Consider the following 140,991-nt stretch of genomic DNA (forward strand, 5'->3'; position numbering starts at 1 on the left):
AAGAAACAAAAAAAGTAATTATGAAGCTGCAAGTTTACAAAATTACTGAAGCTGATAGAGAAATTTAAATCCAATCTCCACGTTCAAAATGAATTTTAGGATGTTTTAAAGTTGTTTTCAAAATTTTAACTCAATCCGACGGCTAGAACTCAAGATATGATTTTTGAATGAATTTTGCGCAATAAGGAGCAACACAGGGCGCACCCGCGCCTGGGACCGGGGCACCTGCTCCCTGTAGCCTCTCATTTCCGAAAAATCTGATGCCGATCAACGCCCCCGCGCCCTCCTATCAGCGCACCTGCGCTCTAGAACAAAAAAACGTGGTGCTCCCGCGCTCGACTTGTCGTATTTTTGGAAAATTTTATTCTCGAATTTTGAAAAGGACTCTTGGGCATATATCAGGGGGGGGATCGAGGGTTTGCAGCGAAATTCGAAGGCTAGAGACGGCTAGAGACCAAGGAGAAGGAAGAAGAAACATTCTTGGCACAAAGACGGACAAAGTAACTTCCAGAGACGGAAAAGCATCATCTACCTTCGTTTTTATTTCTTTTTTTTCTAATTTTTTATTGATGTTCAAGAACATGATTTGTTTGATTTTTATTTTCGTTATGAACTAATTCTTTTGTTTAGAGGGATGATGTAGTTTGACTTGAAACCATGTTTTGATATTTTGATTGATAATATATTAGAATTCTTCATTTAGTTTTGTATTTTTCGAGAGAGAGAGACGATTTTAAATAGGACCATAGGAAAATAAATCGTTGATGTTTATAAAGTTCGAGAGACATATAACTCCATTGAAGCCATTGTAAGAATTATTGTGATGTTTATCGAATTTGATATCTAAACTTTGATTGAAATATTGAGTTTGATATTATATACGAATTGCTATTTGTCACTTGAGAAATAGAGTTGAAAATATTAGTAATTCTTGGTTAGCAAACTAGAAGAATTTATGATATAGAATTCTTTAGGAATTAAACTGGTGGATAATCAAGTGAAGTTGAATATCTAGAATTCATCTTCTATTGAATTTTTCACTTGTGAACTCGTCGTTATTTAATTTTAATTATTGCATATTTTAGTTTTATTAAATTCAAACCCTTATTTGTATCTCTACATAAGATTAAGATTTGATTAGTTGCAAATATTTAATATAATATCATTTTATTCATTCTCTGTGGGATCGATTTGAACTTAATTCCTATATTATAACTTGACAATGTACGCTTGCGAGCAAAAAACACGCAACAAATATGCTCCACACGAGGATCGAACCCGCAACGCTGAAGAATTTCTTCCCACGTTATCTCAAGCCTTACCAACTCGTCTATGTCTCTGTGGACATTATGATATTATTATATATAACATATGAAACATGCTTTAGAATGAGAAATTACATCATAATTATTTGAAAAAACGTTAGAATAATATAGTGATCGATACAATAAATAGAATAGATGAAAAACGGGGAAAGTAACATTTTGGAATATGTAGGATGAAAAAAAAAAATTGGGTCATGTTATTTGTATTTTTTTTCATTTTTCGTTCTGTTAACGGTGAATTTGTATTTTTAGGCTTGTGAATTGTTTGTTATGATAAATTTGTAATTTTAGTCCTATAAAATTTTTTTAAATTTTTTTATCATTTAACTTATATTTACTTTCATTTTTGGTCCTTTATGACCGAAAAACATGACAGATTCCGATAAAAAAAGAAAAAGAAATGAAAATAACATCAATTTAAAGGACAAAAAATAAAAACAATATACAAATTACAAGAATACAAATGAAAATAAAACATAACATGGCCAAAATTGAAAAAAAACATGCAAATTACAGGACTGAAAATAGATATTCACCATTAACATGACAAAAGTGAAAAAATTGCAAATACCAGAACAAAAAATGTAGTTCTCTTGAACATGTAAGTTTATCATTTTTTGTCCTGTTAACAATGAATTTATATTTTTAACCTTGTAATTTGCATTTATTTTTTCATTTTAGGTCATGTTATAATGAATTTTAATTTTTAGTATTGTACCTTATATTTTTCACTTTTGCTCTTATTATGTCGGAGTTCATAGTATTTGTCGGTAATTAAAAAAAAACTAAATGACCAAAAATGATAAAAATAAATAAATAAACATATACAAGTTAAAGGACAAATTAAAAATAGAAAAAATATATATATACAAGTTACATGAATAAAAATAAAAATTAATTGTAGCAAGATTAAAAAAAAAAACATACAAGTTAGAAGACTAGCTAAAATTTCAAATTATTCACCATTAACAAGACTAGAATTCTAGAAATATAAAAAATACAAATTACATTACCGGAAAACGTGATTTTCTAATAAAGCTTTAGCCTTTATTAATATACGTGTTATAGTTGATTTTGCGTATATGAATTGTATATTTGGAAGTTTTTAAGAAATAGTCGAAGGATAATTAAGCCTCAACAAGCATATTTGTCTAGAACTAGTGATAGAGATGCACACGATATGAATACGTGAGATATGTACTAGGCAAATTTTGGTTTTTTGGAAATCAGAAAATTATGCAATAGTTTTTTTAAATAGATTCGCAGGATAATTATTTTTTTTTTCCTTTTTCTTTACGAGTACTAATTAGTCCTTTTTTTTAAAAAAAAAATAGAGAGATCATGTCATTGGCTCATTTACACGTCGAAAATTAATCCATTTCTTAATTATTAACATTTTCAGGCATATAGTTAATTGAAACAGAATAATTACATATCTAAATTTACTTTGATGTCATGTTGATATACCATCTCACGTAGTTCAAATTTAAGAACGACGAATTTTAAGAAGAGTCTAGCTAGCTCCATTAATAGGATTAAACGTAAAAGTAATTGAGTATTGAGCTTGAGGGCCAAATTATACCACTATTTTCTAGAAACATAGAATTTGAATACACGACTTCCATAAATCTTTCTATTTATCTATCCAATTATATTTTAACAGTCTTTTCTCAATTTCTATTTTCAATAATCCTCATTAAAAAAAATATTTTTTGATTCTTGGTGGCACGGTAATTATTAATTATTCATGTACATGAATTTTATTTCTAGATCTTTCATTTCTTGACATTCGTTTTTTGTTTTGGTTATCCGATACCATTAAGGGTAATTAGAAATACATACGATCAAATTAGGAATTTTAATCGAATAAAACGTTTTTAGAAACTAGAATTGTGTACTTAATTACTCGTATTTAACTGGTACTAGCTATCAAATCATGAATTAAAGAACGAACTAATTTTTTTTAAAAAAATTAAAATAAAAGTTAATAATTTTTAAAATTGAAACGACATAAATGTGGTATATATGTAATTGGATATTGGTTACTGGTTCAAGGGTTTTTAGGAATCAAAATAAAAAAACAATTCACCACGATATCAAAATTAGTTAGTTAAAATAGTTTAACTTTAATAAATAATATAGATGTTCCTGAATTTGATACACAAACACTCCTATGAGACGGACTTAATGGTCATTTATTTAAGACGGGTCTCTTGTATGGGTTATCCATTAAAAAGTATTACATTTTATTTCAAAAATATTACTTATTATTATAAATATGGGTAGGGTTGACCCGTCTCACAAATAAGACTATCTCACACGAGTGTTACTCTTGATTTTATTAGTCAAAGAGCTCAAACTATAGATGCCTTATGAGTTACGACATTCATTAATTTTTACAATAATGTGCGCCTAAAGGCTAAAAGTTTGGTACCTACTATGGTTATATCGGAGTTAATGATCATAACTAACAATCCCATACCTAAAACATCTTTCTTTGGGAAAACTGTGTTTCGAAATATCTGAGTGAACAATCATAACTAACAATCCTAATATCCCATACCTGATTGTTTTTTTTTTGTTTTTGTTTTTTTTTATTTTGGTATTTTATGTTATATCAAACTCAATCTTAATCAAGTATTTGTTGATTTTCGATAATTTCAGTCATTTTTCATCAGAAGTGTCGATATGTTAGTATACATTTAAGCGCTACGTTAATATTGCATTAGTGTCACGTCAGCACCATATTAAAAAAAAACTAAATTTGCCACAAAACAAAAGAAAAAAGACAAAAATACCAAACTAACAATACAAATTACTAAAATTGCAAAGAGACAAACATGTATGACAAAAAAAATTACAATCTCTATTTTTAATAATATTTTAGTCGAACTTGTTCAATAATTACTAACTCCAAAATTTTTTTTTTTGTCCGTAAAATTACCAATGCTCCAATTGTATAGGTTTGTTTATTTTGCATACATTGAAACAGATAAGATCTCGAGTTCGAGACTCAATTGTGACAATCTACTTCTCCAACTGAAAAAAAATTTATTTATATCAGAATTCTACTTCTCTTTGTTTGCTTTCTTTTTTTTTTTCCTACACAAAATATGTCTTATTGTAATTGATTATTGACCATATCTAATAAATTTTTTAAATATCGATTATAGTTATAAATTATATAATTTGAAATTTGAAATGCATTTGTAATATATATGTTTCAGTTTTATAATTTAGTATTCCTTTAGGAATGATCAATATATCTAATTTTAATAATTGAAATAAAAGTATAATCCTTAAATTGGATTACCTAAACCACTGATGAATATGAAATCTACTTAATTATAAGATGATGAACAAAGAATTCAATTAATATATATAAACGTCAATATATGGTTAATAAAAGTGAAATATCTATTTCTTTAAACTTCTTGTTAATTATAGCTAATTTAACAGAATTAACATTGTATAGTTATTTTGATGAAATATCATACGTGTATACATATATAATTTTGGGATGTCTTTAGAGTATGATCCTGAATAGAAGGCGCATAAAACTCAAATCAAATACGGGCTTGTGATCGAGTATGGTATTTTTGGCGACCCCGGGCTCGTCTACTTAAATTTTGGGGTGGTTCGGTACGGTATACCGCATACCGTACCGAATACCGCAAACCGTACAGGAAATTTCGATACCGAAATTTCCGATACCGATATCATATCGAAAATTTTGGTATATCGAAATTTCGGTATGACATAAATCCATACCGATATCATACCGAATATCGAAATTCGGTACGGTATCGGTATGATACCGTGTATACCAATTTTTTATACTATTTTTTTTTAAAAAATATCAGTATACACGGTATCATACCGATACCGTGTATACCGATTTTTTTCCGGTATACCGAAATACCGAAAATTTGAAAATCTTATACCGTTACCGATCATACCGTACCGAAATTTTTGGTAAACCAAAATTTTCGATATTTTCGGTTTTTTTTTCGGTACGGTAAAGACGGTATGACGGCATTTTGATATGTTTTGTCAGCCCTACTTAAATGCAATGACTCAACACTAAACATTAGAACTAAGCACAAGTAATACAAAAGAAATAATAATTTTTTTTTTTAAATTTGTCTCCGCTCGATCGGTTAAAATTGACCGATCGAGCGGCCAAGAAATCCCAAACTCTCGGGTTTGGCAATTCACATGCACCGCTCGATCGGTCAAATTGCACAGATCGAGCGGCTCCTTCAGTGCAGAAATCTGCCGATTTTTCTGGTGCTGTACTTGGCTAGATTCTTGTCATCTAACAATATGTAATTCAATATAACAAGGCTACACATATTAGAACAACATGTACAAGATACATGACAACTTTATTCAGAAGCCAAGCTTACAAGATACTACAAGTATTCAAACTAACTTCAAGTTACATCCACTAGAGTTATATAAACACAACCAACTCATGCTATAAACATTAACTCCAGTTTTTGACAGCACTTGTACATTTATAGCCCGGAACGTCACTTCTCTAAACTTCCAATCACTCAAGACCTTCTACGACTCGGCCCTGCATCCTCTGTTGCAATGCACACACAAAACAAAATAACAGCCGGACAAACCGGTAAGTATAAAACTTTGTATGAAACAACGGAAACATATATTGAAACATAGATAGCAAATTCCATGCATTTCAATATAAAAGACAATAAGAACTGCAAGGCCATTAGCTACACAATAAGAGTTCAAGGCCTAATGAACGACACGGTTTAGATGCTAAAACACACCACTCATCATCAGGCTCAAATTCATCACTGATGCTATAACCGAAATCGATCTATCAATGATAAATACTCGTCATTGATACTTGATATCGAAGTTTATAACTCATCGACGATATCAGCAAGGCTTGAAGAAATGTTAAGCACACATATTTAACAAGATGCATGACATAACCACAATCATCCTATCCTAGCTCAACAAGCATAACCAACAATATAAACATGTATGCCAAGTAATGTGTGATTTAAGGGAATCGAGAAAATAAACTCGTCTCGACGAACAACCCCAACTTGATCATCGTTGTATCATACCTTAGTCGTGATAAAGAACGAGCTAGATCCACAAGCTACAAAATACACAATTGCAATCACAATTATGCTCAAGCTAAACTCAAATATCAAAGTCTAATGCTCACCAACTTTGATCAACTCTCTCCCAGTTCGAAACCGAAACTCCCGAAGTCGATGTCCTTTGATTAATTTTGAAATGAATGGTATTCAAGACCATAACATCAGCAAGCATTCATTTATACCACAGCTCAATCATACTGAGTCAAAATCTATCAACTTCGTAAACCGACGGCGTAACGGTAACAAAACCGGTAACCAAAACTCATAACCAAGAATTCTAACAACCATATAAGTCTCATATACATATCATACCAACTAAATATCATCAAAATCCAGCCAAATCAAACAGCATAATTTTCGAATAAAAGCTGGAAATTCATATCAATTTCAAATGACGTCCGTTCTTCGATCCGACTTCGATACAATCACGCATACAGGCTCAAGAACGCATAGCCATAATCGAATTCCAAGTTCTCCCAACAACATATTTTCGACATATACAGACTCAAGATAATACTTACATCACAACGAAGCTCTTGCTGCGAGGATTCCAAAACCGTGCTCATAATTTTATTAGGATTGACGGATCTTGCACAATCAAAGTTTGAAGATGAAGATTCAAGGAAAAATGGAAGATCTCGAGTTCTTACTCTGAATTGGAATGTAAATCGGATACAAAAGAGAGATTATACACGTACAAAGCCAATACAAGACATGTGTCCTCCACTAATCCAAGAAATTGCATTTTGGCCCCTCAAAACTTCACTATTTGCAATTCAGTGCTTATGAAATCTTTTAATTCAATTTTAATCCTAAATAATTTAAGAATAGTAAAATTTAAATTCAAACTCCAAAATTCTCAAATTAAATATACTCGAATTAAAATTAAATAATCTCGGGCCTTACGGTATTATATCAAGCATTGACGCGCATGGAACTATATCATAAAGAACAGAAGCTAGATAATTAAGTATCTACCTTCCTAGCTAGCTAGCAATTATATAAATTAGGAAAAATTGATTTTTTGTCCCGTATGTTTGTCACTTTGCGATTTTTGTTCAGATTTCAGTTTTAGTCTTCACTTGGAGCAAAGAAAGTCAGTCCACCAGCTTGGCCACGAGGAATAATGGAAATTTTGACAGCAGGGTAAAAATCAGAACATGCAAGACTAAAACTGAAATATAAAAACATAGAGGACCTAAATCGCAAAGTAACAAAAGGACCAAAATGCAGTTTTTCCTATAAATTAATATATTTTGATTTTGGTACACTACCTTTTTGTTTTCGACTATTTTGATTCAATTTATGATATGACATCGGAAAAAAATACTGATATGACAAACTCACACGTCAACAATCAAACCAAAATCACAAGAAAACGAATTAGTTAACGTGGAAAAAAAATAAATTTCCCTCTATATATATATATATACATAAACATTAATATCATTGAAGAAAGCACGCCAAGAACACGAATATTTAGTCAGCGGTGAAATCCCAAGAAATTTAGCACAATACATATATAATGAGTCTTGTGAATCGTGCGATAAGTACATGGGCACAATTGAAACCTTGCAATTACAACGTTACAAATCAAAACAACAAATCAAGAATCTGCTCAATACCCTTTGTCTTTTCTCATCCCATCCGCCCAAAACCCGCAGCTTTTTCTTCTTCTTCTTCTTCTTCTTTTTTTTTTTCTTCTTCTTCTTCTTCTTCTTCCTACATCCTCCACGCCTTTGATTTCGAATCCTACATGCTCGAAAAGGCGAATCAGGTGAACAAGGCGTTGGAGCAGTCGATATCACTCGAAGAGCCATCGAAGATCCGCGACTCCATCACTTACTCTCTTCTAGCAGGTGGCAAAAGGATCAGGCCCATGCTTTGCCTCGCCGCATGCGACCTCGTAGGCGGTGACGAATCGACGGCCATGCCAGCCGCCTGCGCCGCGGAGATGATCCACACCATGTCTTTGATGCACGACGACTTGCCATGCATAGACAACAGCGACATGCGACGTGGGAATCCCGCCAACCACAAGAGATGGGGGGAGCCCGCGGCCCTTTTGGCCGGCGACGCGCTTCTGGCCTTTGCGTTCGAGCATGTCTCCGCCGCCGCCGCCGCGAAAAGGGCTCCGGCGGAAAGAGTCATTAGAGTGATCCGTGAACTGGGTCGCTCCGGCGGGTGCCAAGGAATCCCGGCTGGGCAGATGGCGGACCTGGATTCGGAGGGGATGAGTCGGGAAATAGGATCCGTACAACAGCTGGAATACATTCATACGCGTAAAACTGGAGCTCTGCTGGAGGCTTCGGTGGTTTCAGGCGCCATTTTAGGAGGCGGGAGTGATGAAGAAATCGAGAAACTGAGGGAGTTTGGGAGGCGTATCGGGCTGCTGTTTCAAGTGGTTGATGATATTCTTGATGTCACGAAATCTTCGGAGGAATTGGGGAAGAGTGCGGCTACGGATTTGGTGCTGGATAAAAGCACTTATCCGAAGATGATGGGGATCGAAAAATCGAGGGAATTGGCTCAGAAATTGAACGGGGAAGCCAAGGAACTGCTTGCTGGGTTTCATCCGGAGAAGACTCTTGTATTGGTTGCTTTGACTGATTATATTACTAACCGGAGTAATTGATAATGTTTGCACATGTAAGTAATTTGGAGATGAACGGTATCATGGATATTTATTATCGTTCTGAAAAATAATATATTTGATATGAAAAGTGATATTTTGTCATGAGTAATTATGCTTTCAAATATGCGATTCGTTTCGTAAAATTTATTCGTGAGACAGTTTCACAGGATCGAGTTTTTGTGTAGCCGAAAATCGAATGTTTGTCTTGTATCTGTTGATTTTTGAAGTCTTAATTTCTTTTACCATTTAGATTTTGCTGATATATACTTATAATTTAAATTGCTAATATATATTGTACGTGCTACGTTGCAAAACGGAGAGATATATTGTCAAAAACACAAAGATAAACGTTACTCAATTAACTAAATAAAATAGAATCTCAAAATCACAATAAGCGAGTATATAAAATCAAAATTGATATTTTCCAAAAGCAATAATATTCATTAGTGTTAGGTTGCAGTAAAAGGGAAACAAATCATGAAAAACTTTAATTGAGAGTAATTAAAATGGTGACATAGAAGGCAGATTTTTATTGGCATTTGACAAGCAAATCACTCCGTGGTCCATGGTGAACTACTAGCGATCCTGGAATATTACAGTGGGAGTTTGTGCAGATGAAATCACTCCGAAGTTATGAAAAGAACTTTAGTGATGTCCAGTTAGCGACAAACTCTTTGTTGGCAGTGCAAGCAGTCACAGACCCACAAAAGGATCTGAGATACAGTGGAGTTTGTGCAGATGAAATTAGAAAAAACCTTCATCATGAACCTGAAATTTCAGATTTTATTCATGTAAAGCGTTTGACCAATACTGTGGCCCCCAATACTGTGGCCCATAGTATTGATTGTTTTGCTTCTTCCTCACATTCACCTTTTATTTGAGTGAACGATGAGTTTTTTCTCGTGTCTAGTTGATTTTGTAACGAAAGATTATCATTAAAAAAATTTACAAGTTCTCTAAAAAAACGGTGACAATAAAACTGAAAATTAATAATAATAATAATAATAATAATAATAATAATAATAATAATAATAATAATAATAATAATAGAGTGAATGTATTTTGATAGCATTTCCTCAATAGTTCAATAAAGATTATCAAGGGTGTTTATGTATGTCAATTTTATACAAGAAAAAGCAATGTACTGAATTCTGAAATGACATACAATACTAACTTACATATATATATATACATGCCGCTTTGGTAATGAACAGAGCAAGTTTAATTAAGATTTAGTTATGAACATGATCATACGATGATGTGGAAAAATAACATATCTTGACGATACACAATATGTTTGATGTAAATGATTAGTTGAAGTATACAATGATTGTAGAATATTTAATGTAAAATAATGTATAAATGATTGTCCGTAAAACTAACTCTCCTTAATCGTATATGAATTATTTGAAATATATTAGAGAATATTAGTTTTTTTAAAAAAAATAACTTGATCAAAATCATTTTGCTAACTATGTATGATCTTCATATATTTAGTGCTTCGTGATCGCGACTCACTTTAGTGCTTCATATTATTTTTTGTTACATGTACATGATTATTTGGTTTAAAGTTTTTTAAAAATAGTATTTTAGTAGTATTTGAGCTTATTTTATCCTAATTTTTGTTTATAAAATATATAAAAAATTAGATTTGATATTTTGATTTTATATATATATATACATATACATGTATATATATATTATCGTTTAGATTTTAAACTTTGGTACACATCCCTTTTAGATTGGATATAATTTGACAAGACTTGTCCATGCATCCTAGTACCTTGTCATGTGCTTATGACAATTGAGTTGGTCGATGCTCACATCTGACACTGTGCTAAGAACCTCATGTGAGTCGGTTTTCTCGCATGAAAAAAAAAAGAGTTAATTGGTTTTCAGTCCCTAAATTCAAAAGCAAATTAAGAATCAGTCCCTTGTCAGAAAAAATTTGTTTGCACTCCCTGACCCCACATTATTTTACTCGGATAAAATTAAGTACAAAACATTGAAAATATGGTACAAATACAAGATATTTGAGCACTAATTGTTCAAGATCGAGTACAAAAAATACAATTTTGAGTATAAAATCTAAACATATTTATTAACGTGAACTTGCAACATGTGTTTGAGTACTCAAAAATCATATATTTGTACCAGATCTAACACATTGGGTACTCAAAAATCACATATGCGTACCATATTTTCAATGTTTTGTACCGATTTTCATCCAAATAAGATAAATGTGTTATTAATATCAATATTTTTTAGTACTCGAAAATTATATATTTATACTAGATCTAACACATTTGATACTCAAATATCATGTATTTGTACCATATTTTTCATGTTTTGTACCGAATTTTATCCGAAACAAAACATGTGGGCCCAGGGAGTTTAAACAAAGTTTTTTTTCTGACAGGGACTAATCATTAATTTTTGTTTAGATTTGGGGACTGAATTATAATTAACCGAAAAAAAAACATGTTATGTGCAAACATCGATAAAATTCTATCTACCGAACATTTTTTGGCTTTAAAGAAGGGAAGGTCCATCATAATAACTAGTGCATCGGCACTCGTGTTGATTGTTGAGTGTTTATAAAGTTTTTAAATTATTTTTATTTATATTTTTAATTAAATACAATATCATCATTGTCAAAACTGATTGATAGTAGTATAAAATTGGAAGGTCAAATTCAATGTCTAATTAGTTCAATTTAAGCCCAAAACTTTAATTAGTTTCGAAATGAACCTGGAACCAAGAAAATAATGTTAGACGCTTAAGTCAGAATCGAAAAATAAATAAGTGGAGAGGAGATCTTGGACACCCCTAAAAAATGAACCTAATGAGTTCCAAATGAAACGAGCAAACTCGATATTTATAGAAAAAAAATGTAGGAGATCACGCATATTCCATAAGAGACCACGTGTATGCAACTCGCGCTATTCATTCGGATCTCGCCCTCCTAGGGAGATTCAAAATGTGACCTCGCCCTTGAGGCGGACTCACCCACATCGTGTAGTCTCTACCCCAGCTACTCTCATCATTATCCTCAACTCTTCGAATCATCCCTACCTCCTCACCTTCCAGCCTCCTATGCTCCCCAACTCATAGACGACCTTTTATGAGATCCTTAGCACCTACTCGCCTTCGAAACTCTCAAACTCATCCCTAACTATTTAGCTACCTCTTAGCTCATCTTCACCCTTTTCACCTCTCTTGGCTACAATTGGTATAACTCTAACATGCCTCGTCTCTACCAACTATCCTCATGGACCGATCTTACCATTTTGAACTGGACCCAAGTCTTGTCCTTTAGTCATGGACGTCAATTGGGCTTAAACATGTGATGCCTATTTGTGGGGTCTCATTAATGACTGATCATGTTGTAATTTGAAATGATAGAAAATGAAAATGGGAAAAAAAAAAACAAAAACAAAAACAAATAGACCTCAAATTTGTCTCTATTAATTAATAGATTAAGCGCTGGAATCTTCAAAAATATTTTCTGTCTTTGCAAATTAACAGATGTATTGCATCAATTTATTATTATCATTTTTTTAAAAAAGACCATCATATATTGCATGATTGTTCTATAAATTTATAATATCGAAATTGAAAATTTTGTGTATCCTCCAAAATTTCCGTAAATATTAATTAACATACATTATGAAAATATAAAGTTATAAACCCATATAATAAGCAGTAAATAAATTTTGTAATAATACACACCATTCTTAATATATGTATCACTATTTTATTTATAAACAAAAAATATATATATGAGATTCCCTATAAAATACAAGATTTATATCTATTATAGATAACTTGTTGGAAGGACAAAAAACTCCATTGCTCAATGGCACGATAAAGTATATTTATAAAGTGGAAATTAGTCGTTTTAATTCCGTTCAATTTTGAATTTTGGTCTATTAAATTACTAAAGTTGGTCTTATGAATATTTTTACATATATAAACTTTACATTTTTTGTTATTATAATATAATTGTTAATCTGATATCGAAAAATATTGACATAATATAAAAAAAAATTGTTGACTTTGCGAATCGAATCGATAAAGTTATAGAAGATCGAATCGCAAAGCGACAAACATACAAAATCATACCTATTAATTTTTGAGATTATATTTTTCCGTCGTTTTATTTATTATAATTGAGTTAGATGTTATTTCTATAAGTCCAATATGTGTGTTCTAAACTAGTTTATCAACATAGAAAAGAGAGGTATATAATTAATATTCTCAGAATTTCTCTTCATTGTTTAGTTGAATTTCTCTTCATTGTTCATTCTATTATTTTGTAAATTAATATTGTAAAGAATTAGTTTTTTTTTTTTTTTGTTGAAGTAAAGTAGTAGTAAAGAATTAGTTTAATGAGTGCACCACAATTAGGGTCTCGAATAAGATTGTAATTTGTATGGATTGGAATCTCATTGGGTTAGTCCACTGGGCCCTGAGAGATTAGTCCGTGTGGTTGGATAGTGGAACCATAGTCTGTTATCAATGGGCCAATTTGGCAATAAAAAAGGTAGGCCCAATGTGGATTCAACGACAATAATGGGCTTATGGAGCCGTAGTTGGGTTTGGCCGGTGGCCGGTACCTTAGACCAAGGTCCAGGACCCACGTGCGTTTTAGGAAGGACGGAACTATGACTTTGAATTCAGAAAAGCATAATCACCACGGACTTATATTTAATTGGTGCATATATTTAAAAAAATGATCATAAGTTGTTTTTCAATATAATTTTGAAAACAAAGTATGTATTTTAATTTTCTAAAAACATTTATAAATGTTACTTTAATTTAACCATACCGATTGATTTTTAATTATTATAATTTGTTTTTCCTATGCAAATACGTACTTCAAGGATGAATCCAATAAAATACAACGAGCAACTGTGGTGCAATGAGTCAAGTTACTTGTAGCAACACGGTCAAAACTCAATCCGAGTTTGATTTGATCTAACACGATTATTTTTAGGGTTGAGTTCGAGTAGCTTGGATATTTATTCGATGACTAATTTTAAATTCACAACGATGTAAATGTTGGAGTGGGCAATATCATATACAAATCCAGACGATACATACAACTCATTATTATAGTCAATTATATATATGCAGCATATATATATATATATATATATACATATATATACTCAATATTAAATTTTTTTTGGAAGTTATTTAATAATAAATAATTTATGTACATACTACTCGAGGATGCTCTTGTTAGGCATATGAAGCGAGAGTCAAACACCGTCCACAAGAAGCCCCACATCCAACCACGCATTTCACACCAAATGCTCTTATAATACTCGGCTCTTTCTATGCTTTGCAGCATTTACCGTTCATGGGCTCGAACCCCACCCATCCCATGAACGATTGGGTGAATCAGCGCCCACAGGGGCATAGGCGAGTTGGTAAGGCCTGAGGTGACGTGGGAAGAAATTCCCCAGCGTTGCGGGTTCGATCCTCGTGTGGAGCATATTCCTCATTGAAATATTTGGGGGTATGCTCTGGGGGTTGGACCATGTTGTTCCCTCAGGTCTCTGCCTACTCATGCAAATCCCTCGATTTAACTCCCACATAAGCCAATGAGCCTCTGACTCATATGAGATGGGGTCTCCTTCGGGGTCAACCCTTTTTATATTGGGTGAATCAGCATCTACCGTTCATGGGGCTCGAACCCCACGCTACAACATCTATCGTTCATGGGGTCGGACCCCACACGTCTCATAAACGATCGGGTGAATCAGAGAAAAAGCCATAATACTCTCTTTTGCAATAAAAATAGAATACTATATAGAATTAAATTATTAATTTGACCACGTTCCAATAATATAAAATATGATAGATGTGTAATTATATTTTTCTATATATAATACACGTGGTTGCATCAATAGATCAATAATCAAGCTCACATACGAATCTTGAATAATTTTTCACCACTTTCTCCGATCCAACTGAACTAGTAATGGCTGCTTCATCGGCTTCCGCCGTTCTCAAGGCCAACCTCCTTCCATCTTCCACCAAGCTTCCGCCGGCCGCCGCCGCCGCGGGTTCCTCACTCCAAAAGCTCCTCTCATTCAGCCCATCTAACACGAATTCCTCAATCATCCCCAAGAAACTCGCAAGAGCTTCCACCAGAAGATCCTTATCATGCAAGATCCACACCGAGAGCCACCCCAAAGATTCAAGATCCGGTAACTACATGATGTCTTTTAATTTGTAGCTGAAAAAGAAAATGGCAAATTTTACTGTGTAATTAACTTTCTGGGTTTGATTTCGTTGCAGTTTCGGGTAAAGTTCAAGAACTGAAAGTGTACGAGATCAACGAGCGGGACCGTGGCAGCCCAGCTGTTCTTCGCCTGAGCGGAAAGCCTGTAACTGCTCTCGGCGATCTCGTCCCTTTCAGCAACAAGGTGAATCAAAAAGTCAAATGATTCAAATCTGCAATTTCCAAAATCAAATCAAAAACCCATCTGAAATAACTGAATAATTTCTTCGATTCAGGTTTACACAGGGGACCTGAAGAAGCGCGCCGGGATAACGGCCGGAATCTGCGTGCTGATCAAGAACGAGCCGGAGAAGAACGGCGTTCGTTTCGAAGCAATCTACAGTTTCTACTTCGGAGATTACGGACACATAGCTGTGCAAGGACCGTACTTGACCTACGAGGACTCGTACCTCGCCGTGACCGGCGGCTCCGGCGTGTTCGAGGGGGTGTACGGACAGGTGAAGCTCCAACAGCTCGTCTATCCTTTCAAGCTGTTCTACACTTTCCAGCTGAAGGGCATACCCGATCTCCCCGCGGAGCTGTTGGGGAAGGCGGTGCCGCCGTCGCCGGAAGTGGAACCCACCGCCGCTGCTAAAGCTTGCGAGCCGGGCTCCACTCTTCCGAATTTCAGTGATTAGAGGGGAGTGTCAGAGTTTAGGGCGTGTTTGGCTGTGGAATAAACTTTTCTTTTTTTGCCTACCAAATTGATTGTTTGTTGAGTGATTATGATAATTATTTAAATTAGTAGGGGTGTAATATGCTTTCTAATATAATATAATAATTTTTAATTATTAATTGTTGAAAATATATTTTTACATTTGAAAAAATACCAACAATGAATGAAGTGTGTTCCGCACTTTAAATGGAAAAGGTGTGTGAAAAGGACATATCGCACTACTTATTGTTTTTTTACTTAATATTTTTTTTATCAATCGACAATCATAATAACATTTTTTTTTTTCATGACATGAATAAATGCTGCGTAATGGACTTAAGAAAATTTTTTAAGTGATTTTTTTTCCCAATATCCGTGGAATCATGTAGTTTCACTTCCATTTAACCCTCTTTAGTTTTATTTTTCTAATAAAAACTAAATTTCATAATTATTTTATTATATAATTTTTTACCAATTTGTTTAATTGTCCCAGTTGGGATTTGGTTTGGGCTCATTTAAAACGATGATTAATTTTTCTACGACTTTCAGCGAATTGCTAATTACAAAAAGTTGTATCACTTGATATTATAGAATGAATCTTTATTCCTTAAGTACGTATATTGAATTAATAGACGATCTCACGTATATATACACGTCGGATAAATCGATCTGATCCATATTTGCAATGTAAAAAAATATTTTGATATAAAAAATATGTTTTTAATGAGTCGGGTCGAATATTCATCTCACCAAATTAATCCGTAAGATGATCCAATAAAAATTTGGTTATAAGAATCCCTGGTTCACGTGACGAACCTCGAAGAGAAATGTACGTTTGAACCATTGCCATCATTAGATGCACATATTCGGATATTTGGGCCGGGTCAACATGACCAAACCCAATGTGATTTTTTATTTTATACACAAAGATGGAAATAATAATAATAATAATATATATATATATATATATATATATTTATAAAACTTTGAATTTAGCAATTTGGTCGGCCCAACCATAAAACCCAAAGTAGAAAAAAAGAAAGACAAATGGTAAAGCAAAATATTTTATGCCTCACAACATCGGCCTAACGTGTTTCTTGCCCATAGGTGGTTCATGACTTGTTTTAATTTTGTTTTCAGTTTTCTTCTATTGTGATATCCAATGAATGAACTCATCACCTGTGTAGATCTAATTGGAGTCCATAGCTAAGAAACAAGGCCCGGACCCAAGTCTAAATGTTTAGATTGGCCCATGGAAGTAGGTGGTTGAGGTAGGGATGGCAACGGGGCGGGGCGGGGACGGGTTTGCCATCCCCATCCCCATCCCCGTCCCCGAATTAAAAACTCATCCCCGTCCCCATCCCCGGTTCTACATATTCGGGGAATCCCCGTCCCCGAACCCGTGGGGACTAATTTGAATAGCCTATACACTATTTCCTACCTTTAAGGGAGTAATTTGAATGCTAAAATGTTTATGCTCCTAGTTTTATTTGTGAGAGAGTTGTGAAAAAGTTGAGAAATGAAATGAAGGGAAATAGAAGTGGAATTGTGAATGAAAAAGGAGTCGTAATTGGGCATAAAAATATGAATTACTCCTTATTTTTGAATTCTTATCCTTCATTTGTAGCCATGAGTCAGGCCTTACATTATAAGCTGAATAAGTCCTAATGACCGAGTCTCAGTTGCCCAATATACTAGTGGAGAAGAGTTGCGAGAATTTAGCCTATGGACTGTTGATTGATGCTGTTAATGATTATGAATTTTGATCTAAACACGCACACACTATTATTCGTTGCATTTACCTATTTATGAGTGTTTTTGATTTATATCCTATTTTTGATCCTATTGCTACCTTGAAAAGACCTCATGATCTATGAATGTTTGAATTGAATTCGGATGAAGGTGTTTTGAAACGTTAGTTGCGGAGATTGTGAGTTTATGCGGTTATTTTGTTCTGGCTGAAACTTTCAAGTGTTAGTAGGTTGGATATGATTGGAATTGATATTTTTTTTGAAATAATTGATGAGGCCATTGTTCCATATTATTTTTTGGCTATTTTTGTTGGTTGTTGGGTAGTAGTAGTTTTTGAAGTAATTTGGAATTTAATAATTTTGCTCGGGACTAGCAAAAGTCTAAGTTTGGGGGTATTTGATAAGTGTATTTTATACACTTAATTTATATATAATTTTAATTGTTAATTGATTGTTTCGAGCAGATTTATGTTGTGTTGTGTTGTTTTTGTGCTTGCAGAGAATTATTGAATTATTGTGAAAAAGAGAAGAAAAATGATTTAAAGAGAAAATGGAGAAAAGGAATTAAAGGATAAAAGAAAAGAAAGAAGAAAGAAAAGAAGAAGAAAAGAAAAGGAACGCACAGAGATAGGAATAGTGTTGGGCTTTCTTTAATGGGCCAATCTTTAACGCTTCTTGTTAGCGCTTCTTCAAGAGCTAACGCGCAATGCTATGTTTCTGGGAGAATTGAGATTTCGAGTTGAAAGCGCGCCCGCGCCGTCTATTGAGCGTCCGCCCCGTTGCTGGATTGGAAAGTTTTATTAAATCGGGCAATTAATTCTTGGGCTTGATTTTGTGGGCTTTTGCTGAGCAATATAAAATGAATTGAATCAGACAAATTGGAAAGAGGAGCCGCCACAATATTTTACACAGAAATCAGAGGGTTTGATAGTGTGATTTTCCTGAGGATTTTTCTGGAGCTTAACTGAAGAACAAAGACGGAGTTTGATAGTTCGGACACGGCATCGACGACGGATTTGTTTCTTTTATCTTTTATTTATTTAATTCTGAACATGTTTGGATTTATGATTTATTGTTTTTAGAATATTATTATGAACTAATTTTTATAGTCTAGAGGTCGGATGGAACTTGGTGTAGACACTTTCATGAATTTTTGATTTTATTGAATTGAGTTTCTTCTAAATTAATTGCAGTGTTGCAATCCATGGAGACTAGTATTAGGCAGTTGGCGAACGCACTGAAGGACAACAATCGCGGCCAGTTCCCTAGCAATACTGAAGTGAATCCCAAGGAGCAGTGCAATGCCATCGAAGTGCGGAGTGCCAAAGACGTTGGAGTTCAAATTCCTACTGTTGCGGATAAGAAACTTGAGGAAAAAGTTGAGGAGAAAGAGAAGGAGCTTGAATCTGAGCCAAAACCGATGTATAAGCCTTCACTTCCATACCCGCAAAGGTTCAAGAAGAAAGCATTGGACGAGCAATTTTCCAAGTTCTTGGAGATTTTTAAGAAGATTCACATCAACATTCCCTTTGCTGAAGCTTTGGAGCAAATGCCGAATTATGCGAAGTTCATCAAGGAGGTGATGTCCAAGAAGAGGAGGCTGCTAGAGAACGAGGTAGTAAATTTAACGGAAGAGTGCAGTGCGGTGCTCGAAAAGAAGATGCCACAAAAGCTTAAGGATCCAGGGAGTTTTACTATTCCTTGCACTATTGGCTCTTCTTATTTTAATAATGCACTTTGCGATTTAGGAGCTAGCATTAATCTCATGCCTTTGACTATTTTCAGGAGCTTAGGACTTGGTGAGGTGAAGCCCACCATGATCGCGTTGCAGTTGGCTGATCGATCTATCACATATCCACTTGGAATCATTGAAGATGTTTTGGTAAAAGTAGATAAATTTATTTTTCCAGCGGATTTTGTTGTGTTAGATATGGAGGAGGATGCAAACATGCCCCTGATATTGGGGAGACCTTTCTTGGCCACTGCCGATGCCAAGATAGAGGTGAAGAGAGGTGCATTGTCAATGGTTGTGGACGGTGAGAGTGTAATTTTTAATATATTCATGAAGTCATCTAACACCCCTATTGAAAAATTATGCTTGATAGAGCCGGTTATGAATTTGGAGGGTCGTTCAAAAGCCGACATTGCGGTTAATTCATCGAAGGAGAGAGCACCAAAACCACCAAAGAATAAGAAAAAAGCAAAATTTAAAAGGCGGTTCGTGGAATTTATTTGGCGAGTGAAAGAGAAGGGAAAGAATTAATCCCGTTAAAGTCGGGCTGACGACTTTAAACCAAGCGCTACTTGGGAGGCAACCCAAGCATTTTCTTTTATTTTAATTTATTTGTTTTTATTTTTAGTTTAGTTTAATTTTTGTTATTTAATTGTTTTAAGTATTTTATTTTTTAATTTTATTTTCAATTTTTGAGCTTAATTTTTCTTAATTTTCAAAAATTTGTAGGCTCCAGAAATCTCAAATTCGAGCAAGCGGCGCGCCCGCTCCATTTATCGAAGCGCCCGCGCCTTACCTGAACGAAATAGGAGTTGTTTTGCGACTTAAAGGCCCGCCCGCGCCACTCTATTCGAGCGCCTGCGCCTCCCCTTTGTTGCACTGATACACGAACAGAGCATGACACCTGCCTAACTTGCGCCAACAAGATCACCAAGCGCGATAGCTCTTCCACCAGCACAATCGCGCCCTTACAGGTTTCATCAGCGCTGCATCCTAGCGCTAACGCGCTCTCTCAATAACGCTGCATCCTAGCGCTAACGCGCTCCTTTACCCCTCCACATCAGGCGCTATCGCGCTCCTTAATAGCGCACTCACAAGCGCTATCGCGCTCCTTTATGGCACTCCATCAAGCGATATCGCGCTCCTTACTAGCGCAACATCAAGCGCTATCGCGCGATTGAACATCACATGATTAGGCGCTATCGCGCAAGTATTACTTCAGAAATTTAAAAGCCCACTCCAGAGTCTACTCATTCCACACTTTAGAAATCACGATCCCTCATTCGAGTCCATCTTTAAATCTCACACACTGGCACACTCAACAAAATATCATCGTCTCAAGGATTTTGATCTTGATTACAAGGCAGAGATTCTCAGAATTGGTCTTGCTCCATCTACGCTTGTCGAGAAAGGGGAATTTGGAGACTTTGGAAAATGTTATTCTTGAACGGTACAAAAGCTGAAATTTTATCTATTACATTTGATTCGTGATAAATGTTGTGATTTGAGGCTATTGGGTTGTCTGAGCTGTGGTGTTGAGTACGTTTGATGCAGTGAAATTCTATATCATTTTATTCGTGCCTACCAAGTGTTTGTTGAATTGCTTGGGTTGTATTTGAACGTTGGTTGCTGGAATTGTTTGGAGTTTAGTGCATTGTTTGAGGCATTTGATTTGATTTGAGTTGAATTATTGAGTTACTATGCCACCGAAAACCAAAGGGAAAGGAGCAATTTCTTCATCCTCTGCTGCTTCATATGATAGACATAGATTTTGGAATGCCACAGCAGAGGAGTATTGTTTTGATGTAATGGAGAGAGGGATGCACAAAGAACGAGGAATGAGTTTGAGAGAGCATAGTGCGCCGGCGTTAATTGAAGCTAAGAGAAGAGTTTGGGAGACATTTGTTAGGAGTCCACCTGATGCTGTTATATCATTGATTCATGAGTTTTATGCAAATTTGATGGTCAAAGATGAGAATCTGAAAGTTCGAGTTCGAGGAAAATTGGTGCCTTTTGATAAGAGTACAATTAACAGTCTCTATGAAATGCCGGATTTGGACATTTCTGATGATGAGTATGAGGTATTTAAGAATGAGTCATATCCAGAGAATATTGTAATTCAGACTTTGTTTCATTATGGGGCGGAATGGAAGAGGAATACAAAGGATGAAGCTGTTACATTTCCATCCATCTTTCTTAGACGAGAAGCGAATAATTGGCATGAGTTTGTGGCTGCCAAAATTTTGCCATCTGGGCATACATCTGATGTGACTAAGGTTAGAGCTGGTCTTGTATACTGCATTGTCACTGGAAAATCTATTGATGCTGGGAGGGTGATTCAGGAGTCTATTATTGTTGCAGTTAGGGGTTCCTCGACTATCAGTTTACCCCACTCGTCTTTGATTACTAAACTTTGCCGGTTAGCTGGTGTTGTGTGGGATGATACGGAGCAGATTCTTCCAATTCGAGGTCCTATAAGAATTACTGGTGTATTGAGACGGGACAAGAAGAAGAAAGCAGCCAGTACTTCTGAACAGGCAGCTGAACCACCGCAGCCCTCGGAGCCACTACCACACTTTGAGCCAGCACCTTCTCATTTGGAAGGACCTATGTCACTACCGACGCATCCGACCACTGAGTATTCTACTCGTGATGATTCTACGGCCGTGCTTACTCAGATGAAGAAGCAGTGGAAGATGATGCGAGCACATATGACATATATGCATGACTTCACTGCCGCTCTCGCCCAGAATTATCCGCCCACTGTTGTGCCTTATCCACCTCCTCCGCAGTGGTCTTCTGATGATACTGTTGTTGCTGCACCTTCTTTCCATGGAGATGATGATGATGACGCCGAGTCCTGATGCTCGGTGTCGAAGGTATGAGTCCCTTGTTCTTTTTATTATTTTTAATCATTAGGGTCAATGATTACATTAAGTTTGGGGGGGTGAATCAATGTTTGATTTAGTTGTTTGGTTGAGAGTTGAGTTTTGAATTTCATAGATAAAATTTTTGTTGAGTTTAGTTGTTTTTGGTTGAGTTGAGTTGAATTTAAAAGAAGTTGAGAAATATTAGATGCATGGCTGATGAAAAATATTTTTGTGCTATAACTGAAATCCATGATTGTCTACCTATCTGACAAATATTTTTTTGAAAATATGGAACCAATTAGATGAACAATTTCCTATATACTCTGTGAATAATATTTGAATCTGATTTTTGAGACATACAGACATAGATATGATTGAGGCATTGTTTGAAATTTTTGGGCCTACTTTTCATTGAATTTATCCTTAGTTGCCCATTTGAGCTACACTTGTATATTAGTACATTGAGGTACGAGAAAATCTGAATTTTTTTTGTGAAAATCATCGTTAACTGCTGATGATTATTTTTTCTGCACTGATTGAGATTTGTATGATTTAATTGTGGATTGAGACTTGTCTAGAACTAGTTCGAACACTCTTCGAGGCGAAATACGGGCAAAACTGAGATTAGGAATGATTTAGGCAATTTTTCTGAATTCGTTTGAGCCTTTTAAGCTACCTAATTATTTGTTATCCCTAGTACCTTATTTGAGCTTTATTGAAAATCGAATGACATGCGTGTAAACGTGTGATTAAACCCCATTCGTCATTATTTCAAGGTCCTACATTAACTACCTGAATAGCCTATACACTACTTCCTACCTTTAAGGGAGTAATTTGAATGTTAAAATGTTTATGCTCCTAGTTTTATTTGTGAGAAAAAGGATTGGTGTGGTGGATGAATTGAAAAGATGAAAAGAGGTAGTAGAAAAAAGAGTTGAAAAATGTGGTTGAAAAAGTTGTGAAAGAAAGAAAAAAATTTGTGAGAGAGTTGTGAAAAAGTTGAGAAATGAAATGAAGGGAAATAGAAGTGGAATTGTGAATGAAAAAGGAGTCGTAATTGGGCATAAAAATATGAATTACTCCTTATTTTTGAATTCTTATCCTTCATTTGTAGCCATGAGCCAGGCCTTACATTATAAGCTGAATAAGTCCTAGTGACCGAGTCTCAGTTGCCCAATATACTAGTGGAGAAGAGTTGCGAGAATTTAGCCTATGGACTGTTTATTAATGCTGTTAATGATTATGAATTTTGATCTAAACACGCACACACTATTATTCGTTGCATTTATTATTTGTGAGTGTTTTTTATTTATATCCTATTTTTGATCCTATTGCTACCTTGAAAAGACCTCATGATCTATGAATGTTTGAATTGAATTCGGATGAAGGTGTTTTGAAACGTGAGTTGCGGAGATTGTGAGTTTATGCGGTTATTTTGTTCTGGCTGAAACTTTCAAGTGTTAGTAGATTGGATATGATTGGAATTGATATTTTTTTTGAAATCATTGATGAGGCCATTGTTCCATATTATTTCTTAGCTATTTTTGTTGGTTGTTGGGTAGTAGTAGTTTTTGAAGTAATTTGGAATTTAATAATTTTACTCGGGACTAGCAAAAGTCTAAGTTTGGGGGTATTTGATAAGTATATTTTATACACTTAATTTATATATGATTTTAATTGTTAATTGCTTGTTTCGAGCAGATTTATGCTGTGTTGTGTTGTTTTTGTGCTTGCAGAGAATTATTGAATTTATTTGGAAAAGTGATGAAAAATGAGAATTTGTGAAGAAAATAGAGAAAGTTGGAAGAGAAAGAGAAAAGAAGAATAAAAGGAAAAGAAAAGAACGATCAGACAAAAGAAGAGAAGGAATAGTGTTGGGCTTTCTTATTGGGCTTAAAAGTTAGCGCTAAAGAGGATTTCAAGAGCAATCGCGCTAAGTTCCTGAAGACTGGAGGATTGAGATTTCGAGTTAAAGGCGCGCTCGCGCCTTCACTTGAGCGCCCGCCCCGTCGCTGTGATTTGGAAATTTTATTATATCGGGAAATAATTTTCTTGGGCTTTTTGTGGGCTTTTGCTGAGCGATATAAAAGAGATTCTTTATCAGACAAATTAGAAGGGAGGAGCCGCCACAATATTTTACACAGAAATCAGAGGGTTTGATCGTGTGATTTTCCTGAGGATTTTTCTGGAGCTTAACTGAAGAACGAAGACGGAGTTTGATAGTCCGGACACGGCATCGACGACGGATTTGTTTCTTTTATCTTTTATTTATTTAATGAACATGTTTGGATTTATGATTTATTGTTTTCAGAATTTTATTATGAACTAATTTTTATAGTCTAGAGGTCGGATGGAACCTGGTGTAGACACTTTCATGGGTTTTTTAATTTTATTTAATTGAGTTTCTTCTAGATTAATTATTTTTTCTAGAATTGATTGTCTTTTCAATTATCTGATCAATAATTGATTTGTTATATTTATTTGAAATCATTGCTCGGGAGAGGGGATTTTGAATAGGACATTAGAAACTACACTGTTAATTATTTATACAACTCGGGAGAGTGTATGATTTTAACAGAGCTTTTAAAAAGAACATTGGTTTGTGATAGATCACTCCGATAAATTATTAATAGGGATATTAGAATTTAATTGTAGTTGATAAACATTATTTGTTGCTCGGGAGAGGGAAATAATAAACGTAAGTATTATTGGTTATTAATTGATTGGAATTCATGAAGATTAATTAATTAGGATTGATTGTTGTTGAAACCAGGTGAAATCTATACCTCTAGACCATTTTTCTCTGATTGATTTTTAATCTGAAAGTTGTGTGCGTGCTTTTAAATCATCTGATTATTTATTTTATTGCAAAATTCTCAAAGTTTGATTTTCTAGATAAAGTTTAGACTATTTTAATTACAAGTACTAAATATTTTCATTTTACTCCCTGTGGGATCGATATCTGAATTATTCACTATATTAAAACTTGACACTCGTACACTTGCGAAAAAATTTCACAACAAGATGAAAATGAGATTGTGATGGGGTGGATCCCCGAACCCGTGGGAAAATCCCCGAACCCGTCCCCGTAGACATCAAACTTAAAATATTCAATTTTCCAACAATTATCTTTTTATATTCCAAAAATCATTAATATTACATTTTTGTGTACTGCCTTAGAAAATGCTTAAACTCTAACTCTAAAATTTTGACAAATATTTATAAATTCTAGATTTATATTTCATAAATTTTAGATTTATATAAAAAAATTTGAGACATTCCAAGTCTCAAATATCAAATAATTCAACTTAGTGATTCAAATATCTTTAACATATATACGCTGAAAATTCTAAATAAATTCAAGAAATATTTATTATATGATGATGAGTGTGTGTCTTTATTATTATTATTATTATTATTATTATTATTATTATTATTATTATTATTATTATTATTATTATTATTATTATTTATTTATTTATTTATTTTCGAGGATATCGGGCCGGGTTCGGGGGTGGGGATAGCATCCCCATACCCGCCCCACTCCAATTCGGGGATTTTAAAAAAATTCCTGAATCCGAACCCGAACCCGAAACTCTCCCCCGAACCCTCCCCCGTTTCGGTTTTCCCCGCGGGGACCCGAACCCGCGGGAAAAATTGCCATCCCTAGGTTGAGGCGAGACATGTTGAAGTTGGAGTTGGAGTTGGAGTGAGAGTGGGAGTTGGAGCTGAGTATGAGCTTAAGAGTGGAGGAGTACATAGAGGTGAGAAGATGATGAGGTGAGGTGTGAATGAGCCTGTGATGAGGTGAGGTGTGGATGAACCTAGGAGTTGAGGATGACGATGGTGGAGGAGAGTACCTAGGGTAGAGCATACCTAAGGTGGGTGAGCTCTTAGCCTAAGATTCGTCTCAAGGGCAAGACCTCTTAGCTTCAGTCTCGCCTCAAGGGCAAATCCTGGATGAACAAGCGCGTGAGTCTCACTCACGTGGTCCCCTACCTTCTACTCTATAAATACCGGATTTGTTCACTTTATTTGTAACTCATTACTTTCATTTTTTAGGGGCGCTCAAGTTCTCCTCTTCACTCATTTATTTTCGACTCTGACTTGAGCGTCGGAGGGGCTACGTCGGACACTCTCCCGACATCTCTAACACTCTTTGCTTGGTTTCAGGTTCGCATAAAGACTTGGGGCTTTGGGCTTAAGTTGGACTCAACTCATCAAATTTTAGTGAGTATCATACTAAAAATTTTTTTCCTTCCAATTATGTGAGTGGGTGAATTATTATTACATTAGACACGCGATGCGTGTGTATGAAATATATAATATAGTGTGTATGAAATATACAATATAGTGCAAGATAGATATAGAGGTAAGCAGAGAAACAATAAATTAAATATGAGATATAATCCTATTTTCATGAGGCAAAAAAAAAACATGTAATAATTATAAATTATATTTCGATTAAGAAAAATCGACAAAAAAAACATTTGAAGCTCATAAACATAAACCAAAATACTAATTCAATGAACACACTAATTATTTTTTTCAAAACAGATGGTCACTAATTCAATCTATGATTTTATGTTACAAGATTTATTCAGGGCTGGGATATCGAACCAAAATATTGACTTTTCGGGATATCGTATCGAAATTTTTTCGATATATAGACATTTTTTTGGTATTCGAATTTTTTTTCTGTATCTGTACGGTATCAGTATGGATTTTTTTCATACCAAAATTTCAAAATTTTGATATCAATATCAATATGAATTTTTTTCATATCAATATTTTGGATACAATATACCGAAAACCTACCTCTAGATTTACCTATGCTCTTCGCTTTTGCAAAGAATGAAAAGCATGAGCACTTTCGTATTCCTTTTACCCTATTTCTCCACGTTTCTAAGCACATAGCCACAAATTATTATTATTATTATTATTATTATTATTATTATTATTATTTAAAAAGTACAATCATACAAAAATGGACAAATCAAACACATGAGCCATGAATTTATATATATATATATATATATATATATAATTTGATAGGGTATGACGAATCAAATTCACATATCATAAATTTGTTTTCATCGTGAATATGATTAATAAAATTTATAAACTACACAAAATTGTGTAAAATCAAATCAAATAATATTTGTGTACATAAAAAGTTAGATAATTTCGTAATAACCTTATATTAATATTAAAATTCTAATTTATGTCAAAATCTCATATTGAACTTTTTTTAAGTATTAAGAAAATTAGTCAATAAGACAATAACAATATAATATTTTCTGTATTTTCTAAGAATAAATTTTGTTCTATATCAGGATAAATAATATATGAATATTTATATATATGTTATTGCTTATATTAAAAAGATAAGTGATAAAGAATACTTTTAACATAAAACTAATATTATTTTGATTATCAAATTCAATTCATAAATAACATTTTACTTTATCCATTAAACACAAAAACAAAAATTTTAAATTTATTTAAAATTGCCATTTTAATTCCACCAAACTGATTTTGAGATAGATATTTGTAATGGGACCCAAAAATATACGATAAGGGGCCGAAATTGTGGTCGATCTCTGACACCTACAAGTGGCGACGTATCATTGGGACAACGAGGATAAGGTACAAATTTTCTGTTGGACTCTTCCGCAGCATAACTACTGGCCAGCATCAACTTTCAAGTACAGGTCAGGACTTTAAATGTGATCAACGAACTCAGCTCCGATAGCATTGGAAACTTCATTAATTGAAGCGCATTCTCCCAATCGCTTCCGGAAAAATACGCACTTGTTCTGCCAAGTGTCGGTAGATTAAGGTACAAGGATTCGCTCCTGCGTGCCCATGTGACATGGGTTTGTTTTTTTTTTTTTTTTTTTTTTTAACAATTTTTTGCATGGTTTAGAAGCCGAACTTGGAGAATGTATGTGGGGACGATAAACTGTTCGGTGTAATGTTTGAATGAAATCTTTTTATGCCACCGTATATGTAGGGAAGTGGAATAGAACTATAAGAGCTAGAGTCTGTATTAAACCCACAGAGTAGACTTCTGGTAGAATCCTCACGCCCATTAGTCGTTCTAGATGGTTTTTAGCATATGCACTCTGTTCAGCATGTAATGTTAACATGAGACATATGACTCATCGAGCGATGGCATTCTCTTCTGATTCAAGTACCAAAAATCCTGCCTTTTTAGTTGGGAGAGTGTTTTAAGCTTATTGGTCACTCTAGTTTTTGTTGTGAAACCGATTTGGGATACACGACACGACCAAGTATTTGTTTGATGTAGTTATAATTTTGTGTGATGAGTTGATTTCTTGCTTTAGTGAATAATGATTATGGAGGAAAACCTTTTGTTTTTAATTTTAAAAACTATGCTATGATGCTTTTAATCATAGCAGATATACTGCATGTTAGCTGACAGGAACTAATGTTACTTGTTGTTGTTTATTCAGTTATGCTCGATGGCATTTACAAGCAGCCATAAACTGTTCCACACGGTCAATACTCCTTTGATTGCAAAAGGTTGCAGTCTTGCAGATGAGAACAAGGCTTATTAGTACATGTTTGATTTCTTTCACCAAATATATGAGACTTTTGATTAAATATATAATGGTTTAGGTAGGAAAGATAACACAAATTCCGATACCATCATTCAGCCTACAAAAGGAAACATGAGAATGCTCGAATCTGGATCAATACCACAGCAGACCTTTCTGGAAGCATCTTTTTTTATCGGAAAGCACAAAGACTTTAGTCGTCACGCTGCTTCCCCAAACCCGCAGAGTCGAAATTTATGCATGATCGTGAAGGCATCGGGCACGACTGAGAAACATCTGAAGTCTTTGAATTCTTATCTTGGAAAGCTTCATGATGTTGCCAAGCATCTTTCTTTGAAAATTGAGAACCAGAGGACAGGAGCAGTTGATAGAAGTGATAAACTCATATTTCGAAATGGTCTCAAGTCACTTGAGAATTATCTCACCAAAGTCAAAAGTGGTAATAAACTTAATCTTCAAGTATTACTGTTTTGGATGGCATGATTAATATGTTGATGGCTTGATGCTTTCTTAGAATAAATTAGACCGTCCTTAGTAGAATATTTTATGATCAAAATTTCTAAAAACTCATATTTCAATCTCCCCAAAAATCCCGAGTCTGCCCCTGTTGGCTGAAAATGTTAATCTATTTGACGACGCCTTTCCCTCAGATGAAGAACCCGAAAACATAATGGAAAATTTAGAGGCATCACTAAGCACTGATGCTGAGAATGCTGAAGGAATTCGAAGGGACCCATCACTGAAAAGTTTTATGGAATTGAAAACTGATGATGCTAAGGGTGACAGATATTCAGCAGCATATGCCTCAGATTTCTACTTTATGTATGTATTCCCTACTTCATTATGTGAGTTTGTTTTGTGGCTAGGCCATCTGAATTCTCATTTGACTTCTGCTTATGTCGCAGAGGTGTATTGGCTTCTATAAATATCGCGGTTCTTCTGTTCGAGATAGCCACTCCAGTGAAAAACTCTGAATTTGCGCTATTTTCTATCCCCTCAGTTTATGGAGCAAAAATTAATGACTTGATACTAAATGGAGAATGGTGGAGGCTAGTGACACCAATGTTTCTGGTACAAGATAGATGATTGGTTCGTGCTTCAATACTGTTATTAGTTTAGCATTCTGTTTCATATGATTAGTAAAATAAAATTGCGTTTGGCTAATTATTTTTATAGAAGCCTTCAAGAATCCAAACGTCCTCTCATTAGAATGTTTTGTTTTTTGGAAGCCAACGGTGTAAAAGTTTAGGTTGGTTTTGCCGAGTCTGAGGTCTTGAGAAATCTACATGACAATAAGTGGTTCCATATTTTGTTTAGAATTTAATAATTTTGCTGCTTTCAGCACTCTGGAATCTTTCATATAGCTCTAAGTAGCTGGGTTCTCTTCACTTTCGGGCTCGAAGTATCTCAAGAATATGGCTCATTCACTTGTCTCTTGATTTATCTTCTTGGAGGAATTTCTGGAAATCTGATCAGCTTTCTGCACACACCATCTCCAACTGTTGGCGGGACGGTATGCTACATGCTCACTGCATTGTTTAATTGTTTCAATTTTCATAACTAGTGGTGATTAACTGATCGCTGTTGCTTCCACTTACTATTATTCCCCCAAATAAATCAGCCTAAACCTCAATGTAGCTTCCATGAATAAAACATGATGGTAAGGAGAATGGGTTCATCATATTTGCTCTAATTTTTTCCATCAAACTCCAATGTGACTGTTCTTGTTCAGGGACCAGTGTTTGCTTTGATCGGAGCTTGGCTTATTTATCAAGTTCAAAACAAAGATTTCGTTGCAAGAGATTCTTCCGAAAGAATGTTTCGTAAAGCCATTGTTTTTACAGCTCTGAGCTTTGTTGTCAGCAGTTTTGGTCCAATTGATGATTGGTGAGCATAGCTCTTTCCCTCATGTTTTATTGGAAGTATTGCTTTTGTAGAGCGGGGAGTTCATAGAGGCTAAAATTTGTTCAGGAAATTAGCTATAATAACTGATGAAGATGTCGTTTAATTTGGTCTTCAGGGCACATTTCGCAGCAGCGTTTACAGGTGTTGCATATGGTTATGTGACTTGTCCTAGTTTGCAAGTGAAGGATGCATCAACAGAAACTGGCCAAGAAGATGGGATGACACTCGTTCGACGGTATGCAGATCCTTGCAAATCACTCGTATATTTCTCCATCTTCGTGTTGCTGCTGAGTTCTCTGCTTTTCATCATCGAACCTCCACTCGATTTGATCGAGTAAAGATACAAAAAAAACCAAGATTTTACTACTGAATGCAAGTATAGATACTGTGTATAGGTATATTGCAGTTAAAATTAATAAAAATATTGTGTAGCTCTGTACTTGACTATACTAATTACCTATCGAATTATATATGAATTTATAATTCAAACAGCTTTACTTCAATGAAGCACTTGCACTCTGTGCTTAGGATATTTGAGAAGCTTATAGATATCAGAATTCCTTGTGCTTCTAACAAGTCTATATTTCCACATGTTACGTGATGCAACAGCCAACTCAGGTTTACAAGAGGCAAACAAAACAAAAGCAACATTCCAACATCACATCTCATGGACATAAACATTAATCACCATCCATATTTTCCGATCAAGATTCAAACCATAAGAACCAACAATATTTCGCAAACCATATCCATCTGGTCTCGCTACAACATAACGAATTCTAAGCTAGAACAAGAAAATGAACAGCGCAAAGCTACGAAACAAACTCCTCACTGTTGACCATCACCAGATTCCCGTTTCGAAGCTTCCTTGATCTCATCTCCAGCATCATCCTAAAACCCAATAAATAAACTAATGATTCGTGAACATGGATTCAGTATACAAAATTTATAATATAAGAGTATCAAATGGTATGAATAAGGATGGATTTACATCCCCAATCCATGAACATATGGTGCATAAAGTGGTTTAACAATCCATAGAGGATTCACTGTATCTAGGAAGAGATTGCAAAGCATTATATGAATTATAAACTTGCAACACACAATATTTAAAAATATGGGAGATACCGTGATATCAGAAGTCCAAAGAGTCAGATTGTCTCGCAGAAGTTGCATGATCAATGTGCTGTCCTTGTATGACTCCTCGCCCAATGTATCTAGTTCGGCAATAGCTTCATCGAAAGCCTGAAAAAGGGGATCACATTGCTCATCAGTGGACAACAAAATGGACATGCAATTGGTCTTCAATGGATATGCCTTTTAAGCAACATTTCCTAGATGAATCTCCAATAGTAGACGGTATTTTCCCACTATATTCTGAGAATTAGGATTAGTCATGTTCTATAAGCAAGAAAACGTATGGTAAGGAACAGAAACTATCTTGATTACCTGTTTAGCAAGGTTGCAGGCGCGATCTGGTGAATTAAGGATTTCATAATAGAAAACAGAGAAGTTAAGTGCAAGTCCGAGCCTAATTGGGTGAGTGGGAGCCAATTCAGCCAATGCAATATCCTGTACAACAAAGGGAAAAAGAACTCAAAAGGTGTCACCACAAAAAAACTCCATAAGCACAAAGCCATCAGCGTATTAACTACTAGCCTGGGCAGACTTGTAGGCCAGCAGAGTACTCTCAGCAGCTTCTTTCCTCTCGGACCCAGTTTTGAACTCAGCCAAATACCGATGATAATCACCCTTCATTTTTAAATAAAACACCTTGGATTCAGCAGAACCGGCAGCAGGAACGAGATGGGTCTCGAGAAGGTTCAAAATTCCATCACAGATTTTGCTGAGTTCCGCCTCAATCTTACCCCGGTATTCTTTAATGGTATTCACATGATCCTCATTTCCCCGACTCTCTTCCTTCTGCTCAATGGAAGAGATTATCCTCCATGAAGCCCTCCTGGCACCAATCACGTTCTTGTATGCCACAGAGAGGAGGTTTCTTTCTTCCACAGTCAGCTCATCGGTGCCTGCTGTCTTTGTAACCTTCTCCATGAACTCAACCATTTCCTCATACCGCTCAGCTTGTTCGGCCAACTTGGCCATGTACACATTTTCCTCGCGTGTTGAATCAGCTGGAGACATGTTTTGTGCGATAAATTGAATTCAAAATCTGCGCAAATTCCAGGAAGAATTACATTATCATAAATAAATAAAAAAGAAAAGTTCAAGGCTGTCTTGTGTTATAAAATACAAGTAAAAAGTTAAAGAATTTGTAAATTCCAGGTTTAATCCACATCTCAAACCCCAGAACAGTGCATATCACATTTTTTAAACACAAACAATAATCCAAACTTCTATTTAATTCCCAAATTCCGAAAGCGTGGACAAAAATCCCCATGGAGGCACAGACAGAACCATGATTTAATTTTAAAATGCCTCAATTTACACAAATATTTAACGATGCAGTGATATATAATCCAAAAATACTCTCTTTACCCTCATACTTACGTCAGCGATCCATTTCTTAAAAAAAAAAACCCTTAAAATCCGACTACACCACCCTTTTCCATATTATCACCCAACAAAATAAAATCAAAACATTCTTAGAAAGTCACAACAAAATGAAAACAAATCCAAATCACAGCCAAATTCCTCTAAACCAATAATAACAACAATATGAATACGGCAAAAGCATCAGCAGAAAACAGAAAATGGAGAGAAAGTTCAGATCCGAAACAGAGAATCGACGAGAAACTCACAACATACACACAAAATCCAGTGTAATGGAAAAAAAAAAAAAAAAAAAAAAAAGAAAGAGGAACGTACCTCTTTGGATCTTGGTTGGCTGGAGAAAAGGGAGTTTCCTTGCAGATTCAGAGGCACGAGTCGTGAATAATTAATAAATAATCGAAGGGGAGGAACGGCCTGCCAATGATATGGCGACACGTGGTGGGTCGCGGCGGAGTTTGCTATTTGGGGACAGTCCAGTGATGGCGACATGCTGGCATTGACCAGTCAAAGCCCTTTTTCGACATTATCATGATGCGGCGTGGCGATACAATCTGTGCTTTTTGGATGTGATGAAAAACAAAACTTGAGAATTAAATTAAATTATCTGTGAATACAATGAATCTCAAAATATAGACAAAAGTAAAAAAAATTAAATAATTATGAGATTTATTTGAATAGGTTATCATTTCTTTTAGTTTCTCTTTTGGTGAGAACATTGGATACATTTTTTTTTTCGTGTTTGGTTATAACTCAATAAAATTCCAAAATATCTCAACCTTATTCGTTAATCGTCCTTATTTCTTTTAGATTTCGTATTTTATCAAAAATAAAATAAAATAAAAACTGCTTGAGAAATTGTCTTATATTATATAAACAATCAAATTTTTTTTTTTGCAAATTAAATACTTATCTATTTTATTTTGTGGTGCTCGTAAGTCATTCGAAAAAATCACTACTGAAGCATGCAAGTTACGTGCATGTGATCACTAAAAGTATTCTAAAAGGTGTCGTATAGATGTTAGACGGTTTTCTACCGTCTCAATTGTTAGAAAAGCGATGTCTTTGGGTATTGTTACGTCAATCGATTACCTATATGGTATATAATATTTTTAAATTTTTTTGAAATAGTAAATTTTTTAAAAAGGTTATTTACATATTTATCCATCAATTAATTTTGGACGAAAAAATGTATGCCATGATATTTGAGTTTGAATTCGATACAAATAAATAATTTAAAAAACATTGGATAAACAAAAAAAACATTAGATATTTAAACTAAAACAACAGTATAAGCCACAGTGACATTTTACATACTGCATTGTAGAACAATGATCATTAATAACAAAAGAAAAGCACGCTCGGGGGGGGGGGGGAAATTGGGAAGTTAAAACAAACACATTTGAAAATTTGATTTTGATTTACTCTTGAGTAGTGTTTGAGACATTTTTTAAGAAGCATTTATCAACTTTTTTTTTTATAAAATTTCATATTTTTGTAAATATAAAAAAAAAAACGATAAATGATTGGTAAAAGCACTTCCAAACAATATCTTAGATTTAGAACTCGTGAATGTTAATTCAAAACCCTAATTACACTCTAATCAACACTACTTGCTGGAGTTAGAATTAAAGCACGTGTCTCATAAAACACCATAGAAAGTCACATAGTAGATACCATGTGCATTTCTTTGTACGAGATTGTTTTATATACTTCTTCTGTCTCGATTATATAGTACTACTTTTTTTTTTACATAGATTAAGAAAAATTATTGGTAAAACAAATTGTATATAAACTTCTTATTTTATCCCTATTTAATATATTAAAAATTGATTGCACAATTTTCAAAGTATAGTTAATAGAGGTATATTAATAAATGAGTGTAAAAAAATATTATTAAATATGATATATGACTAATATGAGTATATGACTATATATTTGAGACAAACAAAAATAAAAACATAAACTATATTATTGGAACGGAGCGAATATTAATTTTGTATGATAAATTTTCGGTTCGACCTGATCCATGAACATTTATTATTTTTTAGATTAATATAAATATATATATGTATAATTTTGATACCCTGCACCCTAGGGATGCAGGATAACATGGACACTGCTTACGTGGCGGTTCATGATTGGTCAGTCGTTTTTTTTAAAAAAAAATAGAAAATTTTTGTGGTTGTGGGCGCGCCATGTTGACAGGCGCCCATAGGTGTGCAGAGTAAGGATGTGCAGGATATAATTTCTATATATATGTATATGTATTTTTTTAATTTTGATTCTAGACTGGGTCAACCATTCTCGGACCTGACGCAAGTCCACTTCTCTACTAAAAATCTTCAATATAAAAGCAACTAAAAAAAACCCAATGTAAACCGGATCCATCGGTTTTCAAGTAGATCTCACTTCACAACAATGGAGAAGAGGAAGAAGAAAGGCTCCGACAACCCACCCACCATAAAACCCGTACCCGAACTCGAACCGGGCCCCGACCCAGATTCCACCATCTGGTCGTTCATCGCCTCAACGGAAACCAAATCATGGTTCATCTGCATCAGCCTATTCGCGGCTTTGATCCGCCTGGCGGTGGGGCTCCACCCATACTCCGGCGCAGCCACGCCGCCTATGTTCGGGGACTACGAGGCCCAGCGACATTGGATGGAGATTACACTCAATCTTCCTGTTAAGGAGTGGTATCGCAACAGCACCGCGAATGATCTAAGCTATTGGGGCCTTGACTATCCCCCTCTCACTGCGTACCAGAGTTATTTCCACGGAATCTTCTTGAAATTCTTCGATCCTGTATCGGTTTCGCTGTTTACTTCTCGTGGATACGAGTCCTACATTGGGTATGACGACTGTTGATTTTAATGCAACAAATTATTTGGATATGAGGTTTCGGTGTTCGGGGATGTGATATCTGTTGCTATAGTATGCCGAGTTAATTATTCTTGTCCTGTTTTCTCAAACCACAACATTCGCTTATCACAATTGTCTGACAAGTGTTGAACTTTGTAAAGATCATTTATTTTTCACCATATGTGAAAACATTAATTTAATTTGAGCTCATATATGCCAGTTAAATGAATTTTACTTCCCGTTTTTGGTACCTTTTGCCCTCCGAACACAGTTCGTGTCCGAGCTGCCACGAAAGACATATGATCAGTGGCATGAATTTGTGTAAAAATTACAGTAGTTAAATCGGAACTTGTGGTCATTATTTCTGTTCATTGGTGAGTTGAAGCAATTCTTGTACCTAATTGCTTCTCATTTTTTGTGATGTTTTATGTAGGAAGCTGTTGATGAGGTGGACTGTTTTGATGTCTGATCTGATGATATTCTTTCCTGCAGTGCTTTATTTTGCAAAGGTGTATAACAGAGAGAAATCTGTTAAGGAAAAAAGCAGCATGGTGTGGCACACTGCAATGATTTTGTTGAATCCATGTCTCGTTTTGATTGATCATGGTCATTTTCAGGTATTCAGTGCATTTTGGTTGTGCTGTGTGTCCTGGTTCTTTCCAATGGTTTCAGTTTAATATTATCTTCTTTACTAATTTCTATTGCCCGCATGATCAGTACAACTGTATCAGTTTGGGGTTAACAACCGCAGCTGTTGCGGCGATTTTATCAGATAGAGACCTTGTTGGCTCTGTACTGTTTAGCCTTGCTCTGAATCACAAACAGGTAACCTTTTAACTGTGTTGGAATGAATAAATATCGATGTTTTTTGGTTTCATTTTGAAACTATATCAGTGAGTGAACTAACAGATAGTATCGTTGTATGAGATCAGATTTCGATGTGCAATAATTAATGTTGCGATGGGATTTGAATCATTTGTATTTTCTTTGAAAATGAAATTTATCACAGAGATCATAATTGTTTCCATGCTAGATATGCTTTTGACATTTGCTCTAAGATTCCAAGGCACTATCATGATGATAATTCCTAGCTAGGGAACCATTGAGTAATTGACTCACATAAAACTGCCAAAATTACTATGCGGGGTTATACGAGTGGTGTGATGTTCGAACAAATTTTGGTGTTTAAGTATGGATATGCCTTAATAAGTTTACCAAGCACAAATTGCTGAATTTGATCTTCAGCAGGACTTTCAATGATCTCAATATAGATACATCCATCTCCTTTGAAAGAAAGTTTCATATGCTATATTTCTTGCTAACCTAAGTAAAAGATTAATGTTTATGTTCTTCATTTGTTCACTTGTGCAGATGAGTGCATATTATGCCCCTGCCTTTTTTGGCTATCTCTTGGGCAAGTGTATCAGACGTCAGAATCCTATTCTTCAGGTTTCAAAACTAGGTTTGGTGGTATTGGGAACCTTTGCTGTAGTTTGGTGGCCATATCTTTATTCTGTGAAAGCATCTTTGGAGGTAAGAATTAAGAAACCATGGTTCTAAAATTACTGGCTTCTTTCTTTTTTCACGACCCTTACTGTATATTCAAGCCTGTCATTTTCTCATTCATCTGGCGTTACTTTTCCCATTTCTTTGATGTGGATATTCTATTCCCATCGTTTTCATGATTAATTTTATTTATCTAGAACGTTTTTGCTTTGACATCATTTTTGCTCTATCGCACCAGTATTAATTCTCACCTTAGACATATTTGTTGGCTTTTTTGCATTAGTGCTCTTTGCCTGTAATGTATGACATTCCTTTTCGTCTAGTACTTTAAAGTAAGTGATTCAACACTTTGGTCACTCTGAAAAATCCATTTCTGATCCTGATTCCATCTTCTGGGAGTGCGTAATTCACGGAGTCATTAACTTCCAAGAACAGATTATAGCTATTATACTTTTTCAAATTGACGGGATATCTTTTATTGTATCATATTACTGTATATATTATGGATTATTATTTTCTAAAACGTAAACTTCTCCAACTTTTTTCCTTTCTATGAACAATTTAGAGATTGAAGGCTAAGTCTGGTGATCTCGTGAACCTTGTGGCCACACATCGTCATCATTCGTTCTTCTTTTTCACTTATTATGCTGTCCAGGAGCCCCTAGTAGGTTTGGCATCTTAAGCTATGTCAAGTGTCTTATCATGTTGAAATTGGTCAGAAGTGGAGATATCTGTGTTGGATTAATGTTTAACCTGTAAGGATAGCTCTGTTAGACATATGAGGTAGCAGTGAGGGCATTTATTTATCCTATCAATGTTCAGTTTTGGTGAAAGAATTTGGACTCATCTTTCCTCTCATGGCCCAAGATGGACAATAAGCAGTAAAAAAGGCATTGGATGTGACAAGGTTTGGGTATTTACTCCACATTATTTGTAATAGCGCCTGTTATGGTCATGATGGATGGAGGGTACTGGATATTAACTTTCAGTGTGATCACTTCTACTGTTATAAATCTATAGTACCATGCTTTTCCTTCTCACAACAAATGTTGCATTTTTCTGAGACTCGTTAGAAGCCTTTTTTGGTATGTGGTAACTCTTATTTCCACTTCGATGCTTTGATCAGGTTCTTTCTCGATTAGCACCTTTCGAGAGAGGCATATACGAGGATTATGTGGCAAATTTTTGGTGCACCACTTCAGTTGTCGTAAAATGGAAGAAATTGTTCCCCACACAGTCACTGAAACTTCTTACTCTCGCCTCAACTATATCTGCATGTCTACCATCGATGATTCAACTCATACGAACACCTACCAAACAAAGTTTTCTGCATGGACTACTCAACAGTTCTCTCTCATTCTATCTATTCTCATACCAAGGTATGTAAAGCATCCTCTTGTTCTCAGTAGATCTCTTTTACCAATTTTTTATCGTGTTAACATGAAATCTACAACTGTTACTTAATTTTCAGTGCATGAGAAATCCATCCTGCTTCCGCTTCTGCCAGCAAGTTTCTTGGCCTTGGAAGAACCTTTTATTTTCCGGTGGTCGGTATACTATGCCTTACTTTCCATGTTCCCTCTATTGAAACGCGACAAATTAGTTCTTCCATATGCCGCACTATATGGTCTCTTTATCCTTTTTTACCACACTCCCGGTGCAAGGAAAGATCCGAAAGAGATGGATTCGTTTTTCCCCAATATAAAATCACTTGTCTTTGCATTCTCACTTGTTCTTCATATAATTTATCTTACCATAACTCCACCCCAAAAATACCCTTTCCTATTCGAAGCCATAATCATGCTTTTGTGTTGCTCCCAGTTCCTTCTGATATTTATATATTCAAACTCAAGGCAATGGACGCTAACCAAGCTTTCTACTACCAAAAAGAAGAGTCTTTAAAACTCTCTTTGAAGACCATAATTTTCCCAGACAACAAATATTTTGAGATGCATTCAGAGGGGGAAAAAATGAAAGAGAATTGTCCCTTTTTTGTATGACCATTTAATTTGAGTCGAAACAATGTAGTATGTGCTATTTGATTTTGGTTAAGGCTTGTACCATATTTATAGAATGGTGGCATTACTTAATTGAAACCTCAAGTCCTTGTGTATATAGTTTTGGGTAGATTTCAACCTAGCATATGGGTAATACCCCAATGATAGATCTAATGTTTCATGATTTGTCACGTCAACAATATATAATTAATTACGCCTATGTATAAAAATACGAACCGTTGGATGCATGATTTGGGTATTACTCATATGCTAGAATCTCATCTACCATAGTTTTGTTACCCTTCAGGTTAGCGTGTAGCTGAGCTGGTATAATTGTATAAAACCCGGTGGTGTATTTTAGTATTAGATTTTAGACGAAAAATTTCAACCTATCCCATGGGTATTACCCCATGGGACAGGTGTATGTATTTTATTTGTTCAAATCATGTGGGTCTCATATAATTCAATGAAACCCACATAATTTGAATCAATCAGTGATTGTCATCTATCTCATGGGGTAATACGCATGGGATAGGATCTAACCTACCGTTTTAGACCAGCTTATCATACACACGTATGTATGTGTGTGTGTGTGTAAGTGTGTGTATCATGCAAACGTTCACACACTTACACACACACTCATTGCTTCTTTATTTGACTTTTTCGATAAAATTCGTCTTATTTTCTTAAATTCCGTTGCAATTGATATTTATTGATTCGTTCAAACAACTGGATCAAAGTGTGCTCGCAGCTTATGTATGCAGCATGAGATCCTGACTCAGTAATTGCTTAGTGACTTTGCAGAATGAAGTGGTTGAGCATATTATCTATAGCCATTAAAATTTTTTTTTTAATTCAATTGCTTAAAATCTAAATGCCAAAAAGAAAATTTGGGGATTTTATGAGGCTGTAGCGTGGGGAGTACCAATTTTTCCCCCACAAAGTAAACTTGTATTAATCTTCTAGCATATGCCTGCCAAATTAAATGGGCAAAAATTTTAAAGCATAAATTGTGTCGAAGTAACTTATTTCCAAAATCCATGTTTTGAACTACTTAAAAGGAGAATCTGTTACTTCATTTTTTTTATTTCATCAAATTTTAATGTGATTTCAGTATTATATTTTATGGTTTTTATTTTAATGATTTAACCAATAATTTAATTTGTTTGGATAATATAATAAATTAAGTTACTTATAATAATAAATTATCATAATATATCTATCTATTACCTATCTAAAAGTGTGAATAAAAGAATAAAGTTTTACAATTGTAAATCTACAACTTTGTTTTTTTACTCTACACAAATTTATGTAAAAATAAATACATATAAAGATATAAATGTAAAAGTTAAATATTGGCTAGTACATAAAAGTAATATATTATATTACTTATCTATATCATCATCAACATCATCATCAATCATCAATTATCAATTATAAAAGTGTGAACCAAGGTCAAAGTTTTTTTATTGTGTATTTTTAATTTTATCATTGGTTAATACACACTTGATATATTCTATGAGTATACTTTTGTAAAATCAATTATTATGATAAGGTCAAAATTGACAATGCGTGCATATTAGATAAGATTTTAGTTTTCAAAAAGATTGAAATATCAAAATACTTTAGTTTTTATTTTCTTGTAGATAAAATGAACATATTTTTCCAAAAAAAAATTTAATTAAATTAAATACTTATCCAGTTTCCTAAAATATTGAAACACCAAAATAATTTAGTTTTTATTTGTTTGTAGATGGAATGACATATTTTTTCAACAAAAAATCTTATGTATTTTAATTTGCGTAAGAACCTATTGAACTAAATAATTATATCTTGAGTTCATAAATATAACAAAATATCATATTTTTAAACGTTATATATATATATATATATAAAAAAATTAAATTACACATCGGTGTTGAAATAAATCAATTCATGTGGAGTCAAGTTTTAATCCAAAATAATAAATAAAGAACAAATCAACACACAAATATCATATATATAAAAGTTGAAATTTAAAAAATTAATTATTTTTCCTCCTCAAAAAATCTAAAAACTATAACAATTATTTTATGAGATAATGTTACAATTAACGAATGAATATTTTTACTACGGGTTAGTTAATAAATCAAAAAAATAAGTCTAAAAAAATTATGGATGACACGTCTCACATTAAATTAAAGATCTTGTAAAAATTACATTGATGTAAATTTTCAATCAGATGAATAAATAAAGAAAAATATGCAACAAAACGATTGAGATCAAATATGAAATGTTAATATTTATAATTAAATACATTCAAAATTCAATAAAAATTTCATTAATGAGAGTATTGTAAGCAAAAAGAGATCAGTAGATTTCAAAAAACGGGAAATCAAAAAGAAAAGAGGATGTCCAACAAATATATTGATCGTTAACGATAATGACATACAAGTAATGGAAGACTATAACATACTATAATGCAGATGAGAATGATGAAATTATTGTTATTTTTTTCAAGTAAATAATTTTAGCATAAAAAATAGACCGTCTGATTAAATAATAACGATAGAAAAAGCAAATGATTGATGAAGATAGTGTCACAAGAATTGTTATTAAAGATGATGATAATAATGATTCTTTCATGGAGAATAAAAAAACACATGATATGAAAAATCGTTAAAGAAGAAAAAATCTCAAATATAAAATATAAAAAATATTTGACGCAATAATTCAAATTAAGGTTTAGAATGAATTATCTATACCAATTTTTTTTCCATAAATTAATAGTGATCAACATATAACATAGAAAATTACAAAATCATATTTAATATAATTTGATTAACATACCTCACTTATTAACAAATAAAGAATAAATCATATATCCATGTGATAGGAAATAAAACGAATTCATGGTACGAAATATGCCATAATTTTTCAAGATTAATAAAAAATAAAAAACTCGATCGAGCTATAATAGTTGCATAAGTTTCAATATCAATATTGTGTTTAGAGCTGTCAAACGGGTCAACCCATGACGGGCCGGGTCGGCCCACCAAAAATCCACCTTTTGGCGGGTCGATGGCGGGCCGACCCACTATCCCGACGGGCTGGAAATCTTCAACCCAACCCAACCCAAGGTGGGTTGTCGGTTAGTCGGGATGGCCCGCGGGTTGACTCACGATAAATAAAAATAAATAAAAAATATTATAATTAATTATAAATATCATTTTATAAATAAATATTAATAGAAACATATTAATAAAAATTTTAGTTATTGATTTCATGTGTGTAAATTTTATATAAAGTAATTAATACAAAAAAATTCACAACTTTTATTAAAAAATACATATATCACAATAAAAATAAAAATAAATTATTAATTTTTCAGGCCCGCGGGCCAACCCGCACGGGTCACGGGCCTTGGCGGGTTGGCCCATCTAGGCCCACCTTTTGTTGGGTTGAAATTTTTTCAACCCAACAAAAGGTGGGCCTAACTCAAATTGACGGCTCTAATTGTGTTAATGTAAAACTACAATAAACGTAATACTTATATTTATAAGTATACATGAATTGTTGATAATGTTTTATTATAAACTGTTAATATGGATGTAAAATAATCATAACCGTAAATAAATACAAATATTGAAACTGCAAGTGTTACATTGTTCGAAAATATTGCAAATATTTTTATTAATTGCAATGTTGAAGATTATATTGATTGCATTACTAAGACATGTAATATTTTTTTTTTCAAAAGTATATATTATTACCATGAAAATCATTTTTTAACTGTGTGTTAATATCTTCTTATCTCATTTAATTTATTTAACAACGTTTATCGAAAACAAAAAATGTTCCCATGTGCATTGCATGTGACTTTTACTAGTAAATTAAACCGTGTGAATAAATCAACCATAAAAATTAAAACTGAATTTGTTGTCGTTGTTTATATTAATGTAAAAAAGTTAGCATTATTATATTTATGCATGTTTTAAAATTCAAATTAAATAAGAAAACTTGTCATCCTCATCATCATCACATTATTATTATTTTTTTTATTATTATTATAATTATTATTATAGCAAGCACCATCCCTAGGAATGAAATCTAGTTGGAGGCGCTTTAAAGGTATGAAATTATTATTATTATTTTCCGACCAAGAAAATGCAGTCATGTTCTTCTCGGGTGTAATTGATTAAATCTGGATTAATGTATCTTCTCGGGTGTGTATTGATTAAATCTGGATTAATGTATTAACTTACAAATTAAACACATTAGCTAAACATATATATATGCACAAGAGGAGAAAACTTTTGTAAGATTTGAACTTGGAACATCAACCCAAAGTTTCGCGATTCAGCCATCCGTTTATATCGTAAGACAAATATTACTTTTAAAAATGATCTTTTATAATATATTTTTTTCAAGATAGAAAAATCATTAAGGGATAAAATTATGAACTTCTACAATGGAAAAACCTTAATAATCTTACTATCGTACTATATTATTATAGCAGAGAGTTTTAATTAACTAAATTTTAATTAATTGGTGAAGTTTGAGATAAAATTAAGATTATATCATAATTTAATTCTTAACAAAACCAAAATTATTAGACAAATTAGTCATTTTATATGGTCTCCTATTATTTTAGCCATTAAATTTTATCTTATTTACCAAAATGACATTCGCTATTTTCGTTTATATTTTAAGAACTTTAAATTAGATAGTTATCACTTTTAAAATTTTTGAATATCTAATTCATTTATCACGTAATTTCTAAAAATAAGATGAAAATTAATTAACATAAATTTTTTTAAATACATATACACATATCGTGTGCAAAAGACGCTAATAATAATAATAAAATTATAAATGAACCAACAATTAAAAAGTTAATTATCAATCTACTAACGATATTTATAGGCAAACATTGCCATGCCAAGTTGCCTTATGGATTCAATTACATTTACTTCATAAAGCTGGCATTGGTCCACACGTGACCCCCAACTAGTAGTTCAATTGAGCTCGTGACTCAAATTTTGACAAAATTCAGAATTAATAAAATATATACACATGTTCTTACACGACTGAAATACATTTTCCCATTCAAAAATAAAATACAACTTCTATATAATGATTCGAGAGTGCGTTAATATATTAATTAAATAATAATGATTAACTGACGAATTAATAATTTATTACACGATGTATATATAAGATAGATTTAAAATTATGTTAGGATGAAGTTCCTATCGCTTATAGTACAAATTCTATAATTCTTAGAAATATTTCTTATATTTTTTGGGACAGACAGAACCAAACCGCATTATTAAATTAAACTGACGGATAAATAAATGAGTAGGTCTTAATTCTATGAGATGGTAGGCGTGAGATGGTTTAAATCGATATGTATTTACAATTTAAAAGTACTAATGCATAAATAGTAGTATTATTTCATGATTCGGATTGAACGCAAGATACAAGCGAAATAAAAGTTTCATGGACGTACAAATAAGTCAACAAAATTTTAATTAATTATTATTATGCTTTTGTTTTTGTTTTTGTTTTTGTTTTTATTTTTATTTTTATTTTTATTTTTATTTTTATTTTTATTTTTATTTTTGTTTTTGTTTTTTAAATTTTATATTTTACCTAAAATACTAAAAGCAGATGGATGTTTTGTCTTTTGTAACGACGAAGTTAACATAGTAGTACTGAAAGTGCATTTATATGAAATACGATGCTTGCTTTGTACTTGCCAATTCTTAACCACTGTGGTACTGCTCAGTTACTTCTGTCACAAATATATAAATCGCTTGTTTGTTTTTCTACATCATTGAAAAAAAATTGTTGCGAAAATATTATAAAAAACTTATATTAAAGTATTTTTTATAAAATATTTTAAAAATTGTTTCAGAAATATATGAGTTTCGAAAATGTTATTCTATGAAACATTTTTGTCGTTATAAAGTTATAATATGTTTGGATTTCTATAATTTCTTTATTTTTTTTTAAAAAAGCACGCAGTTGTTATTTACATTATATTTGAAGATTGTTTTTTAAAAATTATATTTGGAGAACAATTTTTTAAAAATAATTTTCAATTTTTTTTAAAAAAAATATTTTCAAACACAATATTTTTAAATTTTAAATTTATTAAACACTATAAACATTAATAACCCAGCCAAAATATTCAAAAATGTTTTTTTTTTTTGAAAGGTCAAACAATGTTCTTATAATATTAACGGTTTTAAATCACTAATCTAACCGAAGCAAAAATATACAAACAATGTTCTTAATTATATTATTATTCCTATATGATTCATTTTAAAAATAGTTTCAAAATTTCCAAAACTTAATTAATAAAGATATAATAGTAAAAAAATAGTAAAAAAATACTAAATATATAAATTAGATTATATATTAGGAACATCCAGAAATGAAAATTCAGCTCATATATTCTATTGATATATATATACAATTACACATATAAGAATATGATGATATGAAAATAGGTTTGCTTAAAAAATAAATATAGACTATATATTTTAAAGTAATTATTAAATATCGTCGTTAAGATCAAAGAGTAATAGATCATAGATGTACCTGATAAAAGGGTGCTACTACATATATGTACATTGTACACAGAATATTACACGTTTGATTTACATATTGTACTTGCAATTACATAACTATCTTTATTGTATTTTAGAAAGTGTTTTTTCAAATAAAATGAACGATAATTTTGTAGTTTCAAAATGCAACGTATAATTCAATGTGTAAATTAGTATGTATATATAACATTTTTTTATTTTAAAACGGCGGAGACTTATAACCGTAACCGATAAATTAAATGTATGAAGAATTCAGAACAAACATGTTATTTATTCTAGAATAGACAATTTGTGAATAGTGGTCGATAACGTAAGTACAAATACTGGCTACATATGTATCTTTTTGATAAATAAAAATATTTTTATTTTTTCAAATAGAAATAAGTATAAATTATAATATTCAATAAAATCTCAAGAAAATAATTATTTTTTATATTCCGACGTGTAATAATTATAATTCCAATTTTATTAGTCCCAAAGATTTTTTTGCAAAGTAAAAAATAAATAAAAACGATAATCTCTACAATATTAAATTATAAAAAATATCATAGAGATGAATTTAATAATTTTTTAGTAGAGTTTCATTATTCCAAATTTACTATAATTACTGAATTATATTTCGACTCATGAATATACTGCATTTTAAACATTAAAACACCTCACACATGCACCATTAAAATATTTATATTTATATGATGAGACATCTATTAATTAACTTAACAAATTTTTTAATGAAATGATATATATTTGGTAAAAAAAATCATATTTATAAAAAAAAACTAAGATTAGTTGAAATACATTTGCTACTATGCCAAAAATTATATCTAATTATAACAATATAATTCACATCTTTTAACTTATAAAATAAAATAATCAAAATGCCACGTCTCGGCTCCTCTCCTCGGTTCTCCTCATATAGATAATCATTGTCCCTCAATGCAAATTTTGATTACATCTTCAAATGCAATCTTTCAAAAACATCTTCCATGCGTAATACCTATAATAGAACAAACTATCAAACATTAATATTAATTTTATATGATCGAGTATTTGTCATTTTCTCAAAATTATACTTTATAATAATGATGTAATTCAAAAATTTTATTCTATACTCGAACGTCCTTCTTATAGTTGATATAAGTGTTTATTTTAGTTTTTTTTTAAAAAAATAAATTGATGTAATATTTTAGTATCAAAGAAAAATTGGGGCCTTGAAGCTAATGTTAATCACGTTAAGTAGTTGGGAGTTGAACAGCGGATAAGTAATCACATCCATCTTAAGTCATTCTCCAGATTTGACGTGTTTGTCTTTTAGCCCCTTCGTTCCTCACACCACTTAAGTTATGTCATTTTAAATAATATATATTCAATAAATAAATCTATTTTTATAACTGATAAATCATGCATCACAAAAATAATTTCAATTTCTAACTAATAATATAATAAAAAATGTAGAATATTTCAGATGTGTTTGAGCTGTGCGAAAAATTCGATTTTTGCCCTTAAGAAAATATATGACTAAAATAAATTATTGGCATATTATAGTGAATTTATAGAATTATTGAAATTAATAATTACTTTATCATACATAGAGATTACTCCTGAGGGAGAATTAAATTAATATGAATAAAATGGTCATTATTATTCATGTTTGTGAATTTTTAAAAAAATGAGTATTAACTTTATTCACGTGAACAACATTGAATATCGTAATTAATCCCCCATTGCACTGATCGGGGGCGTTCGTAGTGACTGAGGTAATTAGTTTTGGCCCTTTTGCTTGCCTAATCTATTCTAGTGCTAGTAATATTATATCATTAATAGGGACACCGCATTACACCCACACAAAAAAAAAAAAAAGAAGCGTTATTTTAATTTAGATACAAAAAAATTACGCAAGCAAAAAAGTAATAGGTAGATGTTAATTAATGTATCATATTATTTTATTTCAAAAAAAAAACTCAAGAGTTTCGAGTATTTTTTATACTTCCCAGTTAATCAAGATTATCGGGTATAAAAATTATTGATAATTGAGTTTATTAAAACAATAATCAAACTTTCTAGTCCACGAAAGTGGAGTGCCCTGCTTTTATTTATTTATTTATTTATTGCTTTTTTTTAATCAAGAAAATGGAGTGCTCTTTGATACTCGGAAAAGAAAAGGATTTATATTCTTCTTTTGATAAAAATACTATTCACGGTTAGAAAACAGAACCCATAGATTTTGTGTGTGTTTTTTTATAATTGGGGGCATTTAAATTCCTAGGATCAAACGTTAATCACTTCATTAAAAGTTATAATATATTGATATTAATGATGCAACTCAAAATTTTTAATTACGATACAAACGCTAAGATATTTATTGTAATCCATTGTAATCGAGTCTCAAACCTGATACATTGTTCCAAAATTGAGACTTCGATGACGACCGACTATAAACCATCGACGACGACGAATGCATATACATTTTTCTAAGAAAATCGAATATTGCATAAAATTTTGGTTTTAGCTTATGTTAATTGTACTCAGTTAGTTCGAATTTAGTTTTTTTATATTAAATTGAAACGTAATGTTGGTTCTGATCATCGGTTATTTCCCACAAACCCCATGCCAAACATTTGATTATCTTTTTTTCCAAATTTAAAAATTACATGCAAACTATGAAAGAAAACAACATATATAAATAGTAATTTTAAATATATAGACATTAAATTATGATGGAAAAAATGACTAATAGATCTTTGGTACCGTGTGTACATAATATATAGTTCACTGCACCACAAAAAGTAAATAGAAAGAAATATCAAAATAAAACAAAGTAAAGTGATAATTAATTCAAGGCGAATAATGGGAAACTAATAACTAAATTTAATTATCAATCCCTCTCAATACAAGTTTTAGTTGTATATAAGTAAATGTGATTCAGCTCCCAACAAAAAATGGAATTAATAATGTTGGATTAGTTGTGGCCTAGAATATGATAGGGCTAGTTTCTTGTTCACAAATGGATGATGCAGACCCTGCCTAGTTATAATTAATAAAGAAATTAATTAAATTTAGGTTTTACAAAATTAAAACAATTCCCAATATGGATATATGTAACATACCTATATAATTATATATACGTATGATTTTTTTTTTATCTCAGGTGCAATTACTGTGGATAACTATGTGAGCATCAACTGACGTGACATTTTATACAACCAATAAATGAATGACATTTTAATCGTTGCTCACATAGTTGTCTAAAGTATTTGTACATGATATCAAAACTGGTATATTGATATTAATAAAGTAGTAGAATTCAGAATGAAATTTACAACCTCAGAATTTGATTAAATAAATGATTGAAAAGAGAGCTGTTACCGGTTGGCCGTGATATTCTAGAAAAACCGGGCCTAAGAATTTATTAGTCCGCTTAACGGACAACCACCCCAACCGTCAACATATCCCAAAACACAAAACACACACGTCATATATATTTCGTTTAGTTTTCATATTTAATATTATCTTACATATTTTTTTACTAATTTAAAATTTTTTATTAGATTAATATAAATAAAACTGCAATTTTGGTCCTGTATTTTTGTCACTTTACGATTTTGGTACTCTATATTTTTATATTTCAGTTTTAGTCCTGCAAGTTCTAATTTTTGACAATTTCGATCATTTTTCTTTGAAAATGCTGACATGACATTGTATATGTCAGCTCCACATCAACACTGCATTGATGTCACATCAGCGCCACATCGGAAAAAGGACTAAAATTGCCAAAAAAAATAAAGATAGCGAACTAAAACTGAAATTTGAAAATGTAGAAGACCGAAATCGCAAAGTGACAAACATACTGGACCAAAAAAATAATTTTTCCTTAATATAATTAATTATTTATAAAAAAAATTTAATCCTATTAAACCTTCATTAAACAAAGACTAACTGAGAAATTATTTTATAAAATTTATCTGTCTAAACACTTTTTTAAACTATATGAAAATACACACAAATAAATAATACATATATATAGAATATATATATCAAGAAACGATTGCACATATTTTCGCGATTCAGCTAATTGTGATGAATTTCCGAAAAAAAAGTAAGAAAAAAGTATTATGCTGAGATAAATGAAAAAATAAACACAACTTATTGTATGATATGAAATGTGTAAAACCCAAAGCTTATTGAGAACAAATACTATTTAAATATGATTAATATGTATTGATTAAGAAAATTGAGGAGATGACATGTTCAGTAATTCGGATGATCCGAACTCTGACTAAAAATAATAACTCATCGAAATTCCGAATTTTTAGTACGAAATTATTAGATATTGTCTTGATACCTAACTTATAGTTTAGTGTTTCCAGCTTTATAATCGAACTAAGATCAAATTCACGAAGCGTTTTAACCGAACGGGATTGGGTCTCTGCAGAATGTGTCCACTTGGGCAAATCATTTTACGCAATAAATTTGAGAATTCAAGCAGTTATACACTTATTCAACTCAATAAGTCACGAGGTTTGGCGGGTACGTGGTCCTAGATTTTAGTGAAGAATATGGGAACCATATTATAAAGTCAAATTCATGCATGTCAAATATAATATTTTATTTCTGATTGTTTAAAGAATTCAAATTTCAAAATTTAGAAATTTTTGTATTGCCATTTATTATGGTAGTATTTGGGAGAGCTTTTTGGAAACACTTTTCAGCTTTTCGATAACAAAAATTTGAAATTTTGTGAAATTTTGTTAACAAAAAACTGAGAAGTGCTTCCTAGAAGCTCTCCCAAACACTACCTATATATCGTATAGTGAGAAATCAATTTAAAATCCGTCTTGTGGAAAACATTCACCTTAATTTTTTTTTTAAAGAAAAATCTACAAGAATGAATGCATTTGTCTTAAAATTATACTCACGTAAATTTCTTCTGAGATTTTGATCCACCATATTATATTATCAAAATTAAATTTCAGTGCTCTTGTATCTTTTATTTTTGTTAGTTTTGATATTTTTATATCGTAATTTTAGTCAGCTCCACATTAAGAAAGTAGATTAATTTTGATAATAGAGAACCGAAATTATTTAAAAAAACAAACATAAATGACCAAGAATATATTTTTTTCTCAATTAGTATAAATAAAAACAACAAGGAGTATTTTCAAAAATAAAAAAAAACATTTCATAATAAATAAAAATTAAGAAAGTATTATTATTGTTCTTAATAATAATTATATTATATTTTCAAAAAAATAATAATAATTATATTATATTATTATAGAAAATTTCGAAAAGAAATATTGAACAGCTGTAACTTATAAGAATGCTTGGTTTTGACTTCCCTTGTCCAATTGCTCCATTGGCTGTAGCCATAATTGTCCCTTGTACTCGTTCTTTTCTTCTTCTTTATTTCTCGTATATACGTATAACTATAATTAATTTCTCAAAAATAATTAAAATCTTTGAATTGAAAGAAGATATATTTGTAGCTTTACCAAGAAAAAACAAGAAAATGATTTTTTTTTCCTATTAACTTGTTTGTTTTTAATTTTTAATCAATTAATTTTTTATTTAATTGTGCGTAAGATCACGGTACTTTGAAATCGGATATCATGTCACCCCAAAAAAAGTAACACGAATAACAGTAGCATGCACAATCAACATTTGGAATCTAGAACCCAAATATTTTATGCTATAATAAGCAATTGAAAATGTTTTACGAGAAATTAATTATAAGATTTAAACTTTAGGGACTATTTGTTTCCTTAAAATATACGATCGATTATCATTAATACCAGGCTGGATTTGTAGATCATGGACACTTGTCTAAATGTGAGTTATGTCTTCAATACATAAAGAGATCAATTAAATAACTTAATAATTTGCAACACAATTAACTCCTTACCTCAATAAGACATCATCAATTGGATTCTTATCAATATATTTATGTATACCAATTGAAAGATTAAGTAATCAGCTTTTCGCATTTATTAAAATAAACTCACAAATAATATATATATATATATATATATATAGACACACACAGACTTGTTTGTTTTTTAATCAATTAAAATAAATCCTAAGAATAAAGTGTCGATAATTTAGTCATTTAAGATATAACATAATAGAAAGGTGATCAGAGGTGTGCTAAATTTAGTGGCAAAATAAGAAGAATTTTTGGTGTGATTTAACAAACCATGAACGATTAGAATAAGAGGTAAAACTATAATATAATAATAATAATATAGATACTTATATATACCAATTGAAAGATTAAGTAATTAGCCTTTTGCATTTATTAAAAAACCCACAAATAATATGTATTTAGGCACCGTTTGGTTTGAGGTATAATGTAAGTAATATATAGATAAGTAGGATAATATAATAAAAAATAAATAAGAAATGATAGTTAAAATTGTATTGGACTTGATTGATAGATTATAGTTTATTTGATTTGATTAATTAAATTTTATATAAAAATGTTAAATGACTATTTTGTTCTTTTAATAATAAATAAAATAAAAATTATATTATTTATAAGGGGTAATATAGTAATTTGAATTCAATGATTTGATTGATGTGAGATAAATAATTAATGATTTGATTGATGTAAAATAAATATTTAATATATAAATAAATAATATGATGAAAAAACGTGGGATGAGATGAGATGAGTTATACATATATTAGTAATACCGTGAAAAGAACGATGTCTTAGTCCTTTTTTTTAATATCAACTCTACAGACTTGTTTGTTTCTTAGTTAATTAAATTAAATCCTAAGAATTAAGTGTGTAAATATTTTTTGAATATATTAAATAAAGACAAAATAAGAAGTACGTTGTGAGCGAGAAAACAAAAAAACTTAAATATTTGAGACGAAGACGATGTTTCTAAAAATGTGATGCCATGTATACACAGAGAGTTATACGTTTGGTTACAAATTGCACTTAAAATTACATAATTATCCTTAATGTATTTTGGAAAGAGTTTTTTTTTTTTATAAATAAAGTAGAAGATAATTTTGTAATTTCAATAACTCAATTCTAACCCTTCGTGTACATATAACATTTTTATTCGAAAAAACATAGATGTTTGAAAATAAGGACAAGAAAAAGTTAACATATGTAGACGAGAAAACCACAGCTAAGCGAGCGTTGTGACGTTAAGCTGTTAATTAATTCTTCCTACCTGCCTTCATTGATTGCTGCAAACTCGCTCTCTTTAAATTCCTCCTCTCCGCCACCTTCCTTCACCTCAAAAATCCTTCCTCCTCCACCTCCTCCGCCGCCGCCGCCGCCGATAACAAAAAAATGCCGCAAAATCTGCCAAATTTCTCCGGTTCTGTCCGCCTCAAGTACGTGAAACTGGGCTACCAGTACCTAGTCAATCACATTCTCACTTTCTTGCTCATCCCCATCATGCTCGGAATCCTCATCGAAATCCTCCGTCTGGGCCCCGACGAGCTCTCGAAAATCTTGAAATCCCTCCAATTCGATCTAATCCAACTCCTCTGTTCTTCCTTCTTCATCATTTTCATCGCCACAGTCTACTTCATGTCCAAGCCCCGCTCCATTTACTTGGTCGATTACACCTGTTACAAGCCTCCCATCAACTTCCGGGTCCCTTTCTCCACCTTCATGGAGCATTCCAGGCTCATTCTCAAGGATAATCCCAAAAGCGTCGATTTCCAGATGCGGATCCTCGAAAGATCAGGTCTTGGTGAAGAAACCTGTCTCCCCCCTGCCATACACTACATCCCCCCAACACCCACCATGGAATCCGCCAGAGGAGAAGCAGAGATAGTTATCTTCTCCGCCATAGATGATCTCATGAACAAAACAGGGATCAAGCCCAAAGACATCGATGTTCTGATTGTGAATTGCAGCTTGTTTTCGCCTACTCCGTCTCTCTCCGCCATGATCGTGAATAAATACAAGCTGAGAAGTAACATCAAAAGCTACAATCTTTCTGGAATGGGTTGCAGCGCCGGATTGATTTCCATCGATTTAGCAAGAGATTTGCTCCAGGTTCATCCAAACTCCTCTGCTTTAGTTATCAGCACCGAAATCATCACCCCGAATTACTACCAAGGCTCCGAACGAGCCATGCTCCTCCCCAATTGCCTCTTCCGGATGGGCTCCGCCGCCATCTTGCTCTCCAACAAAACCCGAGACAGCCGCCGCGCCAAGTACAAGCTCGTGCACGTCGTCCGGACCCACAAAGGGTCCGACGACAAGGCCTACAAATGCGTTTTCGAGCAAGAGGATCCACAGGGGAAAGTGGGGATCAACCTTTCCAAAGACTTGATGGTCATCGCCGGAGAAGCCCTGAAATCGAACATAACCACCATCGGTCCGCTGGTACTCCCGGCTTCCGAGCAGCTGCTCTTCCTCTTCACGCTCATCGGACGAAAGATCTTCAACCCCAAGTGGAAACCATACATACCGGACTTCAAACAAGCTTTCGATCACTTCTGCATACACGCCGGCGGGCGGGCCGTGATCGACGAGCTTCAGAAGAACCTCCAGCTGTCGGCGGAGCACGTGGAGGCGTCGAGGATGACGCTGCACCGGTTCGGGAACACTTCTTCCTCTTCGCTTTGGTACGAGATGAGCTACATAGAAGCGAAAGGGAGGATGAAGAAGGGGGACAGGGTGTGGCAGATTGCATTCGGGAGTGGATTCAAGTGTAACAGCGCCGTCTGGAAATGTAACCGCACCATCAAAACACCCACAGACGGGCCCTGGAAAGATTGCATCCAGAGGTATCCAGTGCATATTCCAGAAATTGTCAAGCTCTGAATTATACACCAAATGTTTCCATAATTATAAATTTCATGTTTTTTTTTTTTTTTTTTTACCTTTTATTTTTTTGAAATTTATTTTTCTGGAATTGTCTAAAATACCATGCATGGAAATATTTTTTTTTTTTACCTTTTTTTTTTTAAGGTTTATTACTGGTGTGAGGTAAATGGTCTGTAATTTTATTTTTTAAAGTTGGAAAGACTGAAAAACAATTCAGTTAATTATATATATATAGGATGTAACAGTTTCACTAAATTTATGAGTCGTTAATAAATGATATCACATTACAGCATGCATATTGTTCTCGAAATCCGTAGTTATTTGTTGAGTCAAATTTTAGATTTAGCACGTATATTAATGAAGAAAACGATAATATTCACCTTCTACTTTAGTGCTTTACCTCAGGTATATATGTTTCACTAAATGAATAAAAGTTAAAGAGAATTAATCGATTGTACAGTTACGATTTTCTCTCGTCAAACAAATCATATCAAATTTCCATACGTACATACACCATAAAATAATATTTGTTTTTTTAATTTGGGTCAGGTTGGATCGAAATTATCTTCAGTCTCACAAACGGGACGAAATCCTCTGCTACACTTGGTGCTATAAACCGTGCTACATTTTGCTAAAAAAAAATCGCGTTTGGACAAATTATTAAAAATTAAATTTATTAAACAACATGGATGAACAAAATATAATTAATCATTGATAAAATTTTCGATTCACCTATTTTTTCAATTAAAAAAATCATCAATAAATTGTTTTACTCATTTATCGTGGTTGAGACACAATTTATTGCCTATTTTAATTGAAAAAATAGGTGAATGGAAAAATTTATCAATGATTAATTATATTTTGTTCATCCATGTTGTTTAGTAAATTTAATTTTTAATAATTTGTGCAAACAGGTTTTTTTTAGCAAAGTGTAGCACCGTTTGTAGCACCAAGTGTAGCAGATGATTTCGTCCCCTCACAAACTTGATCATCGTGTTTCAAAAATTATATAAAAATTTTGACATAATTTTTTTGGAATATAATTAAAAACACTAGAATTTGAAAAATCAAATTAGGAATTGGAGACATTCTTCATACTAGAATATATATGGTGACATCCATAATTAGAGAAATGCATATTTATTTCCTTTTAAATTATTATAATATACAAAGCACATGTGATACATAATAATAATAATATTAATAATAATAATAATAATAATAATAATAATAATAATAATAATAATAATAATAATAATAATAATAATAATAATAATGTAATTATAAAAAAGCTAAGGAAGATAAGGAATAAATAAATATATGAAGTGGAAATAAGTTAGATAAGTATTTCCTATAATTTTTAATTTGGATAAGATAATTGATTTCATCAGATAATCGAGATAGTAATTTTAATTCGACCTATTTGCCCTTTAACAATTGAAATATATTAGTATTTTTGTAGGTAAATTTGACGTTGATATCATATTAAAGGACCAAATCATTTAGTATATTATATTTATATATATCAGTGACCTTCTGCACGCGTTGCATGCTTATACCATTATAATAATTATTTAAACATGATAACTTTCGTTATTTTCAAATTAATAAATTTTAACACTAATTTTTTTTATTATAAGTGATATAACCATTTAAAAATTTAGAAGTATAAATATGGATTTAAAGAATACTTAAATAATTTAATTTTTTTTAAAAGTAGATAATGTTACATTAAGACACCAAAAATAGTTACTCTAAAGGTCTAATTCTTTATATAATGTAATATAACTCTAGTAATTCTTTTAAATCATACCAGACTTGAGTTACTAAATTTTGATAATTCTCAGATGGGAGAAGTACTACTGTCGTTTTCCGACAATGCTCCCATAAAAAAATTATGCATAGAATTTAATGAGTACTTTCGAAAAAATGGTTGAGGATTGTAGCTTTATCAATATCCTCCGACCATATTTACCTCAAATAAGTTTGTGATGTAAAATAAGTTACATGTGCCAAAATTTATATGTCTAGCTGGAAGTAGATTGGAGAATTAAATATGGTGATGATATATATAGTGAGAGATCACGAATTTTGGTTGAATGGGCAATAAAGATCGGATTCCCATTTAATTTGTTGTGGCTTTCACATTTTGTGGAAATTAGGGTTTTGTTCTCATTGACTTTTTTCATTGGGTCTACCACACTAAATACGATCACCTACCCAGTTGAAGAAAAATTAACGATATTATAGCTTGCTAGAATGTTGATGTGTGGACATAAGAGTAGCAATAAAATCGTTTTTTTTTTTTTTTTGTTTTACGATTTTGATTCACTATGTTATATGAGTTTTGTGTCATTTGATTTAGCAATTTTAGATTTTGATTCACTATGTTATATGTTATATTAATTTTAAGATCTCAATATTTCTAAAGAGCTCGCTTCTATTTTTAGAGTCTATTTTTTTGGGTGATGTATTTTGAATCCGTATTTATTTTTAAAATCTTTATCATGGTAATTCACTGACATAAAATCATGTTCCAGAGCATTTTTTTTTGGGTAATAATATGAGTCAAATATAGAGAATATTATTATCAATTTATTTCATGAGCAAATATTAAACATTATACTTGCATTTTCAATTTTCAATAATTATAATCACTTTAGAAAAAAAAGTCACCTACCCAAATAAAAACGTCTAGATCCACCATTGCTCGTGTTCGAGACCCAACACTAACACCTTCGGTTTAAAAATAAATTAATGAGAGAAATTTTAGTTATCATATACATGCATATAAACAAAAATTTGTTTGAGACGGTTTTACGAGTCAATTTTATGAGATGAATCTCTTATTTGATCTATAAAATATTTTTTTAAATTATGAATATCAGCGGCGGAGGTAGTTGAAACCTAATGATCCATGTGTTTTGGTTTAAGTGTGGATATCATAAATAGTGATGTTTCTTGGAATATTACATTATTTTTTTGCACAAATTGTTTGATTAGATCACATACAGACATATATATATATTTATAAATTATTAGTACATGCTTGATTAAAAGAAATAAATTCATTTTATGTAAATAAATAATTTTTTTTAAAATTTAATTAATAATCGATGTAAATTAAGTAGTATACAAAAACAAAATTTCAAAGTACAAAAGTTATGATATATCTCACAAAAATAAATTAACTAATCATGTAAAAGCTCATTATGGGCTTGAAAATAGGCTATTCGTGGAAAGAAATGGCAATAGTTTGGGATCCCAACTGGCCCATTTGAAAAGACAACGCCGACATTTGTTTTTTTTTTTTTAAAAAGAGACTCCTAGTTTCTGCATAAATTGACAAATGGAAAATTTTATCTAGTGAGTGTAAAATTAAAGACATGGTATTATTTGTGTCCATTGGGTGTAAATTCACGAATTATCTTGATATGATGGCTCATGTGTTGTTCAAGTTAGTGTAGTAATTGAGCGAGAGGTCAAATGATCAAAAAATCGATTTCTCCTGATATAACTTTCTTGATTGATTATGTCTTATTAGGTTTGCTCAGTATCGCTTACTCAGCTGCTATGATTTACGAGCAATTGCTTTATGCTCGATTACTTAATTAGCGGACATTCAACAAGTAACAATTGCATGTATATTCCCTCGTCATCAACCAACGAAAAAATAAAATTATTTCGATATCGGATGATTTGATGTATTTGGAGTGACGAAAAATAGTATTTTAATTTTAATTTCAATTTCAATTTCTTTTGAGAATGGCTTCAAACCTTTTTTTTTTTTAAAGAAAACTTCAAAACCTATTTGTTGCTACAACAATTTGAATCAATCTCGTCCTTTGAAGGAATTGTCGTAGAAAAACATTATCCAATATTGGTACCAAATTTTTATCTTTGCGGATTGATTCATAATGATAATTGTCCTTTCCACAACCTTTTTTTGACTCATATTTACTTTATTTTTTCCCCCTCTCAAATCCAAATATCTTTCCCTCTGAAATTACATTCACAGGGTCGGGCACAAAATGGGAACGTAATCATTAGCATATTATAAAATTGTATTTTGTCACGCCCTTTCCGCATTTGATGACATAATTACCTTGACTTGCTTTTCCGTCCCTAATTTCAAATATATGTAACTCAATAAATAATTTTGTTGACAGATATATAGTTCATGCATAGTTTTAGTAATTTCTTAATTGAATTAAATAGGTCGTATAACTTTTTTTTGAGCCAATTAGGTCGTATAACTTGATATGCTATTGTTGTAAACATTTCGAGTATTATTCGAAATATCACAAAAACCCCAATACATGATATAGTCTCATGAGTGTGAAACGAGTCTTCTATTCGAATCTATCCACAAAAAAATTTTATTTTTTATATCAAAACTATTATTTTTTATTGTAAATTTGAGTCGATCTAACTTGTATCATAAATATAAATATGTTAAACTATCACGCATGAGAAGCACATATTATACTTTAATAAATTCTAAGTATCAATCAATATGTAAGTACTCTTGTTATAATTATAATAAGAGTAAAATAATTTAATAAATATAATAAACTACTTTGTTGTCCACACCAAATTAAAGTAAAGAATTTAAACTTGATCCATAATTAAAGAAAAGTGACTTGTTTCCATACCAACTTCCGACCATAGAATCAATTTCCTTCTCTTAAGTTGTATAAATAAATATTTAGGACAAGAGAATGATAATAAAGCAAAACAGAATATTTTCCCGTTCGTAGTCGCATTATATACTATCATTAGTTTATCCCCGCTCTGTCTTAATTATGAAAACTTAATTTCGTCTATTTTTATATTATTATCTTAAATATATAATTTAATTTTCGCATTCAGCAGTATTTTTTTACTATAAAATTCTGTATATATATTAACTAAATTTAAAAAAAAACATGAATTTTTATAATTAAATAAATATAATAGAAAGTTAAATCGTGTGCTTTTGTTTATGACAATTTTTGGTCATTCTCATGTAAAGGTGCTACTTTTGCTTTTACGACTTGAAACTTTGAAGTTTCTAAAGTCCATAACTAAAGGAGCATATCATGGTTTATTAATACCGTTAATGGCGTTTATCGTTAAACTTAATTATTTAAATATTATGTTAATATATTAATCATTTATAATAATTACTTCGTTTTGCAATTATTACATTTTGTAGCGTAATAAACAAGACATGTGATGATTTAATTCAATAAGTGCTGTTTATACTCATCTAGGCTTTATTACAAGCGACTAGCTAGCGAGCATGTCATATCTCATATGGTATAAAATTAATCTATTCGAAAATACCTGGATGATTATGATACAATCTTTTCCCAAAATTAAACTTGATTAGTATATTGAATACACTAAAAATTATATATGTAAGATCAAACGCCCATCGCTTTACCAAAATATATTGAATCAATCCAAATTACACCTTGTTTTGATTAGAGACAATTATTGTACCCTAACAGTTTCAATTTGAAACCCGCGATGCATATATGCTAGTCTTTATTGTGCAAGAGTCAAAAGACTTTTTCTAAAGGATTTGATTTTAGGGATAGTCGTACGAAAAGTTTCAAAGAATGGCAAATCTCATTTCCTTTCACTTTCTCAAAAGCATATTTATCATGCATGTGTGATGCATGGGATTTTAAAGAATTACTTTAGGTTTGCTAAGTTGACTTAAGGATCATGATATATTAGTTCTCATTACTAATGATTTTAACACCCCACAAGTTACATATGACAAAAAACTATTAACCTAATTTTTCATACAACTTATCATTCTCGGAATTTATGTAATTTTTTTATGAAATATGACCTTTAGCTCTTAAATATGTTTCTGCATAATTCCCGGATATTAATTTTGTTGTTTTTTTTTTAGTAGACGTACAGTTAATGAATTTATATTCGGTAAATTTAACCTATTTATGTAGGCATAGAAGCTGGGATAATGGATGTCTTTAATTCCTAAGAAGTCAAAGATTTATCAAATATATTAATTTATCATCGTTATATTATTCATTGATTATTATCCTATTGATCATAAACCAAACTATACTAATTATAATAACATTACTTTTGATGTCTATATTTTTTTATATAGCTAGTAACTATTTATCATCTATCGCACCCAAGCCTGCACAACAGCACAAGCACGATTTAATAATGGGTTCTCAAAGTATCCACTTCATAACTGTAGCATCCACAAGCTCAATATATTATAACCCCGGCCTTAAATATAAATGTAGCATCTATTTCAAACCATTATTGGGATTGATATGGATATTATAATTTTAAGAATAAGTATAAAAATAAATTTAAAATAAAGAATTTGGATTGCTATAAATAGATGGAAGGTAATATTTATTTGTAAAATTGGCTGTCCTGAATTAATTACGAACATAATTTTGTAAAGTGAATTTTATCTTCCCGAGTGTTGAATTGAGGTCAACCAGTTCATCATGTGGTGCTGCAACCAATTAACTAACCAAACCCCTTGCCCAACACTAAAGGTCATCTTCTATTTAATTTATTGAGCCAATCCTAGCGTGAAATTTTCTCTTCTTTTTTAAGAAAAAAATGATTCAAAATATTTATTTTACATTGTGCTATTTAGAAGGATTATTTTTAAAAATTTTGTGCACACAATACTTTATCAAGAAAATAGTATTGATTTCATAACGGTTATGTTTGAGAAGATGAATTTGAAATCTATGAATTTTGATTAATAGATTAAGATTGTGTTTGGATAGATTTTAAATTCTTTTAAAAGCTTTAATTAAGCCAAAATAAGTGTTTTTTTTAAAAGTTCATATTTTAAAAAAATGCTTTCAATTTATTTATCCAAACACAAAATTATTACAGCTTTTACTTAAAAAATACTTTTAAAAACCAACTTAAAAAAACACTTTTTAAAGTAAAAAGCTTCTGTAACCAAATTGACTCTAAATATTAAATCTACATATATCTTATCTATTTACACATAATACCAAGTAAACTGGATTTCAAATGATACTTGAAATACATCCTGATTAACATGAAGTTTTATATATATAAACATATAAAAAATACATTTGAAATATATATATATATATATATATATATATATATATATAGATAGATAGATTTGAATTACATCAGTCCAAACACTAAATAAACATATGTAACATAATACTGATTGAGGAATGCTAATCATATGCTATAATTAATTGGGTTCACACAAAGCATGTTTTATATACTTTAATTTAATTAATAATTTTAATTTCATGAATAAATAAATTAAAGTCTTAACTTTAAGCCCTTCCTATAAAAATGGACTACCCCTATCCCCCATTAGCTACCAAACCAAACCAAAGAATTAACACACCCCATTGATCCTGTTTCCCTTCCATACCTCTAACTTTTTGTGATTGTGAAATTATATTATAAATCCCCTATTTTAACAAATCATACCGAGTTTCCCCCCCTTTTTTTTTGCCACCATGGCAATGGTGGTTTCCATGGCAATTTTAATCTTTCTATACATTTTCTTGAAAGTTGCCTACGATACAATATCATGTTACTGGCTAACCCCCAGAAGAATAAAAAAAATAATGGAGAAACAAGGGGTAACCGGCCCGAAACCGCGGATTTTGGTGGGTAACATACCGGACATGACCTCTTTGGTGGCGGAATCAACTTCAAAGGACATGGATTCAATCCATCACGATATCGTGGGTCGTCTTCTCCCTCATTTCATCGTATGGTCGAAGATACATGGTACGTGAGCCACGAAATCCATTCGTTTTCATGTCGTGTTGAGTTACGTGACACATGATGATCGATCCTAGCTAACAAACTTTTTGTGTATATAGGAAAAAGATTTATATATTGGAACGGGATCGAGCCAAGAATGTGCTTGACCGAACCTGAACAGATCAAAGAACTTTTGTCCAAGTATAGCACCATTTCTGGGAAATCATGGCAACAACAACAGGGCTCCAAGCACTTCATCGGGCGAGGCCTGTTGATGGCTAATGGCGACGATTGGTACCATCAACGACACATCGTCGCGCCGGCATTCATGGGAGACAAACTCAAGGTTACATATATTAATCAACATTTGTATAATTTAAATGTCTTATAAAGTAATGTTAAGAATTTTATCAGTTCGTTAAGGTAATGTTTGAGATAGTTTCTAAGAAGCATTTTACAGCTTTTTCTTCATAAAATTTGTAATAAGTAAGAGTTAAAACCCGAGATCTTTCTTTGTTAATATTTTTTGGGCAGAGCTACGCTGGATACATGGTGGAATGCACTAAGCAGATGCTCGAATCCCTGGAAAAGGCAATGGAAACAGGCGAAAACGAAGTCGAGATCGGAGAATACATGACTCGTCTCACGGCAGATATAATTTCCAGGACCGAATTTGACAGTAACTATGAAAAGGGGAAGCAAATATTTAATCTCTTGACTGATTTACAACGTCTTTGTGCTCAAGCAAGCCGCCATTTATGGTTTCCCGGAAGCAGGTAACTAGATAAACGTTTTTCGTTTTATCAAAAATTACTATTACTTGTGTGGATCTTTAGCAAAATCATAGTTGATTTTATCAATCTTTTTTTTTTTTAGAAAAAGGCTCATTATAACATATGGTTTTTTTTTTTTTTGTTTGGGAAAGATTTATATCTTCTGTTTGAGCAGATTCTGTACGTGTTTCTTTTGGTTAATTATGTTGATATTCTTGGCTGTCGGTATAATTATTAAATTCCTAAAGGTTTCCAACCTTATACTTGCCAATATTTTAAGACGAGGGATATCAAGAAATGGGAAAAAGATCATTACTGTTTAGTTTCTTGGAATTGACATGTAACTCATTTCCCAAGTGATTCCATTAATGCCAACCATATAAAATAATCATGCATATGCTGGTGCAGAATCAGAAATTCCAACTACTCATATATCTTATTGTGTAGAGTATATATTTTTTAAAAATTATGAAAAATAAAATTTTGAATCGAGAAAATCACATTTTAGATTAGGAAAAATTGCAAATTTAGTCCGGTATGTTTGTCACTTTGCGATTTTGGTCCTTTATATTTTCACATTTCAGTTTTAGTCCTGTATATTTTGATTTTTGGCAATTTCGGTCCTTTTTCTTCGAAAATGCTGACGTAACACTGTACACGTCAGATCCACATCAGCATTGAATTGGTGCCACGTCAGTGACACATCGGAAAAAGAACTAAAATTGCCAAAAAATAAAGATAGCGGACTAAAACTGAAATCTAAGAATATAAAGGACTGAAATCGCAAAGTGGCAAACATACATGATCAAAAAAACAATTTTTCCTTTTAGATTATTATAGAAGAAATCGTCGTCAGTCAATTCACGATCTTAGTTCACCAATTTACGTTTTTCATATTTTAGTCATTAACTACGAAAGAGAGTGAAGTAGACGATGGTCATGTCAACAATGTCCACACGTATGTCACGTTGTCATTTTCTGATATCATATCAATAATTTAATACGCAGGTTTTTTCCGAGCAAATACAACAGAGAAATAAAATCCTTGAAGTTGGAGGTGGAAACACTGTTGATGGAGATCATACAAAGCCGAAAGGACTGCGTCGAAATCGGAAGAAGCGAGTCGTACGGGAACGATTTAGTGGGGATGTTGCTGAGTGAAATGAAGAAGAAACGAGAATCCAATAAATTCAGCTTAAATTTGCAGTTGGTAATGGACGAATGCAAGACTTTCTTCTTTGCTGGACATGAAACCACAGCTCTACTATTGACTTGGACTGTAATGTTGCTGGCTAGTAACCCTATTTGGCAAGAAAAAGTGCGCCAGGAAGTGATGCAAGTTTGCTCCGATGGCCGCCAACCCGCCGTTGATCAGCTGTCCAAGCTCACTTTGGTAAGATCAATGGCGGAGCCAAAATTCTTAAACTACCCGGACTAAAATTTTAAACTCTAGAATTATTTAAACTTTTGAATCGAATCACCCGGGCTACTTTCAAATTAATCTAAATTTTTTTCAAGATCAATATATATAAAATCCGGGCTAGCTATATGTGGCTCCGCCACTGGGTAAGATATATCAATGTTACGATTATGGACTTGGACTTAAATCCTCTCGAGATAGGGTTGCCCAAGTCTATATATAGACTTCTCAAGTACTTTATCCAACCAACGTGGCACATCTAACACACATCTCCACCCTTATGAATGAACGTCTAGAGCGTGAAGTTTGCAAGACATCAGCGAGTGCTCTGATATCATGTTTATAAGAATATTATATTATAAACTAGGGTGGTCTATAATTGAGGAGAATTTGCATTAAAAATTTTAATATATATATATATATATATATATATATATATATATATATATATATCATTTTGCAGTTAAGCATGGTGATCAATGAATCCCTGAGGTTATATCCACCTGCATCAGTTCTCCCTCGAATGGCGTTTGAAGACATAAAATTAGGGGAACTCTTCATTCCAAAGGGTCTTTCGATATGGATCCCAGTTCTAGCCATACATCACAATGAAGAAATATGGGGCAAGGATGCTAATGAGTTCAACCCTAGTCGATTCGCTTCGAAACCGTACGCGTCCGGTCGACATTTCATCCCTTTTGCTGCTGGTCCAAGAAACTGTGTAGGCCAATCTTTTGCTTTAATGGAAGCCAAGATCATATTATCCATGTTGATATCAAGATTCAGCTTCACTATCTCGGAAAATTATCGTCACGCTCCGATAATCGTCCTCACGATTAAACCTAAGTATGGGGTTCAAATTTGTTTGAAGCCCTTGAATTGATTAATATAGGACGTGACAAATTTTGGATTTGAGTTAACAATGTAATAATTAAATTTGAGAGCTCATGACTTTGGCTAATTTAAGAACAGTGAGTTGTTTGGCTCCTATAATTACCATAATATTATATGACTGCCTGACTTCTTTAGGATGCCCAGTCACAAATTTACAGTAATTTAATTGGTAAAATTAAATAAATACTTAATTATATATTTATATTCTACAACTCACGTATTTTAGAACCAACAATCTCGCGATTATAATATTCAATACCTGCCATATTAATTATTGGAGGATAATTGGTCCATATCAAGGTATATAATAATTTATACGATTCTTCTTTCTTTTAATTTTTTTATTAATTAAACGTTATGCTTGCTCTCAATATTCTATGAGGAAAAAGCTAGCTACGTGTTATTAATATTTACCAAATAATAAACATATTACACACACACAAATATATATATATATATATATATATATATATATATATAAAAACAAAAGAAACCAAAATTTGATGAATATAAATTCCTACATTGACTAATTACCATTCATTTGAATAAACTGAATAAGACAAGTGGACAAAAAGTGTAACAACTAAGTATTATCAATATGCCCACAAGTCCCGTCAAAAAAATAAAAATAAAAATATGCCCACAAGTTAGTTCAAAAAAAATAAATAAAAAAATAAAAAAATGCTCACAAGTACTGCACCATCGATCGAAATTAACAAATATCGGAGTAATGACAAAGGAAACCTACGACAAAATTTGAAGTACTACGTTGTTTAAAAAAATTTATTTTCAAGAATTTTGCCATAGAATTTCCGACACAAGGCATCTTTCAAACATAAAAATTTGGAACAATTAAATAGTTATCTCTATGCAAATTGTATTTGGGTTGTATATTTAATATGTTAATTACATTGAGAGTTACTATCCAACTAATACAAAATTAAATATCTATGACGTGTAGCTCATCTGACACCAAATTCCATATATGGGATGAGATCTCGAACTCGAGACTCAATTGTAACAAATCTCCTACCTCCTCTCAAATAAAAAAAAATACAAAATTAACAATATTTTGACCCTTTGATAATTTTATGCTACTATACAAATTAACCATAGTCTTTACACAGTCTCAAGTCTCCCGTTGAAACTAGTAATGGTCTAACGGACTAATGGCTTTTCTTTTTTATATAAGAGAAAATTACATTCTAGCTAGTTTTCTAGTTAACTTGTATTTTTTTTTTTATTTTTGGGTGTGTTGTGCGGTCAATTTACAGTCCAATAATTTATTTTTATTTTTTAAAAAAGTATTTTTTCATCATATGGTTGATGTGGTGCTAAAAAATTTAAACGTGTCGTCAGAAATTGCTGAATAACATATGTCATTGCTGACATGTTTGATGTCATGCCATCATCCGGTGAAAACTGAAATATATAAATTGAAAATGAAGTGCAAATTAGTGATCATGAATTGATCAATAATATGATATATATATATATATATATATATATATATACACACATATATATATAATTTTCGTATATTTTATTATATAATAATTAGAAACATGCAAAAGTAGATATATAGTAAACTATCCTTGTTGAAATTCACTAAATTGCATTTTAACCATATTTCCATCTAAGATTAATATTATATTTGTCAAGCTGATTCCGATTAATTTTTTTTAGTTAGACTAATTAGTTAATTTGTGGAAAGTGTGTGTTTCATATTATTTAACTTGAGACAAGATCTAACCCCCACCATTAATTCAAGATCCACTTCCATATTTTAAAAAAAAAATTACATTTGCACCATTTGTCGTGGGGCTCTTCATGGTGAATAGAAGCATGGCACAAAACATGAGCATGATATTAAACTTATGGTTATCGTGTAATGTGAATCATAGAATCTCAAATGGTTTACATTCCATAATTCATGAAGAATGGTGCTCGTGTGTGGGATGCTTATTTGAGGTTGAGTTCCCATGTAAATTAGTAAATTTCATTCCTGATTCTCTGAAATTCCGATGGTTTCTATCTACTTAAGAATTTACAACGCACAAGCAAAAAAGAGAGAGATTATAAAATTTTCTAGTGAAGTTCTTTCAATGTTTAAGTTTGCAAATATACATATGAATAAAATGATTGCTTAAATTTACCTTTATCATGCGTAGATACTATTTATGAGGATGAAACACGTCTTGGTTTTTCGTCTTTATCATCTATAGTTTACACATGAACTAACAAATCATATATTAACATGACAATTTGATAAATCCGTTTATCAAAAGAATCAAAATTTCAATATTTAATTGAGACCTATGTGAGATCCAATAAAATAGTTGGAATTCATAATCTTAATTCTTAATACACAAATTTTTGTGAAACAGATCTTCTGATTAACTGAATCATAAAAAAATATAATTTTTCTATATATTAATCGTGTCAATTCATTTCAAATTAAACATACATAAATCTTTAAATGAATGTTCTCAACATGTTAAACTTAAATTTTATGCAAGACTCGGTCGATGATATTTGTCAGAAAGCACCTAAAGAAATGATCCGAATATAATGATTAGACGTTTACCTTTACAAATTTGATGTTTGTTATTATTTTTCTTCATTTTTGCACGAGGCCTATATAAAGTTTAACTAGTGGCCACCATAAATTCAACTCAATATATAATATTGGTTTTATCTGATCTTGATAAAATGATGATCCACACACCATCAATTATCTTAATCACCTTAATTCCCCCACCACTAAATATCTGCCTATTTTATATTTAAACTAGTACTCAACTGTATGCGTTGCGTGCTTGTATAATCTATTTTTTAATTGAAAACAATATATATATAAAAATGGTGAAATTAAAAAGAAATTGAATTTTCTGTATATAAATATACACTCAATAACAAAAAAACAAAAAAAATTTACATTTTCGTAATTAAATATCTACTTATCAAAAGATAAAAAAAGTATGAGGGCATTGATATGTACCAAATTCTCATTTATGCTTAATATGATGATATGTTAAATTAAATTATGATAACTTTAATATTTCGATAGATGGTCCATGACATTAAAACGTCTCAAATTTAATAATATGATATAGTATAGATAAGATAGTTTCATTCTTGATCACGCTTGCCAAATATATATAATCTCTTATCATATCATAACAGATATATATAAATTTGATGTTCTAAAATAACTATCGATCGACTTATATTATATATATCTCATCTGAACTTCTTGTTACAAGCTTGGAATGATGATGTCCCATCAAAAAAATTAGTCTCGAGACAATCTTTTTATTCTCATAAATCCATCCCGCAGAAATTATATATTTTCCCGAAAATAAGAAATGTAGCCAAATAATACGCAAATTTCATCGACACCTTGGTGAGTTCCCATGATTTCAGTAAGTACTCCCCTATGTTTTGAATAATGTTATTTTGATCAAGGATAACTAAAGAAAATTATAAATTGCTCAAATTATGACGCAAATCTTGTGGTTAAGACATGTTAATTGGTTTATTAATTATACAACGTTAAAACTAAACTTTAAAAATAATACTTTCCTCGAAAAAAATAATTATCATTTGATAAAAAGTAGTTGTCCACCATCATTTGGTGCACCTTGTCCGTTTATAAAAACAAACTTTAAGTGTGGTATAATGCAATATATTTAAGATGATTGATGCCCTCGTGCATCATAAATTATTAATTTTAATATATATTAATATTGTAAAGAGTATCCATATTTAAGTCCTAAAGTAGGCTTGTGGCTCAATAATTGGCCAAATCGACCGTACTAAATCGTGTCAAATCAAACTAACGATTTCTTGTTTTGTTTTATATATAAATTTCATCGCTATCATGATATTCAACGGTCAAATATCATATTATTACATTGATCCTATACTATTTTTTTTTTTAAAAAAATAAAAATTGGCGATGACCATTGTTTATATTATTAATCATTCTTAAGATACTTACAAATCAAGTGTGATCTTCTTCAAACTTCACAAAATTTGTTTAAAAATATTTTGACAAGTTTGATAATATATTAATCTAGTACAGAAAGAAATACTATATTTTAATTTTTAACCTCCTAAATTTGTTCATCCACCTCCTAATTTTTTATGATGTAATTGTTCTCGAGTTGAATTAACCATATCTCCATTTATTACAACCAAAAAAAAAAAAAACTAACATTGTCTTATATGTACGATTAGAAGATTATGAAACCAAAAAAAAAAAAAAAGTTTTAGTTCAAAACAGGATATCATTTTCTTTTTCACAAAAAAAACTAAGAAGAAGAAAAGGAAAGTGGATATATCGATTCACTCTATACTTCAAATAATTAATGAGAAGGCATGCAAATCAAAACACAATCGACGAGTTTATATATGATAAAATATCATCATAATTCAACTTGTAACCCATCATTTTTTCCCTCGTCGCGTATGAAATTCTTGACAAAATATGATATTATGATAGTGAAAAAATTATTACGAGACTTTCTTTATAAAATCGTCTCGAATCAATGGACGCATTTGAGCTTGGACACAATTCAAAATAGCCAATCATGTTGGTCTATCCTCGAATTCAAGAATGCACATGATGCAAGTATGGAACCCTTTTTCCCTTGATTAACGCTTTCTTGCTCGATTATTCGTGGGTGCCACCGTGAACACTGAACATATATACATGCATAAACTGTACATAAGTCGTGCATTTCCCCTATCAACCTTATCTCGATCGTCTAGTTCCCACTTGGTGTTTGTTCACAAAACGTTAAATTGAAATAATCCAAAACCCAGTTGGAGGGCAAGTCCAAAATTGGTTGCCTCCATATATAATCTTGTGGTGAAGTTCAGTGCTGCCCTACAAATTACAGCGACATCAAGCACTCACTTCTTCATTATTTTTTTGCACAAACTTTGGTGTCGAATTGGCGATTGAGAAGAGGGTCTCCTAATTTATATTGCATCGAATAATTCAAGCTTATTGGGAACATATTTGTATGGTGAGAAGAAAACTAAGTTCAGGATAAATCATCCCAGAGTATAGTTAACAAATGAATGATCAATCACAGTTACCACTTCACCTAGGTGTACGCATACCCCTTTCGATTTGTGAGCAAAGTCAACCCTTTTTTCAGGTTGAATTGGTGGTGATTAAAGGGATCAAGCATGTGATCTCAATTCCCCATTTCTCATATTCTATGGAAGAGGTAATACCGCAACAATCGAAAAGGGCAGTCGATGAAGCGAAAGAAGACACCGTTCATTCTTAGATGCACCATTAAAATATTAGTCTAAAGATAACATGAAATTTCCCAAGGATGGTATTACAGTAACACATTCTTTAATTCATCTCCAAAGAACAACAGCTTCCAATTTTCTATTTCATTTTTTTTTTATAATGAAAGGATATTAAAACAAGTAATCTTATATCTTAGGCCCAGTATACTTTTAAATTCATACCAAAAAAAGTTAGTGATGCTACCTGTTGCTATCCAAAAAACTTACCATTGGATAAAAAGAAAGATTGGAACAATCTTTTTGTGGGTATAGATCATTAGAAGTAGTGTTTGTGGTGACAACATATTTCGCAAGATCCAGGATGTCCCAAGTAGGGATCACCAACAAATTTCATTATGTGAAGTGGCAACACTGCAGGAGCACTACATATCTAAAATAGCTGGCCAGAGGAAAAGATAAATCTGTTGCCATTATACCATTTTAAATCATTCCACCAACGTCTCTCTCTCTCTCTCTCTATATATATATATATATATATATATATATATATATATATATATATATATATATATTTGATTCCCTGCACCCTAGGGTGTAGGAAAATTGTGTGCGACCACTAAAACCCGGTAATGGATTTTAGTGGTGCAAAAAAAAAAAAACAAAAACCACTAAAACCCACTACTGAGTTTTAATGGTCGCACACAGTTTTCCTGCACCCTAGGGTGCAGGGGATCGGAGCTGTATGTATATATATATATATATATATGTGTGTGGTGTGAGCGTGTGCCATTACTGAGATTTCCTATAATACATTTGGAGACACACACATAATACACTTGGAGACAATACCGAAAGTTAGTCTCATGAAGGTGTTCAACGAGATTCAACTTAATGATAAGAGATTGCAATGAATAATCACAATGAATAATCACAGATATATGCCATCAACTAATTTAACCCTACTTTCAAAAAAAGGAAAAAAAAAACTAATTTTACCCCGAGAAATGCTGTTGAAAAGATGGGCAGAGAAAACCACAGATTTCATGCTACATGATGTACAGATAACTAAAATCCCTTTTTTTTTTACCCACAACGAACTGTCGAAACTAAAATTATTCGCGTTCGACGATGTACATCTTGTTATATATGGTTTGACTAAAAGGTTTCACCTATAACACGGGTGTGCAACAAGAACTGAAAGTGGATTAGAATGCTTTGATTACGGATTTTCAAAAACGAGGTTTAGAATTGAGATGCACATGTTCTAGTCAACTACGGCGAAAAAAGCTCAAGATACCTCTAAAATTTTCAGTAACCTGCTGAGTAGCGAACCGCGAATATAAATCATATGAAATTCAATTAGTTATTGTACAAAGACTACTCAAAATAAACACTAGTAATAGTAAGAACCTTCTGCACTCGTGTTCTGGTATGAACCTTGCTGTGTATGGATGTTTTGGTAGGCAACTGATGGAGGATTTGAGTTCTGATAGGGCATGTGAGAACTAACATTTGAATACACGCCATGCGGGGAGTTGTAGCTCTGATAGACTCCTGCTTGAGGATAGTTATTTGGTCCAGTAGAAGATGGGTGCATCTGATGCATATATCGTGAAACATTGACATGTTCTGAACTGCCAAAATCAGGTCCAGTAAAATATGGATCATGGAACTTCGCTCTCGTCCTCCCAGCAAACTAAAAGTTCAAAGAACAAGTGTTAAAACTCTTTGATTGTCCTATATGAAGCTCTAAGCCTATATGCTATTTAAACAGAAGTTCTCATGAAGAATTCGAGGAAAATAGAAGCAAGAATAACTGCAGTTTCCTAACTCCTTATTAAATCGGATAAGCGATAACCAAAAAACACTCCCAATTGGTAGTTTTGCCTTCACTGCTAATTGAGACTATAGATATATTATGCCATATTCTTTAGCAGAGTGGTTGATAAATTAACCAAGTGTTTGGCTTAACATATAATGGCAACTGTTTGATGCCAAGATTTTCAAGTGATGGTACCACTAGACTAGGGGTGCAAATGAACCGAACCTGTTCGTGAGCTTTACGAGTCCGCTCGATAAATATTTTATTCGTATTCGAGCTTATCGAACTCGAGCCGAATTCGAACATGTTCGAACTTTTTTTCGAGCCGAAATTACTCTATTCGATAGTTCGCGAATAGTTCGCGAGCCTTAATATTTAATTAATATAATATAATTATATAATAATATATATACATTTCGAGCTTTCGAACCATAATATCCGAATAGTTCACGAATAGGTTCGAATATTTCGAACCGAACTCGAACTTCATTTCGAGCCGAACTCGAGCCAAAATATTTGAAATTATCGAACTTCGAATCGAGCTCGAACTCGAATATACTCTTATCGAGCCGAATTCGAACCTTAAAATTTTACCATTATTCGGCTCGATTCGGTTCGTTTGCACCCCTACACTAGACTGCCCTTGCTCACCACTATATCAAATTTCCAGCGAGAGATTTTTTTTTAATTCTAAACTGCAGTCATGCATACATCCATCTTAAGATGTTACAACCATTTTGATAAGTAGACAAGTATGCCCAAAAAAGAGAAAAAGGCATCTAAATTGCAAACAACCTCAGGGCGGTGCAGGAGTTTGGAACACTAATTTAAAATCTTTCGGTCAATGTAACTATAGAAAGTAAAAAATATATACTAAACTCACCTCAACATCGTGCCTCCCTCCAAAAATGATATTGTCCTCATTGATAACAGAGTAACTGAATGCAAAATTCAAATGAAGTCCAATTATAAAACATGACAGTGATCGACTCCAACAGTTCATGTATACAATTTTGCATAGATAGTAAATATAAGATGGCCATAGCCATTACCTAGAAGCCCGTGGAAGAGCAGGATAACTTGGAGATTCATGGTCACGAAAACCACCCTGGGTATTAGCACAAACACAACTATTACATTATTTAAACAATGATCGTAATTGCAATATCTTTACAAACACAATTTTTGTTTCATGAGTTGGCATGACTTATTTATCGTGTAAACTTAGGTAATTTTAATTCTGAGAAGCAAAATAGTACTGCTCTTTACATGAGCTTGCAGGGAAAACAAACAACACAACTATGTGAATCGTACTGCTGCACAAGTTGAGATCTAAATATTCAAACTTGAAGATCTTTTACTATGAGTAGGTCCGTGAGAGTAGTTTGAAATTTTCATCTCTCACACAAAAAACAATGATATATTTCATGAGAAGGCAAGTTGAACAGAAAAACATACAGTCATATGTCCGTATCTTCCAGAACTTCCAGCTCCAATGGGACTTGGTCGAGGGAGGCCGCCACGCAGATTTCTGGCAGAATCAAATCTTGGGATCGGTCTCACAGGAGTAGGTTCCACTAAAGCAGTTGCATCACGAAGACATCTGGTTCTAAGTCTTAATGATATCTCAGTTAAGGCATCTCTAGCAACCCCAAAACTTCCACATATCTAATTATCAGAAGTATGAACAAGCATTAAAATAGAGCCATGTCATCCCAATTAAGATTTCAGCACCGTTAGGCATTGACTGACAGGACAAAAAGTTAAAGTACAAGACATCACCTGCACAAGCTCTTCATCATCAAATGCACATGTAGGCTTATCTTCCTTGGAAAGAACACGTATGTCTGCTTGAGTTCTCCTCCTCATCTCATTGATAATACTACCTCCTTGTCCAAGAATGCAGCCAACCTTACTAGATGGAACAAGAAGCCTTGTGGTGACGGTTCCCTTCTCAGACAATTCGCAGGTCTTATTTTGAAGCTGGAGAATGGCGTCAATAGTCTGTGATCTTTGATCCAAAAGAGCCTAAAACAATATTTAGCTCAGCAGAAGCCAACAAAACACTAAAAGAAATTAATCTGACACTTCAGAGAAAATCAACCTCAAGTGAGAAAACACGAATAACTCTTTCATCGGACTCTTTAGACACGTTTTCAACACGGACACTAGCTCCAGTTTCCCGTTCCAATACTTTAACATTTAATCCTCCCTTTCCGATCACACCACCAATCTTTTCAGCCGAACAGAGAATTTTCATACTGAACTCACTTAGTGTTTCCTGATCATGTGGAGGACCAATACCATCAAAGTTTTCAGGTTCAAATTTAGACGGCCTGGTCACGTGTCCTCCCCTCCATGGCACAGGTGACAAATTATAAACATCAGCATTATGTTCTGACCAAGAGAAATCTCCTGAACGAAGCATATCTCTGACTTCGAGACCAGAAGGGTGAGATCCTTGACTAGCATAGGTACTTGATAAACTCAAAGAAGGCTTATCCTTGCGTGGATTCTGATGCAAACGAGTTGATACTTCATACAGAGCTTTCTTTGCTGTGGCAGGTGTACCTGATATCTAAACCATACCAAAAAGGTATCAATATCACGACTCGTTTAATCCTATGAAATAATGGAAACCGGCTTGAACAGGTGTCCAGACTACAGATACATCCAATTATTTAATTGAAGTATGAAACAGAAGGCCCAATAGTCTGGCGTAAAAATAAGTTAAAACAGTTTTTTTGCTTTCCACAAGAAGCTTCCTAGATAATAATGAAGTAGAAGCCTGCAAAGTGACAAATTTTAGGATCTTTCTTCCCATGTTTCACTATCTATCAACTCATAATCTCGACTCAGTTCAAACCAAGAGTATGACCATCTTCCGAGCTAGTATTTATTTCCATTGCCAGTGATTTCTTCAGACATGAACAAGGGAAATATTTACCACAGAGAGAAGCATATCAGAAGAAATGAATAAATATCCTATTGCGCGCCTAAAATATGGCAATGGAATATGTTTGCTTTCAATCCACCAACAGTCTTTCGAGTCCAAATGATAACAGACGAATCAGAATAAACATTTTACCTGCACCAATTCTTCATTGCTATTGGCACACACTGGGAGGTGATCTGCAGGAGAAACACGTATATCTGCCCCAGTTTCACTGCGTAATCTTTGGATGACGTCTCCTTTTTTTCCTAACAGGCATCCAACAGTATTATTAGACACAAGAAGCCTTGCAGTGACCACAAGGTCATCTCTATTGTTGCTTTCTGCTCCACCAAGGTCTTCCTTGACAATTCTGTCGTGAACTCTAAGGAGGGCATCCTGTGCCGCACAGTGTGGCTTCCTAACATCGTCTCCTTTCCCGGAAGTGTCACCATTTTTTGTTTTCTGTATATTTGCGGGTTTATCTGAAGGACTGCAAATGATTATTACCCTTTCATCAGACCCTGGAATAGAATCAGTAACTGTAATTGTTGCTTGAGTCTCTTCTCTGAGGGCTTTCACTATGTTACCACCTTTACCAATAACACTGCCAATCTTTTTTGAATAACAAAGAATTCGATAAACAGTGTCCGAAAAATCAGAATTTCCAGAAAATCGTTCCAGAGGAAAATTATGGCGTCTCTCCCCACTAGGAGCACCCTTTCTTTTGAACTGTGGATTAGAATTTTTGTTCAGAAAGTTTCTCCTGTTTCCTTCCATGACTTGATGGAAGATACGAACGCAGCACGGTACGTATTGCTATTTTATTTTATTTAAACATAAATTTTGGGAGAAGACACCTACACAGGGCAGAGCAACATATGTCAGAAAAATCAGAAGTCGTTAAGTAAAAATTAATGAATTATTCAAGAAATTTATGATAGACCACAAAATTATTTGAAAATCAATATCCAACATCTGATCAAGGAAGCCATAGAGGAAAGAGGCAAGAGACATATTTGATACAGTAAATTTTTACTCCAAAGTTCAAACATACTTTGAGCAATACAGTCACGAAACTTAACGAATTCAACTTACTGACGCAGCAATTCTCTTAAGAATCAGTGACAAATATTGTTGCATGCCATCAATTCATTTTCCATTTTACCACATCTAAAGTAATTATCCATTTTTTTGGTATATTTTTTTAAAATCATTTTTTCTCTAGCTTGCAACACAACGACATGAGATGGGATTTGAAATATTACCAAACAAAAAACTCATCTTTTACACAAAATAAAAGTATCAACCACCTAGTTAGCAAGTAGGCATATAATTTGGTACGTAATTGGACAATAAAAATAAAGATCACAAGGATCCTTGTCACTAAGAAAGACATATTTGGGGAAATAAAACATTATTGATCCAAAGAACTCCTCATCATTAAGTGGACTAACACTCTCATTTCGATTCAAATTTCAGTTCCAGACACAATCAACAGCCGCACAACCCAAGCAACATCGCACAAATCCTACACCAAAATATCTTAACTCATTAACAATCTGCAATAACTTGATAAAAATTCAACTAAACAATATCACCAACACAGAAGCTCAGCTTGCATCGACACAACTCTGAGCTCACAGCCTATAACTTCAAAAAAAAAAGTCTAAAAAACACCATATCAAACAACCATTGACCAAAAAAACAGGGTACCGACCTCAACAAGATAACACATACAAATGCTCGCGCCCTAGCTCAAAATAACGCAACTGTCACCGATGAAAAAAATCCCAGTTTCTTTTCATATTCAATTTGAACTGTAAAACCAAAACCACCAGAAACATTTTAATATTAAAAAAAAAATCGCAAAAAAATTCCTCTACAGTTACCGGCCGCATTCAGAAGAACTGACGCCAAAACTGTAACGACGATAGAGAAAAATGAAAAATAAACGTCGAAATTTAGGAAAAGACATACCAGGTACAGCCATACTGGAAGATGAGAGTGAGATTTTTGGGACATCTTCGCGTTTTGTGGATGTTCTGAGCTCTGAAGAGAGAACAGAGAAATTATAGGGCTTTTGGTTCATTTCCTTTTTTTCTATTTTGGGTAAATTTCAAAGACCCACTCAAACTCTCAATTTCTGATGTAGTCGAATACGAAGAAAATTTTAATGTTTGGATCGAGTCCGTTCGAAATATTTGATCCTAAATATTAACATATAATTATATTATTATTTGATAAAATATTAAAACTCAGAATCAGAGAATAAAATAATTTGGAATCAAGTTTGTTTCGAACAGAGTCGAACTCAATGATTACGATTAAGAATCCAATTCAAACTGACTCGAAGTCTAACGATCTAGACCCGTTTGATATTTTATATATAGTTTTTTCTTGACATTTTATATGTTAAAATAAAATAAAATAGTATATTTATGATTAAAAATAGATTTAAAAGTTCGAATTAAAAGTTTCAGCCTAACAAAACCAACATAGTCAAATTAACTAGCAGATAACTTTTGGTTTCATCCGGATAGTTTTATTTTCCATCAAATATGACTAGTTTATAAATTAACTACTATTTTCTTGAATGATAAAAACTTTTATTAGACGGTCTCATGAGACAATTTTGTGAAACGGATCTTTTATTTGAGTTGCTTAAGAAAAAATATTATTTTTTATGTCAAAAATATTATTATTTTTATTTTAAATATGGGTTGGATTGACTCGTCTCACGGATAAAGATCCGTGAGACTTATCCATGAGACCGTCTCACAAAAAATCTACTCTTCTTAAATAATTAATTATTCATAAAAAGTAAAATAATCACATAACATTTGTATATTGTTTAATTAATTTATTGTCATAAAAGTACAATAAATCGTGAAATTTCTTTATCCATATTAGACAGAATTTTAAAATAAAATAATTTAATATACTTGTTAAATCAGGATTTGTCTCGCTCAATCTTCATTTATACTAACATATATATATTAGGGATCGGTCGATGCTACTCCACCCGTAGTGTCCGGGTGGGGTATGGACGGCCTGAATCTTTTTGCAGGTCAACAGTGATGATCTGGGTCGTCAAATTTGGTTTCAGGGTAATGTCCTGAAGCCAACATCGACAGATCCGTATATTAGATTCCATGCTTATTCATTTGTGCTAAATTCATGTTTATCAATATCTATTAGTATTTTTAAGTTCGTAAAATCAAATCGGGCATTAAAAAAAAGTTTGTGAAATCAAATGTTCAAAAAAATCGGTTTATCTTTTTTAAAAAAAACGGTTTATAATTGTAATTAAAAAAACTAATTCATGAGACGATGTTAGAGAAGTTTTTATGGCATAATTTATGAAAACTCCTAATTTTTTCATTAAATATGACAAATTAAATGTGTGTCATGAATATAAAATATTAATTTTATTACACATTATCGAAATACAAAAATCACTTTAAAAATAACTTAGATAGTGTTTGAGATTACTTTTAAAAATCACTTTTGAGTTTTTTTTACACAAAATTTATTTTAAAAAAGTTGATAAACACTTCTTGGAACTAGTATCAAACACTATCTTAAACCGTTAAACTCATGAGCCAGCCAACTGAACAAGCTAAATGACAATTAAAATTGAGCTTGAGCTGATTTTAAAATTTACTGAATAATAATCAGGATTAATTATCATTTCCCCCTTGTAATTACCAAATCTAATTCCCATTTTTGCATGTTCTAAAACGACATTGAAGTCAAACACAAAAGAAAAATAAACTAAACAGTGCAAGTTCTAAAAGAAAGAAAAAAAAAACTAAAATGAAAAATAAAACAAATGATCCTAATCAACCAGCCGAGCCAACGGCTCCCGTCGGCTTCGCGCCGCCGCGCTTGAACGGTTCCAAGCCCAGAGTCAGGTCCAGCTCCATTTCACCGCACTCAACCGTATCCGCACTCGGCTCGGCGCCGGCCGAATGCTCCGGCTCATCCGAAGCCCAACCCTCCAACTCCACAGTACTCTGCTTCGTCCTCCTGCCGGAATTCTTGAAACGCCGCCGCGTCTTCACCCTGTGCAGATCACTCGACCGTGGAAAACGGTCTTGATCTTCTCTGTTCACATGCCTTATGTCAAACGCCGGCCGATCTTTCGTCTCCGCCGCGTGCCCGGTAATCGGAGCTCCTCTGAGAACCGCTCCGACGGCGTCCTCACAGAGCTGCCAGCTACCGGACCAGAGAAGCCCCGCCGACCCATCTATCGGGTTCACAATCCGGCCGCATGCGTCGTACAGCAAAGACCTGAAAATTGCTGTAAAACAAAAAGTTATGAATCATATATATATCTCGCACGGAGGTAGCATTTATCAAAGCTTTTAGGAAGTAACAAAAATTTAATTGCTTTCTAAAAGCTCTCTCAAACAATGCCTGATTCTCCGGTTGCATGAAAGCATCAGATAGAATACCAGGGCGGAGGTTTGGTGGGCCGGCATCGATGAGGTTCAAGAGTCCGGCGCGGCCGTAGAACTTGGCGAGAAAGATGGTGGCGTTGGCTTGCGAGTCGGGACATTTGATCCACTCCAGGCACGGCTTTATACTACAATCTTCACTGCACCCCTTGCGCAGCACTCGGCATCCATTACAACTCATCATTCGCATTTCTCTATCCTTCAACTTCATTCATTTCACTAATATATATATATATATATATATGTGTGTGTTATATATATACGCAGAGTGTCGCAAAAATCCAAACTAATGCTGCATGGTTTCGGCATTGAAGGGTATGGTCTCATTCGGAATGGTTATTGATGCAGAATAAAATAAAGTAAGTAATATGTGGCCATATTCATGAGTGGGGGGAGCCGCATCAAGTTTCATGTAATTTAAATTTATTGTAAAAAAGCTTGGATCCAACTTCTTGCATGTAGTTTTGTCTTTATTTATAATATGTCTTGAATCTCCAACAACCATAATTTGTCTTTTTTTAAAATTGGGTACGAAATGAAATAATAATACAAAAATGACATGATGTTCAAATAGAATAAAACAAGAGTCAAAGGTGAAAGAAATTTAAAGTATTTGGTGGCGGCCACGTGAATGGCGTAGGGAGGGGATGTGGGAAACAATGTGTGCAGCGCGTGGAGGCGACGCGATCGTGTCAGAGCGCGGTCGAATCGCCACGTATCGTGGAGGCCGAGGAAATGCGGGACCCACATGGAATATGATGACCGAGGCGGCCACGAGCCCATGACCAATACCGATTTCTACCTAAAACATAGCATTGATTTCATTTTTTATGTCGACTGGGAGCAAATGCAGTAACGTAGAAATATCATATTTTTGTATAATTTGGACTCCCATTCGTGAAGCTCGTTCGACTGACAAAACTACACTGAAAACTATAGCTATGGGCCAGGGCCAAGGCCAGGAGAAACAGTAACAGTGTCCGCAGCATAGCAACGAGGGTCGATCCCGCCGCACTCGATCACGCTTCCAAGGGCGAACCATTCTCCCCCGTTCGTATCTCACTCAAACTCAAACTCGAACTTTCAACGTTGGCCTCCACAAAATCACCAGACTCGGAGATTACAGTAGTCGCCTTCGTCTCGTTAGTCATATCCAAAGAACGAGCCAGTAATTGGTCGTCGGTCAGTTGTTCTTTCTGGAAAGACGGTTTATTTTGCTGTCGTATGGCTGCAGCTGCTTCGGCCATCGCAACATGAGGGGGCTGGGGAGGTACCCACGATCTCCGGATCCCTTTTTCAGTACCTGGAACAACAGACGATCCAACTTTCTGTCCATCTCCTTCTCCGATCTCTGTTATTCTGACATTATTTTGCTGCCACCAAGGGACCGTACTGGCTCCATTCAACTCCTTGTTTATAAACTCGTAATTTGAGCTATTACTGATTCTTTCTTGAGCAAGAAAAGTGTTTGTTGAGCTGCTCTGTGCTTGATTTCCTTCCCATGGCTGTTTATAATGACGAGTAGCGTTAGTGAGCTCTGTTGGCTATTAATAACCATACATAAGAGAGAAATTTACTTTTTAAGTTATTTATCAAGGAGAGATGAAACAAAGATATCTTGAAAAGCAAACCTTAGGTTTCGGAACCAAACGAGGATTGGATAATGGCTGATTCGGATTCGGTGGTGCGTCGTTTATCTCCTGAGGCAACAAACACATGAGTTCAATTTGATGGAGAAAATTTTAAAATTCATAATGCACATAGATACAAAACATGAACAATAAAGGAAGTGGACTTAACCCTGATGTTTGATGGTTTCTCCCCTCTTTGTATCATTTCCAAAATCTGCAAGAAAAGGTTCCAAAGGGAACGATATATAAGAATGGCAGATGGAAGTGCTAGCATCAAGAAAATGTATAGTTTGAAAAGAAGCATCTCATCAACGAGCAAAGAGAAACGCCCTGGGAAGCTAGATTGGAACAACATACTGGTCTTCGCCAGATATATACCTCCATATACGACTTAGGATGAGGGGCAACAGAGGGCTGCTTAGGTGGAGGAGGTGACAATGATTTCACTGTAAATAATATGCCCTCCCACAAGTCATGAAATTTGTAGAGTGGATGAAATGTAATAGTGGCGGAAATTCAGCAACTGTAATGAATCAAGTACCTGAGCGTGAATCAATATCTGTCTTGCCATTGGCATAAGGTTGCTGGAAAAACAACTCGAAAATGAAAAAGACGGAATGAAGCTCAAAGTTGATCAACATTAGCTTTCAGTTTCAGATAACTTCCAGAGTACTGAGGAAACAGTGATAACTAGCTTACCCTTGCACTGATCTGCACTGGCTGATCAGCTTGTTCCTCAATGGTTATTCTTCCATTAACACTACTACTCTGCCCTGGTGTCGAAAAAAATAAAGAATTAGTTGCCCATCTATGACAGAAAAATGGAATTTTGTTGATACAACACCAAAAAACTAAAAAACTTCTAACCACCATTTTCCTGCTTTAGAATATGAGATCAAACAAACCAAGAATATTAAAGAATGTACCATGGTATATCATCTTCAACATTTATCAAGAAGTGTACTTCCATATTCAACAACAAATAACAACTAGAGGATAGAAAGAAACATAAGAGTGAAAATAAATAAATGATAGGATTGAAAACAAGGAGGCCTTACCAATTTCTAACTTCTGTATGACAGTACTCATAGATTTCATCTCCTGTACTTGTACATTTAACAAATTGATAAGCGCTTCAAAGCATTTATTCTCTGAAAATAACATAAACAATGCCAATCCTGAAGCTTACGATTTAAAATCCATATCAATAAACAAATATATAGCAGACAAGAATCACATTCACAAGAAGTCATATCCGCAAATCAATTCATACACCACTACCTTCTCCTTTTGATACCATTATCTCCTGGCTAGCACGGGCTGCATCAGCAGCTGCTGCAGCGGCAGCTTTGGCAGCAGCTGCTGCCTCTTCGGCAACACTTGGTTTTGTATCAATTTTCTTTATCTGACTCTCCTCTCCTTCAAGTACAACCTTGCAAATCCAAGACTTCACTCTGGGAACGACTGCCTTCTGACTCATGCAGGCACACCAAAAATTGGATGTTAAGAAAATTAAATCACTATTATTGTGAAAGTGCGAAATGAAGCCATCACAGTATTTCCGATTTTAGGCACACACAATCACCATCCGGGCAACTTGTCTGAGGACAGGGTGTTTTTCATCGAGAACATTACCTTGAATAACACAATTGTCCCAAAACCTGAAGCAGCCAGAAAGCCTACAGCAAAGAGAGCATAGGACCAGTGGAATCGAGATGGTGTTCCTGTTGCAGAGATACTGCCCACAGGTAGAATCTGTGAAGGCTGTGTAATTTGTGTTGGAGTCTGCTGGTGAACGTTTGACGAAGAGTTTATCCGGCCATCTATTTCATGTCAGTCAGAAAAGATTGGATAAAATTAGCATTATCGGCAAGCAAAAAGCTCAAGCGTTAACCTTATGACATGAATAAAATTTAAAGCAAACAAGATTTGAAATACCTTGAGTAGTGTTAACGGGCTGAAAAGTCGCAGCAGTTGAGGTTGGATCCTATGATGTTTTATGCAGATTAGTGAGATTACAAACCTTCACTTCAATGCATGCTTAAGACTCTGAGCAATAATCAGATTCTTCAAATAAGAGGCAAAATATCTTGTCCCCAAATTGGAAGGGGAAGGGGGTGACTTACAGGAACACGCCGAAAAGCTTCATCTATTTCCTCCTTTGTGAGCCCCTTCCTCTCAAGAAATGACCTTCTGTACATGATTGGAGATCCCGTAACCTTGGGATGCGAAAGAAATTTCACAGCATTTTCCACTTGATCCTCTCGAATTGGTTCCGAGTTCACAAAAACTGAAGGAGGGCTCTCTCTTATAGCTGCTATCTTGGCATCCTGATGATCAACAGTTGGTTGTACCACCTGTGAAACTGCACCTCAAGAAGAAAAATTAATACAATATAAATCCTAATTTTGTTAACACGGAAAACCATGAAAGAAATCATTGTTAATTCTCTGTGTGTGTGTGTGTTCATTGCCTCGAGGCTAATAGTTAGAAAGAAAAAAAAAAGGAAAATGTCTGCAGGTAGAAATGATAAAAGTTTAGAGTTGAGACATTATACTAGACTTGGCGCTTGGTACACATATGGCCTTGTACATTAATGGAAGCATTTTTTAAAGCATTGGTGGAAACATATAAGAGAATTAGAGAGAGATGCAAGTACTAAAGTGGAAGGACTGATAGAACAGAAGCACCGTTCTATCTACTTTAAGGGCCCTACTAAAGATCAAACCGTAATCACTATTTTATATTGTGCATAAATTTATCAAAATAAAAGCAACATACAATTGAGCAGATGGTAATTTTGGAGCAAATGAAGTTTCTAATCAGATTCTAAATTAACATTTAACTGAAAAAGAGACATATTTTCGACAACCAGGACACATGTATCCTGTGTATGAGCCATGAGAAGCATCCCTTTTTTTTCCATGAAAAACCTCATTCCACTGATTTGAAAAATCATTTTACACAATTAACACAATAATATTCTGATCCCGTAAATTATAGTTACAGATCATTTCAAGTTTAAAAAACGTGCTAATTGCATGAGCATAAAGAAACCATAACAAATATAATCTATTTGAATATTGAGTCTCTTGACCACACAAAGTACTCATCATCTAAGATCAGTTCAATAACGAAGACACAGATCGTTCTTGCCACCACATCCAGACGACGACAAGGAAGATGCAAGACTCTCATCCGATATTTAATGGCTTCAAATTAATGATTCACATTGCAGCAATCCAACAGCCTCTAATAAACTGGTGACATGATAATAGACAGTAAATCGTGCTCTTGACAACTAAACCATACCGAGTTGGCCCTAAAACGGCAGTCGTTAACTACAAAATTCATTCAGTTAACCACAAGATAAAGTTTCACATCATTAAAATTAGACTACAAGCTTCATTCTCATTGGCACATCAGGCAAGCATAGCTAGAATAATTCTAACACCGTTCAATCTCGAAAGATTATTCAATGGTCTCGAACAAGCACCGCAACTCATTCTTAATAAAAATGCATTCCTCTAAACACACCCAAGAAAAAACATACGAAATACTTGATCCAAAATCAAAGAATAGGAGGTTTAAAAAAAAAAACAAAAAACAAAACCTGGGTTAGTGAGCTTTTCGTCTGTAGAACTCGGAGGAGCATCAGATGGATTCGACATAACTGATGGTTCACTCCCTCCCTCTCTCACACACCAAAAGTCCCCTATAAAAAAAACAAGAAAAGAAATACAAAATAACCCAAGAAAATAAATCTCTTTCCTTCTACGTCGGACAAGAGCACGAATCCAAGAAAAGGGCTACCTGCAAAATAGAAAAGACGGTTATTTATTGAATTCGGGGAGGAGAATTATCGCCAGACGATCCTGAGGAATTGGACCATATTTAGATGATGTTCTTTTGCACATCCCAAGAACAAATTTATTTTATATATTTATATTATCTCTTTGCACCGATAGCCCTCAGCTTTGTTACTTTCAGAGCATTTTTCACGAGTGACGTGATATATTTTGTAAATCGAATTCAGATATTAAACTACTAATTACGTGTTTTTCAAGCTCGTTAAAGTGTGTGTTCTTGAATTCTCCTGTTAAATGGTTGCATTTAGACTAGCTAGAGTAGGTATTCTCGATGAGAAAGATCAATCGAACACATATCTAAATTGAAAATATTATTTTTTTTTATTGATCAAATTATTATTGAAGTTTAGTGTGGGTTACTTATAGGTTATATTTTAATAATCATCAATTAAAAACTAAAATTACATCAATATAATTCGTATGTAACTCTTATTAAACCTGCCTGCATCACAGAAAAAAGAGTCGATATTTTGGCATCACAGAAAAGTTGATTTATCAGAGAATTGGATAAGTCAATATCTCTGTATTTACACTTGTATTCTTTACAGCGTATGTATGCGCTTGAGCTTGGGAATCATCAGTATGAAAAACCCAAATTACGAAATTTCTTGGCCTTAAGACAGCTAACAGAACGCAGATTATTCCTCCATATGTACATGATTTTCGGTATTCGGTTTTTTATTTTTTTTAGCAGGTTCCGAAGACGCTGAAATTTCTTTTGTATCTACATTATGTACTGAGTTTCATGCCATAGCAACACGAGAACCTTGGCAGTCAAAACCTTCCACTCTTACGGCAGCTCGTTTTTCTTCAAACTCGACTTTGGGATGAGCTGATGAAGGACGAGCTGGATTTGATGGGGAATAGCATTTGGAGGCCCGGTTTTCAACCCCGAAATGAGAATCTTGAACTACAGGATTTGCAGCTCTGCATGGAGGCGATCCAAAGAAGAATGGAGGAGATGACGCTAAAGCAGCGCATTGTTCTGCTTTATAATCCTGGAAAAACAAGAGTATGTTAAATGGGATTACAAAATTAAAACATGACATTGTATGAATGCACGAAAGCCACAATAATATCCAGTATAACATTCAAAGGAAATGGTTGATACCGAAAGGATCTCCCCATCCAGAGATCATTTGGATTCCGTCAGCAACGAGAATTCGGACTATAACTACGTACAATTTACATTGATGGATGCTCAACGCAAATACCACCAAAGGGATTAACATGGTAATTCATTAGATAACACTTCACAAATCCCACACCTACTAGGAAACTGTTAGGTTCATTAAAAGCTCCACACAAAACAACCCACCACAAAACTCCTAAAAGAAGTACTCGTTAGGCCTTTTTAAAAAAAAATATATCACACAATGTCACCACGAAATAACTAGTTAGAATCCGAAACTCATTTGTGGAGATAAAGCATATCCTAAAAAAAATCTCAAAGGTGTGCTCATGAATTTAACAATTTCAGCTGAAAATGGATCAAATTACAGGCAGAATTTCCAAGAACGTCAAGTTTCAGCACATTTGTGCAAAGTTTACACGTATCTGAAAATCTGTACGGCTATGTATCAAACATCACGGCTCCGGAGTTGAAGCATCATCAGACCAATAATCAATTTTGTATCAGGCAATTAATTCAAACCAACAGATCAGACAAATTATGATTGTATGCTTATCCATGATCGAAATTTGGTAACATTAAAAAAAAAAATTATCCAGCCCAGACCAGAATTTACCTTGCGAAGAATTAGGTCCAGCAATTCACCGCCAGGTATCGAATCACAAGCCTCGACATCATTACTGCTACCATGAAAGGCACTCCAAATCAATAAACTAAACACAGAAATCAAATAATCGCGCGCACGAACATTGGTAAAACCTCACCGTATGCGAAATCTCAATGGCATTATGGAGGAATGGAGGTTGGATGGCCCGACCCTGCGGGGCTTGGGGCATACAACCCGACCCATTGCCATCGGATCTTCGCAACAATTCATGCAAGCAATTCTTCACATCGGATGCAATTTTGCAGAATCTGAATGATTTTGGGAGAAAACTATGAGAAGCCTGAATTTTTTTGAATATATTTGGAAATTTTGGAAAACAGATGTAAAGTTGACGTGGCTATATGGAAATTAACCGATGATTTTTTATCCTCCCTTTTTCAATTAATAATAATATTGTCGTGAATATTCTTTGGAATAAATGTATGCATGTACAATATTTTTACTTTTATATCATAATATCTATGAGATATTTATTATTATATTATTATGATTATTATTATATCATAGTAACATCTATGAGATATCAGATATTCTGGAAAGTCTATGCTACTTCAAGGCACTGTTTTTCGGGTGGCGTGGAAGAATATGATTGGTTAAAATTAGTAGGCCTCACATCATGTTTTTTTTTTTAAAAAAAAAAAAAACAAAGCTTGCATTAATGAAAAACATCGTGAGTTACAATATTGTTTAGTCAACTAGGGCTTACACCATTTATGAACTCATCATTCTAAGAAAGTTGCAAGGCATTACGGGCAGGGGTGGACCCAGAAAATTTGGTCGGGAGCACAATTACGAACGGAGCTATGTGTTGTTTCGCCCGAGTGGTCGCTTGGGCGACCTAATTTTTTTTTTATTTTTTATATATTAAATTTAATCAACTTTGTCATTATCCCCTTGAACAATTTTAAAAATAAAAAGATAAAAGCTGAACACATAAAAAAATAGTGAGCTTAAAAAATTTTAATTTGGATAAATGTTGACTTTTTTTAGAGTTCTATCTAAAAACTCGTGCTTAATAGGCTTTTTTCATGTACGAGAACATGAATCGAAGCTTTTCCTTCACGTTTAACCAATCAATCCATGCTTTTGGAACCTAGCATACAATATTTCACCACCAATTATTTCATTATAGCGAAGATCGATAAAATATTATAGCACTTAAAAAAACAAAAAACAAAAAAACAAAAAAAAAAAAAAGAAAGAGAGAAGAATGATGCTATAATTGAAGACAGTAAAGTTTGTTCAAACTAGAAGGCAGAGTAGAACACAATGGCACTTGATACACCAAACATCAAAATCGACCAAGGGGATCCACATTTTCCGAAAATGCAGTAAATAATTCAATTTTTCACCAGCGAGAAAAAATAACGAAAAACATAGATGTCCAAAACATTCTTTCAGCTTCAGCAAAAAGGAGTTTCCAGGTCAAAACTTGAAATCCCGACAACGAGTCTACAATGAGTACATAGATGGTTATGCCTCTGTTACTGGAAATTCGAAGACAACGTCTTTCCCTGAAAGCTTCCGGTATACTCCAGCAAATGTCTCCAACTTGCTCTCAGTGTCATTCTTGGACTTGGGATCCAAAAAGACCTGCAATGAGACGGAAACTGATGGTAAAACCATGTAAAAAGCTGCCAGAACAGAAAGTCGAACTAAAAATGATGTCAAGAAATCATCACCTTCATAATCTTGGATCCATCAAGCCTATATCTGATGCGTTTTCCAACAATCTCAGCAGGATAAACAACATCCTCCATCATGGCCTCATGCACAGATGTAAGAGTACGTGTACGTGGCCTCTGGACAGCAGAGCCCTTCTTCGGAGGGCGCAAAATTCTTCTGGTAGCAATTAGAACCACTTCCTGTACTTCCAAAATTACTATCATCAACACACAAGCAGTTGTCGAGCAATTAAACATGTGTCCGTGTTTGCTACCGAAAACAAAATACACTCGAGTGAACACCACAGGCAGTGGAAATGAAGTTCAAGGTCACACAAAGATGCAACATTGCAAAGAAAAAAAAAAGCAGCAATTCCATTTTCTTGTAACAACCTTTTCTGTCCTGGTATTTTATATTGTCACAAATGAAAACAAAACCACCACCATCCATGAAAATCCTTCTACTTTGAGTGACCATATGCAAAGCATCATGTTAGAATTACCTTTCCACTGAACTTCTTCTCAAGCTCCCTCACCAACCTAGGTTGGATCTTACGGAAAGCTTTTCTCAATCGGAAAGGAACATGGACCACAACAGCCTTCTTCCCACCAGAAACATCAACTTGCCTGCAGGGTGTGCAATGGATTGCTTATAGTTAAAAATTATGCACTGCAAAAAACAAAGGCTAAGATTGTAACACCTACAAGGCAGAGTTGATGTAGAGGTCTTTCAAATCACTCTTTATTTCTTGATTTGTATTCTCCAGATCAAACAGAGCCTGCAGATAGAGCAAGAAGACATATTTCAACAAGTACATTTCCAAAATTCAACAAAATGTGGCGACTTAAGTAGCAGCGGTAATAACCTGAGCAACAGTCTCCTCAAACTCTGTGGGCTCAGCATCTTTGTCCTTGTGAATCTTTTGCAATGCAGTGTACATCTTGAAAGAACTTCAAGCAAACAAAACAAGCAATAAATTACCCAACCACTGACTCCAACTTTTACGGTGCAGTTTCTTCCTTATTTCCGTGAATTTCTTACATACAGAGGATTGTACAAATGCATATGCTCCCCACCCCACCCCACCCCACATCACTGCCTCCATTTCTGCCACCAATGTCTGACGGCATTCAACAACCAGGGCTAATCTTACAAATATTGTCTTAATGGAACTAACAAGAAGCTTGAATTAGTTCAACAAGCGTAATTAGTTAAATCTCAATGATATGAACTGTTTCTTAAAAACTACAAGAATATCTGATCAAAAACTATGTATTTCCAGTAAAAATAACTGCTATTATCAATAAAATAATCTAATCAACAAACCGCACATAAAATTCGATGCAAAAACACTCTACGCACTAGCCAAAAAATATGTTACCAACACAATTAAGACCCTCCAATACAAGACCATCGCACACAATAATTCAGCTTACTAAGCTCGTTGAAATCAAATACTACGAACTTCGATTAACATAACAAGCACTAAAGGCGCTAAAACAGTACGTGATTACCTCTCAACCGATCCCCCTACACCTTGTTTTCGGCTGATGAGCAGCGGAGCTTTGGAGGGAAAAGACGGCTCAGTGAGATCGAATGAACAATTAGAGTAGTGATAGGGTTTTCTTACAGGGCCAAATGTTTGGGCCTCGTAAATTGGGCCAATGTTTGAAATGTAAATTTTGGTCCATTCTCATAGAATAATGCCGTTTATTTGTTTTTCAATTATATTAGACGAAATACTCTGCAACATTTGGTGTCACAAACCGTGCTACACTTTACCAAAAACAACCTCGTTTGCACAAATTATTAAAAATTAAATTCATTAAACAATATGGATGAACAAAATATAATTAATCATTGATAAAATTTTCGATTCACCTATTTTTTCAATTAAAAAAATCATCAATAAATTTTTTTACTCATTTATCGTGCTTGGGACACAATTTATTGTCTATTTTAATTGAAAAAATAGGCGAATCGAACATTTTATCAATGATTAATTATATTTTATTCATCCATGTTGTTTAATGAATTTAATTTTTAATAATTTGTACAAACGGGGTTGTTTTTACCAAAGTGTATATCATCTTGATAATTTTTAAGACAATTTGTTGAACACATAGATCTACAAATTAATCTGAAAATAACATTTGATTCGTTGTTCTAATTATATAATCGGACTTAAATATCTTGCTCAATTAGCATGTTCCATATATACTAGTCGACAGCAGCCGATTCTGATCTCATAATCTGAATTTTAAAATACCAAAAACAGCTCTATCAAGTTATAAAATCAATCTACTTTTATTTAACTATCATGAAAAATAAACTATATTAGTAAATTTGTGACGCAACTATAGTTATCTGTCAATTTCTCAAAAAAAATTTAAAATACAAAAATAGATGGCCAAGAATATACCATTTAGTGTCCCTTACAATTTGCAGAATGAAAAAAAATTTACCACGGAATTTGATCCAAAGATGAGCAGGTATTCACTGAGGCAGATGTCCACAGTTAAATGTGATTTTAAACATGAAATATGAACCTCAAACCTTGAGTATACGATGAGTTTGTCTGCACTCTTCTTCTTCTTCGCTTTCAAGTAAAAACCAAATAATTTCGGAGTCATGTCCTTGATTGCGTTTACTCTTCAAGGTGGCACCAGGCTACCAGCAACCTACAATTAGCTGCGGAGAGCAATTTCAAGAAGCTCCTTTTAAACACCTGATCACCTGGTCGGATACAGATTTTCGAGACGGGGAAAAATTTTATTATGGAGAAGAACATTGATTCAGTAGCAGGGGTATGTAAACATATTAGGCAGTACAGGAACCAGTTCTTCATTCAGGAACTCTGAAAAAAAAGGTGTCAAATATATACAGCATCATCGTCTGAAGAGATCAAAAGCCGATACTGTTTTCAAATTTTTTGAGGCTTTAGCGTCTCAGAACTCCAATTCTAATAATGTTCAACATAAAATTTCACATTCTTGTCACATCTAGACTTCCTATTGAAAATGAACTCCATAGAAGATTATATGGAAATTTTGTATGCTCTAAATTTCATGCACCCAGCCATGCAAGGATCACTTCTGCACCTTTTACCCACGAACAATCCAGCATCATGTCGTGGGCAACTCCTTCGATGCAAACCGGTGACACACCATAAAACTTGCCTGTTTCACTGAGTCCCTCGGCATCCTACAGGAATCATATGATTGTAAATTGTAATTAATAGAGCAGCATCTTATATCCAGGCTTCAGAAGAGTTGAATTTATATAAATTGAGTGGCAAGAAGAAACTAGAAGAATGTTAGAAAAATGTACCATAAAATCAAGGAAAATGCAACTAAATCATCTGATCTACTTTGAACATTCAGGAAACATACAGAAAATGAATTATTTTACCACTATGAAATCATCTTTTGCTCCCAATACAAGAATTTTGATAGACGAATCCTTCACTTTAGGAACGGGAAGTGATGCATTGAGCTTCCGGAGGTCAAACAATGGCAATCTTGAACTTTCTGTCATAAGCATTTGGTATCTGCAAATGTTTTTTTAAAAAGAAGCTCAAACATTGTTTCCAGAAAAATGAAACAACAGTAAGCTTCCATTTCTTTTCCTTTCATATTATAATCTAAGGTGGGCCCTCTGGGGCAGCAGAAAGTAGGAGGTCATTGAGCTAGGGATAATTTTGAGAGGGTGGTTGTATAGCATCCAATCTTTATCTTTTGTAAATATGTTCCCAATTAGGATGCTCTCATTCTGCCGATCAATGATAACAGCTAAATCTGGAACGACTTTTATGGATTGCAGCTCAATCACATTGAGATCCTTATTTCTATTATCCATGTAGAAAATATTCCAATTTAAATCAACAGATGATCCTCATAATAATTCAAACCTTCGAGCTAACCAGTATAGTTTAGCGCATCCAAATCTAAGCACTATACAATTCACCAAAACATCATATCTTGAAACTTTTGGATAGCATTATCAAGTTCAATAATGTTCAGTTTGACTTTCATTGCCAATTAACACAAGTAAAGTATTGAAGTAAATCCTTCGATCTCCAACACACAATTCATTTGTCAAGCTTTAAATATTTGAAAAACTATACTCTTCCATTGTGACCATTCAAACATGTTGCTTACACTTTATTAAAATACGAGAGTGTGTTAAATCGAATATTAAGAAACTAGTCAGTAGGTTCTCATGTACTAACCGTTGGACAAGGTAATCGTCCATTGACGCAGAGAAGAAAGTTTCTTTACAAAGAGGCAGAGATGTTTGAAAAGCTTTGGCTGCCAAACTGCGTGTCACCTGCTCCATTGAAAAGTTTAATTATGTAAAATTCACAGAAAAGCATAACTCGCGAGTGACTTTAAGATGTATAACATGGATATAAATCCACAATTCGCTTTTCTTTATTATATTTTATGCGGCAGTGAATAATTATCACTGAAATTCAATTAGGGGATGAAACCATGTACCATAAACTACAATTGGAAGCAATACAATAAGTTAAATAGCTTTAAAAGAACTAAAGACGGACAGAAGTTGCTTGATCACCGAAGCATTGTTTTGAAGGGAGAACTATATATAAGTTGCAGGTGCCAGTGTCAGAGCCATTGCATTATACAAGTGAAAAAATGAGTGGTGCATTTTTTAAAAGGGCAATTACCTTAAATGCAGCAATGGGCTTGGAGAACAAATAACGCCAAACCAACCCACTAAATAAATGCAAAGAAAATATGTCAATTTGACAAAATGAAGAATCACAAGTTGTAAATGCAGGGACTCACCTATTTCCTGAAGGAGGCACTGAGCAAACAAGAACAGCTCCAGACAGAGATAAGGACGAGGATCCCTTTTCTGAGATTGAGCGGGACAGGGAAAAACAGAGTAAAAAATAAACTGTTAAAAGAATGACCATTTAAAATAAATAAATATCTTAACTTGCTCAAAAATGCAAAAAGGATGCATTCTGCTTCATTTTCACAAGAAATAATCCAAACAAGAAGCTTAGGAAGTAAATACAATTGAGAAGTTGCGTCTCATCTAACGCTATAAAATCATGTGAAACAGTGAAAGGCTGGTTTTATGACCTGAGATAGAACTCCTTTTGATGTTATTGACTAATTTTGAAATAAACAAAGATTATTGAAATGAAATAACACATATTTTCATCCAAGTTTCCTTCCACAGAAAAACAGTAAAGAAATCTACAAGAAGATGTTTTTAATATCAGCAAACTGTAAGATGACCGTGTAGTGGTTCTTATCAATCTTCATAAGGATGACAAGAAAATAAACTTCATAGTTTCCACTTTCCATACTAAAAATTGGTACTTACCTTGTATGACACCATTTTCTACACCAGCAATATAGTATTGAACAATAAGCCCACCAAAAGAATGCCCTACCAACACTGGTGGTAATTGAATCTCCTTTTCAATGAAATCAGCAATGTCAGCTGCATGAGTCTACTGCAATCAAGCAGTGTTTGGGTTTAGAAAGTAACAAGCATATTAAGTTCAATGTCTCAATCCATTCAAAAAAAGGTTCAATATCTCGATCCATTCAAAAAAAAAAAAAGTTCAATGCCTCAATCAAATTTATCTAATCGAGAGAGGTTTATTTTCTATTGAAAAGGAAAGGATACCTGGAGAGAACCTGCTACAGCACCAGCTGGAGATTCACTTTCTCCCTGAAAAAGTTGATAATACACAATACCTCACAATCCAGAAACACAGCTACATCCACAATATTGGGGAAATCAAAATTTCAATATGTGTTTGGATCAGAACAAGGCTAAGAATTGATGATGTGCACAAACAATAAACAGAAGAAAATCGGGGAATTTTTTTTTTAAACAATATAAAGCACACATTAAAATGTTGTACATACTTGCTGGATATGTAACAAATGTCATGGTTCCATGAATAACATAGTTTGAGTGGCTTGAGAATCTTTACGACCAAAAGGCAACCTGGGAAATTTGTTCAGGGTAAGAAATGTGGTCTTTGTTCATATTAGGGATTGGAATAAGGCGCATACACCGAATGCACAAGACATTTGGATATTGCCGATCCTTTCGGGCTTAGCACCTAATATTGGTGTTGTCTTTGAGAATTTATAAGGCCGAAGGGCAACCTAGGAAATCATCTCAGTATCCGTGATGTGATCTATATTGATGGTACAGATGGAATCAAGGTTTATCATGTATGACATACCAACAATCGAATGAATGTCTTACAATGGGTTGCGGCAGGTGTCAGCTCCTAGCGGTGGTTAATGTAACATGTTGCACAATGGGCTACGGTGGACTTCAGCTCCTAGTGGTGGTTGATGTAACATGTTCCGCAATGGAATTCAAGTTAAGCTCGCCAACCTAACAAGTTCAATTTTTTTTTCCCGGGTAAACAGCCTAACGTAATTGGTGACTTTTAATTCATTTTAGAGACCACAAAAACTCAGATTTCCTTCACTGTTTTTTCCCCTCCAAGAAAATCGCTTGAACGAGCGAGCAGAAGGTTTCTGCTACCGCACATTGCGGCACTAGATAACGTGCTTACGGTTTACGAACTCACTGAGAAGATCAACATATCAAAGACACTTAGCCCACCAGAGAGAGAGAGATTATACCTGACCCAGCAAGCTGAGAGCATAGCAATCAAACCCATTCCCAGAAAAGTAGGGCAGCCAATGTTCAGACCAGCACCAAGCCGCGTGGAAGCTTCCGTGTACGAACAGCAGAGGTGAGCTCCGCGGATTCTTATCGAAACCCTTTTGAAAAATGAACTCCATGTTTAAACCGGAGGGGAGCTTGTGAAAATGGCGGGACTGGCCCTGCTTCAGTTCATAAGGGACCCGTGTTTTGTGATCGCTGTTCGTTATGGTTGCGCGGCGGCGCATGGTGGCAATGCCGTTAGCAATGGGGAGGGCCGCCATCGCTGGGGCACCTGGAGCTACCAAACTGTTCAGAAGATTGGTGTCACAAAACTTCTCATTTAATATATATCTGCTACAGTCGGTTTTTTTTTTCCAATTTTATCTATCAAAGTTTTATTAAAATTGAAGTATGGATTAATGATAATTATTTTATTTTATTGCTAAGGTTATAATTAATTAATTATAATAATGAGAGTGGTATTTGTGGAAATGATTGAGGGGTGAAATGATATTTAATTATTTGGATAATTCTTGAAAAATACAATTTAAATAATATAGAGACTAGCGAATTTGTACACCCGTTGTGTGTGACAAAAAATTTGATTTTTTATTAAAATTAATTTTGGAAAAAAAATCTAATAAATTTAGGGGAACAAAAAATGAATGTTTCTTGGATTAAATATTAGTCATAAGTCTATGAGGAGTAGTTAAAAGACCATGAATTATATATTTATATTAGTTATTTTCCACCATTTTTTTTCAAATAATTTGAAATTCAAATTAAGGGCATACTAAGAGATCAAGTTGGTTTCTTTAAGGCTTTCTCACTTAATAAATAGATATAGATAAGTAATATAATGTAATAAATAAGAAATAAGAAATTATAGTTAAAATATTATTTGATTTGACTGATAGATTATAGTTTGTTTGATTTTTGATTAAATTTTGAATAAAATGATAAAATTATAATTTTGTCCTTTTAATAATTTAAATTAAATTAAAAATTATGAACCCCATAATATTATTTATAAAGGATAATATAGTAATTTAAATTCAATGATTTGATTGATGTAAAATAAATAATTAATGATTTGATTGATGTAAGATAAATAGTTAGTATATGGATAAATAATATGACAAAAAGACGTAAAATTGTATAAAAACTATACTTAGAATATTAAAATGTGAAGGAAATAATGGAAAATTGCTGAATTCCATCATTCCATGTGCCTATTGATTTGGATTTCATGTATAATGTGAAATTTTCTAATGGTAAGTGTGCATAATTGAAAATGTTTATAAGCTAAAATGTAATGGAAATTCGAAGTATTATGTAGAGATATGGCCATTTATAAAAATAAAAATAAGAAAATCTAAAAATGGTTATATATAATCGAATATAAATTTACAAAAAATAAAAAATAAGGCATCGACCAAATTCATATTTACATTAAAAAATAATATTTTTGACAAAAATTAATATTCATAAATCAAATCGAATCAATCTCACAAAATTAAATGACGAAACCGTCTCATTGGTGATTTTACATTATTTAAAATTAAAATTAAAATTAAAATGATCTTTCATCTTGTAGTTGTTTAGCATGATATTTTTTCAGCGTTTTCAATGATACAAGTGTCTAGCTGATCGGTAAAATCAAGAAATAAATGAGAAGATAAGATGACTTTTTTCCCTTTTTTTTCCATATTCCGAACATTATAAATTGTCCAGCATTTGATCCACTTCATGTAAAATTACTGAAAAAGATACTCTCGAATAGAGTGTAAATGTGTAATACGCCTGATTTTAAATTTACTATTAACTTTCAATAAACAAGACCACAAAGTTTACAGCTTATAAGAACGCAGCAACATGGTACAGACAAGAAATCTCACGAAGTTCACGGTTCACCTGGCATGTGCGAATACATTACACGGCATACTTTTATATACACCGATTCCCCTCTATACGAATTCATACAACAAGCCGAAAACGTACCTGACCCGACCAAGCATATTATACAACGCTTTCATATAGCAAAATGGGAAAAAAGAAGGATCCCCCATTTACTTCTCATGTTGCTGCTGGTTTGAGGGAGAAATAGCCGGTTCATCAAAAAACCTACTGTTGACTCCTGCTCGATATAAATGCAAACCGGAAATAGTTGCTATGTTGACCTCCGCGTTTGCAGGTGTAAACAGCACAGTACCTTCGGTGATTGGTTCTTCGGATGATTCAATGGACATTTTTCCGTCACCTGAAATTACCATGAAAATGGAAGGACCGGGGGAGGGAGGAAGGATGATTGAAGTTTCTCGAGGAATAATGCATCTATCGACCTCAAATTCATCAAAAGGAGGACTATATTTCATGGTATAAGGATTTGAAGGGACCCCTGATAGAATTTTTGGAAAACCCTGCAAGAAAAACGATTTAGACGAACAATTGAAGGTGGACTAAGAGCTAAATGCTGATAACAATCACAACTTCAGACACACCAGCGACATTACTCCGGGAGGGGTATGTCCATTGGCGACGTGAGAGACTAAAAACAAGCAATGTAGGGGAACAAAATAATATTTTGTAGTGATAAGATAGTACAACAAATTGTCACCCAACAAATATTATTATCACCTGTTTGTATGTGAGCATGGAACACAGAGTTTGGACATCTCGGTCCTTGGGCGTAAGGCCAGCACGAACAACATTGTCTGATGTTGCCATGCACTCGACACATTCACCAGCGATGTATGCATGAGGTTCATTAGCTCCCAAGTATAGGGCTTCACCAGAATTAAGTTTCACATAATTAAACAAGAAGGAGACTATGACACCTATGTCTCCAGGATATTGCTTCTCAAGCCGTAAGACTAGCTCCTCCTTCTCTGTTAGCTCCCTCACCTATGAGAAACTAAAATCTATTGATGAATGCAAATTTAGGCCAAAAGAAGAAAACATTATCATGTTGCCAAATATCATTTCAAGTATATAGAAATACAATGAGAAAACAGCAGAAGAAAATTCACACACCTCCCGTTTCAAATTCAGTCGACTTGTCAACTTCGATATTACTTCAAATACCACAGCATCGCTGACCGACATAAGTCCAGTAAACAGGGATTGCAAGATTTCTTTTAACCTTTTCTCTCCATCTTGTTCACTTGCTTGCAATATTTCCTCTGCATATGCACTGCCTACCACTTCAATAATTTCTGGTACATTGTGAAGAACACTCTTAAGTTCCTAAAGACAAGAGAATGTATACAGGTAAATGAAGTATAATTGTCAGGTTAATCGGGAAAGTAAAATTCAATTTTAAAAATTTTTAACCATCTTAAGCAAAGCATGCCTTTTAAAAGAGAATACATATTAATCAAACTTTTGGTCCTTTAAATAGAAACTATAATTGTAGTCGATGTTAGTATTAGAAACACTTCATGGCGCTAGAGTAAATATGCTAGACAGGTTACCCTCCTCAAGCGACTAAAATCCAAATCACAAGGATCTTTTTCTATTTTATCAGATGTCCCCAAAGGAGCATACAGTCCACAAGCGACTAAAAAGTGTTTATTTTTTTAGCATTACATGCGTTTAATACAGTCAGCCATGGATTTGACCACTTCTTTTCCCATTTTTTTCAAATCATTATGTTTTACTTGCGCTTCAGGCTTAAACTCGCTTATAAATCACTTTCTAAAACACTTAAAACCCATTCAATACCAATATTTCCTGAGGTGATTAAAATTTCCCGATGAGTATTCCATTACACCGCTTCGAAGTCAACCTTCTCGATTTGCAGTTACATCTTACACGAGATATCTTTCATATGCAAACGTGTAAGGTTAATAAGAATAATATATATAAATATATATTCCCTTTCGAGGCGGTAGTCTTGACTGACGTCATTGACTAACTAATCGATGTTATTGATCTTGTCCTGATAAGAAGAATCGAACAAAAGAAAATTCTGGCTACGTAGTCTGGTAGAAACCGAAGCTACAATACAAAAATGATCACATGGATCACTTGAACATGTTTCCACCTAATTCTGTCCAGCATTTGAACACATCAATAGAGCCTGTTTTCCGTATCTTTCTCAAGAAGGCTTACAGTCTACAGAGATTAAAGCTGTAATAACCACAACAAACCTCGAATGTATCGTACAAAAGCAAGTAAAGGGATTGATTTCATGAAATATATCTATTGATAACACAGGCAAGGCAGTAGCTTTCAGTAGATCAAAGCATTGAGCATGTAATATCCATCTAGATATTTATGATTTTTTCTCACAAAACAACAGGAACCACATGTACACATAAATTCAAGAAATTTCCATTAAAAAATATCCATGAAGGCTAAAACAGCCTTCGATGATGGAGTCACCAAACACCAAGTTTTTGCCACCCACAATTAGTCAGAAAGAAATTTCCCATTAATTCAAATTCTATATGCAAAGAAATAATACATATTCAACATGAAACAAAGTCAAACCGATTGCATTATCAACCTAAAAGGGATAGAAGATAACATACCTCAAGACTGATAAACCCGCACAAAGCCTCGAACTCGGTCAAAGCCAAAGCCATCTCGGGTTTATGATTATCATCCTTGTACACTCCTGGCTGTTGTTTATGCAGGACTTCAGCGAGCTTCTTATCTGGATGAGCCTGTATTGATAGTGCCTTTGCCACTGAAAGTACCTAAAACACAACAAACTGTCAACACTTTCACTCAATTGGTGAACAATTACAGACACTGAGTTTTATTTTTCATCATGCAAAATGCCTGTACTTGTGATACGAGCCAATATAGGAATTTTAGCTTTGAAATCATATAGTTTGAAGAAATTTGAAGTTTTTAACGGGGCAATCCTCCTCCTCTGGTTTCCCCGAGCTTGAAATCATATAAAACTACTTCCACAATCTAAACCCAAAAAAAATAAAATAAAAAAAGCAGAAAATTTATACAAAACCCGCTTGAAAATTTGTTCAAACCCCAAATTGAACCCAGAAAGCAATTGCACACAGTGGAACAAACTAACAAAGCCTTTCAAGAATCACCTTAAAAAGAAAAGGCAGATTAGCCCCCCACTTCCGCAAGACCTTATCCCCCAGCACACTAGGGTTTTTGCCAATCCAATCCTTCAAACTCACTAAACTGCAACCATCACTTCCACCTTCTCCCTCCGAATCACCATTAGTAACCACTCCATCCCCTTGTACCAATAAGGCGTACGAAGGCCCGGACTCGTGGGTTCCCATCCAAAACTCAGCATACGCACGATCATCCTCAATCTGCTCGTCCCCACTGTTGCTGGCATACAATCGCGCAACAGTCGATTCATTTCCGAGCTTACCCCAATCATAATTTTTGACAGAACACTTGAGTTTGAGGATTCTTGGATTCTCAACACCCATGGTGTTCACCTCGATTTCAGCCATGGAAAGGACGAGGAACTGGATGGAAACGTAGCAAATAGTAACTGTAGAAGAGGAGGAAAGAGGAGAGTAGGCGAATTCATTGCAACAGTTGGGTTGGGTTTTTGAAGGCAACGATCGAGAGGGAGAATGAAGAGACAGACAAATTTGACGACGGTTTGGATTGATTGCATTAAACCCTCTCAAACCTTCCCATCGCATAATATAATAATATTTGTACAATTTTTTATATTGATTTTATTTAATGAAAATTTTTAAAATAAAAAATTTATACAAGTTGTTGATGATATTAATAAATAAAATTGAATTTGTAAAAAAAAAATAGTAGAATATATGGAAATTGGATTACATGGAGTAATTGAGAAGAGAATGGAGATTAAATAAGTGGGACTAGGGATGGAGGGAATGATATATAATATTTTGTTGGATCTGAATTGGTGAAGTAAATGAACATAATAATCATGATTCGATTCACTCACTTGATATTTCTTGGACGAACATGTAAAGTTTTACAGAGTTTGCGTATAAACATGGTAAGTGATTGTAACATGGAGGTCAAGGATAGATGATAACTCTCCCTTAACATAGTTTTTTCGACTATTGTATTGTTATATTAGGGGTTATTACACACCAAATAGTAGTGGTGCGTATTTTATCATCGTAAAAAATTAATATATAATATATTAAGCTCGAAATCATTGTTTCTAATTGGAGAATATCGTAACATGTTGTTTGATTTTTCTATATGATTCAAAATATTTAAGTTAAATCGACAATCATCTATTGTTCAACCACTATTGTTAATTGGTGAATGCATTGTTGATGTGTACTTGATAACGGGTATGCATATATATTCATAATTTTTAAAAAGTGATGTAAAATTATTTTAATCAATATATACAAATGAAAATGAAGCTGAACTTAAACTAGTTAATCCTTGAATTATATGTGTATCAAACAAGTTTATTTAGAATTTCATAGCATTTAAATCAATTTTTTTTTGGAAAACCAAATAAATCAATTTATGTATTTCATATTGATAAAAATTTATTGTTTATTATAACATTTAATCGGTAACTTAACTGTATCGACAAATCGTATAGTTGACAATACCGTACTCTACGTGATCGGGATAATAATGTTTTTTTGAATTATATAAAAATATGTCTCGTAAAATTGATATATTATTTTTTTAAAGTATATATTATTTATATAATAATACATTAATTTTTTATAACAGCTATCTTGATAATTTAAATAAATTGACTAACACTAAAAAACAACTATATTTTTGTTGTTTTTAATATAAATTTATTATCCACTTTGTTTTTTGTTTTTTTGAGAAAGCATTATCCACTTTGTTGGCGGTGGTGTTGATATAATTTTTTTACGGAATTGTTGTGAAAATTCTTTCCTTATTTCAATACCATTAGATCACGTGAGATTCTCATATTTATATGAAAATTGACATCTGTATGATGATCCAATGGTTATAATTTAACCACATCATGGAGGAATAAATACTCCAATTGTAGTATTGAACAATCGGGCAAAATTTCGGTTCAGTCCTAAATGTTTGGACACATTTTCGGTTCAGTCCTAAATGTTTGGATGTTACCGGGTTGGTCCTAAATCTTTCCAAAAAATTCCCGGTTCAGTCCTAAATGTTTATACGTTCCCGGTTTGGTCATAAATGTTTTCCAAAAGTTTTCGGTTCAGTCCTAAATATTTTTACATTGTCGATTTCGTGCCAAATATTTCTCAAAAGTTCCGGTTTGATCCTTCCATCTACCTGTGTGTTAAAACTAACATCGCGTAGTGTTATATCATTTATAATTGAGTTTTATATTATTTATTATATATTTAACATTAAACAAGTTATAAATAAAATACAAATTTATTAGAGTTTTTATCCAAATTTAAATCCATTTTACACAATTTTCAAAATAAAAATATTAAATTCATGATGCTACAAAATAAAAACTTAAATAAAATAAACGAAACTTGAGGAATTAAAATTTAATTATGTTATTTCACATTTCTATTAATTTTGTTATATTCTCGTTCATGATTCTTGCAAATTTAAGAAAAAAATTTGAAGGTTGAAAAAAGATATATATCTTTTTAAAACTCTTTTTATAATTTAAAAAATACTATTTGAAAAAAATTTACTATTAAATAAAACTTAATTTCATATCACTACTTCAACGATTGTCAAATACTTCATTATATTTTCTCAATTGTAACCATAAGTATTCTTCTCTTGAAAAATTTGATGAAAATTTCAAATATTTTGTGAAATAAGTAATACTAGTTATTTGCTAAAATATTTGTTTATTTGTTTGTGATTGATAATGTTTTTAACTATAAGATTGCACGGTACAATTATTTTTTATCCTATAATTTTATTTTGCATAATTTATATTATATTTTCATTTAAAAGAAATTCTTGTTCATTTATTATTATTATTATTATTATTATTATTAGCTTCTATTTTATTTAACTTTGTCTTTTGTTTGTAAATTTTTTTTACCACGCTTTGTTTGTAGATGAAAGTACCAAACCGAGAACTTTTGGAAAATATTTAGGACGAAATCTGGAATGTAAAACATTTAGGACTGAACCGACAACTTTTTAAAACATTTGGGACCAAATTGGGAGCATAAAAATATTTAGGACTGAACCGGAAATTTTTTAAAAACATTTCGGACTAAACCGAAAACTTTCAAACATTTAGGATTGAACCGAAAATATGTCCAAACATTTAGGACTGAACCGGGATTTTTTCCATAATAATCCAAAGTCCGTCTTAATTTAATGTGAATATAACGGATGATTTAACACCGTTATGACTACAACAGTGGATTCCGTGCGTTTTTAAACAGCCGTTGATGGTTTTTGGTCCACAATTCAAGGCGAGGTCTCATTCCCGAGCACATTTATTGTGCGGCGTACCAAACAAAATCACGTCTAATTTTGATTTGATATTTTCATTATTTTTCAAAAATAAAATTTATTTCAAAAAATAAAATGAACTTGTGATTTCACAATTAAAGAACGTGAGTGACATAACTCGATCTACAAATCCCAATTCCAATCACGTAGCATATCAGTCAATTGTGGAGACAGAATTATTAAACTATCCCAGCTAAAATTTTAAACTCTAAAATTATTTAAACTTTTGAATATAATCAATCGGGCTACTATTAAATTAATCTAATTTTTTTTAAAAATTAATATATATAAAATTTTAAAAAAAATTCGAATCACCCGGACTAAAGCCGGAATGCCGCTATATGTGGCTATGCTACTGATGTCAGCATTTGACATTGTGGCATTATCCATACTTTGCTTAAACAACTAAAATAATATCTCAATGAGCATAACGTCGCTATGCTCCCGAGCCACGCGTCGAAAAGCCTAGAAGATATCTGACAAAACTTTTTATAAGTTGTTTATAATTTGTAGACTATTAAACGCCTTCAACTTATATTTTAAAGTTTAACCTTTTAGAAAGACTAAAATATCTTCTATCATCATAAACTATGCAACATTTCGAATATATAACATTTCTTGATAAGAAATATATTGTAGTATTAAACAAAAGAGTATTTTTAAGATCATGTTTAAAATAAGTTTAATAAAAAATTATCTAACAGGCTGTTTTTTAAAATAATTTTACAAGCTCACAAAAGTTAAAACAAGTATAGAACATGTGAGCTTAAAATATCGAGTCTCAAAACTGTCAAAAAAAATATTGAGTCTCAGTTTCTAAGGGCTAAAATGTAATAAGTTGTTTCTTTGCATTGGTGTCGCTGTTTAGATATATCGATACAAGCGGACCGGGCTTCTTCAGTTGCCCGTTGTATTTTGAGCCCATCAAAAGAGGTGTCCCTCAAATTGGGCTTTTGATCTCCGTCCCCAACTGATTGAAGTCAAATATTTTGAGCCCATCAAATGAAGGTGCCTCTCAAGTTGGGCTTTTGATCTCCGTCCCCTAACTGAATCAAGTCCAATTAAGATATTTTTTTTTATTTAAAAAACAAAATCAAAGCAAAGGCCCAAGTAAATGTATTGCATCCATTAAGTTTATTTTGAGATAATTTGTATTTTTTTATCGCATAATAATAATTTTTTTTATAAAAAAATAGGTAAGCATTATATCGCTTGAAATTAATACCATTTATAACATAAATAAAAACAAGTATCATTCGAGAATAATTTTTATTCTTTTATGAATGGAAAAGACATCTGTAAGAAACACTTTATGTTTTTTTTTAAAAAAGTACCATTAAAAATTAAATACCAAGAATTAACAAAATGTTTAATAATTAAAATTTGTTCGGTTAATATGAACAAATTAACAATTTTACAAATTTTTAAATCAAAATAATACACTAATATTGGTGATATGAAATGCGGAAAATTCAACTATGAAATCTTTTATCTACTTTTTTTTAATAAATAAATAAATAACCTGTTTTTTCATCTACGACTTTACATGTTTTCTCCTTTGGTTTTGTAATTAATCAAATTGACATTGGTCCGCTAACTTTTAATAGTTAATTGTTTCGATCCTATTGTTCTTAAGGTCTTCAATTTTTAGCTGAAAATTAAAGATTAGTTTGTAAAATTCGATAATATGACAAAAATATGGGGATTGTAAATTTTTTAAAATTATATATTTTTAATTTGATTTGACGCATTTCACGAGGATTATTTCTCTTCAACTTGTAAATATCCTTTGTTTCTATGTCTATCAGATTTTATAGCTTGGTCATCAATTTGCAACTAAAATTAGACACTTATTAAAAACATGACTTAAATAGCTAAGAGTTAAAAATAAGTGGATTAAAACTCAAGTTTGACTAGTTGCAACATGAAAAAAACAGATAAAGTTATAAGACCAACTTTTAATATATATATTGAGGGATTTTCAGCTGCCCAATCATGTTTTTTCACTTGGTTCGCAACCACTAAAACTCGATAGTGGGTTTTAGTGGTTTTTGTTTTTTTTTTTTCGCATCACTAAAACCCGTCCCGGACCAAGTAAAAAAATATGGTTGGGCAGCTGAAAATTTAACTATATATTTAACGAAATGGAGTAAAATAAATGCAATAAAACATAAAATATTCTGTTTGAAAATTAAAATCTCCATGTATAACATAGACGAGGAAACAAAGTATGGCCACGTCGAATTATGGCCTCAAGAATAATGGACCCAGCCTTTGCATTGGTCACCACTAAATTGTGTTGGGAAAAAAGCTAGCAATTAGATTTTGAGGTCAATATTGAGGAATTTGTGGTGTGGTGTTGGTTTCGCTTTGATCAATTATCAATAAGTTTCTAAGACAAGTTTTTTTATGGGCTACCACAATGAAACACTTGCACAACATATATCTTGTCATTGATTGAATAAAGACGGATCAAAATTCGGAACGACGACGACGTGTATTACATTTAAAATCAAAGTTTTAAATTTGAATCGAGGCTCTAAGATCAAATTTTTAAATTTGAGTCAAGGCTATGAGTTCGAAATTTAATTATAACAAACTGCTGTATTAACAGAAAAAATCGAAACAATTCAAAGTAGTGAATAAAGAATTTATTATTTTGATAGAATATTGAAGTAGTTTTTTTATGTAATGGAATGAAAATCAGTCACTTTATTATGTTAGAGCGTTATCTGTCGGTGTCATCATAAATATGTTGAAAACTAACTTTCGTTTGGATTGAGAATGCGTATGGATGCAATGTTAAAACTTTATTGAAAAGGATTTAGTGCTAATTAAGGAGGCGCTAATTATTGAAATTTAATGAATATATAGGCTATATTGAAGATACATAAATCCATTCTTGCACAGGATGCATTTGATTTGTAAGAAGAGTCGACTGAAGTATTCGATATATCTATGAATCTGAAATTATAATTTTATAAAGTATTTTTTTATTTAATTAGACATAAGATTCTACTATAAACTAAGTGGATACAATATATTTAATTAAAAGGCGAATTTGAGATCAAATATATTATCGATCCAAGTAATGTCTGATTGTTTTGTAAATTTAAACCTTTCATTCAGAAGTCAATCCAAGAACTTTATAGAATTGTGGACATTTTAGTTGTGTTATTAAAATTTATATTTATTGGACAAAAAATGGAAATTTAAAACGATGATGGGATATTTTTCCCCTTTAAATAGAGCATAAATTTTACATATCCACACTTTTAGGTAGGTTTCAATGTTTGGTGTTGCTAATAATTGTAAGATGCTCAAGTTATAACATGTGATTTATCCTTTAAATCATTTATGATTCCGCGTGTCAACATTATTGTTATTGTTTCATCACTTTGATGTGACTAATCTCTCTCTTATGTAGTACAAGGCTTTGTTGGTAGTTAATGTAACGGTTAATTATAATTCAGTCCCCAAACCTAAACAAAAATTAATGATCAGTCCCTGTCAGAAAAAAACTTTGTTTAAACTCCTTGGGCCCACATGTTTTGTTTCGGATAAAATTCGGTACAAAACATGAAAAATATGGTACAAATACATGATATTTGAGTATCAAATGTGTTAGATCTAGTATAAATATATAATTTTCGAGTACTAAAAAATATTGATATTAATAACACATTTATCTTATTTGGATGAAAATCGGTACAAAACATTGAAAATATGGTACGCATATGTGATTTTTGAGTACCCAATGTGTTAGATCTGGTACAAATATATGATTTTTGAGTACTCAAACACATGTTGCAAGTTCACGTTAATAAATATGTTTAGATTTTATACTCAAAATTGTATTTTTTGTACTCGATCTTGAACAATTAGTGCTCAAATATCTTGTATTTATACCATATTTTCAATGTTTTGTACTTAATTTTATCCGAGTAAAATAATGTGGGCCCAGGGAATGCAAACAAATTTTTTCTGACAAGGGACTGATTCTTAATTTGCTTTTGGATTTAGGGACTGAAAACCAATTCACCCTTAATGTAATAGATTAATTAGTGATGATTAAACAATATTTTTGTATCCAAGATATCTTGGAGTGTAGATGATAAAACAATGATTGATTATGTATTTTTGTTTATTTTAGAAATATGTATTTTTGTTTTTTATTCAATGCTCGATTTAAGTTTTACATGTGGGTCTTTTCACAAGCTATTCTTAATAAGGATGGAGCCGAAAAATTTAATTAAGGACTCGATTTAAGTTTTACGAAAGGATGAGGGTCTTTTCACAAGTTTTGCTTAATAAGGATGGAGCCTTATCGGATGATGGGATGACATGGATAAATCATTTAAAAAATGAAATGTTATTGTACATTTAGAGAGTAACACTTGCAATCACTGACCCCTCATTGGCTCTATATCTGGTTATGAATGATGGCTATGAATATGCTACCTATTAAAAGTTATTTGTACAAAATATTTTTTTTTGTGAATTCGAGAAATTATATTAAAATTTAAAACTCAAAAAATTGAGTAATATGATTATTTAATTTAAAAATTCAAAAGAATAGATAAAAATAAAAAAATTTTACTAAAATATGATAGATATAGATAAGATTCAAATTTATTAAAATATGATTGATATTTTCTAATATATAATATTTTATAATTTGATAAAAAAATGTATTTATAATTTACCTAACCAATTATGACATCGAAATTAATTATTCTAAATATCTCAAACTTAATACTGTATCACATTAATTTCACATATCAATATATTAATTATAATCTTTATATTATATATATATTTAATCGTCTTGTCCATGATGCTTAACCGTTAACAATAAAAATGTACATCTAATTAGATATATATATTTTGAAAAAACTGCAATTTTGGTCTTTTATGTTTGTTATTTTGCGATTTCGGTCCCCTATATTTCATATTTCAGTTTTAATCCTGCATATTTCGATTTTTGACAATTTCAGTCATTTTTATTCGAAAATGATTACGTGACACTATACACGTCAGCTCTACATCAATACTGTATTGGTGCCACATCGGCGACACATAAGAAAAAAAACTAAAATTGCAAAAAAAAATAAAGATAGCAGACTAAAACTGAAATCAAAAAATATAAATAACTAAAATCACAAAGTGAAAAAAAATACAAAACTAAAAAAAACAAATTATCCATATACTTTTTATGGCTCAAGTTTTGGTGGGAACAAAGAAGAAACGAAATAGGATAGAGTTCAAATTCCGAAGTGGGTTAGATGCCACATTATACGTGCCTGCCTAATCCTTCCAACAAATGATTTTTGTTTGTTTATATGTCCCATCGTGTCTCCCTATTTTAATCACATGAATATCCATTCATGCACTAAGCAGAAACATGTTTTCCTCTTTATTAATCTTTCCAAAAACCCTAAATTATAGTATATAGACAACCATGTGGCTCTCAATTATGGTGTATTCAAATCACATTCATTGGTAGTAAGAAATAATTACTTGACCAGCAAACGCAAACGTTACAATTTTTTAGACCTACTTTTAGATGATACATATTCATTAACTCTTCTTTAATTTTTGGCAACGCCATTGATTCTTGGAGAGTTAATATATTGAACTCCCAAGAACTATATATTATATTTTATCCTTCTCTCAATTATAGAGACTTTTTTAAATTATTATTATTGTCTTAATCAATAATAATTATTATGTATAATGAACCTATCTGCCTCATGTGATGTATGAAAAAACACATGTAGCCCTCTTATACTCATTAGTCATTAGGTTAAATGTTGAGTATTACACATTAAAGTCGTCAAAATGAACTAGCTATTATCGACTCAATTCGTCCATTTTGATGGGCAGACTAACCAATTAGCATTTTCAATTTTAGTTATATCAAATGAATCGGAGCGAGTTAAAGTCCAACATGTCATTTGATGGAGTGGGAAAAGAGGTGCAAACGAATCCGTCGATCTCGAGTTGCTCACAAGTAAGTAGCTTGACTCGTAATTTGTGCTCCTACATGGGATAGATACATACATTGATAACCACAATACCGTCAATAAAAGATTCCGATTAATTTCATCCTCCAAGTACATCACCTAATCCACCTAAAAATTAAAATCACTCATAAATCCATCCTTGTCCCCTTTCTCCCTATATCCATATATAAATATACATTACCTTTTTTTTGCTGGAACAAAGAATTCGCAACTCCCATATTTATTAATTAATCCAAAAAAAAAAAAACACACACACACACACTTTATAGTTATCCATAGTTCCATTTCCATGCAGAGAATCCAAATCTTTCTGTTTCCAACTGCCTTCAAAATCTTGATTCTCATATTCTGAAAATCTCGCCCCCCCATCAATCAATCAAACTCCCAGCTAATATATACATATATATATATATATATGGCGATCGAAATTTTCTCCGACAGCCCCAACCTGGTAATAAGCCCCCGGATCTCATTCTCCCACGATCTCTCCCCGAACAACGTCGTACCCATCGAACAATACCTTCGATCCAACAAACCCAGCATCGATTTCGATTTCTGCGTCTTCAACCACACCTTCGCCCAATATTCCTCCTCCTCCGCCGACGAGCTTTTCTCCGACGGCAAAATCCTCCCCATCCAAATCAAGAAACCACAGCCTCCACCTCCCCCGCCGGCCAACACCTCCGCCGAGCCACCTCCGCCGCCTGCGGCCGGCAAGCAAACGAGTACTATCACTCCGGAAGAGATCATCAAACACGGCGGCAAGTCATCGTCGTTCTGGGGGTTCAAGCGCAGCACGAGTTTGAACGGCGGCAGCGGGCAGGGGCAGGGGAGGGGTCTGTGCCCGTTGCCGCTGCTGTCTCGAAGCAAGTCGACAGGCTCCAATAGTAACGTGAAACGACCGAGCAATACGAAGCAGGGATTGCTGAGATCTTCGTCTTGTAGCCAGCAGAAGCCGCCATTGAAGAAGAGCAATCATGCTTCGTATTGCTATGGGGTTAAAATCCATCCGGTATTGAACGTCCCGCCGGCGAATCTCTTTGGTTTGGGTTCCATCTTTAATTACAGTGGCACCAATAAGAGGAATAAAAAGTGATGTGTAATTTCCATGCTTAATCGTTTGAAATTTGAATCGATTTCCATTTCTGAATCTGGCCCCAACTTCGCGATTCTGTGAATCAACACGATCCACATGTTTTATAGCAAGAATTGCGAAAAAAAACACAGAGTAGATCATTTTGCACGCAACCAGTTGTTTATTTGTTTCTGCTGAATATTTTCACTTGTAATATTGTTTTGTGGATATAATATTCTCTACGACAAGTATTGTGCAACAAGTTCGTCCGAAAACATATTAATACGAAGAATCCAACGGATAGATTATTTGTTAAATGCTCAAATACTCCATAGATTTAAACACATTTACACAGACGAATACATCCGATGATTTATATTTTTATATATTGTTGATGTGGTAAATTATGAGATACTCGATCAATGATTAAGTTCATATCCATAAGATAGTTTAAACTCAACCGTTGAATCGTTTTTGCATGATGTAGGTCGTAAAATATGATCCAGAAGCATAGAAGAAGCAGGGTCTTTCTCATAGGCCCACTCGACCATTTGCTTAATATATCTAGGGAATTGCGTACATAAGCCTCATGAAATATTAAAAATATCTTCATTTGCAAAAATATAAAAATTCTAAATGTGGTATCACATGTAATTAATTAATTAGTCAAATAAAGATGTATCACTTTTTTTTTTTTCAAAAATTGAACAGGTTTATTATTGTTATTTTTTATTTTGAATACTTTGTGATTATGAACATCGTGTGTAGCATCGTCACATCATGATTCGTGCGATGGAGTGAAAGATTCAATAAAATTTAATAGCGAAATATAAAATAAAATAAATATGGTACGAGCTGTCACAAATCGATAAGTCGACGTATAGTTCTTACTACGAAATATTATAAATTTTTCCAATTATATCAACGGTATAATATGGACCCTAGAAAGTAGTAATCCATTCACTCTCTTTGTGGTAGCATATTTTTTATAAAAAAAAAAACTCTCTTTTTCATCATTATAACTTGATAGAACTCAGATTGAGAGAATTTTATGCTACTGCATCACAAGTTATGTGACATATTATTTTGAATTTTACGGGATTTTTTTAATTATTATTATTATTTTTTTGGTTTTTAATCATGAATAACAGTTAAAGTTTTAACTGTAATTTTGGTTTTATTATTTGGTATTTCTTAAATTTATCTAAGATATCGAGGCAATATCGATAGCCCACAAGTAAATGACCTCCGGCCCAGATAATATCAGTGAGTTGATTGGGCCTTTGTCATGTACACATTGGCCTTGTTTGGTTGCGCTCCGCGTGGATTAAAAAATATCCAAATATCTCCTTTCATCTCTCTTTGTTTTTAAGAAAATTTCAACCTACCCCATGTGTATTAACCTATGGGACAGGTGTATGTATCTTATTTGTTCAAATTATGTAGGCCCCATATAGTTCAATAAAACCCACATGATTTGAACCAACCAGTGATTGTCATCTACCCCATAGGTATTGGGGTAATATCCATGGGGTATGATCTAACCTACCCTTTTTTTATCCATCCTAATACCCATGGGGTATGATCTAACCTACCCTTTTTTAATCCATCCTTTTTGCCCCTCAAAATTTGCACTTTATATATTATTATTATTATTATTATTTGACTGGTAAGACTTATTACTTATAATATTATTGATGGAAATAATCTATTACAACATTATTAATAAAATTCATCATTCACCCAATGGTAAATGTGAGGAAGAATCGAATCGAACTACGGAATCAACAGATTTATTAGTTTATCACTTTATCTAAACACATATCCCAGTTTACTATATTGGTTCTCTCATCCACTGTTTAATTTCGGTAGGGAGTAGTTAATGTAAATGAAATCCTACCTGTATCCGATAAAGATCTAAAGATGGAGATTTATCAATATATGTGAAGTTCACAATTTTTTCAATGGATTCCATATATATTGATAAATTTTCATCGATAAATACACTATTAATATAATTATAAGTAGGGTGAAATTTTCCAATAGCCACGGAGCCATCGTACTTAATATTTTTTTAATTGACCGTGATTGCTTACAACGTTAAAGAATTTGTTTCAATTCCATTGCTCCTTAAAAAAAAAAGTTTGTTAAAAGATCATAATCCTACGGTCATATTCTCCTTCAAAAATTAAATGTGTAGGGGTCGGTTACTCGCTTTCTTTGACATATTGCATTTATTTATTTTTTCTTCTCTTTATTTACTTATTTATTCCATTTTTTTCGTATTTATTTATTTTTTGTGTAGGGGCCTGGTTCTCTTTTTAACATCTTTTGGAGTTTGGACCATCGGTTTTAAACTCTTGTGGTGAAATAGATTCTCGTGAAAAATAAATTTGTGAGATATTTATTCAAAAAAGTACTTATCGGAAAATTACGAAATTATTAATAAGGAAAAATATGAACATATTTCGTTCCTTGATTATTATTTAAGATTTCAACCAACAAAGAAGTAAATGGAAAGTAATAATAATTACAGTGATTAATATTTCAGATTTTAAGTTTGTCATTTATCGTGCTTTGTTTATTTTTATAAATGGTTAAATAATGATATGCTTGTTAGAAATTGAGACTAGGACCTAACTCATCTCAAAAACTAGCTCAAGAGATGAAGTTTGCCCTTGTTCATATAAAGAGGTCCAGATTATTTAGCCAATCTATATGGGACATAAATCAATACACTAATATTGCTCGAATATTTTATATAAATCAAATATAGAGAGAGTGATGAATTTTGAAATACAAATAATTTGTTTCGTTTCTGTTACTATCAGCTATGGATTTAATATTAATATCATATATGTATAATGTTAATAATTATTTTTTGTTGGCTTAAAAACAATTTTATGCAAAAACTTTATTTATTCTACACATGGAGAATATGAAGTGTACCTTTCTTCTTATAAAATTTTATTCTTCAAGATATCCCCAATACATGAAAATTTCTTTCATAAAAAGATAAGGGGACACAACATCTCTAAGAGGAAGTGGAACATAGAGAATTCCGTTCACACACTTGAATATATATGTTTCATGTCATCTTTCGATATTATCCACGAGACGAATATGAAAAAATCGATAATTGAGTATGATCGATACAATTAAAATGTTCAATTTTTCATACCAACATTTAGTTAGACGAGATTATCACACAAAGTTCGATAAATAGACATCGTTAAATAGACATCGAATTACATCACAAAAAATAATAATGATAAAATTATATGCACAAATCATAGCTGACGTGACATTCGCCGGAGTTTTTTTTTTTTTTTTTTCCGATAACCAAAAAATCACAAATTCACATGGCGACAGGAAGCGCAGGTTAGCAGACAGACGTAGACTTGACGTTTGCGCAAAACCACACTCCATTTTTCCCGGTTTCCCACTTCCCCACCATTTTTATATGTTATTATTACAATTTACAATAAATAAATACAATAAATATCTAATCTTGTTATAAATTATGTATATCTACTCTCAGATTCCCCTTACTATTTATCGCTAAACTTTGACTGAAAATTATAATTCCGTTGAATAGTTGATGTGAAAGTTCGAGGTAAGAATCAATCATATGTGTCATACACTTGAAATTTCAACATATTGTTATTAATTTGATTTTTTAACAAAAAATATTAAAATCAATGTTCTAAAAAACAACTTTTACGATCACTTAAACGTTAAATAGTTGTTTATCGCTTCAATTTTTAGACAGCTAAAATTTATGGATATTATAATATTAGTTGAACGTCTAGGTTGCCTAATCGCTGATTAGATTGCTCGAAATCAGCCTAAACGATCATCTAAATTAATATAAAATATATATTTTTATTTTTTAAAATTTTATTTTTTTTAAAAACCATTTTTTGACATTTTTGCTCATCAATTTGTATAAGATAAAGACGAAAAATATTCGACATATTATGAGTTTGAATTCAATAAAAAAATTATTAAAATAAATAAGAATAATTAGATATCACTAGGCGATGGATCCGTTTACTGTTTTGTAGAGAACATTGTTAAAATTGGAAGATGACTTGAAACAGTCTCCTATATTTATATATGTAAAAACTATTTATTTTTAAATTATTAATGAAGGCATGGTTTATTATTTTTTTCCCAAAAAATACTAATAAATTCAAAATTTTTAAAAAAAATCATAAAAGAAAAAAATGTGTACAAAATTACAAGTTTGCCATGTATAAACCAAACAGGGGACCTAAATGGAACAGTGATCATGGGGGGGGGGGGGGGGGGGGGGGTTCACCCTGCGCCATCTTCATCTTATCCTACACCCCCTCCACTGAAAATACACAGAACAGCCGTTTTCACAGCTCAGCTTTTGCAGCTGCTCAGAAGAACAAAGAAACAAAATCCCTTCAATTTATTTTGCTTTTTCTCGGGTTCGCCAAAATACATGAAAAAACATTTCTGTACTATCAAGAATCTCTCGTCGTAGCTATTATCCATTCGGCATTCTTAATAATACGGACGATGTTTATGCTTTCACCTCCCATGTGTACGAACCCGTCAATCTTTTTGCCTTCTTTTTAACGTTTGATGCAGTCTCAGAGATGGGTTTTGTTACAGTCACTCGTCGCGTGAAATGAGGTGAATAATTGGAGTTCCACTGTTCATTTACTGATTAGTTTTTTTGTTGTGTTGTTTCTAGTGGGTGACTTTCAGGGACGGTACTTGTCATTGTTACAGCTTTGTTCAAATTGGGTAACTCTTTCACTGCCTTTTGAACTATTTTCTGGGAGAGGGAAAAAATGTGACTCTTCAAAAGAAAGGGAAAAAAGGTGGCCGATTCATTCATTTTATTTTATTTTTTTGCTCTTTTCGTTTTGAGGATTTGTTCAAAGGGATTTTGGATGATTTTTTTCTTGGAGTGGAGGTGTTTTTTTTTTTTTTTTTTTTTTTTTTGTGTATGTTGAGAATAATGGTCGGGTTTTTCTGAGAAACAGGTTTCTTGATTATTCTCGGAGGTGAGAGGGAGTGATGGATGATAGCATGGAGAAAACGACTTCATCTTTGGCTATTGTGGAGAAGAAGCCTCAAGGAACAGGAGGATGCGTGGGCATTTTCTTCCAACTATTTGATTGGAACCGTAGGTTTTCGAAGAAGAAGCTTTTTTCCAAGAAATTGCTTCCTCCAGGTTAGTGTTTTGGCACATTGTTGACAGATACTTCACAGATGCTGTTTGTTTCAATGTCGGAACTCGTTAGAGTTGTTTATTTATCACGCGTGTACTTCGTATTGAATTGTTGTTCAGTTCGGTTGAAACAAGGTTCAAAGAAAAACGGGGGAGATGAGAAGCATTCCAAACATAGATTGGTATGCATAGTTTGTTAATGCTGAATGTTTTGCTATGTCATATACTCGTATAGTTATGATCTGTTAGAAAATTAGCCCGTGTGTTATGTTTGCTGATGATGGTATATTTTCTTGAATTGTTGTGTGTGATGATTTAGATTGCTGATGAGAATAGTGGTGGTTTCCCAAATTTGAAGAAGAATCGTGGATCAACCAATGTTGACCTTGAACGAAAGCATGAAATGAGAGCTCCTGGTTTGGTTGCCAGGCTCATGGGTCTGGAATCAATGCCAGCATTACAGAGGCAGAAGTCGAAAATTGTTCAAGTATCTGGATATGGAAGTTATAAACCAGAGAAGTTTGTGGGTGATGAGTGTGAACACGAGGGAGGAGTTTTGAATGTAGATAAAAGTGGAAGTAAGCATGAGCTGAGGCCTCAAAAGCTTCAAAAGACAAGCATTAATGAGCGGCTGCCATTTACTCCATTCGGGGCTGAGACGCAGCCATTTAAGAATGTTTTATTGAAATCGAAAAAGCATCATCCGAAGCTCCCCACTCCAGTAAAAAGTCCAAGAAATCTTTCCAAGAAAAATGCATCTAAGTTGATTGGTGCAGCAACTAGAATTCTGGAACCCGGACTACAAAGCAGCAGGTCTAAATCTTCTCTCACTTACTCCAACACCTTGCACCATTCTCCTAAACGCCAGAGTGTTTTGGACAAAGATTGTTTTGGACAAGCGCCAGATGTGTTATCAGACCAACTAGCAGATCCTGCCACGTTTGCAAGTGTTGCTGTGAAGGGGCATCAGTCTTGCCCAAACTGTGGTCGATGTATGGATGATTTGGGTTCTAGAACATGTGTCAGCGAACAGCCACTCATTTTTAACTTACCGCCATCCCATTGTGTAGGTCTCTCTGGTCATGGATCAGAAAAAACTAAGCTGGGGGAGCCAACATTTTATCAGCAACTAGAAGACGATTTGCGAGAGGATTACCCATCAGCCATGGCTCCGTTCACTGGTTATGAACGACCTTGTGTTAGGCATAAACCAGAGAAAAGTTCTTTCAGTGGACAGGTGTGTGAACCTTGGATGGATGAGCCTGTCTCATGTAGTTCTAGCCACAAGACTCAAAACCAAAATCAGATTTCACGGCTGAGGAATTCAGTACCTGCCAGGTCAAAACTGAACAGTTTGTCACTGGATAAGTTCTCATCGTCAGATTCCAGCCGCGCGACAAGGAATTTTGCTTCATTGAATCAAAGTTCAAGTGGTCTTACTAGGTCACGATCACATGTTGGAATGGGCAATGGGAAATTTGAACCCGAAAGGTGTATCGAAAACAGACAGAATGATTTGGTATTACAAGGTCGAAAGAGGAGACCTAATAATATCTCTAGACAGGGTGAAAGCTGCTCAGGTGTGAGCTCTACCGATAATAAGCACACTTATCTTTTTCCTCATTCGATGTCTGGGAATGAAATGGGAGCAAATGTTCACTCTGATAACCGCCGAAGAAGTAGAACTGAATTGCTTGGTTTACAGGAAAGAAGAGTTGACAGTGGCCAGAGGGACCATACTGCCGTTACTTTTCGATTTAATTCTCCATCAAAGCCGAAACCTGGATTTCCTTCACTTACAAAAAGAAGGGTTCAAAATGATTCAGTTAATGGTACTGGTGATGATTCATCGGGATTAAATGAAAATGATTTAAGGAAAAGGTTTGAAAAGCCGCCCCCTCTACGTGGAGATGCCTTAGGCGTCATTCTTGAGCAAAAGTTGAAGGAATTGACATGCCAAAGTGACAATGTTGGAGGCAACGAAGCTAAGAAAACCACTGCTATGATTTTGCAGGAGCTAATAACTGCCTTAACCTCAGAAATACCGTTTCATCAGGATAAATCTTTAGTTATGTCCGAGAGGGAAACTAGTTCTCTAAGCCATTTATCATGCTCAAAGTCTTCTACTAGTCATCAGGTAAAGCATAAATACTTCTAAGTTACGTTCGAGCAACAAAAACAATGAGGCAAAATTTCTCAAACTTTGTTCATTGATGTAATAATAATATGCACTAGGAGTTTGGGAGGGATGTGATATTTTGAACTATTCCATCACATCAATTAGAACATCATTGGATGAGATTCAGTGCTACCAATTATGTAATTTGTATATGATAGTTTACTTTCTTTGAATTTAAATGTAATTCGGGTTTCTTCTTTCATCTAAAATTCTTCCGGGACATAAGGCGGCCTTGAGAAAGTGCACCCCTAAACAGAAGTGTGTCTCTGACTAAAGAAATAGAGCTTAACTTTTGCATAGATCTTTGATTTCGGAACATATGCAGGAACCTCAATTGATTTTGTTGTACTTTTAATCATATTTTTGGTCACCTTATACTCCACATACGTGGTTTGATCTATTCGCTCAGGCAGACACAGTGAAAGTGAACAGATTGGCCGATCAACTAGTTGAAAGTGACCGCCTAAGTCCGGGATCTGTTCTCGAAGCATATTCTTCTGATATGAGTCTTTCCAGCAGTCAAGGCGATACTTTTGGTGAGGATGCCTATTTTTCTTTGTCCCATCAGTCTAGTTTTGTTATACACTTTTCATTTTCGAATGCTATAAAACTCTGAAATCTATGAATGACTCCTTCAATGAACGTTCTCAATCATGTTGGCAGAGAATTTGGATTCTTTGGTCTCCACAGGCACAGCAAATACAAGTAAACAACTGGTTGCCAACCTCATCAACAATGTTTCAGAAATTTTTCGATGCTTGAACCTTGCTAACTGTGGATTGAAAGGAACAAAGCTCGACCATGCGAATGATGTCATCTTGAATGCTGAGTTGGCAATTGGAAATGTGGCTCCTACAAGTTCAGTTGTACAAAGAAAATTTTCCATCAAACATTTGCTAGTGGAGGAACTCGAAACACTCGCAACTGTTCTTTGGATGAATTTTGGTTGCTCCCTTGGCGTTGAGGATAGTAAAGAGGCGAATCAGCTTCGAACATTTGCTCTGGATTCAATCATAGAGTATCTTGATTCAAGATTTGGTGGATACCTTGACCTGGGAACCACGCTGTCCCAACATTTACCACTTTGCATGAACACCAACGCGGTTTTCTTGGACATAGTCGAGGATGTGAGAAAATGGGAGGAATCGAGCAGGTTTGTTTTCGATGATTTGATAGAGAGGGAGATGAGTTGTTCTGCCACGGAATGGACGCGATTCGGGGCCGAGCGATTCGAGACAGCTGTGGAGATCAGTAGGCATTTGCTTCAGAATTTGGTGGAAGAGATTGTGGTAGATCCTTGAAATGGATTTTTCTTGTCACAAATTAATTTGCTAATCTTCAAAAGTTCTAAACAGGTTGTAATGATTGAACAAATTCATGGATATCTTCATAACTGTGAATGTTTCTTTTGGATGGTTGATTGTAACAGTGTTAGCATTTGTGGTTCCCATTCAATCAAATGTAACATCCTCAAACCCTCATTCAAAATGTAAAAATTGAATTGTTTATCTAAGAAATTATTAAACATTCATTCTCTTAGGAAAGTTATAATTTTTATTTTTTTTTGAATTCAATTTCTCAAATTGTTTTTTAATCATCAATAAGTTATATGAAAATTTATTTTTTTAACATGCTATTAATTTATACGTGTATAATATTAAATATATTTATTATTATTAAGAAGGAATAAACTAAGAATAACAATATTTATATTTTATTAAATTTTTTATAGTATGATTTAATTAAAAAAAAAAGCCATTACCTTTGATTACATTTTAATTTATTTTGACTTTGATAATCACGGGTGCATGGTTGTTGATAGAATCGAGAACTTTGCTGGCTAAACGACACCACAACGTTGAGCATTGCAATTTGCACGCTTGTTTTGTGCTCTACGCTTTCAGATATATAATTTTATATGTATCCTTAGTTTGTTTATTAAAATAAAAAATGTATAATACACATTAGGTTGGAAAATCTAATATAAAATCAAATTTTAACTTGGGTTTCGGATAAACTTTTATGTTGTATTATTTTGATTTTTAATTTCTTGGATCTTTGAGTTTGTGCGTAAAGCTTTTTGGATCTATTCGGTGGATTACTATTAGAAATAAATACAAACCGATACCACGATTGAATTTTTGTGATATTCTATTATGATATATATTAATTGTATGACAAAGAAATATCTTTTATGAGTATTTTTTCGAATAGTTTTTTTTTTTTTTTGTGTAATATATGTCCATTCATTTTATATTTATAATGAAAATTAATATTTATAATATAAAAATATTATTTTTTACGAGTTGAGTCAAAAAACACTGTTTCATAAAATTAGTTCAGGGGTCTTTGTGTTTCTCAAATCCATGCGTACTTACCATTTGTTTTATTGCTCAACAAATTATTGGATTAGGATCCCCTATTGTTGGAATTCCACGGTAGGGATGCTGTGGAGGAAACGGGCACATATGCCTTTTCTTTTCTTTTCATTTCTCTTTTCCTTTGTTTTCTCTTTTTTTTTTTTTTCAAGTTTTGTAAATTTTTTTAATTCTTTAACTCAACAATTTTGTTTTTCTTCTTTTTTAAAAAAACAAAAAACAAAATTGACTTTGTTTTTTTATGTTCTAATTCATCCAATTTTCCTTTTCAATTTTAATCCAATTTTATTTTCTAAAATCATGTGCTCCATCGCATTTTGCATTGTTATTATTGCATGTTTAATACACATAGGTCCGATGTAAATATATATGTAGTGTGATAATGTGAAATTTTTTAACGTAGAGTTAACGAGACAGAATAATGGCTTGCCATAAAAATCATGCAACTTGAGCAATCACGCTATAAGTTCTTACGTTACAAGTTAATTTGTATATATTTTTATGAAACTAATTAAACTATATATTCTTAAAACTTCATTACCAAGATTTCTCTGTAGCTTTTCTAAAGATCATTCATGTCATAAATATATTTTTTTTTTTTAAAAAAAATCAAGATTTGCATGTACTCGATCAGAAATAATTCTAACAACTATGAACCTTAATCTTTTCAAATCTTTCTCATTATTTCATCTCTTTCTCCTATCCGTAGGTATATCAATCGGTATCATCTCCGCTTTATCACTCAAAAGCTTCTTCCTCCCCATTAATCAAACACCTCCTCCTCCTCCACCGCCCCTCGAACCTCCTCCGTCACATGCACCACCACCTCCGCCACCGCCACTTGCCGTACTACCACCACCAGCTCCTCATAGCAACATCAGAGACGATGAATTATTGTGGAGAGCTTCTACTGTTACCGCGAAAATTCAAGAATTGGGAGATGGGAAGAGGGTGATTAATCTTGCTCCTAGAGTGGCGTTCATGTACTTGACACCGGGGCCATTGCCTCTTGCTCCATTGTGGGATCTGTTTTTCAAGGGATATGAAGGGATGTACTCCATTTATGTTTATGCTCATCCTTCTTACAATGACTCTGCCCCTCAGGATTCTGTTTTTCATGGCACCAGGATTCCTAGCCAGGTTTCTCCATAATAAACCATAATTTGTTTTACGTCTCGTTCTCTTGAGCCAGCTTTTTGGGTTGATAAGTTAAGTTCAAGTCCACGATCTTGACATGACATCGTAGACCAGACCCACTATTAGATGTCTTTTCGGCATAATTCAATAAAGATTATTCGATAATATATATAGAATGGTAGCTTAATATATATTATCTTTTTTCGTTTGGGTGCAGCCAGTCCAATGGGGAACAATATCGATGATTGACGCAGAAAGAAGGCTTCTTGCGAATGCTCTGCTCGATCCCTCAAACCAAAGATTTGTGCTGCTCTCCGATTCATGCATTCCACTCTACAACTTCTCCACAATCTACGACTACCTAATGAGCTCAAGCCATAGTTTCTTGGCCTCTGTGGACGACCCTCGAAAACCGGGCCGCGGCCGATACAACCGCCAAATGTGGCCCACGATCACCATCCAGCAGTGGCGGAAGGGGTCCCAATGGTTCGAGCTCCACCGCGAACTCGCCATCAAACTCATATCCGACCAAAAATACCACAAGGTTTTCCAAGATTTTTGCCTCCCCCCATGCTACAACGACGAGCACTATCTCCCAACTTTGGTGAACATTCTTGATTTGGAGATGATGAGTGCTAATAGAAGCATCACCCGTGTCGACTGGTCCCGGGGCGGGCCCCACCCGAGAAGATTCGGGTGGGTCGACGTGAGGATTGAACTGTTGCACTGGCTCCGGTTGGATTCGGAATGCATGTACAATGGACACACTACCAAGATGTGCTACCTTTTTGCTAGGAAATTTCTGCCGAACACGTTGGGACCCTTGTTAAGGATTGCTCCCTCTGTTCTGTTTTGATCCTTGATACCATGTCTGTTTCTCTTGTCTGAATTCTCTTCTAGCCTTTCAGATTTTTTTATAGCAAACGCGCGGATTCAATAATTTATCACAACTAAGATCAAAGAGTGACGCTTGAGTTGATATATAGCTATAAGTTTTGGTAAAACGACAAGCGCATGATTCTACAGCTGGTATCAGAAACAAAATCACGTACATGTTCGATTTGCATTCATGGATTGCAAAAATACAATTATTGCACTGTTAATACGAACTCTAACTTTTGCTAAAATGTTCCTCATTCCATTCTACTACAAGTTTGAAAACATACTATTTCTCATGAAGAACTGAAAAAAACTAATGATGGCACACTTAATTTCCATGTTACTACTAGTTTTAATTGATCAAGCAAGACTCCGGTGAGCGAGCAACTTTGACTAGAGCTTGTTTTCCAGTCTACATGAAACGAATCAACCTAAATTAATTTGTGGTGCCAGTATTAATGTATGTGCTCAAATTCATGAACATTGTCAACACCCCACTGTTTTTAATGCAGAAGTCATTGGAGATAGACAAGACTAGACTCGAGAACACCCGACGTTTGACCAAGAGCTCACTTACTCCACCAACATGGGCACCCCCTCAGGGCAACTCCTGACTGTTTTTTTTTTGTGACGTGGAACCCGCAGCCTCTATATTTCGGTGCGCTTTGGGTAAACCACCGGACTAACGCAATAGCCTGCAAACTACGCTAGTTAGGTAAAGAACACTAGGCAAACCTTGTGTGACATGCTAGTTCAAAAAAGTGTTGGCAAAGGGAATCAAACTCCTGACCTATGGTAAAAAATTCACCTACTCCACCAACTTGGACACCCACCCGACTGTTTTTATTCCAATATAAAGTGAAATTAGTAGCAAATAGAGGTGTCAAAACGGGCTAGGCCCATCGGATTGGCCTGTCCGCCAAACAAAATAGGTCGGTTGTGTTGACGATTTCTCAATCCGCCTAAAATTGGGCAGGCCCGCCCCGCCCCACCTAATGTTTGGTTGTGATGTGTTGCGGGTTGGCCCGCCAAAACTCGCCAAATTACACGTAGGCCCGCTGGGTTGGTCCGATCCGTCATCTAAAATAGGTGGGTTAGGTTGGTATTTTCCCAACCCGCCTAAAAGGTGGGCTGGCCCAGGCCGGCCCGCCCGTTTTGACACCTCTAGCAGCAAACGTTTAGGGCCGGCCCGCCCGTTTTGACACCTCTAGTAGCAAACGTTTAGGATACGGTCTTGATTTTGGTTGCTGATGATTTCAATTCCTGGTTGGTTTTGATTCGAGTTGAAACTTATTTATTTTTTAATATTTTGATGATGAAGAAAAAATAAAAATATAACACCACGACTCGTTAGGTTATGCGATTAATTAATTTAATTATAAAAGAATTACATTACAAAGTTTTACGAATATTTTATTTTTTTAAAGTACATGGATTAAGAAATTTAAATTTTACGGCTTTAGTGGCGGTTCTAACTTCTAAATGATTACCGTTTTGGTTTCTAAGAATCGAAATCCAAATCCTCAATTTCGATGGGGCATTTTGTTAAATGGACTTTTTTTAAAATATATATATATATATTTTAAAACACAAATTTGACCTCAGTGTATTTCATTAATCATTACACAGGAGAGGTTTAAATTTGGAAAAAAATTTTGACCGAACCTAGAAAACTAAATCTTCCGTTTCCCATTATGCAGAATGTTTTCCACCAGATGATTTGGATCAATAGACCCGTGCAAATTTTTTTTACAAAATATAGACACCGTGAACGAAAAACGCATAAATATCAAGTGTTGTATCATGTGTTTATTGTTCAAGAGGTTTATATGTTTTTTAAAAAATTTGCACAGACCTGTTCATGCAAATGACCCTGTTTCCACCTGGGTCTCTATTTGAATGAAATCGTGGTAGGATCTGTCGGAATCTTGACGAGAAATCACTTTCTTTCTGGCACAAGCATGCCACTCCAGTAGCAGTGTAGCACCTACTCTCCAAAACTCCCCACAACCCAAAAAAAATTGGGGTTTCGTTCTTTCTTTTTTAAGATATTAATTAAAAAACCAATGCAGCCGTGGGTGCAAGATGAAATAATACTGCTACTACATTTTTCATCTCTTACTCAATGTCCGCAACGGTTGCCTCACAAACTTCATCCATGCAGTGTGTTCGCCCTTTTTGCTGGACTTGCCTAAAAGCTGCAACAAGACTCTATGAACTATCATTACACGTCTCATATATGTGATCGATGAGATAAGATTCATTCATATTGGTGCACCTTAGTTCTTAGAGACATGAATACTTTGCGAAAAAATAGAGCAGGAGTTCATATAGATGAATAATCAGAACAGTGTACAATTCTTGATTTTAGTTTCAGTTCATTTTGACCCACAAACATGGAGGGCAACCTATGACAATTAAGATATACATATTTTAAGATGAGAAGGAGCTGAAACTGCAAACCGAACACGGAACACCATCAGACGATGCATGATATTTTACACGAGAACAAGACAGGGAGTTTTTATGTTTTCTCAGGTCAGCTTATATATCATTCAAATAACTTACTTTTATAAGCATGTTCGACATGGTACATAATCGGGACCCAGAAACCGTCCAACACGGAAATAATGGGTTGCTGCAATATACCTTCTTGAATGAAGCCGGCAGCACGATTTTTTGTGGAATTCAACTGATCACCATATCAAGCCTTTTCTCCTCCTAAATCTGTCAACACGATCAGTACTCATTCTTGATTTTTCAGGAACACTCGATTTCTTAGATTTGTCCAGTCGGCTATCCAAACTGTTTCTTGAAATTTCTGGAAGATCTGGTGGTAACTCGATCGTGTCTGCAGTGTTACTTTCTACTGATTTGCTCTTATTCTCAGGCTCTAATGATGCTGTTGCTGAACCATTGGGTGCTCGTCTTAATTTTCCAAGAGCCAATACAAATTTTTTCAGATGTTTGATGAACTCGGGATACAGTTCAAGATTGCAATGTCCACCGCCATTTATCCATATAGGATCGTACTTTACATTGCAAAGCTCCCAAAGCTGCTTGCCATGTGAGCAATCAACAACGTCATCTGCTGTGCCCTAAATATTGACGACAAATTAATTAGTACATAATATAATTAAAAATAAAAAAAATCGAGGCAAGTCCATATGATAATGATCTTGAGAAATCCTTAGACATTTCATGGGGGAGGACAGAAAGGCAGGGATAAGGTGTATCTTTTAAACGAAATAAAGAAAACTTACATGAATAACAAGAATTGGACAGTTTATTCCACCAATTTTGTCAATATTCTGTAATTAAAAAAAAAACTTTGAGTGCTAATTTTACAAGTTTCAATTTGCAAATTAGGTTATTGAATGATGCACAGCAGCATACAGCGATACCTTATAAATATCGAACCAATATGTCCGTTTTACAGGGTACAACACCCGTAACCCAGATAAAATTGGACTGTGGAGGACAACCCCTCTCAGGTCAGGTATTCGTGCTGCAAGATCAATGGTGGGACCACTACCAACAGATTGACCATAGAGTATTAATTGGTCGTCTTTAACCCCATATTTTTCCTTGAGGCACTTGTATACGGCATCAATGTCTGCGTATGTATTACATTCAGTTGGCTGTTTCAAATAAAAGGGATGGATGGGTTAAATTTGACCGGACCAAACATACAAGCACTTGACAGGTAATGCTAAATTTACAAATATGATATTTTGACTTGTTATCCAGTCTCCTGATTAACAAAAAATACGAAAAGATTGTGATGCGAGGGAAAAAAAGGATATCTTTCTACTATCTGGAAACAGCCCAACAAAAAATAAGATTTCATTCCAAGCTCCTATTGAAGCTAACCATACTACTATCTTTGTCAAATTGTGCCTAGCCAGCTTACAAAATGACATTGATATTACACGTGGAGTCAATAAAATAATAAGTTTTCAAAACAAAGAGAGTAACGAAAACCATCATCTTATTATATTATCAACCTTTCAAACAAATTTAATTAAAAAAAAGTGGGGAAATTTTCAGTAGCAAACATTTTGATGATGGACATACTGCTGCCAATCTAGTGAACCAAGATAGATTTATATTGTGGTGAAAGCATTCATCTGACCTTTCCAGTGGACTGTCCATAGCCTGAGTAATCATACCTGAATATGATGATGAAATTAGCAAAAGAACTACATTATGTAAGAAGAAAAAATATCGCATCGTCAATTTAATGTATCACAATGTTGACAAAAGCTGCACATAGGCAAGTTTGATGGGAAAATTGTGATAAAAGGGAGACGGCTTTATTTACTGGCAAAGTAGCCCCAAGATTGAGTGCCCTTTTTTGGGTAAGATGGTTAAAAAAAACCATGCTCTGTGATAACAAGTTTCTTTGTGACTGGCATTATTTGAAAGTAATGATGTTGTGCCCGCTAACTGATAACTACCTGCTGTACACATAAAATAGATGGAAGAATCAATTACATCCACTTTCAATTTGCATGGAAAACATTGTGCCAATTTAATTCATTTCTTTCAAATAGGAGTTAGGGACATATTGAGTGCAGTATGAGAAACTCTCATCTTTTCTATAGTTTTGTATAAACTAGGGGCCACTCCAAAGGGCAACGTAATGAAGACTACCGGAGCAATATCATATGGTGACTAGAATTATTAGTAAAGGAAATCATTTAGGTTCAAAGGAAAGGTAACTTGGTGAGAAAAAAGTAACCAGATTAATACAAGTGGCATGTGACATTCAATATACACCTTTTTGTTTCTTCAAGTGTTATTATAATCAAGGGTGATGGTAATGAATAAACACCAACATTTGGAGGACTTAGGTGTTCTTCTTTTTCTCAGGACAAATATAAGAAAAGATGTTTTTATGACAACTATCAATGAAAAAGTACGATTGATACAAAAAAGAAAGACCGTCCTTCATCCACCATCAGAAAGCTGAAATACTGACTCAGTAGAAACAATAATATATGAAGCAAAGAGTTCAGTTCTGAATTCAGAGTCATTTACATTTTGCTTAAATCAAATGACAAACTGTTTCACAATCCAAACATTGTCCACCATTCATTTCGAAATGCCATCACCAAGCCACCACTAAGACATAAAATCCAAGTCTATCAATCAAGAAATTCCATTTATGGTGCAATTAAATGATGAAAGATCAGTCCACCAAAAATGCTTTTTTAATTGGTCAAAATATATGCTTCCTAAATCAAGGTTGTCATTTTCATTCATTGATATGATTCACAAAGTAGGGACATCAAGAACTACACCAAGACTATAATTACACATGCTGGTACAGAAGTTTGTCTTAATACATTCACTTGTATGGTGGGCATAATCGAAAGGTTAACACATGCGAAACTGTCCACCATTTTCATCTAGCTACAAGGTTGAATGCCACATCATGAAATACAAATTTTCAGCAGTGGAGATAAATCGAATGATTGCAAGACCTAGATGTACTACAGCAATTTTGCGCCCATGGGAATACTTATTTGAGAATTCAAGTTTGCAACTAAATAAAGACAAGATATCTTGAAGAAAACTTCATGGCATTGATGTAAATTCTATTACAGGCATTTTTCAGGGAACAGTATCTTTAAAGGAGCATGTGTTCCTCCTGATTCCATTCTTTATCTTTTTATTGCATGCATTGATTTCGGGCACTAGTAATTCTTACCTGATGTGGGGGTGATAGTTGAAATTATACAAATTTCAGATAAAATTCACGTGGGACGCATATATATGTACTCCAGTGACTTGAATTACACGGGATATACTAGTATGTGACAGATAACTAAAATTAATCCACTAAGAAATTGTCATTCTTAATTCCCAGATTTTATCAATCCAAATATATCCTCCGAAAAGAATTATTCTTCAAAAAGAATTATTCTCATTTATATTAGAATATAAGTGGATGAGAATAATTCCAAATTTCCATCAAAGATAAATAAATTGATTACAAAAAAATTAAACCAAAAGCTTTGCAGCATCAGTTTTCCATATTCGGCAACCAAAAATCAAGGCGACCACTAATTAGCGAAGCAAGCCCAAACATTAGAGGACGAATTCGAAATATTACCCCATCAGATTGATGCGAAGACGGATGCTGAGCTCGACGAAAAGCTCAAACATCTGACCTAAATCGGCGGCGTTACCGTGGGAATAGAGGAGAGTCGCAATCGCCTTCGGGTGGCTGATGTGAACCGCCACCACGTCATTCCCTTTACGCGTCCTCAGCCTCAAAACGTCGACGTCGTCCCTTCGAGGCACCTCCGGAATACACAGAGCCCCGCCGCACGACTCGTCCGCCACGACCGTGTACGACGGCGGGGTCGGAGGGAAGAAAGCGAACTTAGCAGCGATCGACGAAGTAACTCCACCCATTGCTTTCTACAGAAGCTACACGATGATTCCCTTCTCTGTGGTGGTCCAGCAACTCAATTGCACAATTCATAAAGGAATCTGTTATTTTCCTTGACAATCTCTTCTTACTTTTTACCTCCTACTATTTAAGATCTCGAATTCGGAAGGGATGCGCAATCGGGAAATAGAGTGAAGCGGCGGCGGCGAGGCGGCGCGTGGGAAGAGGATACGATAAGTGAGAGTGGGGGAAAACGAGCGAAGTAGATGGAATCTGGCCCGGATTTAAAGGGAGTTTGGGATTTAAGAACGTTGGGGATTTTACTGCATGTGTCGCATTTATACTTTGTAATTATCAATCAATTATTATTATTATTTTTTATTTTATCAATTATTATTATTATTATTATTATTATTATTATTATTATTATTATTATTATTATTATTATTCACATAATTAATAATTGATTATAACATAATGTCGTATTATGTTTCTTAATTGTAGACATCACTTCTAGTGCAATAAATATCTTATACACTAAATTTTGTTCTTATATCAAGTAACTAATAATACCCTTTTTATTTTTTGAAAATGTAAATTTAAAATACTCAATAGAATCATACGGCAAGCGAATGAGGTCTTGACCTAGTCGTCAAAACTGAGGTCATGAGATCACGAGGTCTCAGGTTCGATTCCCGCTGATTGCGGGTAGATTTTCTAATTTATTTAGGTAGATTTAGCTAATTTCTTAGCTCGTGACAAACACGTCTCGAATCCATGCTTAAATCTCGTCGGTTGTGCGAGCAAATTTCATTCTTTATTGTTGCAATATGATGTAATTTCGATATTCGATACAACTTGTACTAAAAAAAAAAAATAGAATCATACATCAAAGATGCCTTTGTATTATATTCACCCGATAATCTAAAAAAAAAATTGAATATATTATGGTTATATATAATATATGAAGGGTGGGGGGAAACCTAAATTAATTAATGAGTGAGGATAGGGTGGTTGCCCAATCTGTCTCAAAAAAATTATTAGGAATTGAATTGGGGATTCATAATTGACTACTTCAAGATTCTCTATTATGACTATGTGGCCACTATATAATATTTTATGTCTTTAAATGAAATTCTACATATTCATTATAAATAAATGTCATGAATTAAATGTTCTATGAACACACTTTGGACATTTCCGCCGGATCCACATATACATTGGGATCGTTGGATTACAAATTTTAGATACATAACCTACAATATATATACATGATCAATATTCATTTGCATGTTAAAGAAATTTAGCGAGAAAATCGAGTAAAATAGCATACATAAATACAAATGTCAAACAAATTTTCGAACACTAATGTTATTCGGGTATGACGACCAGCAAAGGTCGCCAAGCTTTTCTCATGAGTCGTTGCCGAAAGGTAGCTGCTGGAAGATGTTGAGATCGTGCACGGCCTCCGGCACCACCGCCCGAGGTCGGCGGCGACGACCGCCTCCTCGCGACCGGGGGCGAAGACATAACGAACAAGTCCTTGAGCTTGCGAGACACAGAAAAGGCCTTCTTCCCCTTCTCAGATGGGCTCCCTTGGCCGCCGCAACGCGTACGATCCGGTGATCTTCCGCAGCGAAGATTCGGCGGAGTTCTTGCGCCGCCGCCGCCGCCTCCATCGACGTGACTGAGAAGCATCCGGAGAGTCTTCCTGCGGCGGAGGGGGATGGCTGGGCTGGTGGATGGGCTTCTGGTGGGGCTACTAGCCACCGTACACTTGGTGGCTAGCATCTTGAATCTGTGGAGAGGTGCCATCGCTGTGTTTTAACGGAGGAAGAAGAATGTGTGGATTGATAAAGTTGGTATATTCATGTAAAGCGAATGTGTGAGCACATGAGGAAGGGAAAGGGAACCAAAAGAGAGAGAGAAAATTGGGGTAGTGGAATAATAACACAGAATACGGATGGAGCCTGGGCTCCATGTGGGTATATTATAATAATTGAATGCACCAAATTCAGAAATATAATTAAATAAATCTTGATTGAATTTCGAGTTGTCAAACGGTTCATACCCGTTGAATCGGTCAATCTCGTCACATAAAACAGATGAATTATATTAATGATATTTTGATCCATTTCATCAAATTAAACACGATTTTGACTAGGTCGATCGGGGTGTTTCATCCTGTCACATAGAATATATGAACCGGCTAGGTTGGTCATTTTTCGAACAGTCAAAATGGAGTTTTGACATGCATTATATATGACAATAGACAATAGGGTCGATAAACTAGAAGGGTAACTGGTAGGATCTCGATTCGAAAAAGTAAAGGTTAATGAAATGCAGTAGAATATTTATTTCATTTTTACTCGTGCCTTTCCCCTGTATTATTTTATATATTATATATATATGTGTGTGTATCATGGTAAAAAATTGAATTATACTTAAAGAGAGCTCATCTTCTTTTATTTATTAAGTTTCTTTTAGCGATTTATTGAAGTTTGAAACTCGGCCCAATTTGATCCCTCGCAAACCCAAATCCAACTCCAACCAATAACTCAACTTCCAATTAATTAGAGCTAGATCACTCATAGACTTCCTCATTTTTTGTTGGCCCAATATGTCTTCGATACTGTTTAAGAGAGAGTTTGATGCAATTAGCCCGTATGATGATCAAATATATGACGTTATAAATTATTAAATTTATAATGTCTAGACATCTCTCGATTCAACAATGGCTGAGATTATAATCGAAACCTAAAAATCCTCATTTTTTGTTGGGAAACACGGGCAGCATGACAATAACCGTAGCATTTTTACAACAAATAATTGTATATTAATCCGTAATGGTATAGTCTTTAATTTAAATTTAATTCTGAATAAATTACGCATTAAAATAATAATTTAAATCTAAAAATATTTCGAAATTTAAATTTACTCAGGTCATAATTAACTAAAAACAACATGAGAGGAATAAATATATTAAAACCACAATATTCGAATTTCATTTCATTTCATTTTATTTTACTATTAAAATGCATGGTGATGCATGACAGAGTCTCAAACGCAAGAGAAACTTTGTGTATCGATCCATTTCCCGGCTAGCAAGAGGGTGAGGCGACGCCGCAAGCGGCGGCGACTTTTTTGGCGTTGGGAGATTCCACATACGGCCGGAGAGTTGGATTCCTGAGGTAGCCGCAGAGACAAGGCCTTTGCTCCCTCAGCTTCCGGCAGCACTCGGCGGACGGAGACTGCGACGACCCGGTTATGGCCCCGATGCACGGGCTCAGCTCCAGCGGGCTGCAGGTCACCGCCGTGGTCCCATGCACCGCCGCACCCAGCAGGACCACCGCCACCAGCAGACACCGGAGCGCCACATGACTTGATGCTGCATTAGACTTGTTCATTTTTTATATATGCACGAAAATGGTGGAGAATTGGAGTGCGTTTTATAGGAGGAGAGGGTGGGTGAGTTGAGTGGAAAATTGGTTGATCACACTGAAAATTTTTTGACACCTTTGAAATTATATGCATATGTTAACATCATTATTTTATTAAACGAAGTGGTCAAAATAAAAACAGTATGTCCTCTAATTGTTCAGTTTTAAAAAATTAGATAAAAATAGAGAAATATTTATTTTTGAAAGTATAGGAACATGGAGTATAAAATAAGGGTAAATGTACATTCGATATTTATATCTATCATATCATGACATTTTGTTATTAAATAACATAATTATATCATGAGCTTCTGAAATTTGTATTGAATTTTGTGATGCAAGAATTGATGTACATATCATGATGTACATGTAACATTAGTATGAAATATAGCAGTACAGCTCTAATGAAATTTTAAACCATATTTTTTGTTAAGAGAAGAATAATTGATAACAACATCAACAATAAATAACCTGAGATTGTAGGCCATGGTGTTTGTGAAATGAGAAATTTATATATTTAAAAACAAAAAAAATTAAAATTTTAAGGAGAATTGTTGGATAACAATTTTCCCAAATGTCATGTAAATTTCCTGACCTGGGACCTAATAATTTAACCGTCATCAAAATGATGGTGACGAAACAACGGAAGCGCCATAAAAGTCCAACAAAAAAAGGACTTTCGGTCTATACTTTGATTCAGTCAGCTGCAAACTGTACATCAATTTATAAATTAATTAATTCACTAGTGTGTAATAACTGTTTGAAAAAGACATTGTGGACGTGTTGGGTGGGGCGACAAATATATACATACTTTTTCCATTTTCCAAATGTTAATGTTTCCCACTTTTGATTTTGCTTTGACAAATTCGATAAAGGTTCCCACTTTTGACTATAATGATTGGCATAATAAGCAACATTAAATAAACATTATTTACCGAGCAAGGAAAGTCCTGCAAGATTAAAATTTGCATATTTTGTCAGGTAATTTATCGACTTACACTAGAAAATGGAAGAGCGAGATGGTGAAAAGTGAAAACCAACCCATTTTATTATATAGATTAATTTTAAAAATACAAATTACAAATATTTTAAGTTTTGCCGCTTCGAGAATTTTCCAAATTTACAAACATAAAATTTTTAAAAAATTTCTAGAGGAGCAAATGTGTCCGTCTTTGTTATATTGGTATCTGTATGAAAGAATATGAGTTTACCGGTCCTTGAACAAATTACTTGTAACTTTTCAATCTCTTCCTTCATGCATTCAGCTCTGCATGACTCGTGCATTTCCGCAAAAGAACTCATCCTCCACTATATATAGTGCTGAATTGGGCTCATATAAATTATAATATCAATCAAGTGTTGTCATATAATAAAATTCGAAAACTGGCGGGGAAGAAGAGAACATCGACGTACCAAAAATTTCAGGTCGAAAAAAGGCGTGCTCACTGGCTTTGCTGAATATCCTCGCTGCTCTTATTCCTGCCCCGGAGCATATCTGAAAAACCGCCCCTCATAATACGCCTGAATCTCGTGTCCTCGACTGGGGGTGGTGGTTGTGTGACGGGTTTTGGATGGGACTCCGTAGGATCTGGTGGGGGAGCTAAGGTTTCACCGACTTCCTTTTTCCCGAGGAGCCCACTTTCACCGAAAAAACTGGTGACGGAGGATGGTAATCCGAGATGAGCACCCATCACCTTACTCAGAGCATCGAATGTTCCACCCGACCTTTCTTTTAGTATGATTTCTAGAGCTTCCTTGTGTGCTGGATCAAGAGCATCCGTGTCTTTTAATAAATTTTGAATTGCCGGAAGGAGGAAATCGCGAACGCTAGAAGACGGGAGGTCTGTATCGAAAAATGGAACGACAAATTATAAAGAGAAAGTGCAAATTGTATGCAATATTGGCATTATATCCTTGTACAAGGCAAACAATATTCAGCATATGGAGGAGACTCGGTAACCATGCAGTTGAAGATTGCAGAATATAACATCACAAGTAATACTCGTGATAACAAAACGATCTTGACATTGAATAATGGGAATACTCTACCGTTTGGGCTAAACATAAAATTAATCATCAGGAGCAAACATCTAACATTATAAGAACTTTTCAATTAAAGGGAAGAGTTACAGACCTGTTGCATCAAGAGCACGAATTGATTCACAAAAGGCATTAGCTCTTTCCTGTCGACGTGTTATATCACTAGAAGGGGGCGGCGATAAAGTGAATTGAAAAATCTTGGAGAGGAGATGTGAAAAGTGTTAAAGAAAAAATAGTGTATTGGTATTATGAAATGTTAAGAATGGGCAAAAGTTCTCGAAATATGAAGGAAAATATGCGCCTAAGAACGGTACTGAAGGATATAATCTCGAAGCCTGTCAGTAGTATGAGGTACAGAGACCACCAATGCACGAACCACAGCAATGGTGGCTTCATGTGATCCGTCTTCCAGAAATGCATCCATCTGTATGCGTATCTTGTCAACAATCTACAATGCAACTTGGTTAGTTGATTACATTAATCCGCTCCATGAAGTTGGCTAGACCATAATGCCTAATAAATTGCATACTGTGTCATTCTTAAAATGTTGTGCCACAGCTCCAAAAGCATCTATGCTCGCATACTTCACATTCAGGTTTTGGTCAGAACCAAGAGTCACAAGTGCAGGTAAAACTTGAGCGGAGGCAACCTTAGAGTCGATATGCGGCACCTAGGAACCAAGATATCATAAACTTCTGGCAAAACAACCATGTTAAGAAAAACAACATTCCTTCAGAAAGAAAAGAAACTCACAAGGACTTTCAAAAGGTTTGCAGCACTTATTTTTAAATTTACATCAGAACTCACAACCATTTCCCATAGGATTTTTAATATCATACTGTGGTGGTCTTCAAAGGTACTGCATCATAAATATGCCATGAGTCAGCAAATGAACTACACATACCCATGAATATAAACTTATGATTTATCCGCAGGTAACTACCAGATAAAGCGGACAGAATTGGCAATATCTTGCTTTGCTGGTTGACCATCCTGTCCGCTACTTTGAATCAACAAATTCCTCAAGTACTCAGTCAAGTGGTCACGCTTGCTCGGGTGCCCTAGTACGCCTGCAAGAAGAAGCGGTAGGACACACATTGTGGCAATTCTCTGACCCATTGCAGTTTGAGGCATCAAACCTGTGATGACAGAAGACATGACATTTTGAAGTAAAGTTAGCAGCTAACTGCATAAATAACTTTTAAGATCCAACATACATTACCTTTAATTTTTGACCGCACTGTAAAAGGGAAGTATTTTAAATCACCGATATCACCTATGGCTACCAAGAACACCGGCAGCATTATGCATGTCAGATAAAAGTCCCCAAATTTCCCAGCAACTGCTAGAAGAAACTGCATTTCATTCCAAAAAATATATATTTGAATAAAAGAAAGAAGAAAACCACAGATAAGAGAAATGAGAAACGCCACTACAAACTCAAATTCAAAAGGAAACCAAAGTACCCTTGTGATTCGATTTCTTATATTATCTTCCTTCTGAGGCAATAGAGAAGACAACTGAATCAAATTGGGAAAGCACTCAGTATGAAGCCACTCAAATGCGGGCCATTCAGCAGTTTCCCTGAAGAAAAAGAAAACTTGTAAGCACTAAGACAACTGTGGAGATTCTTGATCGATACAATGACAGCTTAGCAAAAAAGGAAATGATAAAACAGGAAATCAAGGAAAGAAGCCTGTGTAACAGGCTTACCCAGCATAAAGCTCGAGCAAAGAAGGAGTGATGGACTTTCCCGCAGAATCTAAAACTGAAGAAAATGGGCAAGTATCGAAAGCTTTCTGATGAACATACGGGAGCAGTTCAGCTAGCAGCCGCAACAGAACATCGACATTCCAACGTTCCCTTTCACCTAAAACATGAAGATGTGACTCAACGGAACCTTCAACCCCTGATAGAGGCGGACAACGCTGGCAGACAGAATGTATCAGATGGATATAATATGGAAGAAAAGGCTCAAATGACAAATTTTGTGCAATATACAACTGTACCTGAGCAGAACCCAAAATGTGAGAGAGCAAAACTCTTAGGATATGATCCAACATATTACCCCACTGTATAAGAGCAGGAACCAATTCCTTCATCGTAGTTTCAACAACTATACCAGATGAATCGCAAATTAATTGAAACATCATCTCCTCAACCTATCAGCAAACAAATGTGAGAGAATTAGAGTTAGTCTTTTGTCTTGATCTTTTGTGCTTTTTTTCAGTGTTAAGCTTCTAATCATATGACCAGGGAAATGCTCCATTCCGTAGGGTCATGGAGCTTACATTTGTAGGAAATCCTGTCAAGTCAGATATCTTCTCCATGATTGCCTCGAAGCATATTTAGTGAGGCTGACCTTGAAATATTTATCTGTATTTGGGAAGAGCGGCAGCAATAAAGCCAGATTATGAGCAGCAGCCTCCCTGACAACTGTAGCAGAATCCTCAATAAGCTGTTGCACAATGGACAAGATGAGGGAATCGCGGATCTCTGGCCGCACAAATTCTGCAAGCTCCCCGCATGATTGGGCAACAAGCAACCTACGCTCCTCATACATGTGATTAATCTATATGAATAGAATCATCAATTGTCAGAAAAAGAGTATAGGCTCAATAAATAGAAGTAAAAAAAAATAAAAATGATGCTGGCGAATTAAAATGGTTCTAACTTGTTCCCAACACTGGGGTAGCAGTTCTGTTTCTGTTCTCAACTCTCCAACATTTTTGGCAAGAGTAACACACGCCTGTAACGATAAACAAATTCATCAGTGTGACCTTCAAGACATACAAAACTGCCACTACTAACTTTCAGATTCTTACACTCATTATAATTCGTCTTTGCTGCTCATCTGGACGCTTTATTAGATTGAATAATGTGTGGGTCAAGGAATCTCGTGTATCACTCTTGGGATGACGCTCAATTGCGCACATAATCAAAGGAAGTAGCTCCTATGAAAGATGAACTTCAATTAATTTGATGACAAGCAAAATCTAAAAGCGCATATAGTATTGCTGCAATTTAGCAACAATAACCAAAACTTTTTGAAGAACATACAGAAAAATACACAGGCACTTCTTGATAGCGCACATGGTATCACAGAAATTTTAGGAACAGTAACTCAAAGTTATTGATTCTTGAAGTGCATACAGAAAAATACATAGCACACCTCTCGATGGTTGATCAGAACATAAGGCACGATTTTAGGCAATGAATTTGAAAGTATCTGAATGGTTTCCAAACCCTGACATCAGAAATAAATTCAAGGTGTTAGCCTAGTAAGAAAATAACCAGGTCATCGAAATTGGCATGCTCAGAAAAGGAAAAATAACTTGCCATTTTTTCAGCATTTAATTTAGGTTCAAGGTTGTCTGAATTTGTAATTCGACCCTCGGTCTCTAAGGCAGATTTTCCATTGTCCCCTATAGAATTTTCTTGTTTCTCAATTTGTTCATTACCACCAGAAGAACTTAGCAACTCTTGTAGCAATTTCTCAGATTTGATGTTTGCAGCATCAGAATCATTTGCTGTCAATAGTTGAGCATTTTCACTGTCTAAATCTGCTAATTGACCAACTATAGGACCTATATTATCGTTTACCCATAGGGGATCCTCAACATTATGAGCTGCCCCATCGCTCACTTTTTCTGGCTTGACTGATTCCATGGAATCCATATTCATCAAATTGTTAGCCTTTGACATCTCTATTTCATTCTGAAGTATTTCTTTTTCTTTATCAGGCCTTGTGAAGGATAGAGATGGCGAGAGTGCTTTATCAGATGCCAACATCAACTTTCCGGATTGAGCTCCTTCAATATGCATTTTCAGGGAAGTTATTTCAGCTCTACAATCATTTAGTTCTGTTCTTTGGCTTTCCAAAGTCTTCTTCAAATCTTGAACCTGACACACATTCATCGCGACATTTAATGAATGCAATAAGGAAATAAATATATAGACACAGGACACAAGTACTATATTTACCAAGTTTTCTCTGTCTTTGATATCTTTCTGCAGTGTCTCCAATGATTTTGTCAACATTGCTACTTGTGTATCAGACATATCCTTGCTTTTTAGCAAAGATTGCTTATCCTTTTTCAGTCTGTCATTTTCTTTATGAAAAGACTCGTTTTCTCGGAGCATAGTTATTTTCTCCTGAAGTATATGGCAAAGATTAGCATGACAGGTTCAACAAAAGAAAACACATTTACATAAAAAAAGATCATCATATAGCAGGTGAACTCATTCAAGAAAAAAATTGATAAGCTAATAGAACCTTCAATAAAATATCAATTTCTTAGATCTTCTTAAAATGAAATATCTTATGTAAATACAACTGATTAATTCATGATATACATTAAGAGCTGTAATCACATCACATTGTTTGAAGACGCCAGCTAAGCAAAAGAATTATAGTCTTACAACTTTTAAACCCATTTTGAACTCTAATGCTGCCTAAATAATGCAATCTGTAGATCTACATAGCTGGAACTGTTATAATGTTTACACATAGAAACCTAATAATGACCTAAGTCAAGGATGGACACAACATGCTAAAATCACTGGCTTCGGATTGTTGAGCTTTCAAAGCTGGACAATGTGAGGTCTGCAACTAAAAGTGCACAACTATAAGTCAATTCCATTATAAGCGGTTGTTTGTCCAGCATCAGTTCCAGTACAAATGATGAATGTCCAATAAGCTTGAGTGACTTCCCGTCTGTTAGGATCTTCAATCCCATAATGAAAATAAGAAAACAAAACAAAGAAATGCATACAAATATGAATCCGAATAGATGAAAAACCCAGGGTAAAGCCTCTGTCACTCCCCCAGCTATGCTACTCAGTTACCAAATGGAAGATATGGGTGAGTCACGGATCAAAATCAAGTAACAAGGTATAAAAGTTTTCTAACCAATCTTGAGGCCTGAAAACTAAAATCAATGGTTTTTTAATCACTTTAACAAAAGTAAGGAAATTTCTTCATTCGAACAGTCAAAAAACCTCAGCAGCCTCAGCGCCAGAAGAAAGATATTGGTAGTAATAATGTCGTAGGGCATCTGGAATGCACGCAGGTGAGTTTTGCCATTGATCCAGATTCTGGTCAGTGACCTGTTGTGGAGGTTATGGAAATCGATAGTAAATCAATTGAAATACATACACAAAATGACAATTAATTAGATAAGATATACAGATGGCAACTATGTTCAGCATCTTCCAAAATAGATTCCAGTTAAAGGCATTATTTATCATTGTGATGATAGAAAGGAAAATGGGACTCACTTAATAATAAGGTATAAGACTCATTTTAAAGCAGTTGCTGCACCCATGCTAAGCTGAGGAGGGTCATTTTGTCCCCCTCAACTTTTTAGAGATCCTTTTAAGCTTTTATATGAGGTAGAGATTGTTATGAATGAACCCAGTGGAGAAGAGGGTTAAAAGTTTAAGCATCCTGACTAGTTCCAGCTAAATATGTTCACTAGTCGTAAGAATAAATAACAACTTTGCAAAAGAAATCCATGTCCTTGCCATTTGTTCTTAAAAAAATCGAAATAAATTCTGCAGTTACCCATACACGATTCAACATGCTATAGATCTGTCATAAATATTTGACTAGATTGATTTATAAGTTTCTGACAGCGTCCGTCGCAAGAAAGTATCCTTTTTATGATA

General features: G+C 33.7%; 20 protein-coding genes across 26 annotated transcripts in view; 9 read left to right on the forward strand and 11 right to left on the reverse strand.

Moving 5' to 3' along the window:
• Positions 1 to 7,938: 7,938 nt before the first annotated feature.
• Positions 7,939 to 9,196, forward strand: LOC140882868 (geranylgeranyl pyrophosphate synthase, chloroplastic-like). The gene has a single exon (XM_073289097.1). It carries the CDS (start codon positions 7,995 to 7,997, stop codon positions 9,102 to 9,104), a length of 1,110 nt encoding a protein of 369 aa, XP_073145198.1. The 5' UTR covers positions 7,939 to 7,994; the 3' UTR covers positions 9,105 to 9,196.
• Positions 9,197 to 15,014: 5,818 nt separating this feature from the next.
• Positions 15,015 to 16,194, forward strand: LOC140882486 (allene oxide cyclase, chloroplastic-like). Its single transcript, XM_073288526.1, has 3 exons — positions 15,015 to 15,325; positions 15,417 to 15,544; positions 15,636 to 16,194. Exons 1-3 carry the CDS (start codon positions 15,097 to 15,099, stop codon positions 16,035 to 16,037), a joined length of 759 nt encoding a protein of 252 aa, XP_073144627.1. The 5' UTR covers positions 15,015 to 15,096; the 3' UTR covers positions 16,038 to 16,194.
• An 11,940-nt stretch (positions 16,195 to 28,134) lies between these two features.
• LOC140877132 (RHOMBOID-like protein 9, chloroplastic) lies at positions 28,135 to 31,395 on the forward strand. Its single transcript, XM_073280659.1, has 8 exons — positions 28,135 to 28,249; positions 28,887 to 28,956; positions 29,053 to 29,430; positions 29,642 to 29,813; positions 29,897 to 30,062; positions 30,334 to 30,504; positions 30,724 to 30,878; positions 31,012 to 31,395. Exons 2-8 carry the CDS (start codon positions 28,896 to 28,898, stop codon positions 31,232 to 31,234), a joined length of 1,326 nt encoding a protein of 441 aa, XP_073136760.1. The 5' UTR covers positions 28,135 to 28,249; positions 28,887 to 28,895; the 3' UTR covers positions 31,235 to 31,395.
• A 169-nt stretch (positions 31,396 to 31,564) lies between these two features.
• Positions 31,565 to 33,848, reverse strand: LOC140877133 (14-3-3 protein 4). Its single transcript, XM_073280660.1, has 5 exons — positions 33,726 to 33,848; positions 32,556 to 33,069; positions 32,346 to 32,468; positions 32,025 to 32,141; positions 31,565 to 31,787 (listed from the first exon to the last, which is right to left on the reverse strand). Exons 2-5 carry the CDS (start codon positions 33,039 to 33,041, stop codon positions 31,725 to 31,727), a joined length of 789 nt encoding a protein of 262 aa, XP_073136761.1. The 5' UTR covers positions 33,042 to 33,069; positions 33,726 to 33,848; the 3' UTR covers positions 31,565 to 31,724.
• A 1,917-nt stretch (positions 33,849 to 35,765) lies between these two features.
• Positions 35,766 to 39,891, forward strand: LOC140882239 (probable dolichyl pyrophosphate Man9GlcNAc2 alpha-1,3-glucosyltransferase). Its single transcript, XM_073288106.1, has 6 exons — positions 35,766 to 36,262; positions 36,706 to 36,889; positions 36,990 to 37,097; positions 37,644 to 37,805; positions 38,905 to 39,157; positions 39,250 to 39,891. Exons 1-6 carry the CDS (start codon positions 35,829 to 35,831, stop codon positions 39,678 to 39,680), a joined length of 1,572 nt encoding a protein of 523 aa, XP_073144207.1. The 5' UTR covers positions 35,766 to 35,828; the 3' UTR covers positions 39,681 to 39,891.
• A 13,724-nt stretch (positions 39,892 to 53,615) lies between these two features.
• LOC140879618 (3-ketoacyl-CoA synthase 6) lies at positions 53,616 to 55,445 on the forward strand. Its single transcript, XM_073283411.1, has one exon. The coding sequence runs from the start codon at positions 53,681 to 53,683 to the stop codon at positions 55,169 to 55,171; it is 1,491 nt and encodes a 496-aa protein (XP_073139512.1). The 5' UTR covers positions 53,616 to 53,680; the 3' UTR covers positions 55,172 to 55,445.
• A 7,117-nt stretch (positions 55,446 to 62,562) lies between these two features.
• On the forward strand, positions 62,563 to 66,120 carry LOC140884055 (cytokinin hydroxylase-like). The gene is made up of 5 exons (XM_073290719.1): positions 62,563 to 62,959; positions 63,055 to 63,281; positions 63,470 to 63,711; positions 64,717 to 65,101; positions 65,592 to 66,120. Exons 1-5 carry the CDS (start codon positions 62,683 to 62,685, stop codon positions 66,009 to 66,011), a joined length of 1,551 nt encoding a protein of 516 aa, XP_073146820.1. The 5' UTR covers positions 62,563 to 62,682; the 3' UTR covers positions 66,012 to 66,120.
• A 6,391-nt stretch (positions 66,121 to 72,511) lies between these two features.
• Positions 72,512 to 78,207, reverse strand: LOC140882725 (KH domain-containing protein At4g18375-like). Of its 2 annotated transcripts, XM_073288895.1 has the most exons (9): positions 78,031 to 78,207; positions 77,771 to 77,870; positions 76,207 to 76,910; positions 75,223 to 75,696; positions 74,901 to 75,146; positions 74,577 to 74,786; positions 74,171 to 74,226; positions 74,002 to 74,056; positions 72,512 to 72,992 (listed from the first exon to the last, which is right to left on the reverse strand). In XM_073288895.1, exons 3-9 carry the CDS (start codon positions 76,828 to 76,830, stop codon positions 72,690 to 72,692), a joined length of 1,968 nt encoding a protein of 655 aa, XP_073144996.1. In that variant the 5' UTR covers positions 76,831 to 76,910; positions 77,771 to 77,870; positions 78,031 to 78,207; the 3' UTR covers positions 72,512 to 72,689. The 2 variants fall into 2 exon arrangements, with proteins under 2 accessions (XP_073144996.1, XP_073144997.1); XM_073288896.1 differs by lacking the exon at positions 77,771 to 77,870.
• A 1,527-nt stretch (positions 78,208 to 79,734) lies between these two features.
• LOC140881503 (LOB domain-containing protein 41-like) lies at positions 79,735 to 81,209 on the reverse strand. Its single transcript, XM_073286863.1, has 2 exons — positions 80,511 to 81,209; positions 79,735 to 80,356 (listed from the first exon to the last, which is right to left on the reverse strand). Exons 1-2 carry the CDS (start codon positions 80,722 to 80,724, stop codon positions 79,896 to 79,898), a joined length of 675 nt encoding a protein of 224 aa, XP_073142964.1. The 5' UTR covers positions 80,725 to 81,209; the 3' UTR covers positions 79,735 to 79,895.
• A 152-nt stretch (positions 81,210 to 81,361) lies between these two features.
• Positions 81,362 to 86,222, reverse strand: LOC140881502 (peroxisomal membrane protein PEX14-like). The gene is made up of 13 exons (XM_073286862.1): positions 85,958 to 86,222; positions 85,758 to 85,859; positions 84,271 to 84,509; positions 84,083 to 84,131; positions 83,780 to 83,967; positions 83,426 to 83,615; positions 83,203 to 83,295; positions 82,844 to 82,917; positions 82,686 to 82,728; positions 82,523 to 82,590; positions 82,314 to 82,358; positions 82,145 to 82,213; positions 81,362 to 82,018 (listed from the first exon to the last, which is right to left on the reverse strand). Exons 2-13 carry the CDS (start codon positions 85,813 to 85,815, stop codon positions 81,533 to 81,535), a joined length of 1,602 nt encoding a protein of 533 aa, XP_073142963.1. The 5' UTR covers positions 85,816 to 85,859; positions 85,958 to 86,222; the 3' UTR covers positions 81,362 to 81,532.
• Positions 86,223 to 86,596: 374 nt separating this feature from the next.
• On the reverse strand, positions 86,597 to 88,098 carry LOC140885038 (uncharacterized). Its single transcript, XM_073291954.1, has 3 exons — positions 87,910 to 88,098; positions 87,762 to 87,825; positions 86,597 to 87,011 (listed from the first exon to the last, which is right to left on the reverse strand). Exons 1-3 carry the CDS (start codon positions 88,020 to 88,022, stop codon positions 86,757 to 86,759), a joined length of 432 nt encoding a protein of 143 aa, XP_073148055.1. The 5' UTR covers positions 88,023 to 88,098; the 3' UTR covers positions 86,597 to 86,756.
• A 917-nt stretch (positions 88,099 to 89,015) lies between these two features.
• LOC140883243 (small ribosomal subunit protein eS7) lies at positions 89,016 to 91,117 on the reverse strand. Its single transcript, XM_073289631.1, has 6 exons — positions 90,992 to 91,117; positions 90,343 to 90,427; positions 90,182 to 90,255; positions 89,980 to 90,103; positions 89,495 to 89,677; positions 89,016 to 89,405 (listed from the first exon to the last, which is right to left on the reverse strand). The coding sequence occupies exons 2-6, from the start codon at positions 90,415 to 90,417 to the stop codon at positions 89,286 to 89,288; spliced, it is 576 nt and encodes a 191-aa protein (XP_073145732.1). The 5' UTR covers positions 90,418 to 90,427; positions 90,992 to 91,117; the 3' UTR covers positions 89,016 to 89,285.
• Positions 91,118 to 92,312: 1,195 nt separating this feature from the next.
• Positions 92,313 to 96,456, reverse strand: LOC140884812 (uncharacterized). The gene is made up of 8 exons (XM_073291676.1): positions 96,131 to 96,456; positions 95,148 to 95,192; positions 94,839 to 94,968; positions 94,289 to 94,358; positions 94,168 to 94,216; positions 93,709 to 93,806; positions 92,889 to 93,027; positions 92,313 to 92,681 (listed from the first exon to the last, which is right to left on the reverse strand). Exons 1-8 carry the CDS (start codon positions 96,434 to 96,436, stop codon positions 92,544 to 92,546), a joined length of 975 nt encoding a protein of 324 aa, XP_073147777.1. The 5' UTR covers positions 96,437 to 96,456; the 3' UTR covers positions 92,313 to 92,543.
• Positions 96,457 to 97,964: 1,508 nt separating this feature from the next.
• LOC140883219 (mannose-6-phosphate isomerase 1-like) lies at positions 97,965 to 101,768 on the reverse strand. The gene is made up of 5 exons (XM_073289598.1): positions 101,219 to 101,768; positions 100,691 to 100,858; positions 99,189 to 99,401; positions 98,793 to 99,059; positions 97,965 to 98,575 (listed from the first exon to the last, which is right to left on the reverse strand). The coding sequence occupies exons 1-5, from the start codon at positions 101,597 to 101,599 to the stop codon at positions 98,225 to 98,227; spliced, it is 1,380 nt and encodes a 459-aa protein (XP_073145699.1). The 5' UTR covers positions 101,600 to 101,768; the 3' UTR covers positions 97,965 to 98,224.
• A 9,088-nt stretch (positions 101,769 to 110,856) lies between these two features.
• On the forward strand, positions 110,857 to 111,891 carry LOC140884776 (uncharacterized). Its single transcript, XM_073291624.1, has one exon. It carries the CDS (start codon positions 110,994 to 110,996, stop codon positions 111,672 to 111,674), a length of 681 nt encoding a protein of 226 aa, XP_073147725.1. The 5' UTR covers positions 110,857 to 110,993; the 3' UTR covers positions 111,675 to 111,891.
• A 4,074-nt stretch (positions 111,892 to 115,965) lies between these two features.
• Positions 115,966 to 120,575, forward strand: LOC140880751 (uncharacterized). Of its 4 annotated transcripts, none has more exons than XM_073285467.1 (7): positions 115,966 to 116,321; positions 116,421 to 116,512; positions 116,678 to 116,868; positions 116,986 to 117,047; positions 117,185 to 119,002; positions 119,454 to 119,580; positions 119,708 to 120,575. In XM_073285467.1, the coding sequence occupies exons 3-7, from the start codon at positions 116,712 to 116,714 to the stop codon at positions 120,343 to 120,345; spliced, it is 2,802 nt and encodes a 933-aa protein (XP_073141568.1). In that variant the 5' UTR covers positions 115,966 to 116,321; positions 116,421 to 116,512; positions 116,678 to 116,711; the 3' UTR covers positions 120,346 to 120,575. The 4 variants fall into 4 exon arrangements, with proteins under 4 accessions (XP_073141568.1, XP_073141569.1, XP_073141570.1 ...); XM_073285468.1 differs by having other exon boundaries at positions 115,966 to 116,229; positions 116,383 to 116,512; XM_073285469.1 differs by having other exon boundaries at positions 115,966 to 116,229; positions 116,383 to 116,435.
• A 1,498-nt stretch (positions 120,576 to 122,073) lies between these two features.
• Positions 122,074 to 123,415, forward strand: LOC140885039 (glycosyltransferase BC10-like). The gene is made up of 2 exons (XM_073291955.1): positions 122,074 to 122,562; positions 122,777 to 123,415. The coding sequence occupies exons 1-2, from the start codon at positions 122,074 to 122,076 to the stop codon at positions 123,413 to 123,415; spliced, it is 1,128 nt and encodes a 375-aa protein (XP_073148056.1).
• A 2,554-nt stretch (positions 123,416 to 125,969) lies between these two features.
• On the reverse strand, positions 125,970 to 130,149 carry LOC140880840 (uncharacterized). The gene is made up of 5 exons (XM_073285655.1): positions 129,560 to 130,149; positions 127,574 to 127,610; positions 126,843 to 127,079; positions 126,702 to 126,749; positions 125,970 to 126,536 (listed from the first exon to the last, which is right to left on the reverse strand). The coding sequence occupies exons 1-5, from the start codon at positions 129,862 to 129,864 to the stop codon at positions 126,135 to 126,137; spliced, it is 1,029 nt and encodes a 342-aa protein (XP_073141756.1). The 5' UTR covers positions 129,865 to 130,149; the 3' UTR covers positions 125,970 to 126,134.
• An 868-nt stretch (positions 130,150 to 131,017) lies between these two features.
• Positions 131,018 to 131,780, reverse strand: LOC140885099 (uncharacterized). Its single transcript, XM_073292029.1, has one exon. It carries the CDS (start codon positions 131,654 to 131,656, stop codon positions 131,213 to 131,215), a length of 444 nt encoding a protein of 147 aa, XP_073148130.1. The 5' UTR covers positions 131,657 to 131,780; the 3' UTR covers positions 131,018 to 131,212.
• A 2,518-nt stretch (positions 131,781 to 134,298) lies between these two features.
• The window catches only part of LOC140881633 (uncharacterized), a 9,088-nt gene continuing 2,395 nt past the window's right edge, over positions 134,299 to 140,991 (reverse strand). Inside the window, exons 4-21 of one of the 3 annotated variants that reach the window (XM_073287101.1) lie at positions 140,323 to 140,430; positions 139,306 to 139,476; positions 138,661 to 139,224; positions 138,494 to 138,568; positions 138,147 to 138,275; positions 137,996 to 138,070; positions 137,684 to 137,893; positions 137,331 to 137,483; positions 137,035 to 137,249; positions 136,788 to 136,905; positions 136,544 to 136,676; positions 136,265 to 136,460; positions 136,075 to 136,180; positions 135,851 to 135,991; positions 135,644 to 135,769; positions 135,416 to 135,530; positions 134,695 to 135,124; positions 134,299 to 134,601 (exon numbers count right to left, since the gene is read on the reverse strand). In XM_073287101.1, coding sequence (XP_073143202.1) covers positions 134,724 to 135,124; positions 135,416 to 135,530; positions 135,644 to 135,769; positions 135,851 to 135,991; positions 136,075 to 136,180; positions 136,265 to 136,460; positions 136,544 to 136,676; positions 136,788 to 136,905; positions 137,035 to 137,249; positions 137,331 to 137,483; positions 137,684 to 137,893; positions 137,996 to 138,070; positions 138,147 to 138,275; positions 138,494 to 138,568; positions 138,661 to 139,224; positions 139,306 to 139,476; positions 140,323 to 140,430 — 3,036 coding nt within the window. In that variant the 3' untranslated portion in view covers positions 134,299 to 134,601; positions 134,695 to 134,723. The remainder of the gene's footprint in view (positions 134,602 to 134,694; positions 135,125 to 135,415; positions 135,531 to 135,643; positions 135,770 to 135,850; positions 135,992 to 136,074; positions 136,181 to 136,264; positions 136,461 to 136,543; positions 136,677 to 136,787; positions 136,906 to 137,034; positions 137,250 to 137,330; positions 137,484 to 137,683; positions 137,894 to 137,995; positions 138,071 to 138,146; positions 138,276 to 138,493; positions 138,569 to 138,660; positions 139,225 to 139,305; positions 139,477 to 140,322; positions 140,431 to 140,991) is intronic. The other 2 variants (XM_073287100.1, XM_073287102.1) reach the window with 2 other exon arrangements.

The sequence above is a fragment of the Henckelia pumila genome, chromosome 2, assembly GCF_033568475.1.
Source record: "Henckelia pumila isolate YLH828 chromosome 2, ASM3356847v2, whole genome shotgun sequence".
NCBI classification, from domain to species: Eukaryota; Viridiplantae; Streptophyta; class Magnoliopsida; order Lamiales; family Gesneriaceae; genus Henckelia; species Henckelia pumila.

Coding starts and splice junctions, on each gene's coding strand:
- LOC140882868 (XM_073289097.1), top strand. CDS start 7,995: ATGAGTCTTGTGAATCGTGCGATAAGTACATGGGCACAATTGAAACCT.
- LOC140882486 (XM_073288526.1), top strand. CDS start 15,097: ATGGCTGCTTCATCGGCTTCCGCCGTTCTCAAGGCCAACCTCCTTCCA. Junction 15,326..15,416: donor CCCCAAAGATTCAAGATCCG/GTAACTACATGA, acceptor ATTTCGTTGCAG/TTTCGGGTAAAGTTCAAGAA. Junction 15,545..15,635: donor TCGTCCCTTTCAGCAACAAG/GTGAATCAAAAA, acceptor TCTTCGATTCAG/GTTTACACAGGGGACCTGAA.
- LOC140877132 (XM_073280659.1), top strand. CDS start 28,896: ATGGCATTTACAAGCAGCCATAAACTGTTCCACACGGTCAATACTCCT. Junction 28,957..29,052: donor TACTCCTTTGATTGCAAAAG/GTTGCAGTCTTG, acceptor ATAATGGTTTAG/GTAGGAAAGATAACACAAAT. Junction 29,814..29,896: donor GCCTCAGATTTCTACTTTAT/GTATGTATTCCC, acceptor CTTATGTCGCAG/AGGTGTATTGGCTTCTATAA.
- LOC140877133 (XM_073280660.1), bottom strand. CDS start 33,041: ATGTCTCCAGCTGATTCAACACGCGAGGAAAATGTGTACATGGCCAAG. Junction 32,142..32,345: donor CCTGCAACCTTGCTAAACAG/GTAATCAAGATA, acceptor CCCCTTTTTCAG/GCTTTCGATGAAGCTATTGC. Junction 31,788..32,024: donor TTTGGACTTCTGATATCACG/GTATCTCCCATA, acceptor ATTGGGTTTTAG/GATGATGCTGGAGATGAGAT.
- LOC140882239 (XM_073288106.1), top strand. CDS start 35,829: ATGGAGAAGAGGAAGAAGAAAGGCTCCGACAACCCACCCACCATAAAA. Junction 36,890..36,989: donor TTGATCATGGTCATTTTCAG/GTATTCAGTGCA, acceptor CCGCATGATCAG/TACAACTGTATCAGTTTGGG. Junction 37,806..38,904: donor CTGTGAAAGCATCTTTGGAG/GTAAGAATTAAG, acceptor TGCTTTGATCAG/GTTCTTTCTCGATTAGCACC.
- LOC140879618 (XM_073283411.1), top strand. CDS start 53,681: ATGCCGCAAAATCTGCCAAATTTCTCCGGTTCTGTCCGCCTCAAGTAC.
- LOC140884055 (XM_073290719.1), top strand. CDS start 62,683: ATGGCAATGGTGGTTTCCATGGCAATTTTAATCTTTCTATACATTTTC. Junction 63,282..63,469: donor TCATGGGAGACAAACTCAAG/GTTACATATATT, acceptor TTTTTTGGGCAG/AGCTACGCTGGATACATGGT. Junction 65,102..65,591: donor AGCTGTCCAAGCTCACTTTG/GTAAGATCAATG, acceptor ATCATTTTGCAG/TTAAGCATGGTGATCAATGA.
- LOC140882725 (XM_073288896.1), bottom strand. CDS start 76,830: ATGGAAGGAAACAGGAGAAACTTTCTGAACAAAAATTCTAATCCACAG. Junction 75,147..75,222: donor TTCGTGTTTTCTCACTTGAG/GTTGATTTTCTC, acceptor ATATTGTTTTAG/GCTCTTTTGGATCAAAGATC. Junction 72,993..74,001: donor GAGGGAGGCACGATGTTGAG/GTGAGTTTAGTA, acceptor TTGAACTTTTAG/TTTGCTGGGAGGACGAGAGC.
- LOC140881503 (XM_073286863.1), bottom strand. CDS start 80,724: ATGAAGTTGAAGGATAGAGAAATGCGAATGATGAGTTGTAATGGATGC. Junction 80,357..80,510: donor CCCACCAAACCTCCGCCCTG/GTATTCTATCTG, acceptor TTTGTTTTACAG/CAATTTTCAGGTCTTTGCTG.
- LOC140881502 (XM_073286862.1), bottom strand. CDS start 85,815: ATGTCGAATCCATCTGATGCTCCTCCGAGTTCTACAGACGAAAAGCTC. Junction 82,729..82,843: donor CAGTGCAGATCAGTGCAAGG/GTAAGCTAGTTA, acceptor TTGTTTTTCCAG/CAACCTTATGCCAATGGCAA. Junction 82,591..82,685: donor AGATATTGATTCACGCTCAG/GTACTTGATTCA, acceptor TATTATTTACAG/TGAAATCATTGTCACCTCCT.
- LOC140885038 (XM_073291954.1), bottom strand. CDS start 88,022: ATGAATTGTTGCGAAGATCCGATGGCAATGGGTCGGGTTGTATGCCCC. Junction 87,826..87,909: donor CCATTGAGATTTCGCATACG/GTGAGGTTTTAC, acceptor TCATGGTAGCAG/TAATGATGTCGAGGCTTGTG. Junction 87,012..87,761: donor TGGACCTAATTCTTCGCAAG/GTAAATTCTGGT, acceptor TTGTTTTTCCAG/GATTATAAAGCAGAACAATG.
- LOC140883243 (XM_073289631.1), bottom strand. CDS start 90,417: ATGTACACTGCATTGCAAAAGATTCACAAGGACAAAGATGCTGAGCCC. Junction 90,104..90,181: donor CTCTACATCAACTCTGCCTT/GTAGGTGTTACA, acceptor CACACCCTGCAG/GCAAGTTGATGTTTCTGGTG. Junction 89,678..89,979: donor AGAAGAAGTTCAGTGGAAAG/GTAATTCTAACA, acceptor TTGGAAGTACAG/GAAGTGGTTCTAATTGCTAC.
- LOC140884812 (XM_073291676.1), bottom strand. CDS start 96,436: ATGGCGGCCCTCCCCATTGCTAACGGCATTGCCACCATGCGCCGCCGC. Junction 94,217..94,288: donor GTGCCTCCTTCAGGAAATAG/GTGAGTCCCTGC, acceptor GCATTTATTTAG/TGGGTTGGTTTGGCGTTATT. Junction 93,807..94,167: donor AGCCCATTGCTGCATTTAAG/GTAATTGCCCTT, acceptor TCAATGGAGCAG/GTGACACGCAGTTTGGCAGC.
- LOC140883219 (XM_073289598.1), bottom strand. CDS start 101,599: ATGGCTGAAATCGAGGTGAACACCATGGGTGTTGAGAATCCAAGAATC. Junction 100,859..101,218: donor ATCTGCCTTTTCTTTTTAAG/GTGATTCTTGAA, acceptor GTTGTGTTTTAG/GTACTTTCAGTGGCAAAGGC. Junction 99,060..99,188: donor GACTGAATTTGAAACGGGAG/GTGTGTGAATTT, acceptor AGTTTCTCATAG/GTGAGGGAGCTAACAGAGAA.
- LOC140884776 (XM_073291624.1), top strand. CDS start 110,994: ATGGCGATCGAAATTTTCTCCGACAGCCCCAACCTGGTAATAAGCCCC.
- LOC140880751 (XM_073285467.1), top strand. CDS start 116,712: ATGGATGATAGCATGGAGAAAACGACTTCATCTTTGGCTATTGTGGAG. Junction 116,869..116,985: donor CAAGAAATTGCTTCCTCCAG/GTTAGTGTTTTG, acceptor ATTGTTGTTCAG/TTCGGTTGAAACAAGGTTCA. Junction 119,581..119,707: donor CAGTCAAGGCGATACTTTTG/GTGAGGATGCCT, acceptor TCATGTTGGCAG/AGAATTTGGATTCTTTGGTC.
- LOC140885039 (XM_073291955.1), top strand. CDS start 122,074: ATGAACCTTAATCTTTTCAAATCTTTCTCATTATTTCATCTCTTTCTC. Junction 122,563..122,776: donor GCACCAGGATTCCTAGCCAG/GTTTCTCCATAA, acceptor GTTTGGGTGCAG/CCAGTCCAATGGGGAACAAT.
- LOC140880840 (XM_073285655.1), bottom strand. CDS start 129,864: ATGGGTGGAGTTACTTCGTCGATCGCTGCTAAGTTCGCTTTCTTCCCT. Junction 127,080..127,573: donor ATGGACAGTCCACTGGAAAG/GTCAGATGAATG, acceptor TATTTGAAACAG/CCAACTGAATGTAATACATA. Junction 126,750..126,842: donor ATTGGTTCGATATTTATAAG/GTATCGCTGTAT, acceptor TTTTAATTACAG/AATATTGACAAAATTGGTGG.
- LOC140885099 (XM_073292029.1), bottom strand. CDS start 131,656: ATGGCACCTCTCCACAGATTCAAGATGCTAGCCACCAAGTGTACGGTG.